This window comes from Pseudophryne corroboree, chromosome 4, assembly GCF_028390025.1.
Source record: "Pseudophryne corroboree isolate aPseCor3 chromosome 4, aPseCor3.hap2, whole genome shotgun sequence".
Lineage (NCBI taxonomy): Eukaryota > Metazoa > Chordata > Amphibia > Anura > Myobatrachidae > Pseudophryne > Pseudophryne corroboree.
Genome location: NC_086447.1, coordinates 142,548,434 through 142,657,249, shown reverse-complemented (window position 1 = coordinate 142,657,249; position 108,816 = coordinate 142,548,434). Strand labels below are relative to the sequence as shown.

The 108,816-nt window shown below is 45.1% G+C and overlaps 1 protein-coding gene across 1 annotated transcript; it reads left to right on the top strand.

Moving 5' to 3' along the window:
- Positions 1–28,353: 28,353 nt before the first annotated feature.
- LOC134910858 (uncharacterized) lies at positions 28,354–77,469 on the top strand. The gene is made up of 3 exons (XM_063919242.1): positions 28,354–28,540; positions 76,584–76,709; positions 76,784–77,469. The coding sequence occupies exons 1-3, from the start codon at positions 28,354–28,356 to the stop codon at positions 77,467–77,469; spliced, it is 999 nt and encodes a 332-aa protein (XP_063775312.1).
- The last annotated feature ends 31,347 nt before the right edge of the window (positions 77,470–108,816 follow it).

Sequence of the window (108,816 nt, the reverse complement as noted above, 5' to 3'; positions counted from 1 at the left end):
GTCACCTGGAGCGCATTTATCAGAAGTCATTGACAAGTTCAAAAACTTTGGGTGACTGCGGAAGCAGTCCACTGACAACTAAATCGCTTCTTCCTCTTGTACCCAAGCTCCTGCAAACCACACCACCAACTCCTTCAGTGTCAATTTCCTCCTTAGACAGGAATGCCAATAGTCCTGCAGGCCATGTCACTGGCAAGTCTGACGAGTCCTCTCCTAACTGGGATTCCTCCGATGGATCCTTGAGTGTAACGCCTACTGCTGCTGGTGCTGCTGCTGGGAGTCGATCGTCATCCAAGAGGGGAAGTCGGAAGACCACTTGTACTACTTTCAGTAAGCAATTGACTGTCCAACAGTCTTTTGCGAAGAAGATGAAATATCACAGCAGTCATCCTGCTGCAAAGCGGATAACTCAGGCCTTGGCAGCTGTGTTGGTGTTAAACATGTGTCCGGTATCCACCATTAATTCACAGGGACTTAGAGAATTTCTTGAGGTAGTGTGTCCCCGGTACCAAATCCCATCTAGGTTCCACTTCTCTAGGCAGGCGATACAGAGAATTTACACAGACGTCAGAAAAAGACTCCCCAGTGTCCTAAAAAATGCAGTTGTACCCAATGTCCACTTAACCACGGACATGTGGACAAGTGGAGCAGGACAGACTCAGGACTATATGACTGTGACAGCCCACTGGGTAGATGTATTGCCTCCCGAAGCAACAACAGCCGCGGCGGCACCAGTAGCAGCATCTCGCAAAAGCCAACTCGTTCCTAGGCAGGCTACGCTTTGTATCACCGCTTTCCATAAGAGACACACAGCTGACAACCTCTTACGGAAACTGAGGAACATCATCGCAGATTGGCTTACCCCAATTGGACTCTCCTGGGGATTTGTGACATCGGACAACGCCACCAATATTGTGCGTGCGTTACATGTGGGCAAATTCCAGCACGTCCCATGTTTTGCACATACAATTAATTTGGTGGTACAGATTTTTTTTTAAAAATGACAGGGGCGTGCAAGAGATGCTGTCGGTGGCCCGAAGAATTGCGGGCCACTTTCGGCATTCAGCCACTGCGTGCCGAAGACTGGAGCACCAGCAAACACTCCTGAACCTGCCCCTCCACCAGCTGAAGCAAGAAGTGGTAACGAGGTGGAATTCAACCCTCTATATGCTTCAGAGGATGGAGGTGCAGCAAAAGGCCATTCAAGCCTATACATCTGCCTACGATATAGGCAAAGGAGGGGGAATGCACCTGACTCAAGCGCAGTGGAGAATGATTTCAACGTTGTGCAAGGTTCTGCAACCCTTTGAACTTGCTACACGTGAAGTCAGTTAAGACACTGCCAGCCTGAGTCAGGTCATTCCCCTCATCAGGCTTTTGCAGAAGCAGCTGGAGAGATTGAAGGAGGAGATAAGACGGAGCGATTCCGCTAGGCATGTGGGATTTGTCTATGGAGCCCTTAATTCGCTTAACCAGGATTCACGGGTGGTCAATCTGTTGAAATCAGAGCACTACATTTTGGCCACCGTGCTCGATCCTAGGTTTAAAGCCTACGTTGTATCTCTCTTTCCGGCAGACACAAGTCTGCAGAGGTTCAAAGACCTGCTGGTGAGAACATTGTCAAGTCAAGCGGAACGTGACCCGTCAACAGCTCCTCCTTCACATTCTCCCGCAACTGCGGCTGCGAGGAAAAGGATAAGAATTCCGAGCCCACCCGCTGGCAGTGATGCAGGGCAGTCAGGAGCGAGTGCTGACATCTGGTCCGGCCTGAAGGACCTGCCAACGATTACTGAAATGTCGTCTACTGTCACTGCATATTTTTCTGTCACCATTGAAAGAATGGTGGAGGATTATATGAGTGACCGCATCCAAGTAGGCACGTCAGACAGTCCGTACGTATACTGGCAGGAAAAAGAGGCAATTTGGAGGCCCTTGCACAAACTGGCTTTATTTTACCTAAGTTGCCCCCCCTCCAGTGTGTACTCCGAAAGAGTGTTTAGTGCAGCCGGTCACCTTGTCAGCGATTGGCGTGCCAGGTTACTTCCACAAAATGTGGAGAAGATGATGTTCATCAAAATGAATTATAATTAATTAGTACTCTGTGAGGAGGGGGATGTACACAGTGAAAGGGGTGAAGAATCGGAGGATGATGATGAGGTTGACATCTTACCTCTGTAGAGCCAGTTTGAGCAAGGAGAGATTGATTGCTTGCTTCTTTTTTTGGTGGGGGCCCAAACCAACCAGTCATTTCAGCCACAGTTGTGTGGCAAACCCTGTGGCTGAAATGATGGGCTTGTTAAAGTGTGCATGTCCCGTTTATACAACATAAGGGTGGGTGGGAGGGCCCAAGGACAATTCCATCTTGCACCTTTTTTTATTTTTTATTTATCTTTGCATCATGTGATGTGTGGGGCCAATTTTTATAAGTGCCATCCTGTCTAACACTGCAGTGCCACTCCTAGATGGGCCAGGTGTTTTTGCCGCCCTCTTGGGTCGCTTAGCTTAGTCATCCAGAGACCTTGGTGCAAATTTTAGGACTAAAAATAGTATTGTGAGGTGTGAGGTGTTCAGAATAGACTGGAAATTAGTGGAAATTATGTTTATTGAGGTTAATAATACTATAGGATCAAAATTACCCCCAAATTCTATGATTTAAGCTGTTTTTGAGGTTTTTTAAAAAAAAACAACCCGAATCCAAAACACACCCGAATCCGACAAAAAATTTTCAGGGAGGTTTTGCCAAAATGCGTCCAAATCCAAAACACGGCCGCAGTACTGAATCCAAAACCAAAACACAAAACCCGAAAAATTTCCGGTGCACATCTCTAAATGTTACTGCACCCCCAATCTCATAGAAACATAGAATTTGACGGCAGATAAGAACCACTTGACCCATCTAGTCTGCTCCTTTTTTTTTTTCTATCCTTTAGGCAATCTCAACCCTTTTTGAACCTTAATTCCTTGTAAGGATATTCATATGCCTATCCTAAGCATGTTTAAATTGGTCTACAATCTTAGCCTCTACCACCTCTGATGGGAGGCTATTCCACTTATCCACTACCCTTTCTGTGAAGTAATTTTTCCAGAAATTTCCCCTGAACCTCCCCCCCTCCAGTCTCCGTGTATGTCCTCGAGTTCTAATACTTCTCTTCCTTTGAAGAATGTTTCCCTCCTGAACTTTGTTAAGACCCTTGATATATTTAAAAGTTTCTATCATGTCCCCCCTTTCCCTTCTCTCCTCCAAACTATACATGTTAAGATCTTTTAGCCTTTCCGGGTAAGTTTTGTGATGTAGGCCTTGCATCATTTTAGTTGCCCTTCTTTGTGCACTCTCTAATGTATTTATATCCTTCTAAAGTGACGGGAGAGCAAGGAGCAATATTCAAATGCCCCCACTTATCACGCTGAATGCGCCCATTACACTCGGGTTAGGCGCACAAAGCACCGAAACCCGACTAAAGTAATGGGCGCAAGCGTGAATAGACGCATTTGGGCACCCCTGGGGGCAAGTGAGCTGAAATGAACTTGTCGTGCCTGTCCGCAACAACATTAGAATACTGCCGGTGGGCACCATAGGGGGGGTGGGGCGGAGATTTGAATCTCGCCCTTGAATTGCTAGTGGCCGTATGCACACAAAACACTTAAATCCCCCTTCCCCCCCGTAGAGGTGAGGAGCAGCGTTAGCCTCTTATTATATTGGATTTTGGACAGCTGGATAGTAATCTTGTTTGTCTTGTAGTATGGACACTACCATAGGCAGATACAGGGGAGGGGGGGGGGGGGGGGGCACTCGGGCTTGTGCCTCCATGTCGTTTCTGACTTTTTTTCCCCCCAAAAGAACAGCAGCAGCACTACTGCTATTTCCGTCAGTCAGATTTGATAAAAGAGCCAGCAGGCACTAGGACCCGCCGCGGCTCTAACAGCAACTCCGTGTGGTAACCAATGGGGATGCTGGAGCTGCAGCTCCAGCCTCCCCCTGCTCACACTGCAACCTACCTGCCCCACTGCCAGCCAGCCAGAGTCCAGCACAGGCGCGGGGTTCAAATGCCAGCATCGGGTAAGACTGTTACTTATGACTGCGCAGAAGGCTTCATTAGCCCCCACTGCACTTCACAGTTTCCCAGCACTTCCTCCTCCATTTCCTTTACCACCATGCTAGGTGCAGTCAAACTCAGCTCAGCTTTGAGAAGGCGACCTGTGTGATTGTGACAGGGCTGTCCTGCAGATGTCTTATGCTGCTTGTTGGAGATCCAGCTGGCTGCTTCTGCTAATCAAAGATGGGCAGTTCGTGTCCTGCAGTCTGAGTCTCACTGCAGTGCCCAAAACAAGGTATGCTGCTCCTGCCACCACCAACTTAAAACTATAATAATTATATTGTGCTGGGGTGCCTTCCAGGCTCCCATACCTAATGAAACAGGTGACCAACATTTCAAGGTCCAATCAGCCTTTTTCTCAGGGTGAAACATTGGCAATAAACCAGGATGCACTCCTACAGCCAATCATTACCTGATGGCGTATTCTGTGAGGCTACGCGCCCTGTGATACCACTCCTCTTATCTACATATACTGTACCAGTATTCCCTACTACCATGAGTGGGTTGAAAACTTGGGCCTTTTAAGACTGACACAGACTTGCGTGATGTCTGTGGGTCCCCACCCAACTGATAGAAAAAGTATGCCAGTGTATGAGCGTTATATCGCAAATACTATATCACTGTGCCAGATTCTTCTAGACACAATTCGCCACGATCTTCGGATATAGGTGGCACCAATGCCATAATTACTTAAAAAATTTGGTGGCACTCCACATTTCCGAAGATATCAACAGAATACCGACACAGGAAGTGCAGTAGGCTGAATATACATTAGAATATAGTATTGTATATTTTGTAATAGTGCTCATTCATCAAGCCAATTTTGCTATAATTAAAAATAGTTTAACCGACACAGCGCTCTAATATCAAGACTGCTTTTAACTCTGTTACTTCAAATGCGGATCAGAATGCCCATAACAAATGTAGATAAAGTGCATGTCTAGATTAGTGGCCACTTGGCAGAGCCCAGGAGCTGTTATCAAAATAAAAGCTGTACGGTCTCCAGCAGACCATGCGCCAGACATGTGGGAGTAAAGGTTGTTTATTGCAGAGGGATCACAGCTTATTATTCTCCACAGACTGGTACAGAAGAACCTCAAGTGATTCAAGTAAAAGGCTGAGCTGAGTCTGCTCCATTAATTATAAAACGTTCCTTTTGAATAAAAAGCAAACACACAAGTCAAATATTAATGCATCAATCTTCTTCTTCATTTACCTTTATCTATTCCATTTATTAAACTGCTCTTTGTGGAAAAACAGATCACATATCACTATTATTTCTTTCTTTTAAAATGTCTCAAAATTAGATACGTTAGCAGAAAATTGTCAGACGAGTTTGAAATGAGGAGTATGTAACAAGGCAAATCCGTCATATCGGGCACATGTACTTTATATAACTTCCGTTGTGTTCAGGCTGTGACATTTGTGTGTATGCAGTGTAAATTACGCTATCGTGTTCTTTCATGTCCATGAATTCTGAATGTCAGTACTCGTTACAGAGGGTGTGGAAGAACGTAAAAGCATATATATAGTATATATAAGTGTGTGCGGAGTGTGCAACCGCACATAGCACTGCAGGGTAGGGGGCGCTGTTGATGGCACTTGTCAATTATCTATCTTAATTACTTTTACTTGCAGCTTCACGAACCATTTACCTGTGGCATTCAATAATCATGAGCTGTCTGACCTGCATAGAAAGCTAGAGAATTCTAACTATTTGAAGCTTACCTTGTACTTTGTGACAAAATGATCAGCATTGCATCTGAGCAGATCTATGCAGTGTGTAGCTGCAAGGGATTGGCTGTGTGGCTGCACGCTACATAGATCTGCTCAATTGCAATGTGATTATTTTTTTTTCACAAAGTACAAGTAGCGTCACTGGAATGCAACAGCTTATGGGTTTGAATCCTGTATATGGCAGTATACTAAAAAGTAGTGATGTGCACCGGAAATTTTTCGGGTTTTGTGTTTTGGTTTTGGATTCGGTTCCGCGGTCGTGTTTTGGATTCGGACGCGTTTTGGCAAAACCTCCCTGAAAATTTTTTGTCGAATTCGGGTGTGTTTTGGATTCGGGTGTTTTTTACAAAACCCCCTCAAAAACAGCTTAAATCATAGAATTTGGGGGTCATTTTGATCCCATAGTATTATTAACCTCAATAACCATAATTTCCACTCATTTTCAGTCTATTCTGAACACCTCACACCTCACAATATTATTTTTAGTCCTAAAATTTGCACCGAGGTCGCTGGATGACTAAGCTAAGCGACCCAAGTGGCCGACACAAACACCTGGCCCATCTAGGAGTGGCACTGCAGTGTCAGACAGGATGGCACTTCAAAAAAATAGTCCCCAAACAGCACATGATGCAAAGAAAAAAAGAGGCGCAATGAGGTAGCTGTGTGACTAAGCTAAGCGACCCAAGTGGCCGACACAAACACCTGGCCCATCTAGGAGTGGCACTGCAGTGTCAGGCAGGATGGCACTTCAAAAAAATAGTCCCCAAACAGCACATGATGCAAAGAAAAAAAGAGGCGCAATAAGGTAGCTGTGTGACTAAGCTAAGTGACCCAAGTGGCCGACACAAACACCTGGCCCATCTAGGAGTGGCACTGCAGTGTCAGACAGGATGGCACTTCAAAAAAATAGTCCCCAAACAGCACATGATGCAAAGAAAAAAAGAGGTGCACCAAGGTAGCTGGATGGCTAAGATAAGCAACACAAGTGGCCGACACAAACACCTGGCCCATCTAGGAGTGGCACTGCAGTGTCAGGCAGGATGGCACTTCAAAAATATAGTCCCCAAACAGCACATGATGCAAAGAAAAAAAGAGGCGCAATGAGGTAGCTGTGTGACTAAGCTAAGCGACCCTAGTGGCCGACACAAACACCTGGCCCATCTAGGAGTGGCACTGCAGTTTTCTAGCGAGAGGATGAGTGCTTCCATCCTCATGTGAAGCTGAACCACTAGCCATGAACATAGGCCAGGGCATCAGCCGTTCCTTGGCACTCCGTGTCGTAAATGGCATATTAGCAAGTTTACGCTTATCCTCAGACGCTTTTAATTTTGATTTTTGGGTAATTTTACTGAACTTTTGTGTTTTGGATTTTACATGCTCTCTACTATGACATTGGGCATCGGCCTTGGCAGACGACGTTGATAGCATTTCATCGTCTCGACCATGACTAGTGGCAGCAGCTTCAGCACGAGGTGGAAGTGGATCTTGATCTTTCCCTATTTTACCCTCCACATTTTTGTTCTCCATTTTTTAACGTGTGGAATTATATGCCAGTATCAATAGCAATGGCCTACTACTATATATACTGCGCACAACTGAAATGCACCACAGGTATGGATGGATAGTATACTTGACGACACAGAGGTAGGTAGAGCAGTGGCCTACTGTACCATACTGCTATATATTATATACTGGTGGTCAGCAAACTGTGCAAAACTGAAATGCACCACAGGTATGGATGGATAGTATACTTGACGACACAGAGGTAGGTAGAGCAGTGGCCTACTGTACCGTACTGCTATATATTATATACTGGTGGTCAGCAAACTGTGCAAAACTGAAATGCACCACAGGTATGGATGGATAGTATACTTGACGACACAGAGGTAGGTAGAGCAGTGGCCTTCTGTACCGTACTCATATATATTATATACTGGTGGTCAGCAAAATTATGCACTGTACTCCTACTATATACACTACAATGCAGCACAGATATGGAGAGTTTTTCAGGCACAGAACGTATAATACTGGTGGTCACTGGTCAGCAAAACTCTGCACTGTACTCCTCCTATATAATATACTGGTGGTCCCCAGTACCCACAATAAAGCAGTGTGAGCACAGATATATGCAGCACAGTGAGCACAGATATGGAGCGTTTTTCAGGCAGACAACATATAATACTGGTGGTCACTGGTCAGCAAAACTCTGCACTGTACTCCTCCTATATAATATACTGGTGGTCCCCAGTACCCACAATAAAGCAGTGTGAGCACAGATATATGCAGCACACTGAGCACAGATATGGAGCGTTTTTCAGGCAGACAACGTATAATACTGGTGGTCACTGGTCAGCAAAACTCTGCACTGTACTCCTCCTATATAATATACTGGTGGTCCCCAGTACCCACAATAAAGCAGTGTGAGCACAGATATATGCAGCACACTGAGCACAGATATGGAGCGTTTTTCAGGCAGACAACGTATACTGGTGGTCACTGCTTAGCAAAACTCTGCACTGTACTCCTCCTATATAATACTGCTGGTCCCCAGTCCCCACAATAAAGCAGTGTGAGCACAGATATATGCAGCACACGGAGCACAGATATGGAGCGTTTTTCAGGCAGACAACGTATAATACTGGTGGTCACTGGTCAGCAAAACTCTGCACTGTACTCCTCCTATAATACTGCTGGTCCCCAGAATAAAGATATGCAGCCCCCTGAAACAAAGTGAGAGGACGCCAGCCACGTCCTCTCACTATCATTTCCAATGCACGAGTGAAAAATGGCGGCGACGCGCGGCTCCTTATATAGAATCCGAATCTCACGAGAATCCGACAGCGGGATGATGACGTTCGGGTGCGCTCGGGTTAACCGAGCCATACGGGAGAATCCGAGTATGCCTCGCGGACCCGTGTAAAATGGGTGAAGTTCGGGGGGGTTCGGTTTCCGAGGAACCGAACCCGCTCATCTCTACTGAAAATGGTTATTTAATAAAGGGTATTGTAACCGAATAACAACTAACTCTCAAGTTAAGTGCATGAATGTGTTACAAAGAGGATTTGTGTCCAAATCCATTTTCTTGTAGTGTTCTATAAATATGTATGTTTAATATACTCCATACCCTTGTATAAATTTAGTTTTACACACACACGCAAATATATATATATATATATATATATATATATATATATATATATATATATATAGCATCCATATTTAATGTTAATGTGCAATCAGATATATTACGCTGTACTGCAAACACTGATGGCATTGCACATAGGGGGTAATTCCAAGTTTATCGCAGCAGGAAATTTTTTAGCAGTTGGGCAAAACCATGGCCCTCATTCCGAGTTGTTCGCTCGTTCTTTTTCATCGCATCGCAGTGAAAATCCGCTTAGTGCGCATGCGCAAAGTTCGCACTGCGACTGCGCCAAGTAACTTTACTATGAAGAAAGTATTTTTACTCACGGCTTTTTCTTCGCTCCGGCGATCGTAATGTGATTGACAGGAAATGGGTGTTACTGGGCGGAAACACGGCGTTTCAGGGGCGTGTGGCTGAAAACGCTACCGTTTCCGGAAAAAACGCAGGAGTGGCCGGAGAAACGGTGGGAGTGTCTGGGCGAACGCTGGGTGTGTTTGTGACGTCAACCTGGAACGACAAGCACTGAACTGATCGCACAGGCAGAGTAAGTCTGGAGCTACTCTGAAACTGCTAAGTAGTTAGTAATCACAATATTGCGAATACATCGGTCGCAATTTTAAGAAGCTAAGATTCACTCCCAGTAGGCGGCGGCTTAGCGTGTGTAACTCTGCTAAATTCGCCTTGCGACCGATCAACTCGGAATGAGGGCCCATGTGCACTGCAGGGGGGCAGATATAACATGTGCAGAGAGAGAGAGATTTGGGTGTGGTGAGTTCAATCTGCAATCTAAATTGCAGTGTAAAAATAAAGCATCCAGTATTTACCCTGCACAGAAACAAAATAACCCACCCAAATCTAACTCTCTCTGCACATGTTATATCTGCCCCCCCTGCAGTGCACATGGTTTTGCCCAACTGCTAAAAAATTTCCTGCTGCGATCAACTTGGAATTACCCCCATATTGCAGTATTTTAAAGGTGTCATTCTGATTATTTTCCTAATTACAGTAGGACATGTTTTCATCCAAAACATACATGTGAAATGGGTTTGTTTCAAGTGGCTTGTGATGAGACCACATACATGTATCCACATACACCATTACTGAAATCACATAAAATAGCCCTGTTTGGCGTGCAATGAACCTTGGCCCTCATTCCGAGTTGTTCGCTCGCAAGCTGCTTTTAGCAGCATTGCACACGCTAAGCCGCCGCCTACTGGGAGTGAATCTTAGCTTAGCAAAATTGCGAACGAAAGATTCTCAAAATTGCGAATAGAAATTTCTTAGCAGTTTCTGAGTAGCTCGAGACTTACTCTGCCACTGCGATCAGCTCAGTCAGTTTACTTCCTGGTTTGACGTCACAAACACACCCAGCGTTCGCCCAGACACTCCCCCGTTTCTCCAGCCACTCCCGCGTTTTTTCACACACACCGATAAAACGGCCAGTTTCCACCCAGAAACACCCACTTCCTGTCAATCACATTACGATCACCAGAACGAAGAAAAAAACCTCGTAATGCCGTGAGTAAATTACCAAACTTCTTAGCAAATTTACTTGGCGCAGTCGCAGTACGAACATTGCGCATGCGCAGTTTGCGGAAAATCGCTGCGATGCGATGAAAAAGAACGAGCGAACAACTCGGAATGACCCCCCTTGTGATTAACCTTGTGATTAAGGTGTCATCACCTGCTGCATATATTCTGTGGTTCTGGACAGTGGTGTTTCTATAATAGGTGCAGTGCGTGTGGTGCACACGGGCCCCTGGGTTCAGGGGGGCCCATACTGCAAACACTGCACCCATGTTTAAATACTTACCTTTCCGAAGACCCAAGGTGCAGCCACGGCACAAAAATCACTGGAAAAATGCCCGCTGCGCATGTGCAGTAGTGTGTAGCCACCAAACACGTGGGTGTCATGTTTCTGGAGACCTGCGCAGTAGACTCTGGCATAATTCCAGGATCTACAGCGCTGGGGAGAGGAGGGGACCCATACGAAGTCTGCATACGACCCCCCTTCCCTTGTTAATCTGCCCCTGGTTCTGCTGTGTCTTTTTGTTTAACTGTAGGCTCTACTGTCTCTGGACTCAATAATAAATATCACTGCCTGTACTATACTACAGTACCTCACCACCACAGTGACTGCCATATAATACAAAGAGCATGCATGACCGCCATATAATGCAGAAAGCAGTGACAGCGATAATACATAGCCCAAGCCTGAATTCAGTGCTGTTCAAACAGTGAACAGAGGTGGGGCTGCAGCTCATCTCAAAATTCAAATAGGGGAGTCACACCAACTGCCAGTGAGTCAGTCTGAAATGGCAGTTGGTGACATTTGGTGTGGCTTCCCTATGTGAAATATTAACTGACCTGCACAACCTTCCCTGGAGCTGCCAATGCTCACAACTAGGGACAGAGGTTATCAGCTGGTACAGAAGAAGATATTGCAATGTTTATACTGTATGTGAAGACACTAACCATGGGTGCCTGTCATCGGAGGTGTGTGGGCGCGGGATCAGTACAAGCTCCCAGCGGCGAGTGCAGCGTGTCCCCTTTGCGCGGTCACTGCACTCGCCATGCTTTGGGCCCAGTGGTGAACTTCGGTCACCACAGGGTTCTATTCCCGTCCGGGTGGTGGCGTGGACCACCACCCAAGAGGGTTAACCAGCCGGCGGTTGGGATTCCGACCGCTGGTATTTTAGCTGGTTTCGGGATTCCGGCGTCGGTATCCTGACCGCCGGGATCCCGACAGGCGGTAAATAGACTGCCTCCCGTGGGCGCAGGTGTAGTCGAGTACTTACTTTCTGCACACTCTCACCAGCCGGCCGTTGAGATGTTCAGACATTCCTCTAATGCAGGCTGAACAACTTCCTTCTCCGGAAAGAGAAAGATTTGAAGACCAAGCAACTACAAGATGTTAAGAAATCACATTGACAACAAGGAGACAACAAAAGGAATGGCTTTGTTGCTGGTAACGGTTATTACTGTCACAAAGACCCTGGTTTTTACCCATGCATACCTGCCCAGGTAAAACCTGGAAAACCAAATGGCTACTGGGATGCTCATAGTCAGTGCTAGCACCCACTTGTGTCCAACAGACTTTGCTTATAGGGTTAGACAAATAGGAGACACACAAATGGTCTGCTCAAGCTCCCACATGCATTGGACAGTCCTGACCTCAAGACAAACACCAACAAATCAGCTTTCTCTCTCTTACTCAGCCACTGTAGGTAAAACACAGCATCCCTACCCACACAACTAGCCTAGCTAGACAACCCAAAGCCCTAATAACTACAACAACCTGGACCTACATGCAACCTTGCTGCCAAACTAAGCAAAATATACTCTCCACATCTGTAACAATATAGCAAAGGGTAAAGCGAAAGGACACATAGAGAACAGATAAAGCAATACAAGCAAATCTGCCAACAAACTAGAAGGTAACACCACAGCTTAACTTTAATGGTGACCTTACTATTGAGATCCTATTTATGGGGTGACAAGTTTGCCTGGTTCCTTAGAGATGCTGTGCCTCATGCACAGCATACAGACAAGTGGTCACCTCCTATCAAGGGTGGGGAACATGCACAGACTCCTGCAGGGATAAGTGTAATCTGTGATGCCACCAGGCTTCTTTACTGGTTACTCTTGGTGTTAGAAACCTTTTACACAGAGCATTTTTGGTAAAGCAGACATATTCATGTATAATCCTGAGTTGATTGTCCCCTTTATTACTAAATTCCCTGGGTCATTACAATAGAATTAAAATTAATCTTAACCAAATGAATTGTGTCATTTACTGTGTCCGGGGGTTGGAACTCTAGTCACTCTGCTGTGGAGTGGGAAATGGAAGGAAATAACAGTGTGGCCAAGTGTGGAGCTCAGAAGAGAGTAAGAAGATCCTCCCACAACCCATCCTTTAACCAGGTAACACCATAACTGTGAAAACATCTAACATCCAGGGTATTAAAGCTGCATGAGCAATCCTCTAACCTTTAGAAGGAACACACATTAACGTATTTTCAGTAATAAATTAAAACAATACATTTAATAAAAAAAGAAATATGCTTAAGCTGGCCATAGACTTTATGATAGCATGGTGGCATCGCGTTAGGCAGAGTGATGAGCCAATAATCGGAGCACCTCCATACACTGCATGATGCATGGAAAGGATCTCCAGTCACAGCCTTTGCTTATGCATGCAGGCCAATATGGACAATCTCATCCATATTAGCATGCAGTGCTATGGAGCCGGGAGTGAAGAAACTTCACTCCCCCCGTCACCTCCCCCTTGCCGCCGGGTCGCCCGTCGGCCGTATCCGCCGTCGGGCAGCTCAGCGGCAGATTGCAGAATGTGTAGGGCCCCTTAGATCATCATAAAATCTAAATTTGGGCTGCTGTAAAATGTATGTATTGATTCAAAAATGCAAATCTACAAATCGAACATTATTCATTAACAAACTTTACAACACAGGAAGTAAAATGCTCATTGAATGTTCTGCATCTGTTGTCTCAAGAAGAACTGCTTGCTTGTAGATGCTGCCCATACACAATTAATTATTCCCCTGAGTCACTGATTGTAAAAAAACCCACATGAATGACTCATAAATCACTACCTTGCCTGTTCCTCAATAGGTTTGAAACGTACAGACAATTACCACCGGGTGGCACCAAATGTCCACATAAAATACATTTCTATGATTTCTTTTTCATATGCAGCATATATTGTTTTTCATGTTATCAGAGCGGCGGTGTTGCCCTCCCCCATCTCTCTGTTTCCCTGATAATTACATTTTTCAGGTGTTTAGCATTCTCTCAAGCTTTTGTATCTGTTCCTTTGCCAAGCTGCAGTGTTTACTCCTGTGGAAATCACTGGCTAGATTGTAAATGTTGCAATGACCTAAAACTGCTTATGTAATGTTAAACTACACTGTTTCAAAATATAAAGTGCTAGCTTTTGCAGTGCATTGTAAAGATGTTAAAATATTAATAGGAATTATGTAATGTCCTTGCAATGCTTTTTAGAACTACTGTGTGTATATATATATATATATATATATATATATATATATATATATATATATATATATATAGCATAATAATAATAATACAGCCTTAGTTTAAGCTTAATTATTTATTATTTATTTATTAACAGTTTCTTATATAGCGCAGCATATTCCATTGTGCTTTACAATTAGAACAACAGTAATAGAACAAACTGGGCAAAAACAGACAGACATAGAGGTAGGAGGGCCCTACTCGCAAGCTTACAATCTATAGATAATAATGTACAGTTCACACATATCATAACTGAAAGTTATAAAGTTGTGCTGTCTATCACTTCCTCCTAAAATACTTTAGGTAATTATTCAATAACTTAACACTGTGGGCTGCTGCTACTGTGATGCTAAGCTCATGTGATTGTTTTCAGCCAATGTGCTGAAAGCTGGCAGATTATTGATGTACACCGTAACAACATTCTAGCAAGCTTATGCCAGTAAATAGGATGCCAGCTACTACTTCAGACAAAGTTGTACAACTGTAACATATGGACAGGGTATCATAAATGTAGTTATATGCTTCTGTTCAACCATCTTTGCAGTGTGCAGTGATGTGCAGGGTCAGACTGGCCCACAAGGGGGTGCCCACAGCACTGGCCCACATGCTCTTTCTCCACTGATAAGGACAATGGGGTCATTCCGACCCGTTTGCACGCTGTGGTTCATTGCTGCGGTGCGAACGAGTCAGAACTGCGCATGCGCGGCACCCGCAATGCGCCCGCGTGTCATTGCCCAGCGACAGCCGTCGGCGGGCAACGATCAGAAGAAAGTGATCGCTAGCGTGATCGCAAGAAGATTGACAGTGGAGAGGCGTTCCGGAGCGGATGCTCACTGTTTTCCGGGCGTGGAGATCCGAACGCAGGCGTGTCCAGGCATTTGGAGGGCGGTTGTCTGACGTCAATTCCGGGACCTTCATCGCTGGATCCATTGCACAGGGTAAGTAACTGCAGGGCTAGTCTTGTTTCACACAAATCTTTTTTAGCATAGCAGGGCTGCACAAGCGATCGCAGCCCTGCTATGCTAAAATACACTCCCCCATAGACGGCGTCTAGTTGATTGCACGAGCAGCGAAAAGTTGCTACGTGCGATCAACTCGGAATGACCCCCAAAGAACCTTATTAGGTAAGGATTGCAATTTCTGCTAAAAAGCAGTTGATGCGATCAAATAGTTGCCGCCCAGAAATAGAGAACAAACGCCCATTGCAGAAGTTGCGAATACATCTCAATATGCGGGCTAATCGCAAAACCATACACAATTCCCGGAACATCGAAGATTTTTCCTATCTGCGCTAGGCAGGGTCATCAACAATTCTTGCACACAAGAGGCTGGAAGTGGTCATCGCTGCTGTCAGAGGCCCTCCTTAAAAACGCCTGGGCACGCCTGAGTTTTTTCAGACACCCAGAAAACTACAGGTTTCTGCTGAGGTGCGCTGGCTTCCTGTCAGTCAAACAGCGGCTGCATTTCGATCATGATGTGTACCCAATTTATGATGCTATTTCCCTTCGCTCCTGCGCAATGAGAACACTACGCATGCACAATCATTCGATAATCAGACAGATTGCGAATCACAAATTTTGCAGTCCTTACTGAATAAGGGGGGTCATTCCGACCCGTTCGCTCGCTGCGTTTTCACGCAGCAGAGCAAACGGGACCCTGCTGGGCATGCGCCGGGGCCTTTGTGCGCATGCGGGATGGCCGTGGCAGGACAGCGATCGCCTCTGCCTGATTGACAGGCAGAGGCGATCGATGGGCGGGAGGGGGAGAAACGGCCAACGCAGGCGTGGCCAGTCCGAACGGGGGGCAGGCCGCGGTGGCTGCGTGACGTCATACGCAGCCGCTGCGGGCCAGGGAGCGAGGAGTAGCTCCCGGCCAGCTCGCTAAAGCTGCGCTGGCCGGGAGTTACTCCTGAAGTGCAAAGGCATCGCCGCTGTGCGATGCCTTTGCACTTCTGCGAGAGGGGCTGGAATGACTAGCCCCGTGCTGGGCGTCCCCCTGCATGTCAGGAAAGATGATTGTAGCTGTGCAAAATTTTGCACAGCTACGATCAGAGCCGGCCCTAACCAATATGATGCCCTAGGCAAGATTTTGGCTGGTGCCCCCCTAGCACCACCGCTGGTTCCGCCTCTGACCTTGCACCTCTTTCCCAGCACCATCACCCCTCACCCATAGCAGTCCTTATTTTGGGGTTTATACCCCCTATATTTGAAATAGGAACAGTTCGCACATTTGGCGCACAGCCCAAAAAGGGGTGTGATTTTGATGGCAAGGGGCATGGCCACACAATAGTAACCCCAATTCCAATTACGCCACATAGTACTGCAACTTTATTCACATTTTATCATGCAATAGTGTCCATAATTCATATTACATCCCACAGTAGTATCACTTTACCTTATAAACGTTACTCCTCACAGTAGAGCCCCTTATTCACATTTCATCACACTGAATTGCTCCTTATTCACATTACACCGCACCCTATTGCTCTTTATTCACATTAGCTGAAACAGTAGTGTCCTTTCTATACGCAACGCCACATAGTAGAGCACCTTATACACATAATGCCACACATTAGTAATGCATTTATACACATAATTCCACACAGTAATGCCCCTTACACATATGAGACACATTATTAATGTCCTTATAAACATAATTTGCCTTAAACATTATGACAACCTTTATTAATGCCCTTTTACACATAATGTCCTTTACACATATGCTGCACATTATTAATGCCCTTATACACATAATGACATGTATAGTGCCCCCTACACATTTGCTGCACATTATTAGTGCCCCTATACACATAATGACACACATACAGTAGTACCCTGTTACACATATGCCGCACATTATTAATGCCCTTATACACGTAATGACATGTATAGTGCCCCCTACACATTTGCTGCACATTATTAGTGCCCCTATACACATAATGACACACATACAGTAGTACCCTGTTACACATATGCCGCACATTATTAATGCCCTTATACACGTAATGACATGTATAGTGCCCCCTACACATTTGCTGCACATTATTAGTGCCCCTATACACATAATGACACACATACAGTAGTACCCTGTTACACATATGCTGCACATTATTAATGTCCTTATACACGTAATGACACACAGTGCCCCTTACACATATGTTGCACATTATTAATGCATTTTTACATGACACACATAATGCTCCTTACACATATTCCGAACACTACTGCACAACCAACCCACTCACATGCACACAGCACTCACACTGTGACCTCTGCCTCTGCTTGGATACAGATGTGTCCTCACAAATCTTGCATCAATGCTAACGTCGGGCACCTTTTTTTATGAAAATGCATCTTATTTGCAATGCATTGGTATGTGGCTAGGATGCACAAGCAGCTTCTGCTGATTAAAATGATATGCTGCATGCCTATATACTGTGTGAGACTGTGGCTGTATCTGCATATGAAATGCTACACACAGAATATAGGCATGCCGCATATCATTTTAATCAGCAGAAGCTGCTGATGCCCCTAGGCATATCAAATGCCCTAGGCAATTGCCTAGTTTGCCTATAGCTATGGCCGGCTCTGGCTACGATCAACTCGGATTGACCCCCAAGGTCCATTGTTTTTATTGGCACAGTATTTCGGAAAATACACAAATCTCTTACCACCACTATTTATCAATAAAATATTGCTAAGTTAACTGTTTCTATTTCATTAAAATACAAAAAAATAAAAATAAAAAGAAATTGAAAATCTAGCAGAAAATTAAATGATAAATAAAAATATGCTTTATCTGAACAATAAATGTTTTTATTAGTATTAACAGCCGGAGATGTAGTAATGGTGGTAGTAGTAGTAGACAGATAACAGATGGGTAGGATTGGCGAATGGATAAATGATAGGTGGGTTGAAGTAGCAAGAGTAGGAACACATTCTGGGTGGATGGAGGCAGTGCCACATTATGGTCCACATGGGCATGGAGCTGAAATTTGTGAAGGCCGCCGCAGGGGGAGTGATCAGAGCCACAGAGTAGTCCTCCCTGTGTGGGCAGGGGGGTGTGGTGGCATACTTCATCTCTACACTACCTCCCAACATCTCCACACTATAGGCCTAATTCAGTAACTCAGATGCGTTCACATACTAAAGCCCTCGTGCAGTGTGCGCACACCTAGGAGCCGTATTGCGCGTGCGCACACAGTGAGATGCGACAGCATCTCACTTGTGGGAACGCCTCTGACTGTCAGGCAGAGGTGTTTGCGGGGGAGGCGGGGGGAGCGGCAGGTGCGTCGAAGTGGTGTTTAATGGGTGTTTGTCTAGACCGTCTGTGGGACGGAACATGGCAGCTGCATTTGACTTAAAACATGGCGGCCCACCATCTGCCTTATCAGCTAGGCTGCACAGGCAGAGGGATACTCTTATTATGCAAGTGCTTAGCTGTTCAGCAAAGCGCTCACATTTCAGCTGGGGGGAGGATGACCTGGCATGCGGGGCAGTCTTGCCCTGTGCTAAGATGCATAGACTATAAAAGAAGGGAAATAGGCAGCAGGGCTAGTGGGAGGCGGGTGTACTGCCTGACACTGCAGGTGCCACCCTTGATGAGATTCTATATGCTAATCATGCTGAACTGCACTTCCTGACACCTGGATGAAGGGACAGGATGTAGGGATGCGGCTACCTGATAGAAGGGACAGGTGTAAAGTGAGGATGCCTGAAAGAACAGGGTGTAGGAGTGAGTGTGCCTGGATGAAGGGACAGGGTGTACGGGTGAGGGTGCCTGGATGATGGGATAGGGTGTAGGGGTGAGGGTGCCTGGATGATGGGACAGGGTGTAGGAGTGACGGTGCCTGGAAGGGACAGGATGTAGGAGTGAGGGTGCCTGGGAGAAGGGACAGGGTGGAGGGTCGAGAGTGCCTGGAAGAAGGGACAGGAGTAGGAGTGAGGGTGCCTGGAAGAAGGGTCAGGAGGGGGAGGGGTTGCGAGTGCCCGGAAGAAGGGACAGGAGTAGGAGTGAGGTTGTGTGGAAGAAGGGATAGTAGGAGTGACAGTTCCTGGAAGAATGTTCAGGGTGTGGGGGTCATGGTGCCTGGAAAGGACAGGATGTAGGAGTGAGGGTGCCTGGAAGTAGTGACAGGGTGTAGAGGTGAGGATGTCTGGAAGAAGTTACAGGAGTAGGAGTTGGGGTGCCTGGATAAAGGGACGGGATAGGAGTGAGGGTGCCTGAGAGAAGGGACAGGTGTAGGGGTGAGGGTGCCTGGAAGAAGGGTCAGGAGTAGGGGTGAGGGTACCTGGAAGAAGGGACAGGAGTAGGGGTGAAGGTGCATGGAAGAATGGAAAGGAGTAGGAGTGAGGGTGCCTGGAAGAAGGGACAGATGTAGGAGTGAGGTGAGTGAGCTAGGCTGTGGGTGGTGACAGAAAAAACTTCCTGTCAACACTGATTCCACTGCAGGGGATCCTGTGGACTCAGGGTGTTGCAGTAAGGGTGCCTCTAAAGGTCCATACACATGGAGCAATATAGCTGAGCAATTTTGACTATATAGTCAAAATCGCTCATAATGTTTGTGCATATCGCTCTGTGTGTACACAGCCAGTGATAGCGATGCGCGTCCCCGCCAGGTCGCTATCGCTGCTAAAAATAGACTGTGCAGGCAAGTCAATTTTGGCTAAGTCGCTGAAAAAGAAAAAGCATCCCCTGGCTTAAATGAGTTAGCTAAAATCACCATAGCCAAAATCGATTGCACACTTAGTCAAAATCGCTGGAAAAGTTAATCAAAATCTCCTACTGCCAGTTCAAGGGAAAACGCTCAGTCAAAAGCTCTCATAGTTAAAATCTCTCCGTGTGTATGCACTTTAAGGGACAGGGTGTAGGAGTGAGGGTGCCTAGAAAGGGGTGTAGTAGGGTATGCCGGCGTCTGGGCTCCCGGCGACCAGCATACCGGTGCCGGAAGCCAGACCACCGGCATACCGACAACGTGGCGAGCGCAGTTGAGCACCTTGTGGGCTCGCTACGCTGCGGGCACGGTGGCGTGCTACGCGCGCCACGCTATCTATTCTCCCTCCAGGGGGGTCGTGGACCCCCAAGAGGGAGAAAAAGTGTGGGTATGCCGGGGCCGGTATACTGTGCGCCGGGATCCCGACAGCCGGCAACCTGAAGACATGGAGTGAGTGTGCCTGGAAGAAGGATCAGCGTGTAGGGGTGAGGGTGCCTGGAAGAAGGGTCAGAGTGTAGGAGTGACGGTGCCTGGAAGAAGGGTCAAAGTGTAGGAGTGACGGTGCCTGGAAGAAGGGACAGGGTGGGGGGGGGGGGTGGCTGGAAAAAGGGACAGGGTGTAGGGGTGAGGATGTCTGGAAGAAGGAACAGGACTAGTTGGTGTTAGGGTGCCTGGATAAAGGGATAGGGTATAGGAGTGAGTGTGCCTGGAAAAAGGGACAGGTGTAGGGGTGAGGGTACCTGGAAGAAGGGACAGGAGTAGGAGTAAGGGTGCATGGAAGAATGGAAAGGAGTAGGAGTGAGGGTGCCTGGAAGAAGGGACAGATGTAGGAGTGAGGTGAGTGAGCTAGGCTGTGGGTGGTGACAGGAAAAACTTCCTGTCAACACTGATTCTACTGCAGGGGATCCTGTGGACTCAGGGTGTAGGAGTAAGGATGCCTCTAAGGGACAGGGTGTAGGAATGAGGGTGCCTAGAAGGGGCAGGATGTAGGAGTGAGTGTGCCTGGAAGAAGGGTCAGAGTGTAGGAGTGACGGTGCCTGGAAGTGACAGGATGTAGGAGTGAGGGTGCCTGGTTGAAGGGACAGGATGTAGGAGTGAGGATGCCTGGAAGAAGGGACAGGAGTAGGAGTTAAGGTCCCTGAATAAAGGGATAGGGTATAGGAGTGAGGGTGCCTGGAAGAAGGGACAGGTGTAGGTGTGAGGGTACCTGGAAGAAGGGACAGGAGTAGGAGTGAGGGTGCGTGGAAGAATGGAAAGGAGTAGGAGTGATGGTGCCTGGAAGAAGGGACAGGAGTAGGAGTTAAGGTCCCTGGATAAAGGGATAGGGTATAGGAGTGAGGGTGCCTGGAAGAAGGGACAGGTGTAGGTGTGAGGGTACCTGGAAGAAGGGACAGGAGTAGGAGTGAGGGTGCGTGGAAGAATGGAAAGGAGTAGGAGTGAGGGTGCCTGGAAGAAGGGACAGATGTAGGAGTGAGGTGAGTGAGCTAGGCTGAGGGTGGTGACAGGAAAAACTTCCTGTCAACACTGACTCAACTGCAGGGGATCCTGTGGACTCAGGGTGTAGGAGTAAGGGTGCCTCTAAGTGACAGAGTGTAGGAGTGAGGGTGCCTAGAAGGGAGAGGATGTAGGAGTGAGTGTACCTGGAATAAGGGTGAGGGTGCCTGGAAGAAGGGTCAGAGTGTAGGAGTGACGGTGCCTGGAAGTGACAGGATGTAGGAGTGAGGGTGCCTGGTAGAAGAGACAGGGTGGGGGTGCCTGGAAGAAGGGACAGGAGTAGGAGTGAGGTTGCCTGAAAGGGAAAGGAGTAGGAGTGAGGGTGCCTGGAAGAAGGGACAGGGTGAAGATGTGGGTGCCTGGAAGAAGGGACAGGAGTAGGAGTGAGGTTGCCTGAAAGGGAAAGGAGTAGGAGTGAGGGTGCCTGGAAGAAGGGACAGGGTGTAGGGTGAGGATGCCTGGAAGAAGGGACAGGTGTAGGAGTGAGGGTGCCTGAATGAAGGGACAGGGTGTAGAGATGAGGGTGCCTGGATGAAGGGATAGGAGTAGGAGTGAGGGTGCCTGGAAGAAGGGACAGGGTGGAGGGGTGAGGGATCCTGGAAGATGGGACAGGAGTAGGAGTTAAGGTCCCTGGATAAAGGGACAGGAGTAGAGGTGAGATTTCTTGGTAGAAGGGAAAGGAGTAGGAGTGAGGGTGCCTGGAAGAAGGGACAGGGTGTAGGTGTGAGGGTACCTGGAAGAAGGGACATGAGTAGGAGTGAGGTTGCGTTTAAGAAGGGAAAGGAGTAGGAGTGAGGGTGCATGGAAGAAGGGACAGGGTGTAGAGGTGAGGGTGCCTGGAAGAAGGGAGAGGTGTAGGGGTGAGGGTGCCTGGATGAAAAGACAGGTGTAGGGGTGAGGGTGCCTGGAAGAAGGGACAGTAGTAGGAGTGAGGTGAGTCAGGAGACATGAACAACTTCCTGTCAACACTGACTCCACTGCAGGGGATCCTGTGGGCCTATTTTCAGTGGAGAGCTGCAGCTCCATCTGCTCCATTGTTCATCCAGCCCTGGATGGAGGTAGTAGTAGTAGTAGTAGTAGTAGTAGAAAAGACACAGATGATTGATGGGGGTTAGTATTAGTAATAGGCACACAGATAACGCTGGAAGTAGTATCAGGGACACAAAGGACAGTTGGGGTGGTGGACGTAGTAGACGTGGAATAGACTGATTGGGAACAGGGATACTGACACATGACAAGTCGGGGTAGTGGAAGTAGTAGGCACACAGGTGACAGCTTAATAAATGTAGTGGTGACACACAGAGTATAACTGGGGGCAGTTATGTGGTAGCAGCTGGAGTGGATGAGCCAGCTCCTCACTCAGCTTTCCAGGATTAGTTGTGTGTTTTGTCCAGTTTATATTCTGGGGCAAATTCAATCAACCATTCATTTATCATGAGGTAAAAAGGTGCCTTAACTGCAGTTTTTGTCTTTTTGGGCTTTCTAATTAGAGTCAAGTTTTACTGCGCGAAAAAAATACCCGATTTTGGGCGAAAACACATAGGATCCAGTTCCCGGGCCTTTGTTTTAATGATGGCAGCCTCAAAAACAGGTCACTTATCAGGGATTTTTTTACAGGACCTCAGCGGGTTCCACCCCCAATCCCCCCCCCCCCAAGAGCCAACGACGGGACTAATTACCGCATAAGCAGCAGTATGCCACTTCCACCCACATCTGAATCAGGCCCTTTATCTCCTGGCTAACCCTCTCCTTGCCAGCAGGGCAGAACTCCATGTGCTCAGTGCAGCTGCTGCTTTTTGGACAGCAAGGGATTAAGGCCCTGATTCAGCATGAGTTGTAGTTGTGCAGCTATTCGCACAACTATAACTCATTACACTAACATGCGGGGGGCCGCCCAGCACAGGGCATGCCAGTTTGTGCATGCACCCACCGGCGTACGCGCATTTGCTGAAATCCATTCGTAGCGATTTCAGCACAATAGCAAACCATGCTGAATCGGTCCCTAAGGCTTGATGTATCTGCAAGGCTGAGATATGATGGGACAGAATTAACAGAATCCATTGGGGAAAGCAGTGGAAGCTACGAGCAGACTCTCACTGCACATGTCAAGGACAGACATCATACAGGATTATATAAAATATAGGTACATTTACAGGAGAAGAAATAAACTAAATGACAGCTCTTCAGAACCTGGGACTGTCTCCAGAATTTACTGACAGTTGTCAACTTTACAATATGCCCAGTCCCAAATCTCAGTCTTTTGTTCAATCATTTCTCTTCTACTCTTCCTAGATTTTTTTCTCCTGTTCCTTTGGTGCCTGATTCTCCATAGTGTGAATGACATTCTATGCTAATGAAAGACAAATTCAAAGGGCAATCTAGTAGCTTAAAAAGAAAATTTCTTCCTTTTACAACAGTTCTGGGAAACGACATTTAATTACAATTTGATTTTTTATTTTAACACTCAAAAAATCTTTATTTGATGTTTTAAATGGGTGAATCTTATCTTATGTGGGGGATACAAATTTTGTTAAACATAAACAAGAAATAAACTGATATAACAGTGACATAAATATCCCTTCAATTTATAATGTAATAGTAGAGAATTAAAGTTTCCATTTGCTGTACAAAATATGCAGTTGCTTCGCAATTTATATTGTAGTACATTTTCATTTGCTGTTTAGCCACAGGGAGCCTTGACTTTATCATTTGCTATGAATGTTCAATACAGCCCAACTTAGACTGCCATGAAGCGTATTTATTATAGACTCTGTCCTATGCAATTTATTAAAAATTGAATCTTAAGTCTAAATTCTGTTTTTCATTCTTACAACCATTTTCCAAGATTAAGGATGTATTTAATGTTAGATTTGCATCTGCTGTTTGAGTCATTTTAAATGAGAAAACATAATAATAATTCCTGATAGAATAACTCTTTCATTGCTGTTGTCCAGTGAGTGGGTTTATCCTCTTTCATCAGTACTCACAATTTAAGGGTCCCATATTGTACTTTGAGTAGGATTGGTTTAGCTAGATTTTCTTATTAGAGAAAACATTTATTTACTGAACAGGTATCGATTTGATCTGGACAGTTTTATCCGTGAGATGTTCTTAAATAATTAAGCAATATTTTTATTCACTGACCACTAAACGTATAGTCACAGTGCTTCAAGAGTTTACCCTAAAGGACTTTTCAGATAAAGTTGTGATCATTTGAGGAGATATTTTGCTATACATAGAAGATTTCCTGTTAGTAATCCCATTCATGGAACCAGTCATGGAAGAGTTTGCCAAGGGACATACTGTACCATTGATAGAACCAGCCACGAAGGAATCTGTCAAAGGACATCCCATTGAGGGAACCAGCCATGGAGGAGCCTGCTAAAGGTCACCCTATTGATGGAACTAGCCACGAAGGAGCCTGTCATGAGACATCTCATTTAAGGAACCAGCCATGGAGGAGCCCACCAAAGGACATTGCATTAATGGAAACAACCAAGGTGGAGCCTGTCAAAGGAGACCCTAGTGATGGAATCAGCCATGGAGGATCCTGTTAAAGGATAATCTGGGCATGTGGTCTATGAAGTCTACAAAGGACTCTAAGCATGCAACCCTTTTGCTTCATGGTGCAAATATGTTGATGAATTATAGAGTGTTACATATTTTCACCGCTCTATATTCCTAATGCCGGTAGAAAATCCTGAAGTAACATGATATAATACACAGCCTCATCCTGTGATTATTGAGCCATTGTATTGCCACATGTAAAAAACTAATTTCAGTCTCACAACTGTGTTGAACTTGTCTTGAAATTGTTATCTGACAAAGATGCTGTCATTCTCTCCCTTCCTCTCTCTCTCTCTCTCTATATTATATATATATATATATATATATATATATATATATATATATATACACACACACAGTATATATAGCCTTTGTTCAATTTATACAAGCAAGTCCTCATTCACTCATCCTTTTTGCACCATATGGTGTGAGACGCTCTACCTCAGGTAGAAATATTAGTGTCTATGGGGGTCATTCCGACCCGATCGTAGCTGTGCTAAATTTAGCACAGCTACAGTCACTTACACTGACATGTGGGGGTATGCCCAGCACAGGGCTAGTCCACCCCGCATGTCAGTGCCGCCCCCCCCCCCCCCCAGCACAAGTACACAAGCATCGCACAGCGGCGATGCTTGTGTACTTGTAGAGTAACTCCCGGCCAGCACAGCTCCTGCGGCTGGCCGGGAGTTACTCGTCGCTGCCCTGGGTTGCAGCGGCTGCGTGTAACATCATGCAGCTGCTGTGGCCCGCCCCGTGAACAACTGCAGCGTGCAATCGGGTCGGAATGACACCCTATGTACAGCTATGTCCATATACATCTTTGCGGCAGTCATGCCAAACAGACCCTCTCAGCACTCCAGGTCCCGTGAGACTTTGCTAGCGTTGGCCATCTTTTTTGCAGCTTTTTTGTCGACAATGCGTTGAAAATGCGTATATGAAGTATATGAAGTGTATATGAAGTGCTACAATGTAGCAGTTGCAGCTTTTTTCCAATACAAGTTCTGTTGTCCTCCATATACAGATTCAGTCACACACAATATGTGCGACTAAGACACATTTTCAGCAAAAAAAGACACCTGACGCTAGCAGAGTTGAATGGGGCCTGGTGGCTTACTCCCGCCAGACATCTCACACTGCTAGGCGTATTGAGGCTAGATATATGAGGTCACATCTGTAGCATCGTAGCTGAGTACAAAGTCACTTATTGTGTAATGGGTGTTTAGGATCAGCATTTTTGTTGCAATCGAGTTGGTATAAGCCGCAGATTTAGCACAATGCTGGGCACAGCTCACTTGTGTCCAGGTTACTTGTGTCTTGTACTTTTGTTGCATTATTGATGCACATTCATTACAAGCAAGCCGAGTTTTGCTTTTAATGTCTTTACCGTTTTGCATTTCAAGTGCAAATGGTTTAGTAAATTAACCAAGTATGAGTGAGTATGCTGGGGTGGCTGCATTAATGAAAGGCAAGTGAAAGTAGTGTGTCAGTTCTCATGTCAAGTAAATTACTAAGGTAACCACATGGAAAATGCTGGAGTGTGACGTTAGATGTATTGTATATAAAGTTCTACTGCATGTATGTTCTATGGGTAACTGCAACTGAGCACTACACTCTGCACTACATGTTATTGTTGCTATTAAACCTGCATGTGCAGCCCCACAGAGGGGATGCGGTCAATTTACCTACAATCAAAATCTCGATGGTCACATTACCGACAACCATTGACCGACTATCAAAATACAGACAAGGACAAAATACCGACATTTAAAATGTCGACAGGTCAAAACGTCGACAAAAGTTTTTCATTGAAACCGACTTGTTCATACTTTACCATCCCAATGGACCTGGAGGGGGAATATAGTAGTGTGCCGAGCGCAGTGAGGCACCATGCTTGAAGCATGGTGAGTGCAGCGAGAGAAGCAAGGGGACGTGGTACACTTATATGGTGTCCATGTCGACCTATGTCAACATACACAACAACAAAAATGAAAAACTGGTGTTGACTTTTTGACCTGTCGACATTTTAAATGTTGATATTTTGACTATGTCGGGATTTTGACCGTCTGGATTTTGATTGTAGGGGTTTCATACTAAACCCCCACAGAGGGCTGAGGAGAAGCAGAGACTGAGACAGAACTTGGGTGACATCCATCGGTGTTCTAGAGGTAGGTGTCATTGGGACAATACACCTGCAGCAAGTCAGGATCCACAAAGGATTGTGACACAACAGCGCAATTTTTAAATAGAAAACTAGGATTCAGTTATGGCATAAACATCTCTCAGTTCCTCCTTACGGGCCCGATTCTGGGTCGCAGACAATGCAGCAAAGAGCATAACTCCTTGCAGGGGTCGCTACCTCTGCCACACCACTGTATCTCCATAATGGGTTGCGCCAAACCAGTCTGACTCCTTTGCAGACACACACACACACATATATATGGTTTGAGTGGTACAACTGACCATATTGAGTACTAGTAATCTTCTAGATTTGATATATGCCATTTCTTGGTCCTCTATAAATTGAAATATATTCTGCAAGCTCCCCTTGAGGACACCAATATGCTAAGTTTTTAGACACCTTTTTAACCCCTGAAGTCGTCCGTCAGGACGAAACGCGTAGGGTTCATCGATTGTTGTACACTGTCCTCTTGCTTCGAGTGTCCTCCTTTGAGCTCACACCGTTAGGTGAGAAGGTCACCTTGCTATACCATCTAAGCCAGGCATGTCCAAACTGCGGCCCTCCAGCTGTTGTGAAACTACATATCCCAGCATGCCCTGACACAGTTTTGCTGTCAGAGAATGCTAAAGCTGTATCGGGGCATGCTGGGATGTGTAGTTTCTCAACAGCTGGAGGGCCGCAGTTTGGACATGCCTGATCTAAGCAATTTGATGTGTGTCCAATTGATTTTATACATAACCTTGTAATAAAGACCTTTTTAATTAAAATTCCAGTATTAATCTATTGTATTTTTTGTCGGGTGATTATCTCTTTCTGGTGAGTGGGTTTCTCTGTAGGCCCCAATTGTGAAGGCAATAGGTGGAACAGAATTCAAGAGAACCTGCGATCACGTTTTGTGAATTGAATATTATTCGATCATTGTTTATGCTATAGCACACTCTGTTTTGGTTGTTATATATATATATATATATATATATATATATATATATATATATATATACATACATACATACATACACACACACACACACACACACACACACTGTATCCTGAGACATTTATCTGACTCCTGAGACATTTACAGGACAGATAACACAACTCAATGTCTAACTAAAATTCATTTGCTTTGGTATGATTCCTTATTCACATACGGGGATGAGTAAACATAGAATTTGGGAATGTTTATATGTGTGATATTTGTGCACCCCGGGGCAGAGGCAGAATGGAGTGTGTACCCATTTGCCGAGTTTATCTTGGGTGTTTCCACCCTGCATATGCTCAGAAATCACTAGCATGGGAAATGCAGAGTCACAGACATACATTAATTTGTTATATGGAGATTTGAGCAGAATCTGGTGCACATGTTGGGATGATGCAGATTAACAGAGATTATTCTACTCAAAGCAAATGTCATTTTGCTGATCCAGTCGGAGAGCAAAATATATTATTATTCTCACTCATTTGTAAGGCAGCAGTTAACAATCTAGCAGGGCTTGATGGCTATGGGAATGCCAGTGAGGAAGATGTTGCAGTTGCGGAGTGTGAGGAGAGAATGGGTGAGAGATTTCGAGTTATATGTACTATTAAGAGATAAAGGTGGCCTGCTAGCAATATTATGATATCAGCGCTGCACCTGGGTCACTACCACTGCCATAGGAACCTATGGTAGCGCTAAGTGCCCCAGTTGTTAGTTACTAAGAGGAGAGGGAACCATCAGGTGTCTTCTCCAACACTGAAATCGCCTCCTATAGCTGTCAGTATCTGCTTCTTCTCGTTGGAGGGGCTGGAAGTGAGCTCTGTCACTTGGCCAGTTGCCAATAAAGTTTTTACAAAAAGTCTCACTGCTGTGGCTCTACGGGAGATGGAGACAGGTGAGTCACAGTCACCCCACAATCGCTCCTCTGCCGTCTGACACTGCTCAGGGGGTGACTTAGCGCTCACTCTCCTCGTCAGGTCTATAATTAGTAATACCTGCGGTAGCAGGCTCCTGCTTTGCTGTGGCAGCAGGAAAAAGCATCAGTAGGGTTTTCCCCACGTTAAGTGGAGTTTTAGTACAAGTACCTGATGGTTGCCTCTCGTGGGTGAGATGTATCTAATTAATTTTACGGTAAAACCTCAGAAAACTGCAGTTTTTGGAGGTTTAACTGCAACACGTTAGGACCCCTATATGCATAATTAGCGTCTGCAGCATGTATTGGAGATATGTACTGCAGTCCCATGGCACAGCAGTAGAGATGGGTAGCTCACTATTGAGCTGGCTCTGCTAAATGAGCCGAGTGAGCCGTTTAAAGTGAGCGGCGGTTCTTCCTGCTAGTTCTTCACTGACAGACTGTGATGAAGAACTGACTCACTCCAGGAACAAAGCCGGCGCTAGTGGTGTACTGTATATTACAGCCAGCAGCAGTGTGTGCTAGAGATGAGCGGGTTCGGTTCCTCGGAATCCGAACCCGCCCGAACTTCAGCTTTTTTTACACGGATCCGAGCGACTCGGATCTTCCCGCCTTGCTCGGTTAACCCGAGCGCACCCGAACGTCATCATGACGCTGTCGGATTCTCGCGAGGCTCGGATTCTATCGCGAGACTCGGATTCTATATAAGGAGCCGCGCGTTGCCGCCATTTTCACACGTGCATTGAGATTGATAGGGAGAGGACGTGGCTGGCGTCCTCTCCATTTAGATTAGAAGAGAGAGAGTGAGATTGAGACAGAGACACTTGATTTACTGGAGCTTAGGAGTACTAGAGAGTGCAGAGTTTACTAGTGACTGACCACTGACCAGTGACCACCAGTGCAGTTTTATTTAATATAATCCGTTCTCTGCCTGAAAAAAACGATACACAGTGACTCAGTCACATACCATATCTGTGCTCAGCCCAGTGTGCTGCATCATCTATGTATAATATCTGACTGTGCTCACACAGCTTAATTGTGGGGGAGACTGGGGAGCAGTTATAGGTTATAGCAGGAGCCAGGAGTACATACATATTATTAAAATTAAACAGTGCACACTTTTGCTGCAGGAGTGCCACTGCCAGTGTGACTGACCAGTGACCTGACCACACTGACCACCAGTATAGTATACTATATTGTGATTGCCTGAAAAAGTTAAACACTCGTCGTGTGACTTGTGTGGTGTTTTTTTATTCTATAAAAAAACTCATTCTGCTGACAGACAGTGTCCAGCAGGTCCGTCATTATATAATATATACCTGTCCGGCTGCAGTAGTGATATATATATATTTTTTATATCATTATTTATCATCCAGTCGCAGCAGACACAGTACGGTAGTTCACGGCTGTAGCTACCTCTGTGTCGGCACTCGGCAGTCCATCCATAATTGTATACCACCTACCCGTGGTTTTTTTTTTCTTTCTTCTTTATACATACTACATCTCATTATCATCCAGTCTATATTAGCAGCAGACACAGTACAGTACGGTAGTCCACGGCTGTAGCTACCTCTGTGTCGGCACTCGGCAGTCCATCCATAATTGTATACTAGTATCCATCCATCTCCATTGTTTACCTGAGGTGCCTTTTAGGGTCGCTTATCTTACTCACACAGCTACCTCATTGCGCCTCTTTTTTTCTTTGCGTCATGTGCTGTTTGGGGAGGGTTTTTTGGAAGGGACATCCTGCGTGACACTGCAGTGACACTCCTAGATGGGCCCGGTGTTTGTGTCGGCCACTAGGGTCGCTTATCTTACTCACACAGCTACCTCATTGCGCCTCTTTTTCTTTGCGTCATGTGCTGTTTGGGGAGGGTTTTTTGGAAGGGACATCCTGCGTGACACTGCAGTGCCACTCCTAGATGGGCCGGTGTTTGTGTCGGCCACTAGGGTCGCTTATCTTACTCACACAGCGACCTCGGTGCAAATTTTAGGACTAAAAATAATATTGTGAGGTGTGAGGTATTCAGAATAGACTGAAAATGAGTGGAAATTATGGTTTTTGAGGTTAATAATACTTTGGGATCAAAATGACCCCCAAATTCTATGATTTAAGCTGTTTTTTAGGGTTTTTTGAAAAAAACACCCGAATCCAAAAACACACCCGAATCCGACAAAAAAAATTCGGTGAGGTTTTGCCAAAACGCGGTCGAACCCAAAACACGGCCGCGGAACCGAACCCAAAACCAAAACACAAAACCCGAAAAATTTCCGGCGCTCATCTCTAGTGTGTGCCCGATGCCTGCCCCGTTCTCTCTCTGCATGGTTGCCGTTCCCTCCCCCAGGATCAGCCACCAATGTAATGCTTTCTTAACATCCATTCTCCCATCCCTCCTGAGGCCCCGCCTCTCCTCTAAGGCCAAACTCCATTTTATTCTTTGCACGTGACTGCTATGCTGTGTATATCGCTCTGGTGTCACTTGGACGGGCTGCAGTTCCTTGCACCGACCCCTCCCCCACCCCCTCCAACGCTACCCCACCCACATCGCATCCAGACCCCATCCACTACCCCCAGTCCCCTGCTCCTCCCCAACCCACACCACCTCCCGCCCCCCTCTCCTATCCGCACACACTCCCGGCATCCTCCCCTCCCCCACCCACAGACACCCTCCCCCATACGCGGTCACCCCTGCACCCGCTACATTCTGTACATCATGCCCTGCAGCCACTGTTTACACCCACTAAAGGGCCTACGCCCCCTTCACCATCAAACGCACTTTCGTCGTGCACTATTTACCCACTCACACAACTACGTGCAGGGGTTACGGGGGCTTAGCCCCTTCCGACGGTGTGAAGAGCGCCCGTAGGGCGCGATGAATCACCTAGTAATATATATATATATATATATATATATATATATATATATATATATATATATATATATATATATATATATATATAACCTACATCATACCATGATCAAGAATCTTCTTTAATCGAACAGGCTGATGTAACACCCATAACTAACCACCAACTAAAACATTAAACCCAGCACTGCCAACTAGTCCAGGATAATTAATGCATAAAAACTACAGTGTTGAATTTCCAATTGCGCCTATGGGGGGATATTCATTCACAGTTGGATCCTCTCCACCAGAGAGGATCCGACACATAATTATTCAATAGCGGGCCGTTTCCGCCCGTTTCCCCTCCCATTCTGCTCATCCATGTATTTTTCGACTTGTCGGAATTTCCAACATGGGCCTACTGTGTGTAAAAGTAGTTCCAGCCCAGTCTGGACAAAGCCTTTGTAGACATACACACATTTCTATAAACAAAGGCAACTAGTTATGTATTCCCTTCATAAGACATTGGGGGTAATTCAGACCTGATTGCTAGGCTGCGTTTTCTCACAGCCTGCGATCAAGTCCAAACTGCGCTTGCGTATGCACCGCAATGCGCAGGCACGACGGACCACAGCAACGGGGATCGAAAAAAGCGATCGCACGGGCGATTACAAGGTGACTGACAGGAAGAGGGCGTTTGTGGGTGGCAACTGACCGTTTTCAGGGAGTGTCTGGAAAAACACAGGCGTGTCAAAGCGTTGGAAGGGAGGGTGTGTGACGTCAATTCCGGTCCTGGACAGGCTGAAGTGATCGCAGCAGCTAAGTAAGTACTGGGCTGCGCAGAGACTGCACAAAATCAGTTTGTGCAGCTCTGCTACACATGCGTTCGCACACTTGCACCGCTAAAACACACTCCCCCAGTGGGCGGCGACTATCTGATCGCAGGGCTGCAAAAATCGCTGCCCAGCGATCAGGTCTGAATTTGGTCCCTTGTCCCTTAATACAAAAATGCTTATTATGAAAAATCTAGCCAATGTTGACTATCATTAAACTTTTATCCTTGTGAAAGGGGACAGTAAAGTGATCTACTCAGTGTAAGAGATTAAATCATAGCTACATTTAAATAACCATTATTATAAATCAGGGTTAAAGATAAAAAATATAACTGAATTCTCTGATCGCTTCATAAAAAGGAATAAGCTGCAATTTTATTTCCCAGTAATATTCAATTAGCGAATCAGCCAGTTCTGCTAGATAGAGATGGTAGATATCCTGGCATCTATTACACAGATGCGTTGGCTCCTAGTTCAACTATAAATCAAACTCCATTTGGCGCTTTCCTTTGTAGCTGTAACAAAACATATAGAATTGCTCCTTTAGATGAAACTTTAAAATATGTATATAATAAAATGAAACAAGGTATGGCAAATCATAGCCTGGCTGAAGTGGAGAAATAATTCAGAATTAAACTTTAATAAAAGGATTGTTTGATGTCTCATATGAAGAGATATAAGATATGTACTACTGTATAATCAAGCTAAATGTAAATAATTAAATTGAATTAAACCTTACGCCGGAGAAGAGGAATTTCACGCATTCCAATAGTGTGATATAATGAATGGGGTTCTGTTGCATTACATATATCTTTTATCCACACGTTTCCCCATAGAGTATTTCTTTCTGGCTCATGTAATACAGTAAAATCCTATTAAACACTGTGGGAGAAGAAAGTAAAGGTCACTTTTCACGTCACAATTTAGGCATGCTCTGCTAGAGGCAGACAGGTCTGTTGTATTTAGGGGGATATTTATCTAAGCTTGGAGAGAGATAAAGTGCCAACCAATCAGATCCTAACTGTCAAACAGAGCCTATATAATGACAGAAGCTGATTGGTTGGTACTTAATCTCTCTCCACTTTATCTCTCACCAAGCTTTCATAAATATCTTACAAAAAATGTCAGGTATCTGAAAAATTAGAATTTTGTGCTACTACTGCACAGAATTTATACCAATCTTAGGCCCAGATTTATCAAGCCTTGGAGAGTGATACATTGCACAGTGATAAAGTATCAATCAACCAGCTCCTAACTGCCATGTTATAGGCTATGTTTAAAAGATGACAGCTAGGAGCTGATTGGCTGGTAGTTTATCACCGTGCAAGTTATCACTCTCCAAGGCTTGATAAATCTGGGCTTTAGAGCTGGGATTAGGCATGAGTTGCAGTAGCACTTTAACAACTGCAAAGTCTCATGTGCAGCATCCCCCAGCCCTCATCCTAGCGGCCCCATCTTTCTTGTGATATTCCAATAGATGGGGCATAGGGGGTCATTCTGACCCGTTCGCACGCTGGTTTTTATCGCAGCCGAGCGAACGGGTACCCCACTGCGCATGCGCCGGCACCATAGTGCGCCGGCGCAGGCCAGACGGCCGAAGGCCGTAGCTGGGCTGCGATCGCCCCTGCCTGATTGACAGGCAGAGGCGGTCGCTAGGTGGGAGGTGGCGGAACGGCGGCGTTTGGCTGCCGTTTCGTGGGTGCGGTCCGGCCAACGCAGGCGTGGCCGGACGTGCGGGGAGTGGCCCGCAGCGGCTGCGTGACGTCATACGCAGCCGCAGCGGGCCGGGGAGCGACGAGTAGCTCCTGGCCAGCATGCTAAAGCTCCTCTTAAAGTGCAGGGGGATGGGGGGGGGGCGGCACTGACATGTGGGGCGGACTAGCCCTGTGCTGGGCGTCCCCCCGCATGTCAGTGTGAATGATCGTCTCGGAATGAGGGCCATAGACAGAAGAGAGCAATGACTCTTTGTGCATACACACACACACACACACACACACACACACACACACACACCTACACACTGGTTTTGCCTTGTAAATGATTGCCGTTTTAGAAAGATGGGTGTTCTTGACTGAAGTCCCGCACCTCTGGCAACTCAGATCCTATTACATTTGTCCCCAGGTATAACAATTCTTTCTACACATCAGAGTGCTGGTGATTTGTATCTGCCCATTGGTTATTTTTTTATTGTGGAATTATGGTACATGATTAAATAATATTGAGAGTAAGTCTGCACTTTGGGCCTGATTCAGGTCCGATATTCGGTACTTTGTGCATGCGCTGGACTTGTACTGCGCATGTGCACTATGGGTCTGTGACATTGGTCGCACTACAGCTGCAAACTGTCAGTGATTGAGAATCTGCTGCTATATGGCGGTGGGGAGGGGGCAGCAACGGTGGATGTTTTGGGGGAGTGCTGAGGCCAGGATTTCTGGCATCTTTATTGGATCCGCGGTGGCCAGCTTGCATGACCTCCATGTAAGCAGCGATAGCACCTCCAACCACATCTGAATCAGGCCCCCACTGTACTGTGTTAAAGGATTGAGTGGCTCATTCTACAACTCTGCTAGACTCGGGCCCAGGGCCGGACTGGCCATCAGGATCTTCTGGCATATGCCAGAAGGGCCGATGGGCTGGTGGGCTGGTCAGGTCCCACCAGCCCTCTGGTTTAGCCACCCCCACTAGTCTCCATGGAAATGAGGGCGTGCTGATCCAAATCAAAAATGGGGGCGTGCCATGAGTCTGACTTGTGGCACGCCCCCATGCATCGTGTCCGCTCTCCGCCCTGTAAAGTGCGTGCGCTTTCACAAATGCCCAGGATGATTCTGAGCCCCAGTCCATCCCCAGCCGAGCCTCATCATTTCCAGAAAACACAGCGACATGGCCCCGTTATCGGGAATGCTGGCCAACTCCAAAATCGCTTTTCCTTATATCCATGGATGAGGATAATACACGGGATTTAGACATGTTAATGCTTTATGCAATTATGTGCAATTCATCAATTAATGGGACTAGCTAATGTTTGAAGGAATTACTCTGTAAATCAGAAATTTTTGAATTGTAGGATAAATAAATTCCCCCAAATTTTGAGGATTATTCATGTCCATAAAATGTTCACTAATGCTTAACTGAATATTACTTTATTCTGCATATTAATTTCTGAAAAATATTATCTCCCTTCTACAGCCAGTAATGCCATTACATTGCAATTTTTCTCCAGTGCTCAAGGCAAATGTGTCGCTGTAATATGATTGGTTGGTAGCCGAATGAGTAGCCTTAGTAATTGTTAATGCACAAAAAATAAATCTTGAATTCTGTAAGGCCTATAACAAGGGAATGTCAACTTGTTATGAAACTCCCTGTAGGGATATCACTGATCAAAATGCAAATGTTCAAAATCAATAAGACTGAAGAAGAAAGCCAGAAATCTGACAACTACTAGCCGTAACATTATGCTGAAACTTTTTAATAATATAAATATTGAAGACACATTGGACCACCTAGTCTGCCCTTTTCACTCACCAATGGTTAATTGTCACTATAGGCCTGTATCTATATCAGCCAGGCCCACATTCCTTACATTTCCAACATTTGCTTGTTTTTATAGTTCAGACAGTTTGAAGTTCGTTCCAAGCATTTATAACACTTTTAGTAAAACAATGATTTCAAACATTTTTTTCCATTGAATTTGAGACATTAAGGGCTATTTTAAAAAAGTACACAAATATTATCCCACTTACAAGTGCCATTTTGTGAAGCCGCCCACCTATTTTTGCAGAAATACAAAAATGTGTTACTGATGTCTTCTGCTATTTCATCTTGGATGTTGTGTCCCCACCTTGAGCTCACTCTTTCAAAAACAGAGCTAATAATATTCACAACGGTCAACAGACAATACAACAATTAACCCTACCCATCAAGCCTAGTGGTTCCCAAACTTTTTTGAGTTACGGCACCCTAGAGTATCAGAATTTTTGTCACGGCACCCCTAGGCCAAAAGTTTCTTATTAAGGAACTCAGAAAAAAATATTAAATTAAGTAAATTGCTTTCATATGTCAACCTTAGGTTCAGTTATGTGGTGAGGGACAGGATTCACTTCTGTTTGTCCACATATTTTATGATTGGAAGAATTTGCTTGTTACATTGACCATAAATAATTTTAGACCACCAACCCAGGTCGCCCCTGCAAGTGCCCCGATGGACCCCAAGGTCCCTAGGGAGTAGCTTGAGAACCGCTGGCCAAGGGACGATCAATTACTTTCAATACATCATTTCTAATTTTTTGGGCATATTATCTAGCACTTTGTGTTACAGTAAATTTCAACTAATCCATCATGGTTCCCTTTTATATGCAAAACCCCCAATAGGAGTGTATACCTTTTATATCCCCCATACGTACAGTATGTCAACATGATAGGCCCTCTTTAAACAGGTGGTTTTATTGGGGATGCGGTCATGTGACCCATGCACGGGATCCCGCTGTCACCATGCCGACACTGGGATCCCGAATGATCACAATGCTGGCAGACAAAATGCAGACCACCAGGGTCTAGTCTCACGACACCCATAGAGCGGGAATAGAACCTGTTGCGAGCGCAGTGAGCCCGCAAGGGCCTTTGCCGCGCTCCCCCCTTCCCCGCCGGCATTCTACTGCCGGATCCTGGGGTCGGTGTGCTGATAGCCGGTCTCCCAGCCCCAACCCGTTTTATTGTAATAGTAACCAGGCGCTTGAAGGGACATTTTTACTTCTCCAAGCATGCTCCTTATCATCTACTGCTGCAACCCCACAAATGGTAATTTTGCTTGGGGGCACTATTCAAACCAATAAGTGAGCTGTTAATAAGTACATTAGGCAGTGCACCAAACCCAAACCTGTTTCTGTGACATAACGCTAACACTGTACACCTCTACAAGTTAACAATGAATTTCAGCTGCTGATGTGCCCTTTAGACAATCTGATCACACTATGCACCTCAATGTTTGACCATGTTTCTGCTAGCCCCGTCAACTTACAGCTGATGTTGGGACAGTATGACTGATATGAGGCACAGTCTAATGGCCGTGAGGGAAAGCAGTGATCTATCCAGTGGCATAGCTATAGAGGGTGCAGGGGATGCAGCTGCTATGGGGCCTGGCCACATGGGGGTCCGTTGGCCCAGCAAGCAATCCCAATGCACCAAACTCAATCCCCCCCCATTCAAGGCACCCCATCCCCCTGCCTACCCCATGCTTGTTCCCCTTTCTGGCTCTCTTTGAACTCCTACTGATATTCTGATCTCAACCATCAGTTGGGGACAGGCGGAGCCTCCTGGACCTTGGTAGGTGCAGCAGATGCCATTACCTGCAGACCTCAGCCCACTCCTAACCACTAGCTGGGGACTGGATGGAGCCTCCTGGACACCGCACAGTATAGTGGACGCCGCAGAGAGTAAACCCGTTCCCCATTATATCTATGTCAACAGGAGCAGCTGACAGTGTATAACTGCTTGGTGCACTCGGCTTTTACTGGGACAGGCACCTGCCACCATCAGTAAGCACTGTCTTCTGTACCTATAAGCAGCACTCGGATGGCTGAATATACTATATTATTGCCATCTCCTGACTCATGGCTTAACAGGGGAGCTCTGGACATTTATCAGGATACTTACCTGACTATTTGATATATATTGTGTTTTAGTGCACACAAGGAAAATAAAAAGCTTACGCTGGGTACACACTGGAGCGATGTTGGGACGATTTGCCGTTTCATAATGACAAATCGGCTACATGGCTCAGAGGTAATTTGTGCGCTCCCACGGTCATATTCAACAGACGTTTGTCGGCCCAGCTACACGATCAATTGGACGTCCGTCACTAGCGACCTATGTTATGCAAATGATGGACGGAACAATAATTTTTCAATCCTTCATTAAATCTTTCCAGTGTGTAGGGGCAATCGCGCTCAAGGCAAATTGTCCTTCGAATTGGTCCGATTGTCTGCCGATCCAGCGTGTACCCAACTCTAGACGTATGCCCTGTATACGGCCATTAGAATAGACACTCTGTGTATTTAATCTACAGATGTATCCACCGTTATCTTGAGTAGTTTTCTGTGCCTAGTCACAACATGACTTATTAGCATAAACCCTCCAGCTATTGTTCTCAACTGCAATACAATACAGAGAACATACAGCAGGGGATTAAGTCATTACAGCAGGGGATCAAGTCTGACTGGCCAGTCACAGTTAATCCTATTAACCAAATGTGGATACATCTGTATTGTGGTGCCTCTAAAGGGGGGTACACACGGAGAGATCCGTGCTTAAAGGCGGATCTGCCTTGTGTATGCCCCCCAGCGATAGCGATGCGCAGCCCTGCGCATCGCTATCGCCGGTGCTAGATTGAGCCTGCATGCAGGCTCAATCTAGCGGGTCGCTCACTTCACCGTTGTGTGAAGTGAGCGCCCCCCGTCGGCTTTCCCCCTCGCTCAGCACATCGCGCTGTGCTGAGCGGGGAGAGAGATGTGTGCTGAGCGGTCTGTGTTAAGATCGCTCAGCACACATCTCTCCCGTGAGAACCCCCCTTTAGTGTATCAACTCTCTCATCAGCAACCCGCCAATAGCATTTAACCCCCTAGTGTGGATTAGCACAGTCCCTACTGAGGAAATTCAAATTAGTACATGACAGACTGGAGAACCATGTATTGTTTATTTATCATAAGCAATACATTTTAAATAGCTAAAACTCGTTGATAAATGGGGGATGAGGGACTAAGCCTACAGTACTGGCTATGTATTTTCTTCATATGTGGGTCAATGTGTATTTTTTTTAACCTCTCAGTACCAATGAAAAGGAAGCGGGCTTTCAAGACTTGGGGCCCACAAAGTTCTAGTTACGTCCCTGGGTCTACCTACTCTGGCCTGGTGGGATATTATAATAAAATAGAGAACATTACACATGTGAGAGGTCTTGTTACCTTACTTATTGAACCACCCTCATATTTATCATGTTACATTCTAATTCAGTGAGACATACCCTGCGTTTGCTTTGCAAAGCCTCATATTCTGGACTCTTCACTGTTTGATTGCAGGGATGATTATAATGAGATTTCTGTGAATTTCCTGATGCAAGGTTTTCCATACTGATATTGTCAGATGATGGACTCATTTTATGTTTGTTTTTGTACACTTTTTGTGTATCACACACACGAGACAACTCTGATTGTTCACCAACTTTATAAAAAGGCAGGGTGGGTATCTGCAAGCTACTAGTTAATTGTGATAGTCTCTGCGATGTGAACCAGCCTTTGGATCCTATTGGCTGCTTTACTGTGTTTTATCTTCTGACTTTCAGATGAGTACCTCTCTGTTTCGCAAACTCTTGTTTGTTTGTTTTCAGATGACTGCCTCTCTGGCCCTTGACTGCTGACTGTCAGGAAACTACTAGGTAACTTTACTAAGAATTGTGTTTAACTTCTAAACAAACACGCTGGATATTGCCGGAACATTTTAGACTCAATATCACAACTCTACTAAACAGCGTGTTTGAGTGTGTATATTCTTGCGATGGTGATACACATCGGTTTCTGCCATGTCTGATTTCAGGTCGGTTTCTGTCGATTTCAGTACAATTCAAATCACTGCATAGACCAACCCCATGGAGTAGGTGAGAATGTAGTGTAAGTGTGCATGAATGTGTAATACATTATTAGGTGTGCATGTCCTGTCTTTTTTTATATTTTCTTTACAGTGGGGGTATAGGTGCCAGTGGTCCATTACTGTCCGGACATGCTGGCAGTTTTGGTTCTCCAAGACACGGGATGCTGGAGCAGGCTGGCTGGGACCTATAGTCCCACTGTAAAGAACAATGTTATTATTTTTTTCACACTTTGAACTCCACACCCATCGCCACTCACCATGGGTGCGGAGCATATCTCCGGGGCTTCATCCCAAGCCTGAGCGATCCCTGGGAAGGATTACACCTTTATTGGGGGTGGGGGGTGGGAGGGGGTGTCCACTTCCTGAGAAATTCCAGACATGGAGTGACCACTTTAGGGAAGGATAATGTTATGGCAGGGGGACCACATGATGTGTGTCTTCCTGCTATGACCTTAACCTTCGGATGGTTGAGCCTGGTGCTGGTTACTAGAAAAATGGGGGCAACCGGTTTTCCACCAGTTTCCCCCTCTTAGTTCCAGGGCTGGTTATCCTTTTGGAGAAAGGGGTTAAAGTGTCCACTGCAATAGATCTATATATTTTTTACATTTATTAATAGTTTCTTAAATTCTGCAGCATATTCATTGGCATGGTGCATTATTGCAATTATCACTTACCTAAAGGTCAAATCAATAAGGTCTAAGGTGTAAGGGGCTTGGCAGAGTGTGGTACAGTATGTTGATGATAGCTACTATAATTGGGCAGATCTTATTCTCTTTGGAGCCACCAGTAGTGGGGGAGGGGGGAGAGATACTAATTACTGACCCACCTCCCCTCTTACCTATCACTCGCAGCAGTTTCTTTCACCAGCTCAGCACATGCTGCTGTGTGCTTGGGCTGCAGTAGGTTCAGGTTGGCTGCTTCCACTGAGAGCAACAGTTTCCTCTGCCTGCAGTGAGAAGCAACTGCACTGATCACGCCCCTTCCCTGGATCTGACTCCGGCTGAGGCACATAAAAAGGAATTTCTATGCTTACTTTTTTCAAAGGGGTTGTGGCTAACCTCCATTATTAGGCTACACCCACTTCATTACTGGGGGCCCGGGAAAGCTCTCTACAGCCCTGGCCACCAGTACAGTTGAACTACCACGGTTGCAAAAAGTGCAACTACCAACAGGGACTAGAGGGTGTCTGACTCTGCAGCAGTTGGATTCCCTTTAAGTATGGTACGGCCGTCCTGCCTTTTAGGCCATCCATTGATAATGTGGGCTGATGTGAGCAGTGGGGATAAAAATGGACCTTCTGATTTCGGCATGCTTATTCTGTGCAACCACATAGCAGTGCATGCATTGTGAAGCTAAATACATGAAAAGCACAGAAGGGTGCTAAAAAGCAGGGGCGTATCTACCCATTGGCCAGGATGGCACTCGCCAGGAAGGAGGGGGCGCCATCTGGTGGTGCCATCCGTGGCCAAAGGTAGAAAAGTAGTACTATCAGACTGTACCTGGTGAGAGTCTGTTACTGCTGGAGCGGCACCGGTGTCCGGCAGCACAGCTAATAAACTACAGCTCCCAGCAGCCCTTGTTGCTTGCTGGGAGCTCCCCACAGCAAGGAAGCCGCACCGGCAGTAACAGACTCTCACCAGGTACACAGCAATTGTTATATAGCACAGTGCTATAGATCTATTTGTTGTTGAAGATAATAAAAAAGTGGCAGTGTTTGTGAGAAGGGACTGTAGTGCCTGGACAACTACATGATTTTCATGCATGTTAGATGTAAGTAAGTAGTAAGTAAGCGAAAACTTTGACTTGTTGAGTGTAATAAAGAAAATACAAATCTTACCTATTTCAAGGCCATGTTCAAGGAAATGTATATCAGTTAACTGTATAATTGATCATTTTATCTTGGAAGTGATGGCACCCCGATCTTTTTTCTTACAGGAAGCACTTCTACCATCCAACTAATGGTGTTTGGTTAATGGCTGGGTCCATTTGAGGCTCATCTCACAGCAGCTCATTAGCATTTAATTTGAGATGCAGTCAAGATGCCTGCGTTTGGCATCCCGGCGGTCGGAAAGTTGACGCCAACATCCCGAAACTGCTCGGAATATGTTGCTGGCATCCCAACATAGATAGCGATGCAGAATGCCAAAATTCGAATCGAGTTGGTGCCAAAGTCTCTACTGGCAAGCCGCGTGGGAGAGTTAGGGTTAGGCTGCGAGGGTGGGAGGGTTAGGGTTAAGCTTCAGGGAGGGAGATTAGGAAGGGTGGGTTAGGCTTAGGCACCACTGAAGAGGCTGGGGGAGGGGTTAGGGTCAGGCTGTGGGACAGGTGGGTCAGGGTTAGGGGGGAGGGATGGTGTAACGTGAATACGAGACACTACTGTGCAGTGTAATGTGAATGAGGGACACTACTGTGTGGCATAATTTGAATTGGGGAACTATTGTGTCCATGCCCTTCCCCCACAAGACCATGCCCCATTTCCAATACTCACACCTTATTTCAAATGTGTGTAGGGGGTGTCAGCCCCTTACTTTGCCAGGGGCGCTCGGGCCCCTAGATACACCCCTGCTAAAAAGATAACGCAATGTCTTCAGTAAGGTATGTAAGTTAATGCTTAGCATTTGCCCGGCCCATCAGTGTAAATGACGCCCACTTTAGTGTCTTTACCACTAACAACTCCTCCCACTCCCACCACGGTCAGTATAATAGCACAGTAGCAGGGGAAGGTGTACTAAGGCGTGGATAGAGATAAAGTATCAGCCAATTAGCTCCTAACTGACATGTAAAGAAGCTGGTTGGTTGGAACTAATGGGGACATTTACTAAGCAATGATAAAAGTGGAGAAGTGAGCCAGTGGAGAAGTTGCCCATGGCATTGACGTAACATTTATAATTTGCTTACTATAAACATATACAGAGCAGCTGATTGGTTGCCACGTGCAACTTCTCCACTGGCTCACTTCTCCACTTTTATCACTGCTTAGTACATGTCCCCCTTTATCTCTTTCCAAGGGTTTGTACATCTGTCCCATAGTATGAGAGAAATGCGTGCGCACACACACACACACGCACATTAAATATACATTATATCCTTATACACACGCACACATATTCATTTATAGCTGTATAAATATATATTTTTTATTTTTAAACTAAAATCAGAGGACTTCTAAAGGTCTTTCTCTTATCTTTGTCACAGCACGAATTATAAACCCTGTAATACACTAATGCATTTTCATTACAAAGCATTGTGTTATGGAACAGCAGAAAGAGGGAAACATTTAGGTACAGTCATTGCAAATCTAATGTGTTCTTATTTTAATTCATTCATGATTACATCTGTTTTGGAAAGAGTCCCATGTGAGATACATTATAACCATATATAATGAGTATGATTATTAGTAGCATTGTAGACATAAGCCACAAATCACAATGCTGCATCACATGATACCAAGGAATGTATGTCATACTTCTCATCCGTCATTTTATGAATTACATATTGTATGTGATTCATGGTTTTAAATGTGTTATCTCCATTAAGTCCTAGACATCTTTTCCTCCTGCTGGTTGGATTTAGTAATATGGCAACTTATCCACATTTTCCGTCTCTATTGTTATAAACCTAGAGCCTAAAAGCCGTGCACTTCCAGTAATATATGGCATAATGCACCCGGTACTTAGTATTCCTCCTCACTGAGCTTCATGGCCTTATATCTTTACCAAGGTCACAAAATACAGTATAGAGGAACTGTTCAGTTAGAACATGTGCAATATCTATATCATTTTGCTAATTATTTTACAGTACAATGGGCTTGATTCAGAGATGGACGCGATGCTGATGTTGTGACTTTTGCCATTGCGCATGCGTATGTCGCACTGCACATGTGCAATGACGGCCGCAGAGAGAATGTCACAATGAGTGACAGGAAGGGGGCATGTGACAGCCGCGTTGTGACTATTTTGGGGGTGCGTCACAGCTTGCAACAGTGATGCCATATGCAGCTACAATGGCTCTGACTTCTTACTACCTGCGGCCTTGCTGTGTGCACGTTGAGTTACTCAGAAACTGGAGTACCTACCGATCTGGTTCTGATGGCTGAGTCTCTGTACACAAGCAGAGGATCTCAGACACTTTCAGGTGGAATCTTAATGAAAATCCCAGCAGCTTGCATGTTTTCACACAGCCGTTGTATAGTGTAACAGTATTGTTGGGATTGTCATAAAACAACAATACAGACACCAAGGTATATAGTGAAAACAAAACAGTTTTGCTAGACCACAGGTTCTTTACTACATAAAACAAAACCATCAAGTTGTTCACACCACAACTTGGGGTAACAACAATCTCCCTGGCTGTTTAACATCACACAGCCGCCAGGTGATTATAGCCATAGCATCAGTGGCGGAACTAGCGAGCGGTGGGCCTTGGTGCGACAAAATGCTTTGGGCCCTCACCTTTCCCTCACCCCTGGAGAGGATCTGGTGAGGGGGACCTGCTCAGGGCCAGAGAAACGGAAACCTAGCAACAGTGCCGTAACTAGACATTTTAGCACTGTGTGCAAGAAACGGCATCGAAGCCCCAGCCCTGCATGCAAAACAGGGGCAGTGCGTGCCGCAGGCGCGCACAAAAATACATAGGGGCGTGGCTTCGTGGGGAAGGGGTGTGGCCACAAAATAATACCAATTCATAAAACGGTGCACAGTAGTCTCCATTGTTCAAATTACGCCGCACAGTAGCACCACTACACCAGGTAGAGACCCTTTTACACCTTACGGCGGACAGATTCCCCTTTTTACACATTACGGCAGACAGCGCCCCCCTTTTTACACATAACAGCAGACAGCGTGCCCTTTTTACACATTACGGCAGACAGCGTGCCCTTTTTACACATAACAGCAGACAGCATGCCCTTTTTACACGTAGCGGCAGACAGCGTGCACTTTTTACACATAACGGTAGACGGCGTGCCCTTGTTACACTTAGCGGCAGACAGCGTACACTTTTACACATAACGACAGACAGCGTCCCCTTTTTACACATAACGGCAGACAGCGTGCCCTTTTTACACATTACGGCAGACAGCGCCCCCCTTTTTACACATAACAGCAGACAGCATGCCCTTTTTACACGTAGCGGCAGACAGCGTGCACTTTTTACACATAACGGTAGACGGCGTGCCCTTGTTACACTTAGCGGCAGACAGCGTACACTTTTACACATAACGACAGACAGCGTCCCCTTTTTACACATAACGGCAGACAGCGTGCCCTTTTTACACATTGCGGCAGACAGCGTGCCCTTGTTACACATAACGGCAGACAGGGGTCTGGAACTGAGGCTAAACAGCAAAAAGGTCGACAAACCTTAGGTCGATGCCAATTGGTCGACACACCTTAGGTCGACATGGACAAAAGGTCGACATGGACAAAAGGTCGACAGGAACAAGGTCGACATGGAAAAAGGTCAACACGAGTTTCTTTTTTTTTTGTGTCGTTTTCTTCGTAGAGTGACCGGGAACCCCAATTAGTGCACCGCTTCGCTCGCCATGCTTCGGGCATGGTGCCTTCGCTCCGCTACCGCTTCGCTCGGCACAGATTACCATTCCAATCGTAGTCCACGTGGATCATTAAGTATGAAAAGGTTCCAAAAAAGAAAAAAAATCGTGAAAAACTCATGTCGACCTTTTTCCATGTCGGCCTTGTTCATGTCGACCTTTTGCCCATGTCGACCTAAGGTTTGTCGACCTTTTTGCTGTCGATCTGGAGTCCGGATACCGGCAGACAGCGTGCCCTTGTTACACATTGCGGCAGACAGCGTGCCCTTTTTACACATTGCGGCAGACAGCGTGCCCTTTTTACACATTACGGCAGACAGCGTCCCCTTTTTACACATTACGGAAGACAGCGTGCCCTTTTTACACATTGCGGCAGACAGCGTGCCCTTGTTACACATTGCGGCAGACAGCGTGCCCTTGTTACACATTACGGCAGACAGCGTCCACCTTTTTACGCATCACGGCAGGCAGATTCGCCCTTTTTACACATTACGGCAGACAGTCCCCCTTTTTGCACATGAAGAAAGGGAAAGAAAGAAAGAAAGAAAGAAAGAAAGAAAGAAAGAAAGAAAGAAAGAAAGAAAGAAAGAAAGAAAGAAAGAAAGAAAGAAAGAAAGAAAGAAAGAAAGAAAGAAAGAAAGAAAGAAAGAAAGAAAGAAAGAAAGAAAGAAAGAAAGAAAGAAAGAATTATACTTATCCTCTCAGCTGACTCAGGCTCCTCTGTGCAGCTTCTGGCAGAGATCCCGGGCAGGAGAGAAGGAGGAGGAGGGAGGTGGAGGAGGGAGCCGCAGCAGCGCTGTGTTATTGGTGGAGGCGCTGCTGCTGCTGTCTCTCTGCTTCACTATAGGCTGTTCTCCGCCGCTGTGAATGCTGGGATGCGCTTCGCAGCGACGGATAACAACCTATAGTGAAGCAGAGGGACAGCAGCAGCAGCGCCTCCACCAGTAACAAAGCGCTGCTGCGGCTCCCTCCTCCACCTTCCTCCTTCTCCTTACCCCCGTACCGCTGCACTCCTCTCCTCTCTCTCCGGGCGGCTGTGTGCTGCGGGCAGCGGTTGCCCGCAGCACACAGCGGCATGTAATGAGTCAGTTTGACTCATTACATGCTTTGGGCCCCTGGACAGAGGCGGGCCCCAGTGCAACTCACTGGTTGCACTGGTGGTAGTTCCGCCTCTGCACAGCATACAGTCTATATAACAATGAATCCAGCAGTATAAAGCTTTTTGCCAACAGCACTACAAATAAGCATTCATAACACAGTAACCTGGGTTATAGTCACAATGTGTGCAGCATCCCGCTTCAGTGGAAACGCATCCTGACAGGAACCACTGGTACCGTAGTCCCTTCAAGCATACACAGTCTTCCAGACCCCTGACACAGGCACTAGCTTCTGGCCGCTAGTCAGCATCAGAGGTCCTGCACCTGTGAAACCTTCAGCCCTTTCTATGTATCCTACAGGTGCACAATTACTCAGCCATCCTGGCTGCAGAACCCACAAAACCTGGACTGACCTTTGTGGATGGGGCCCGCCCTCTTCTCCCATCCACCCCCAGGGACCCTTACTGGTTTTCTACAAAACCAAGCTACAGGACCTAAAATAGTTCCTTCTGTCTCCCTGGGGTTTTTCTAAAGTCTGCTGCAGGCATTTTCCAGGTCGTTGCAAAACATGGAACGGATCCCATTTCCTTTTCGCAAGGTTCTCTTCGGCTGGTCTGGCACTCCACTTCAGACCGTCTGGTGTCTCTCTCATCACAATAGTCAATCACAGCAGTGACAGCATTTGTGTATCAGGCCCAATGTGATGTATTCCACACTCCAGGCAGCACAACTACTGCATGTGATTCCAGATGTAACAGAGGTATAGTGACGCAAAGTAGTGCATATTTACTAATTGTGGTCCACAGAAAATCTGCTGTAATCAGTAGCAACCAATAAGATGATTGATTGTCACTGGCAGATTCAGGTTGTTATGGGTAACCTCACTTTCTTTTTCCCCGCTGTTTTTATAAATGCTCTTTAGATTGTTTAACATGGAGCAGATTAAGGGTTCTAGGACACGTGTTCTACCTGCCTAGAGCCCCTCTAAAGTCATGCTTACAACAGGGGGAAGCATACTCATGGCCCTACCCATTTCACTGGACTATTCCTACTACCACACCCCCATGCAAATATTAACGACCCTGACCAATTGCCCTAAATGTAAAGTACTTCCTGAAAGTATATTCTACACCTTAACCCACCCAAACCTCACTCACACTATAGAAAACAAAAATCCCTTGGCTCCACTCCAATCCTTCTGATCTATATTTTAATTCTGCTCCTTTGTAGATTATCTGCCAAAACAAAAAATACTGAGTAGCTCTCACAGGGAGAGATGGCTGGGATAAATAGCTGGCCCCATGTGAAGCGTGAAATGCTGCTCACTGTTTTGTGAGTGGTCAATACTTCATTTCCAGGGAGGAGAGAGAGCATTGCGACATGAGCAGTGGGCGGTGCGGCGCGACCAGGGGCGTTTTGTGGGCGTGATTGTGGCAACTGCGTGATGTACATGCAGCTGCCGCGATGGGTAAGATGGCACCGGGTCTCCTGCTGACAGGAGGCATCAAGAATGTTTACGATGAAGCAGAAATTTCTGCTTCATCAAGGGGGGAAAGGTGCAGGTAAGCATTCTGGGCGGCCTTGCCCAGCGATGGGTGGTCCCCAGCATGTGATCCAAAGGATAACAAATTCTACTGATTAGCAGAATTTGCTATCCTTAGTGAATTAGCCCCCAAATCTTTAAGTTAAATGCATTTTCTATTTTCAGTATTTTTGATTTAATACTTCCTTCCTTCCTCCTATCTGATCTTGGCCTCTTCCTCTAAAGAGAACATTGCGCAGCTTACAGTAGAAACTCTTTGCTTTCGATCACTTACTGTACTTAAAGACTGCAACATTACCCTCTCTTCTTAATTGCTAGTAAATAATAAATGGTAAAATGTAATTACATTTTTCAACAGGCCAAAGAACAACAAAGCAGTGCTAATTCATTGGTTTAAAAATAAATAAATAAATAAATAAATAAATAATATATATATATATATATATATATATATATATATAAATATATACTCTATATTGGGCCTAATTCAAGGTTGATTGCAAAATAAAATTTTCTCCTAATGGGCAAAACCATGTGCACTGCAGGTGGGACAGATGTAATATGTGCAGAGAGAGTTAGATTTGGGTGGGTTATATTGTTTCTGTGCAGGGTAAATACTGGCTGCTTTATTTTTACACTGCACTTTAGATTTCAGTTTGAACAGACCACACCCAAATCCATACCTCCCAACATTTGTCAAACAGCAAGCGGGACATCTGCATGTGCCCATAGGTGAAAAGGGGATTGGCCTATGTGAAAGGGGGCATGGCTTTGTGGGACTGCCGTGGTCACAAGCCATGCCCCCATTTCTGTCACTGAGGGGGTATGCCCCCTCTCCCTTGAGCTGCTGTGAGCTGCTGGCATGTCCTCTCTCCCTTGGTCACCTGTGAATAGACGCTGTGCGCATGCGCACAGCGTCTATTCACCACTGCTCTGCTAAGCAGGGCAGCGAGTGCAAGAGCCTCCCAACTGCCCCACCTCCACCGCGGGACACTGCGGCCCGCGGGTGGGACAGTGGGATAGTCCTCCAAAAAAGGGACTGTCCTGTGAAAATTGGGACAGTTGGGAGGTATGCAAATCTAACTCGCTCTGCACATGTTACATATGTCCCCCCTGCAGTGCACATGGTTTTCCCATTAGGGGAACATTTTATTTTGCAATCAACCTTGAATTACGCCCATTATGTAGAACTGTACCAAACAGAGACATGTTTAAGACCTAGTGAATAGAAAGCAATTTTCGAAGAGCTCACATTCTTCCTTTGGTAGCTGTTACTGACAGTAACTAGTTGGGAAATGGAAATTTGCCATTGAAAATACTACTGTCAAGCAGGTTACATTTGAGTAAGGACTTGCTCCATTATTTGGGCGTTAGTCAAAAATCAATTGATTCTATTACCCTTTAAAAGATTTCACGTTTCCTCTGGGAATAACAAGGACGTCTTCTACGAACAGCAGAGAATGTAATTGAATTTTGAGAAGCAGTGTCTTTTCTGCCTATACAATCCTGCATTTCCATTCCAACAATAGGGGGATGAGAGACAAATCATAGGAAATAAATTAATTTGTTAAATCTATGTAAAACATAACTTTTGTTCAGTACAGTATGTGATAGAATCAGAAATGATTGCATTCCGCCATCGCTTGTTTGTACGAGCCACCTGAAAGATTGCCTCTTTTCATACAATTTTATTTTCTCTTGGGTCTGCGGCATTTTTGCTAATGGAAATATACTGGTGCCTCCGTTCCAGTTGTTATTACAAATTCTTATTCAGAGGCTTGGATAGGATGCTTGTCTATCTTTGAGAAAGCTCATCTTCCAGTGGAACAGTAAAAAGATAATATGAAAATAACAGAAACACAAATACACTGTAAATCAGGCACCATTACTTATCACAATGTTTCAAATTAATAAAATGTCATGATATAGTCATTAGTAACACATACTGTACATCTGTATAGCTTTCAATAACTTTAGTAAGTCGAAGTTATCTGAGATAAGGGCATTCTTTCTGCTGCAGAGTTTTCTTTTAATGCAGACTTCATTTCCTGTGTGTAAGCAGATTTAATATAACAAAAAGAAATCTCTCCTATCCTCAAACAGGCATTTACAGATGACTATAATTTACTCTCTTCCGGATAGCAAGGGCATATTGAAATACAGTAATTTACTGTACGGAGAGATCTGTAACTAAGCCTACTGGGAATCAGTATGTAATGCCGGCAGCCAGTGCCGTAACTAGACATTTTAGCGCTGTCTGCAAGAAATATCATCGGCGCCCCCCCCCCTTCATATTTTGAATAAGGCAAAATATAGGAGCGTGGCGCCCAGAGCCATAACTAGACTTTTTGGTGCCTTGTGCCATAGAGAGAATTGCCCCCCCCCCCCCCCCCTCATTTTTCCAATAGGGGCATAAGGTACGTGCCTCATGGGGAAGGGGCATGACAAGATTGATACAAAGAGAAAGCCCATGTTATGATGCCCATTCCCACATCATATATACAGTATATATTACACACACATTTAACAAGAATCCTCTTTATACCATATTCATGCACTTAACTTGAGAGCTCGTTGTTATTCAGTTACAATACCCTTTATTAAATCCTGGGTATGGCAGTATTGAATATATTGCCATACCCAGGATTCAAACCTATAACCTGTTGAATTCTAATCACACACCCTACTCATTGAGCTATTTGATCCTACATTAAAACTATGTACACTATATGAAGCTACTGGTACTTTGTATAAAAAAATAATCAGCATTGAAATTGAGCAGATCTATGTAGTGTACAGCCACACATCCAATCTCTTGCTGCCACACACTACATAGATCTGCTCAGCCGCAATGCTGAATATTTTTCACAAAGTACAATGTAAGCTTCAAATAGTTAGAATTCTTTAGCTTAAAACTCTCTAGCTTTCTATGCTAGGGCCAACAGCTCAATTAATAGATTGTCTGACTGCAATGCCACAGGCAATGGGTTTGAATCCCGGATATGTCAGCATCTTGAAATGTAATAAAGGACAGTGTGACTGACTAACAAAGAAATCTCAAGTTGAGTTCATGAATGTTGTATTGGTATTAGAGACAGAATGGGTCAGGGTAGGAGACGGGCGGACAGGAGATGCTGGGTTTCACAAAGGGAGAAAGCTGCAAGTGAAAAGGAATTAAAATGGATAATTTACAAGTGCTACCAACAGCGCCCCCTATCTTGCAGCGCTATGTGCGGTGCCACTTCCGCACACACCTAGTTACGGCCCTGCCGGCAGCCGGGATTCCAGTGTTTATAATACCGAAGTCGGGATCCCCATGTATGAAATCCCTACAGCAGTGCTTAGAGGCTATTTCCCCCTCTCCCCCACCCCTAACCCTATGTTCCCGCAGTCTAACCCTAACCTCCCCCCTTAGTGCCTGACCCTAATCACCCCCCGAAGGTGCCTAACCCTCCCATCCCTGCTGCCTAAACCTAACTGTCCCTCCCCTGCAGGCTGACCCTAATCCCACCTCCCCACAGCCTAACCCTCACCTTCCTGTCCCTAAACCTAACCTTGCCGGCTGTTCTTATGGTCTGGATACTGGCTGTCGGATTTCCGGCGTCAATCTCCTGTCCCTTTCAGAGTTCCGGAGTCGGGATTCCAACAAGTGTCAGCATTCTTGCGTCGTTATTTCGAATGCTGGGATCCTGTCAGCCGGCATCTTCACCGCATCCCACCTACTTTATCCAGCATATTAGCTCCATACTGAAAGTTTTTTTCCTAAAAATTGATGCATTTTAAAATAAAATGACTGCGTATTAGATCCATAATCTTCTGTTATTTGTGAATTGGTGAAGACCAGAAGTGCATGTATAGAAGTTATAGCATCATTTACTTTAGCGTTTGGCTTTCAGTATAAACCAATGCTCTTTACCGTTTACTGGATTCAAACCCAGCTGGCTGATCAGCAATCTGTCTGAAAGTGAGACATGTCTATTTGCAATGTAAGTTTAGTTTTTTTAATTAAACAAAGCAGACCTTGGGTAGTTGACTTCAGGCTGTAACATCTGGTATTCTTTGCTATTTAAAATAGAGCATTTGATAAAGATAAAACTTGATTACCCCCCACTGTCAAGGGGCATGGACTGGCCCAGAGGGGATACAGGGGAAACCCCCAGTGGCCCCCACTGTCCAGGGCCCCCACCTCCTCCTCTAAGGATCAGGTTCCAGGCTGTGCACATAATACATATATTACCTTATACTGCACAGGACTATGGTGTATTTCTGAGAGTGCATTGGTGTTATTAATCTGGTACATGCATGCGCTATCAGTATTTACTATATATACTTATCAAGTGGCCCGGACCATGCGCTCTCTAATGGTTAGCCAAACCTCTGTGGAGAATGACCACACCCCTACACATGGGTCCCTACCATTGCATTCCCCGGTGAGCCTTTTATGCCCTAGTCTGACACTGGGCATGGATTCCCCTAACTGAAAAGGGCATCAAGTTCATGGATATGAGAAGGTAACAAATTTTACAATCAATTTTGTAATGTGACCTGGGGTGCCTGGCTGCTCTCTAGCTCCCCCAGCTGATCGCAATACATAATGCGCTGGAAAGTTCACCTTTGAAGTTTTCTTGGCAAGTCTGTAATTCAGGCTGCTTGTATGTTAGTGACTTGTTGTCTTGTTGCACATTTGTATGTGAAATTTGCAGGTATGACAAAGATTACTAAACAGTTTGCCTTAATTGGGTGTGCTGGATCTGCAAAACATGTCTAATTGACAATTTGATACTTTTCAATGTATTTAATGTATATATGGAAAGTCTGTGCAATCATCTCAACACCCTACAACTTTCCTTCTCGACCCCATTCCAACTTCTCTGTTCCCTCTTCACCACTACATGGCCATCTCAAACTCACCTCTCCAGAATCCAATTCAGTGTAGCCCCCTGCCTAAAGAGATCTCAGCAAACATCACCTCTACATACATGTATCACAATACGCTAGCTGCCTTAGTTTCACTATGATACTAACCTTCTGCCTGGTGCCTCACCTCTAGTATCCACCGCTCACTCCCGGCTACACGTCATATCCCATGCTGCTGCCCATTTATGGAATTCCCTACCACACCTGCTCACACACCTCTTGGGCCATATCTCATGTCCAGAAACTGGGAACAATGTGCCACTGTTTTCTGAAACGCTGTCTGTTGCAGCCCCTTCCCCTCCCCCAAATGGCCACAGTACAGTATGGGGATTATTTAGAGTTATTAGCAGGCCAAAAAGTTAGTAATTGGGCAAAACCATGTGCACTGCAGGTGGGGGAGTTAGATTAGGGTGGGGTGTATTCAAACTGAAATCTAAATTGCAGTGTAAAAATAAATCAGCCAGTATTTACCATGCACAGAAACAATATAAACCACCCAAATATAACTTTCCCTGCACATGTGACATCTGCCTCCCCTGCAGTGCAGCATGGTTTTGCCCAATTGCTAACTCTTTTGGTTTGCTCAACCATGCGCAGATCTCAAACATTGGAGATGTATGTAAACCATTGGGTTTGCATACATCTCTAAATCTGTCCCTCAATAAATAAATTGCGGCCATATGCCAATGAGTTTAGGCCTTGTCCAACCATTTACAGTCTGTGTTTATGCGAGTATCACACTCTTTGGGGTCATGCATAAGTTACTATTGCCAGTGATATGGCTGAAGGTATAGCCAGCTCTAGCTTCAAGCCAGGCTTTTAATTCTGTTCGCCATAGATTCTACCAGGCAAGGAAGCCCCATATTTCCTATATTGCTATGTGCATTGGCCCTCATTCTGAGTTGATCGCTCGCTGACGTTTTTCCGCAGCGCAGCTGGCAGGTTACTACTGCGCATGCGTATGCACCGCAATGTGCACGCGCGCCGCACGGGTACAAACAGCATCGTTGCTGTGCAATGCTTCTAGCGACGAATCCATTCGCACAGCCGATCGCAAGGAGATTGACAGGAAGAGGGCGTTTATGGGTGTCAACTGACCATTTTCTGGGAGTTGTAGGGAAAACGCAGGCATGTCCAGGCATTTTCAGGGTGGGTGTCTGACGTCAATTCCAGGACTGGACAGGCTGAAGTGATCGCAAGGGCTGATTAAGTTCAGACCTACTCTGAAACTGCAAAAAACGTTTTCGTCCCGCTCGGCTGCACATGCGATCCCACACTTGCAAAGCGAAAATACACTCCCCCGTGGGCTGCTACTATGCGTTTGCACAGCTGCAAAAAGTAGCTAGCGAGCGATCAAGATTTGAACTTTCCAGACAGAATCATTACCAAGCTCAAATAATAATAATAATACGTGGCTTACTATTGTTTTACAACAGAGAGGTAAAATGACATGACATTAGCCGTAATATTATGAGGCGTTACACAGCTGTCATTAGTCCGTGTTTACAGTACATGCTCAATTGAGTTTCTGAACTAATTCTGCATGAATGCTAATACACCGGTCATATCATCACGTATAAGGTGGACCAATGTTTTATGCCCCAGTCTGTTGATTAATGTCTGCAATGTATTAGATATCTGAGCCTGTATACAGATTACTGCACGTCACATCCTGCACTTAGCATGTGACTCCACAATCATGTTTCTCCCCCAAATCGTTACACACTTTTATAAGACCCTTTGCACCGGAAACGCCTCCCATTACAAATAATATATATCTACTGTACAATTTGCCATTGCTCAGACGTGACTTATTATCTGTAGTACAGCAGTATGTGGGAAGATCATACTTGTACCATGTGACATAATCCATGTTTGTGAGTGGTGTTTACGTTACTACAAATAGCGGTTACCTCATTATGCACTGATTTTACACTGACATCCATCATCCATCGTTTTAGGAGCATTGCTGAGTTTACACTAAAAGCAGTTGAGGTAATTAAAGTGCCTTGTAATTTGTCCTGTAACCTGGCCCACATATAGAGCTACTGTAATCAATATATTGACTGGGAAAAGGAGTCCAGTTATGTTATGTGATCGCATTACTGCACTAACACAGCCATGACCATGTGCTTTCCTGATAATTGCATGTAGAATGTTGTAAGGCAGTAAAATGTGATGTTTATGTACGCAGGCCGGATCTATAGGCAGGAGATAATGACAGTCATATTTTTCAGGCTATTCAGAGTCACCATGATGTAACGTACACTGTAGTGACACAATGTCAGGAGGGAATGTTTTATTGCTGGAATGTTCTAACAGTATTCCTGATTCTGAACATGGTGGTATTACATTTACGCAGAAAATTGCAGGTTTCACCAATGGAAATTTGACGTAAGTGTTGCAGTTCATACTTTAACTATACAACAGAGAAGGAAACATTGACGACAAATACTGTACTGTAAGATTCAAATTTGTACATATGAAAAATGGCTTTTTGCAGAATGATGAAACAAGATTGGAACCAGCCAATCATGTTGCCAGAAACTTAACCCTATGGGAAATGGGCTTTTTGGGGATCGCAGTGTGGATTTTTTTGCAAAGTGATTGACAGTCAGGGAGCATTTGTGGTAACGGGGATGTGGTGACTAATGCGCAGGCGTGTCGCAGCTGTTTCAGGGGCGTGTCACAGCTTGCGACTGAGATCCCTTATGCTGTAACTATGGCATCTTACTTTGGATGGCCATGCTGCACAGGGCCGGTGACAGGGGGTGGGAGGGAGGGGGGGGGGGGGGGTGTCAAAGGGGACAACTGTACAGGGCCCCAAGGATCAGAGGGACCTCAAAGATTTGCCTCTTAGCAGGGCCAGTGCTAGGGTGTTCGGCGCCCCCCCCCCCTGCAAACTATAAATGTGCGCCCTCCCATACTTTACAAAGTGAGAGCGCGCGCCTTTGGTGGACACCAATAAAGGGGTGCGGTCTTAAAAGGAAGGGGTGTGGCCACACAATAGTACCCCCATTTCAAATTACGCCACACAGTAGCACAATCTTATTCACATAACATCGCATGTAGTAGTGTCTATACTCTTAATGCCCCCTGCAGTCGTGCCGCTTACACAAAATGTCCCCTGTGGTAGTGCCGCTTACACAATGCCCCCTGTGATAGTTACGCTTACACAATGCCGCCTGTGATAGTGCCGCTTACACAGTGCCCTCTGTGGTAGTGCCGCTTACACAATGCCCCCTGTGGTAGTGACACTTACACAACATCCCCCCTGTGGTAGTGCCGCTTCCCCTTGCTCCCTGTGGTAGTGCCGCTTACACAATGCCCCCTGTGGTAGTGCCACCTTCACAATGCCCCCTGTGGTAGTGCCGCTTACACAGTGCCCCCTGTGGTAGTGCCGCTTACACAATGCCCCCTGTGGTAGTGCCGCTTACACAATGCCCCCTGTGGTAGTGCCGCTTACACAATGCCCCCTGTGGTAGTGAAGCTTACACAAAATTGCCCCTGTGGTAGTGCCGCTTACACAATGCCCCATGTGGTAGTGCCACTTACACAATGCCCCCTGTGGTAGTGCCACTTACACAATGCCCCCTGTGGTAGTGCCGCTTACATAATGCCCCCCCTGGTAGTGCCGCTTACACAATGCCCCCTGTGATAGTGACGCTTACACAAAATTCCATCTGTGGTAGTACATACACTCAGATACACACATACACATAGACACACACACAGAGATACACATACATACATACATACACACATACATACACACACACACACACAGAGATACACATACATACATACTCACACATACATACACACACATACTCTTACTCAAGTTCACTCACTCCAGCTTCTTACCTAAGGAAGTCTGTCTGGCCGGAGCTCTACATCCTCCTGTTCCTCCTCATCATGCATACATCAGCCTGGCCCTGTGTAGCTCCGCCCCTCAATCACATGTAGCTTCGCTCCCTTTTCACCGGTCCTCCTACACAGTGCACACATTGCGATATCACAGTCAGGAAGGGGGAGAGGACACTTTAAGCTGCCGGCGCTGCAGCCTGTCACAGTGTGACAGGCGCAGCAACTGGCAGCAGCAGGGGGGACAGGCAGCGCAGCAGCGGAGATGCAGGGCAGGGAGAGCGCCTCTCCACCCTGGCGCCTGCTTGCACTGCATCCCTTTGCTGAGCGGGTAGCGCTGGGCCTGCCTTTTAGTGCCCAGCAGCTATGCAAGCCATCTTGTACAAATAGGACAGCGAGCTATAGGGTGTGTGTGCGTAGCCTCAGTGTGACAGTGGCCTCTCACACACAGTGACTGTGCGGCATCCGCAGTGTGCACCCGCTCTTCCGGGTCAGGCACAGGGATTTCCGTGACCTGCGCCGGCCTTTTTTGGTGGGGTGTGAGGGCTGCATGGTTCCTGCTGTGTGATGTTCGGGTCTGGGTATTGCGGAGTGCAGTCATTCTCTCCCTGGGGTAAGAGTGGATTGGTGAGGGGATACAGGGTTTTGCAATGGGGTGAGTGAGTTGGGAATGCAGCATGTAGTCATTGGGGAAAGACAGACTGTGGGTGTGTGGGAGGAAGGAGAGAGGGAGACACAGACTGTGGTGTGTGTGGGGGAGGAAGGAGAGATATACATATTTATATATTTGTATAAATGTTATGTTCTATTCCTCCATATGCCTTGAAAAAGACACCATTCCGGTGTTGAAACGCATTGGCCAGGAGGATCCATTCTCAGGGGGACTACTCTCACCTAACATCCAAATGGACGACATGTTCCAGGGACGCTTGGTGTATGCGGTTCGATTTTAATGCTGTTTATGTCTACCATTTATTGTAGAACTTATCAAATGGCGAGAGATCAACCTCTGTTTATGTTTTTTAAAATTGTATTTTTATTTGAATAAACAATATTACACTATAAGAGAAATCTCTTTCTCTCATATATGAAACTTGTGGGAAAGAAACAAAATCCCATGGGAAGAATTTGAGAACATTATTCATCCGGGAGATACCGGCTCAGGATAAAGCGATATTGTCTACTTGTTGTGTAGACTATCAATTTTGGTACGAGGCTGATTATTTCAAATACATTAATTAAACAAACTTGGTTGATATGCATGGTTTATTATAACATACCACGATATGAATATTTGTATCATGTTCTATATTTGAGGTCATATTATAACAAAGACCAACACAAGGAATTAGCACCGGTGGACTTTTTGGTGAATTTATTGTTCTTTTATGTCATTTAAGTGTGGGGTTACACTTTTCATCACTAATGAGACCTCTGGGCTGCTATAGTGGGCACACTTCATTTTATCTACCTTTCTGTTTTTGTACTTCTCACGAAGGATGCCAAAACCATTGTTGAGGTTGTCTCGTCAGTAGTACTTTTTGGATGACCACTCCATGACTTTCCGGTGGAAGGGCAGCTTGCTTGACTGCAGATATCTCCAGTTCCTGGAAATAAGTTTCTTGTCTTTCAATGGGATAAAAAAACTAGAGAGCTCCACCTTTCAGGAGGTACTGGGGACCTGGGTATCAGACTTCAGGAGCCTATCACTGACCTGGTCGGAGGGTGTTGTGGACTCGGGGCTTCTTCCGGTGACCGGGAAGAGGAACCGCTACTGGGTCGCAGTAGAGATGGCCGGATGTAGGTCTTCCTCATACAGGATGAAGACGGTAAGCAGGAAGCACGGAGGAATGCTTGGAGGTCTCCTGGAAAACAAGACTAGTAAAAGTGCTGAGTGCTGAGGTACAGAGGTGCTGGTGATATTGAGGTGCTGAAGGCACAGAGACGCTGAGGCACTGAGGTGCTGGAGGCACAGAGGTGCGTAGAGGCACTCGGGCGCTGAGGCACGGAGGTGCGTGTTGGCGCTCGGGCGCTTAGAGGCACGGAGGTGCGTGTTGGCGCTCGGGCGCTTGGAGGCACGGAGGTGCTGGGAGGCACAGATGTGCGTGGAGGCGCTCGGGCGCTTGGAGGCATGGAGGTGCGTGATGGCGCTTGGGCGCTTGGAGGCACGGAGGTGCGTGATGGCGCTCGGGCGCTTGGAGGCACGGAGGTGCGTGATGGCGCTCGGGCGCTTGGAGGCACGGAGGTGCGTGATGGCGCTCGGGTGCTTGGAGGCACGGAGGTGCGTGATGGCGCTCGGGCACTTGGAGGCACGGAGGTGCGTGATGGCGCTCGGGCGCTTGGAGGCACGGAGGTGCGTGATGGCGCTCGGGCGCTTGGAGGCACGGAGGTGCGTGATGGCGCTCGGGAACGCTGAGATGCTGGAAACACAGATATGCTTGGAAGCACAGCGGTAACAGGGACAAGGGAGCTCTGGAGATCACGGTTTCTGACAGGCAGAATTGATGATACACAGGCGCCGGATCTCTGCTCGGCGTCTGGCTTTAAACCTCCCGCCTTTGCCTGATTGGCGGAGCGGGCAGATGACGTCAGCCCCGCTCCGCCTACCTAGTCCCAGTCAACATGGCGGCGCCCTCGCTCCGGGAAGCCGCCGGAGAGACCCGCCGACCCGACGCCGGACACCCGAGACCGCCGGAGGAGAGAGGCGCCAGGCCATCCAGGACACCCGCAGAGGCAAGCGCGGCCGCCGCTGCCCGCGAGGTGTGACAGTACCCCCTCCTCCAGGAGTGGCCCCTGGACACTTTCCGGGCTTAGTTGGATGTCTGGAATGGAAGATCCGAACCAGTCGGGGAGCCATTACCTCAGTAGCATTGATCCAACTTCTCTCTTCAGGACCATAGCCTTTCCACTCTACCAAGTACTGTAGTTTTTTATGAAGATAACGAGAGTCAAGAATAGCTTTGATTTCAAATTCTGTCCCAGCTTCAGACACTATAGTAGTTGGCCTAGGAACGCTGAGTGGAACCGATTCAGAATGAGTGGGCGGAGGAGAGAGACATGGAAGGAGTTTGGAATTCGAAGGTGGGAAGGCAACTCCAATTTGCAAACGACTGGGTTTAAGACTTGCAGCACTGAGAAAGGACCAATGAACCTTTGGGCAAATTTCATAGTAGGTACTTTCAAACGAAGATTGCGGGTAGAGAGCCATACCTTGTCACCAACCTTATATTGAGGAGCTGCTCGTCGCTTCCTATCCGCAAAGAATTTATAGCGACCGGAAACTCTCTTAAGAGTGGCATGAACTCGACTCCAGATTTGGGTGAAATGTCGGAGAGTTGAAGCTGCAGCAGGAACTTCTTCTGGAGGACAAATGGGCAACTCCGGAACTTGGGGATGAAATCCATAATTAATAAAGAATGGAGACTCACCAGTTGAAGAATGATATAGATGGTTGTGGGCAAACTCAGCCCAAGGCAACAACTCCACCCAGTTATCTTGAGAAGGGGAAAGGTAAACACGGAGAAAAGTCTCTAGATCCTGATTGACGCGTTCAGTTTGCCCATTAGTCTGTGGATGGTAAGCAGAAGAGAACTTGAGTTTAATTTGTAGAGTCGAACAGAGGGCTCTCCAGAATCTTGCTGTAAACTGTACTCCCCGATCTGAGACTATTTCCAGAGGTAACCCATGCAGGCGGAAATGCTCCTGGATAAATAACAGGGCCAACTTGGAAGCGGATGGTAATCCGGTCAACGGAACAAAATGTGCCATCTTAGAGAATCGGTCAATGATCACCCAAATGGTGTTATGACCCTTAGAGAGAGGTAATTCAGTAACAAAGTCCATCGAGATATGAGTCCAAGGCCTTTTTGGAATGGATAAAGGATGCAACAAACCCGCAGGCGGCAGACGTGGAGTTTTGTGCTGAGCACATTGAGGACACGAATTGACATACTCTTGAACATCTTTTTTCATAGTGTCCCACCAGTATGATCTTCGCAGAAATTCCCACATTTTCTGAACTCCCGGATGACCAGAAAACTTAGAAGTGTGAGCCCACTGCAACAGTTTCGGTCGAAATTTAACTGGTACCGACATTCTTCCAGGAGGAGGGCCCAACCTAGTGGGAGCTGCAGAAATAGAGATGGGACTAAGGATTAATGCCTTCTCCATTGTATTCTCCTCATCCAAAGCCATCACTGAACGGGATAGGGCATCCGCCTTGGTATTAAGAGTTCCAGCCCGATACTTGATAACAAAGGAAAATCTGGCAAAGAAGAGCGCCCATCTTGCCTGACGGGGATTCAAACATTGGGCCGTCTTTAGATACAGTAAATTCTTGTGATCCGTAAAAATTGTAATTAAGTGTTTAGCACCCTCCAGAAGATATCTCCATTCTTCTAATGCAGATTTAATTGCCAGTAGCTCTTTGTCTCCAATGGTGTAATTTAATTCAGCAGGGGAGAACTTGCGAGAATGAAACCCACACGGATGCAACTTCCCATCTGAGGTGTACTGCGAAAGTACAGCACCTATGCCTACCGTGGAAGCATCAACCTCCAGAAAGAATGGTTTTAGGAAATCTGGCTGCTGAAGTACGGGAGCGGATATAAAGGCTGTCTTCAGCTGTTTGAACACTGCTACTGCTTCAGAAGGCCAATTGCTTGGGTCAGTCCCTTTCTTAGTCAGAGCCGTAATAGGTGCCACGATAGTAGAGAAACCTCTTATAAATTTCCGATAATAATTTGCGAATCCTAGAAATCGTTGCACTGCTTTCAAGGAAAGAGGTTGAGTCCAATCTCGGATGGCCGAGAGTTTCTCCGGATCCATACGCAATTCAGTTCCAGAAATAATGTAGCCCAAAAATGAAATAGAAGGAACCTCAAAGGTGCACTTGGAGATTTTGCCATAAAGATGATTCTCGCGCAACCGAAGGAGTACTTCCTTAACTTGTAGTCGGTGCTCAGAAAGATTCTTTGAAAAAATCAGAATGTCATCCAAATAGACTACTACATTCAGATACAACATGTCCCGAAAGACTTCATTAATGAATCCCTGAAAGACGGCGGGGGCATTGCTGAGGCCAAATGGCATTACCAGGTACTCATAATGCCCATCTCTAGTATTGAAAGCCGTCTTCCACTCATCTCCTTGTCGAATACGTATCAGATTGTATGCTCCCCTTAAGTCAAGCTTAGTAAATACTCGAGCTCCACGCACTCTATCGAAAAGCTCTGTGATGAGCGGCAGAGGATACTTGTTCTTAATGGTGACTTCATTTAAACCACGATAGTCAATACATGGTTTCAGGCCTCCATCTTTTTTTTTTTACAAAGAAGAAGCCAGCTCCCGCTGGGGAAGTGGAGGGACGGATGAACCCCTTCTGCAAATTCGACTTAATGTACTCTGACATAGCTTGTGTCTCTGGAACCGACAAAGGATAAGTGCGACCTCGGGGCGGCATTTTCCCAGGAATGAGCTCAATAGGACAGTCCCAGGCCCTATGCGGAGGTAATTTATCAGCCGCCTGTTCCGAGAAGACATCTAAAAATTCTCGATAAGCCTCAGGAACTGACTCCACGTCCAACTTGGCCGATGCACGGAGTGGAACGACAGGAGTAAGACAATTCAATCGACAGAAAGGACTCCAAGAAATTATTTGTGTCGACCCCCAGTCGACATGAGGGTTGTGAAGCCTGAGCCAGGGAAGACCCAAAACGAGATCATGAGACATCTCCTGAATAACCAGAAACTTCAGTTGTTCTCGATGCAAAGCTCCCACTTGTAGCTGAATTGACTCAGACTGACTCGTAATCAAGGCGTTAGGAATTTGAACACCGTTAATAGCTGTTATCGTAATAGGTCGTTCGACCAACTGTAACTTCAAGCCCAAACTCTGGGCGCAGGGGAGAGAAATAAAATTCCCAGCAGCTCCTGAATCCAAAAGAGCCATAACAGTTTTGACTTCTGTTTCAGTAGACAAAGATACTGAGAGTAAACAGTCCACTTCTGGAGAAGATTGAGAAACCACACCTAGCTTGACTTCCCCGGAACAGGCTAGGACTGCCCGTTTCCCGGGCGAACCTTGCAAGACTTGAGAAAGTGATCCGCGGCTCCACAGTAAAGGCAAAGTCTATTCTCACGCCGACGCTGTCGCTCCTCTGGAGACAGTCGAGACCGATTAATCTGCATGGGTTCGTCTGGAGCTGTCGTAACCGATTGTTTAGACGGAGGAGCCCGGAATCTGCATCGATCAGACCGAGAACATTCGCCAACTCGTTCCTGCATGCGGAGATCCACTTTCACACAGAGCGAGATCAACTGTTCCAAAGAATCTGGCAAATCTCTTGTAATCAATTCGTCTTTAAGACGGTCGGACAGCCCGTTCCAGAAAGCGGCCCGTAAGGCATCATTATCCCAGCGCAATTCGGAGGCTATGGTCTGAAAATGAATCACATACTGACCCACTGAACGGGAGCCTTGTCGAACTCGGAGAAGATCTGAAGAGGCAGCGGTCGTTCTGCCAGGCTCATCAAAGATCCTGCGGAAAGATGAGATGAAATTGGTGTAGCTGGAAACCAAAGGATCAGATCGCTCCCATAACGGAGACACCCATTCCAGCGCTGAGCCCTCAAGCAAGGAAATAATGTATGCTACTTTGGATCGATCCGTGGGAAAGTTGTGCGCGAGGAGTTCAAACTGTACCTCGCACTGGTTAAGAAAACCACGGCAATTCTTCGGGGTTGCCGTTGTAGCGAGAGGGAGTGGGAAGCTGAAGGCGTGACCTGGTTCCGGACACTGCGTGAGCATTAACGGGGGCGACTACTGGAGTGGGTACCGGAGCTGGAACCGGAACTACTGAAGCCAGGGAAACCTGAATTTGATCCAGCCTGCCGGATAGTTCTTGGAGATACCGCATCACCTGGTTTTGCGCCGCTTCCTGACTCTGAACACAGGAAACCAGATCTTGGATGGCACTCGCTTCTGGGTTCCGATTCTCCGGGTCCATGTGGCCTGTGTATACTATCACTGACCTGGTCGGAGGGTGTTGTGGACTCGGGGCTTCTTCCGGTGACCGGGAAGAGGAACCGCTACTGGGTCGCAGTAGAGATGGCCGGATGTAGGTCTTCCTCATACAGGATGAAGACGGTAAGCAGGAAGCATGGAGGAATGCTTGGAGGTCTCCTGGAAAACAAGACTAGTAAAAGTGCTGAGTGCTGAGGTACAGAGGTGCTGGTGATATTGAGGTGCTGAAGGCACAGAGACGCTGAGGTACTGAGGTGCTGAGGCACTGTGGTGCTGGAGGCACAGAGGTGCGTAGAGGCGCTCGGGCGCTGAGGCACGGAGGTGCGTGTTGGCGCTCGGGCGCTTAGAGGCACGGAGGTGCGTGTTGGCGCTCGGGCGCTTGGAGGCACGGAGGTGCTGGGAGGCACAGAGGTGCGTGGAGGCGCTCGGGCGCTTGGAGGCACGGATGTGCGTGATGGCGCTCGGGCGCTTGGAGGCACGGAGGTGCGTGATGGCGCTCGGGCGCTTGGAGGCACGGAGGTGCGTGATGGCGCTCGGGCGCTTGGAGGCACGGAGGTGCGTGATGGCGCTCGGGCGCTTGGAGGCACAGAGGTGCGTGATGGCGCTCGGGAACGCTGAGATGCTGGAAACACAGATATGCTTGGAAGCACAGCGGTAACAGGGACAAGGGAGCTCTGGAGATCACGGTTTCTGACAGGCAGAATTGATGATACACAGGCGCCGGATCTCTGCTCGGCGTCTGGCTTTAAACCTCCCGCCTTTGCCTGATTGGCGGAGCGGGCAGATGACGTCAGCCCCGCTCCGCCTACCTAGTCCCAGTCAACATGGCGGCGCCCTCGCTTCGGGAAGCCGCCGGAGAGACCCGCCGACCCGACACCCGAGACCGCCGGAGGAGAGAGGCGCCAGGCCATCCAGGACACCCGCAGAGGCAAGCGCGGCCGCCGCTGCCCGCGAGGTGTGACAGAGCCAGAGCATTGTGGACATTCGATTCAAGTGGATCATTACAGAGCACCCCGCTGATGTTGCGATTTGGTGTGAGTGCGGAACTTTGGATATATAGGATGTCATGACTATTGAGTTATGATTTTTTCCAGCACCCACAGTAATGTTTTCTATTTGTGGTGGATCATGAATCTAACCCAGACAGATTATCTGTTTTTAGCACTGCATAAGTGACTTTTATGTGCCTATTGGTGTGGTGAAGTAAATTTTAATTATTATTCCCTGTGTCATTTCATATATATATAGGTGAATTGGTTTGGTTATTTTTATAGTTATCTGGTTTATAGCTTTGTCTTGCTGAGATGTCACAGAGATAAGTTAATGTGATTGATGATGCTTTACTGTTGGAGGAAGAAAACAGACTGATTTCATTAACAGATGATGATGCAGAGAGGGTGCTATTTGTTAGTGAAGAGTTTAAGACACTACCAGATGAGAAGCCATTAGACCTCTTTCATAGACTAGTAAGACTAAAACGTAGAGAGACCGATTTAGTCCTTCATGGCCAATTTCTATCAGAGTATCACTGACGAAAATATAAACTTGCATACCAGACGTGTGGACCTGGAGCAGTGACCAGCTGCTGGAAGGCTGATATCTCTGGTTCTGGGCCTGGTATACTAGAGACAAGCTGCCCATGTCCACCAAAAGGGGATAGTCCCAGCCTTTGGAGTATATACTCAGAAAAAGTCTATGTCAGACAGAACCCGAGATATCTGGCTGGGAAGAGCAATTAACAGGCCCGCATGGGGACCACTGCTTTGAAGTCTGATAACTCCTGGGGCCCTTGGGCAACTGCCTATTGAGCCCATGGGAAAAGACGGCCCTGCATACAAGCCCTCTTGTTTATGATTGTTGCTCACTCCAGCATGTTACAGTCTCTGCCAACCTCTAAATAACCACTAAGTGGCAGATTCCTGGCATTACTGTTATCCTACCGGTTGCGCTTTCCAATCACATTCTTCAAAAAATTTAAAACATTAAGACATACCCTTGATTCATCCAATCCATACTAAGGCCCTCATTCCGAGTTGTTCGCTCGTTGCCGAGTTTCGCTATATTGCGATTAGTCGCTTACTGCGCATGCGCAAGGTTCGCAGAGCGCATGCGCTTAGTTATTTTACTCAAAAGTTAGGTATTTTACTCACGGCATAATGAGGATTTTTCATTGTTCTGGTGATCGGAGTGTGATTGACAGGAAGTGGGTGTTTCTGGGCGGAAACTTGCCGTTTTATGGGTATGTCCGGAAAAACACTGCCGTTTCTGGGAAAAACGCGGGAGTGGCTGGAGAAACGGGGGAGTGTCTGGGCGAACGCTGGGTGTGTTTGTGACGTCAAACCAGGAACGAAACTGACTGAACTGATCGCAGTGGCAGAGTAAGTGTCGAGCTACTCAGAAACTGCAAAGAAATTTCTATTCGCAATTATGCAAATCTTTCGTTCGCAATTCTGCAAAGCTAAGATACACTCCCAGTAGGCGGCGGCTTAGCGTGTGCAATGCTGCTAAAAGCATCTAGCGAGCGAACAACTCGGAATGAGGGCCTATGTCCCAGTGAAGTCACACGCCAAATTTTCTGCCTATGGGATCACAGTTGCAGACTGACACATGCCCCAAGAATGGTTGCAATTGGTGGTATTCAGTATGCTGCCTGTTGGGATCCCGGCGCTCAGTATACCGGCACCGGAATCCCGACACCCAGCATACCAACAACTGCTCTCCCTCTTGGGGGTCCACAACCCCCCTGGAGGGAGAATAAACAGCATGGCATGCGTAGCGCGCCACCATGCCCACAGCATGGCGAGCGCAGCGAGCTGGCCGCCGGGATCCCGCTCGCCGGCCACTCATACTACACCCGGTTGCAACATGCCTGTTTTGAGTTGCTGGTTCCTGACTGACAATCACTTTGCAAACAAATACTCTTTGTGACTGAGTTGCAAGACCATCACAGCACATGCACAGTGCAACTTAGACCACATACATCCCTGAATCAGGCCCCTTACTAATACTTTTCTTGTTTTATCTTAAAAGATCTCCATGAAGCAGATAAATAGTAAAATAAGAGAAAATGCAGATGCACACTCTATAGTATTAAGCACTGCTAATCAGAGCTGGACTGCTACTATGCTGTGACTTGTAGTTCCACACAGAAAAAAAAGAGAAAATGCATATGCACACTCTATAGTACTAAGCACTGCTAGTAAGAATAAGTCTAATAAACTCTATCAAAACAGAGCAAACTTGAGGTATTTAGCATTATTTTTTACCAAAATTATGGCTCACCAACCTCGACCAGGTGACCTATTCTTGTGGGTCCCTAACACTAAGGTTAAAGTCCAGGGCACGGGACTTGAAACTTAGTGTTAGGATCCCACCAGTTGAGGTCACCTGGTCACAGTTGGCGGGCCCATATTTTGGCCAAACATCATGCTAAGTACCTCAATTTTGCTCTATCTTTTTAACAGTGATTAGTACTATAGAGTGTGCATCTGCATTTTCTTTTTTTTTTTTCTGTGTGGAACTTCAAGTTTCAGCATGGTAGCACCTCTTATTATATTTAGAATTAGGGTGTGCAGTCCAAGTATCCCCCCAAAATAGTAAAATAAAGTAGGTAAGTAGTAATTATTACTGCAGCAACTAAGAATACAGTACACCTGCTCTATGTTAAGCAATGTTTTATTTAAGAGTAAAAATCTGTCTTGCAGGAAAGGTAATATATTTTCTGAAAATAAAATTTGATTGGCAAGCTCAAGTGCATATTAAATTCATTTTTCGTCTTGGCATTTCAATAAAGGAACATTTTTGTTGGTTTTCATGTGTTTGATCTTTTTTTTTAAGAACTTTTGTTTTTATTATTATTGGTTTCTACCTTGACAATGCAATGGCAGGAATATTAAATTATCTATCATTTTTCTATGATTGGGCATTTGGATGGATTATGTGATCATGATGTTTGCAATAAAAGATGATGCTTATCCTGTGCCTCCTGTAAATGCTTGTTATCTTTTTATTTTGTTGTGGTGGCAATAGTTTACCTGATTTATTGTTTGATAAAGTTTAAAGCCATTACTGCTGGTAGAATGCTAAAAGTCAGGGCATTAGGGGATACAATTTCTTTTCATAGAAAGATAAAGTTCACATTGTGCTCAAAAGTTGAACTCACAATCACCACTTCTTCTGTGATTTGCTATTCTTTTACTTAGTTATTGTTTCCGAATGATTTGTATTAGCTGTTTGGGTTATACAAACAATTGTTTTGTTAATCAGGGAAGGCACATTGTTGCTGATGTTGTCATTTTTATAAATTTAAAGTGCAGTTCTGTTCTACCATTAACCAGTGCCGTAACTAGACATTTTAGCGCTGTGCACAAGAAACAGTATTGGCACCCCCCCATCATATTTAAAATAGGGCCTGTGTGCACCGTAGGCGCATGCCAAAAATATAGGGGTGTGGCTTCATGGGGAAGAAGCATGGCCACAAAATAATACCAATTCATATTATGCCACACAGTAGCGCCACTTACACACATTACAGCAGATTCCCCCTTTTACACATTACGGCAGGCAGATTCCCCCATTTACACATTACGGCAGGCAGATTCCCCCATTTACACATTACGGCAGGCAGAGTCCCCCTTTTGCACATTACGGCAGGCAAATTCCCCCTTTTACACATTACGGCAGGCAGAGTCCTCCTTTTACACATTACAGCAGATTCCCCCTTTTACACATTACGGCAGGCAGATTCCCCCATTTACACATTACGGCAGGCAGATTCCCCCATTTACACATTACGGCAGGCAGAGTCCCCCTTTTGCACATTACGGCAGGCAAATTCCCCCTTTTACACATTACGGCAGGCAGAGTCCTCCTTTTACACATTACGGCAGGCAGAGTCCCCCTTACATCCCCCCCTACCCTTAGAGCAGGGGTAGGGAACCGTTTTTCTACCAAGGGCCATTTGTATATTTATAAAATCCTTTGGGGGCCATACAAAAATTATCAACTTAAAAATAAGCCTGCCCCCAGTAGTTATGCCCCAGTAGATATGCCCCCAGTAGTGCACTGCCAGATACACATATGCCCCCAGTAGTGTACTGCCAGATACACATATGCCACCACAGAGCCAGATACACATATGCTGCCAGTAGTGCACTGCCAGATACACATATGCCGCCACAGTGCCAGATACACATATACTGCCATAGTGCCAGATATGTCCCCATAGTGCCAGGTACACACATTTCCCACAGTGCCAAATACAGATATGTCCCCACAGTGCCAGATATACCACCACAGTGCCAGATACAGATATGCCCCCACAGTGCCAGATATGCCCCCATAGTGCCAGGTACACACATCTCCCACAGTGTCAGATATGCCCCCATAGTGCCAGGTACACACATGTCCCCACAGTGCCAGATATGCCCCCAGTGTCAGATATGCCCCCATAGTGCCAGGTACACACACGTCCCCACAGTGCCAGATACACATGCCCCCACAGTGCCAGATAGACATATGCCCCCACAGTGTCAGATATGTCCCCACAGTGCCAGGTACACACATGCTCCCACCCCCACCCCACTGTGCTGCTCCAATGCTGTTGGCCTTCTGCTGCTCTGTGTGACAGGGGAGGAGAGCACAGCGTGCGCCTCTCCTGCCCCTTTGTGCTCAGTCCGGTGGCGGCGTGTCTCAGCTGTCAGGAGCCAGGCAGGGAGGAGAGCGCAACTATGTCAGGCGGCGGCGTGTAGGACCTCAAACCAGCCGCTGGTTTGTGAGCCAATCAGAACTCTCGGACCGGCAGCGTCGGCTCCTGATTGGATCACGAACCAGTGACTGGTTTGAGATCCTACACTCCGCCGCTGGACATAGCTGCGCTCACCTCCCTACAGATGACACACGCCTACGACTGAGCACAAAGGGGCAGGAGAGATTCACGCTGCGTGACACACACAGCAGCGACTGGCCGGGCCGGATCAATTGGCTTTGCGGGCCTTATATGGCCGGGCCGGAGGTTCCCCACCCCTGCCTTAGAGTGTAGTGTAGTATAGTGTAGTGTAGTGAAGTGTAGTGTAATATAGTGTACTGTAATGTCTGTGTAGGCACTTACGTGATATTTACATACTTCCTGCGCTGTAGCCGGCTCCTATACAGAACTGACTCCTCTCCTCTGCAGAGTCTGTTCACTTCACAGACAGAGAGGGGGCGAGCTGCAGCAGCACAGGGTGGATATCCTGTCCAGCGCTGCCGCTGACTTTACACAGCGATCAGCGGCTCCAGCTGGTTGGAGCTTGGGGCTGCTGCGGGCACCAAGCACCGGGGAGCGGGAGGGCGGTCGTCAGTGGGAGGGATATGCGGCAACTCGGGGTGTGTGTAGAAGGTGCACCCACAGGGCAAGTGCGCTGTGGGCAATGCACCTTCTGCACACACCTAGTTACGGCCGTGCCATTAACTAAAAGTATCTACTGCATATCCACCAAATAGCTGAAACCTTCAGATGCAGTAGACAACTGAATGGTATGCGGTTAATATACCGACCATCAGGATCCTGGCTGTCTCAATACCGATGCCGGGATCCCGACGGGGGTACTATACCGCTGCTGGAATACTGACGATGTAGGTGATTCACCCTCTATGGGTATCCACGACACCAAACCTGTGGTGAGCAAAGCTCGCCACTGAGCCCGCAAGGGGATTTGTTGCGCTCACCCCCCTGCCGGCATTCTAGCGCTCGGGATGCCGATGTCGGTATACTGACATTCAGCATCCTGGTCGCTGGGATCACATACCGATACCAACTATGGCATACTGTAACAGTACATAAGTAATGGCAAATTAGTACCCAAGCCCTACTGGAATAAATAGCACCTATCAAATGTAGGGGTCATTTGAGAATTTCTGAAGGGTAAAATGTGCTCTCTTCAACTGAACAAATGAATCCTTTGTACCCAGATAAATTCAGCTCTATATGACCTGTCTGTATTTGATTGCACCTGAAGATAAAAGGAGAATTGCAATGAGGGCCTTGGTTCACATAACTGCCACAGTTCCTATGCTTAAGCATTCTTGATACATAGGGAAGCAATTCCCAAGCTCGCATAGAAGATGTCTCTTATATTGAGAAATTGATTTGGAACTAATTCTATGCCCAGTTCTCCCCCTGGACTCCCTACTTGTCCTAGCGCTGGGAAAGCTGATAATAAGGGACCCATACATACAGTGCCTTGCCAAAGTATTCACCCCCACTTGGCTTTTTACCTATTTTATTACATTACAACCTGAAATTTTTATTTTTTTATTTTATGTGATGGATATGCACAAAATAGTCTATGGGGTATATGCAATTGCGGTCGAATCGCGCCGTTTTTTCGAACGTTTAAAAATTCGCCTGTACTCGACAGCCGCAGCCCTGCCGCCGGGACCATGAATTCACCATATGCAATGCAAAATGGATTCGACACTCCCCCTGGCGGATCACGGACCAATCGGCGAGTAGTGGGCGTCCTGAATTCGACTTCCCGCCGTTTGCAGCCCTTTATTAGGGCTTGTTTGCTGCGTGCTCAGCAGCCATTTTGTGAACCTGCAGAGAGGTGTGAGGAGGTGCAGAGCTAGCAAATTGGTTGTTTGCTGTGGTATCGTTTGGACACCCAGCAGGCTTTATTCCAGGACAGACAGGAGGATACCTGTTACCCCGGAGGAGAGTCGTTTTTGGAGCGATTTCTACATTTGTAGGTAAGTACCACATGTGGGTCTGGTGTTGCATATATGTGTATGTGTAGTGGGGGTTGCCATGAGGTGTACATGTGGTGTTTGGGTATGTGTGCAGGTATGTGCATAGCTCCTGCTTGTTCTGCTGCATTTTTTTGTGGAGTTTTGTGTTTTGGGTAATTTTTCACGTTTTTTTTTTCTTCTTTTCTTAAAATGGCTTTTTGGGTCTTGCATTGGTGTACCTCCAGCATGTGCAGGAATGATTTTTGGCTAGTTTGGGCTGATTTTAGTGTGTGCCGGTATCAATGCGGTCGACATGTCGTGTCGTTTGTTTGTTAAACATGTTTTTTTCCATTCTGTTTTAGCACTGGTGTACCTGCAGAATTGGCAGGGATGCTTTTTGACTAGTTTGGGGTGATTTGGAGCAAGTTTGTGTCAGACATGAGGTCGACATGAGGTGTCGGTTGTTTGTCAAACATGTTTTTTCCCTCCTATTTTAGCACTGGTGTACCTGCAGAATGTGCAGGGATGCTTTTTGACTAGTTTGTGGTGATTTGGAGCACGTTTGTGTCAGACATGTCGACATGAGGTGTCGGTGGTTTGTCAAACATGTTTTTCCCCTCCTATTTTAGCACTGGTGTACCTGCAGAATGTGTAGGGATGCTTTTTGACTAGTTTGGGGTGATTTGGAGCAAATTTGTGTCAGACATGAGGTCGACATGAGGTGTCGGTTGTTTGTCAAACATGTTTTTCCCCTCCTATTTTAGCACTGGTGTACCTGCAGAATGTGCAGGGATGCTTTTTGACTAGTTTGGGGTGATTTGGAGTAAGTTTGTGTCAGACATGAGGTCGACATGAGGTGTCGGTGGTTTGTCAAACATGTTTTTTTCCTCCTATTTTAGCACTGGTGTACCTGCAGAATGTGCAGGGATGCTTTTTGACTAGTTTGGGGTGATTTGGAGCAAGTTTGTGTCAGACATGAGGTCGACATGAGGTGTCGGTGGTTTGTCAAACATGTTTTTTCCTCCTATTTTAGCACTGGTGTACCTGCAGAATGTGCAGGGATGCTTTTTGACTAGTTTGGGGTGATTTGGAGCAAGTTTGTGTCAGACATGAGGTCGACATGAGGTGTCGGTGGTTTGTCAAACATGTTTTTCCCCTCCTATTTTAGCACTGGTGTACCTGCAGAATGTGCAGGGATGCTTTTTGACTAGTTTGGGGTGATTTGGAGCAAGTTTGTGTCAGACATGAGGTCGACATGAGGTGTCGGTGGTTTGTCAAACATGTTTTTTCCCTCCTATTTTAGCACTGGTGTACCTGCAGAATGTGCAGGGATGCTTTTTGACTAGTTTGGGGTGATTTGGAGCAAGTTTGTGTCAGACATGAGGTCGACATGAGGTGTCGGTTGTTTGTCAAACATGTTTTTTCCCTCCTATTTTAGCACTGGTGTACCTGCAGAATGTGCAGGGATGCTTTTTGACTTGTTTGGGGTGATTTGGAGTAAGTTTGTGTCAGACATGAGGTCGACATGAGGTGTCGGTGGTTTGTCAAACATGTTTTTTTCCTCCTATTTTAGCACTGGTGTACCTGCAGAATGTGCAGGGATGCTTTTTGACTAGTTTGGGGTGATTTGGAGCAAGTTTGTGTCAGACATGAGGTCGACATGAGGTGTCGGTGGTTTGTCAAACATGTTTTTTCCCTCCTATTTTAGCACTGGTGTACCTGCAGAATGTGCAGGGATGCTTTTTGACTAGTTTGGGGTGATTTGGAGCAAGTTTGTGTCAGACATGAGGTCGACATGAGGTGTCGGTGGTTTGTCAAACATGTTTTTCCCCTCCTATTTTAGCACTGGTGTACCTACAGAATGTGCAGGGATGCTTTTTGACTAGATTGGGGTGATTTGGAGCAAGTTTGTGTCAGACATGAGGTCGACATGAGGTGTCGGTTGTTTGTCAAACATGTTTTTTCCCTCCTATTTTAGCACTGGTGTACCTGCAGAATGTGCAGGGATGCTTTTTGACTTGTTTGGGGTGATTTGGAGTAAGTTTGTGTCAGACATGAGGTCGACATGAGGTGTCGGTGGTTTGTCAAACATGTTTTTTTCCTCCTATTTTAGCACTGGTGTACCTGCAGAATGTGCAGGGATGCTTTTTGACTAGTTTGGGGTGATTTGGAGCAAGTTTGCGTCAGACATGAGGTCGACATGAGGTGTCGGTGGTTTGTCAAACATGTTTTTTCCTCCTATTTTAGCACTGGTGTACCTGCAGAATGTGCAGGGATGCTTTTTGACTAGTTTGGGGTGATTTGGAGCAAGTTTGTGTCAGACATGAGGTCGACATGAGGTGTCGGTGGTTTGTCAAACATGTTTTTTCCCTATTTAGCACGGGTGTACCTGCAGAATGTGCAGGGATGCTTTTTGACTAGTTTGGGGTGATTTGGAGCAAGTTTGTGTCAGACATGAGGTCGACATGAGGTGTCGGTTGTTTGTCAAACATGTTTTTTCCCTCCTATTTTAGCACTGGTGTACCTGCAGAATGTGCAGGGATGCTTTTTGACTAGTTTGGGGTGATTTGGAGCAAGTTTGTGTCAGACATGAGGTCGACATGAGGTGTCGGTGGTTTGTCAAACATGTTTTTCCCCTCCTATTTTAGCACTGGTGTACCTACAGAATGTGCAGGGATGCTTTTTGACTAGATTGGGGTGATTTGGAGCAAGTTTGTGTCAGACATGAGGTCGACATGAGGTGTCGGTGGTTTGTCAAACATGTTTTTTTCCTCATATTTTAGCACTGGTGTACCTGCAGAATGTGCAGGGATGCTTTTTGACTAGTTTGGGGTGACTGTCAGCCATTTTGTGTGTGTCAGCCATTTTGTGTGTGTCAGCCATTTTGTGTGTGTCAGCCATTTTTGTGTTAGCACAGGTTGACTTCCAGTATGTGCAGGGATGCTTTAACGGGGGATTTTTTTTTTTTTTCTCTTTCTATTTTTCATTTATTTTTTGGGAGTTTGGTCCTGCTTGAGAACTGGGGTCCCAGCAGCATGACATGTGGTTGCATATAATTTTGTAATGTGTTTTAAATTTGTAAAAATATATTTATTTTTTTCATTTTACAACAGAGATGTCCAGGGACAAGCGGACCCGATCCACCCCTTCCCCCCACCCCTCGGAAGAAATGTCCCTGCATAGCAACGAGGAGTGGGAGCCGAACCAGGAGGAGGATATGACCGACCAGGCATGCAGTGACCAGCCGCGGTCGTCAAGGGTCCAAATGGAGAAGTCGAAAAAGAAAAAGCCTAGAAAGGTACTGACAACACCTGCAGACACAATAGCATCCAACTCGACACACCCTAGTTTGCGCACTGCCATGCACACCTACAGGTATATTTGCGCAATGCCAGGGATACTGACACTCACAGGTACATACCGATCTTATTAAATGCATGTTTTTTTTTTAATCCCTAAAGGCAAGAAGCCAGCCAGAGGATCAGTCGGAGGAGGAAGCCTCTGGTGAAGACGCAGGACAGAAGAAGGCGCGTGGACCCAGATATACTGAGGCGGAAAACTGTGCCCTAGTGGATGGCGTCGACAGGTCCTACGAAGTTCTGTATGGACAAAGGGCACAGACCACAGCAGCAAAGACTAAAAGAAACATCTGGGATGCCATCGCGAACCAAGTCACTGCAGTATCTGGAAACCGCCGGAGCACCAGAAACTGCATGAAGCGGTACAGTGATTGCCGCAGACAGACCAAAAAGAAGATGGGGATTCAGCGCCGACATGAGAACGCTACGGGAGGTGGCCCGGCTCTCAATCTGAAGTGGCTACCCTGGGAGGAAGTTATTAAAAGGCGCATGAACCCTGCCATGGTCCAAGGAGTTCACGGAGGTGTGGACTCCAGCCGTCCTGCTGGCTTTCCCGAGGAGGAAGAACCGCCCAGAAGACGGAAGAAGGCGGGAGACAAGCAGTCCAAAAGGAGGCCTGATGGTAAGAATACATTCAGATGAGCTGTATGAAAATAATTTATTTTTTTATTTGCTAATGTTTTTTTATTTTTTTCAGACACGCCTGCCCAGAGGACATCAACTGTGCGCAGAACATCGCCAGCGCGCGGACCAATACCTGTGCAGCAGGCATCGACAGCAGCGCGCGGACCACCACCTGCGCAGCAAGCATCAGGAGCTCACAGATCATCACCTGTGCGCCACACATCGTCATCGCGCAGTAAGTCACCTGTGCGCCAGACGACGTCAGCTCGCAGACCATCACCTGCGCGCCAGACATCAGCGCACAGAACGTCACCTGTGCGCCAGACACTGTCGGCGACCATACCACAAGATGGGCGCCAAACTACAGCTCCTGCGCGCAGTTCATCACCAGATCGTCATATCTCCTGGAGCTCTGGGACTGTGACCGAAGAGCCTCAACAAGACATTACCCTTGTGGACCCATCACCCGAATTGTTTGAGTCTACAGGGTTAACGGACGAGACTTTTATTGGGTTTGAAGACAGCCGTGCAGAAGTATCCAGCCAGACCCATGAAAAGTCTCCAGAAATGAGGACAAGTGAAGCTCCGGGAGCAGCGGCATCACAGGATGGAGAAGGTTTGTATTTAATTTTTGGGGGTGTTGTGTGGGGGGTGCACCAGTTTTGTATAGTTTATTAACTTTATTTTTTTTTCTTTTGCAAACAGTGATGCCACGGACCAGCAGCGGATTTGCTTCGGGAATTGGTTCCTACTACAGGCCGGATCTCATACAGGATTCGTCAGAGGATGACGAGGTGGAAGTGCAGCAGCCTGCAGTTTCTACATCCCTGTGTGAGTAAATATCGAATTGTGAGCCTTTAAACAAATGTATGAATGTGTATAATAATTTCTAATTTTCTTTACAGCTGCACAAATGCAATTGGTGGCAGACGTCCAGGAAGGGCAGGATCCCTCAAATGTTCGGAGGGTAAACAACCTGGCAGCAGAGATGAATGTCAGCCAGGATAGTTTTCGGGTTGTCGTAGGAAGCAGACTGGACGCCATTGAGAAGACAATGGATAAGATGGCAAACGGTCTGCTTGAAATGCAGAAGACTCATGCCGACAGTGCGGCCGAAATACTAAAGACCAGAAGAGAAGATCATAGGGAGACTATGGACATCCTTCACATTCTGGCCACATCCATCAACCGGCTGGTGGAGAACACATCATGCCTGGCACACAGCAATGACAACATGTCGGAGAGCCATCGACAATCCTCATCCAGCCAACAGATCATCGCAACCACACTGCAGATGATCTATGAGAAACTCCCAGAACCAGCTCATCAACACGCTGGTGATCTACCAATTCCGCCATCAAGAGCCACAAGGACGCTTCCTTCCCTTCCTACGCTACCATCCTGGTCTAGACGGTCACAGATGTACCAAGGACATACAGGGATGTACCCCATCCACCAGATGCCTCCACCACCGGCCGCAACATCTACAGCCACACGGGCCCCGAGGCCTAGTCAACCCACTACCCAGCCTCCCAGGACATCGACACCATATCAGGAGGAAGACCAGGATCCGGACAGACTTCCACCATGAGCCCGGTTGTATTGTTTTATTTACTGTTATGTTTTTCATGTATCCCTTTCTTCCCCCTCCCATTAGTTTTTTTTCTTTTCTTACTATTGTTTTATATGTGTTGGGCTCCCCCACCCGTGACCGGGTACTACCAAGGAGCTTTATGTGTAGGCATACATGCGCGGGCATGTATGCGGGCGCGTGTGGTAACGGATGAAAGCTCCTTGTGGCTAAATGTATGATGGGCCAAAGAGCTATTCTGATACCACTCTTTTACCCAAAAAATACTTTTTGTAATGGTGTACAATATTCTTTCACTGTTGTGTGAATTTACTATTCACTAGTGTTTGTTTTTGGCTTATTCATAGGATTGGGTGGAAAATTTAAGTGGACGGCATAGTTTGTGTTGTGCGTACCAAGGTGAGTAGAGCCATGTTTCAATTTATATATTCAAGAAACTGTTGACCGCCTGCCTTTGTGGAACCACACAGCCCAGCAATGGGTCATGCTGGGCTGTGTGGTTCCACAAATGCAAGCGTGTCAAAGTGATGACCACTGACACCACTCTGCCACGCCTGCCTTTGTGGAACCACACAGCCCAGCAATGGGTCATGCTGGGCTGTGTGGTTCCACAAATGCAAGCGTGTCAAAGTGCTGACCACTGACACCACTATTCCACTTTGGACCGCCTGCCTTTGTGGAACCACACAGCCCAGCAATGGGTCATGCTGGGCTGTGTGGTTCCACAAGTGCAGGCGTGTCAAAGTGCTGACCACTGACACCACTATTCCACTTTGGACCGCCTGCCTTTGTGGAACCACACAGCCCAGCAATGGGTCATGCTGGGCTGTGTGGTTCCACAAGTGCAGGCGTGTCAAAGTGCTGACCACTGACACCACTATTCCACTTTGGACCGCATGCCTTTGTGGAACCACACAGCCCAGCAATGGGTCATGCTGGGCTGTGTGGTTCCACAAATGCAAGCGTGTCAAAGTGATGACCACTGACACCACTCTGCCACGCCTGCCTTTGTGGAACCACACAGCCCAGCAATGGGTCATGCTGGGCTGTGTGGTTCCACAAATGTTCTTGGAGAAAGAAACGAACATGACATTAGTGTCTTTACTTAATAATTTTTATTCCCCACAGATATCTTTCTACACAAGAAAAGAATGTAAAGAAGAACAAACTACTTTTTTTGTTTAATTACCTTTCAATTTTTTATTTAAAAAATCAAATACAATTTTTCTTCAATAAAATTTTAAAATGAGAAGTTTTCTGTGGTATTTATTTCAATTATTAATAAATACAATGTTAAATATGACATGCAGTGGAATTGTGTTAGGGTGCCCATGGTACAGCAGGGGAACAGTTGTGTCCCTCTTCATCCATGAGGATTCAAGCCACTTGGGAAGGATACTCCGCAAGACCTGTGGAAGAGAATAGTATGAGATTCCAGGTATTGGTAGTTTCACCCTGGTACGGAAAAGAAGAGGTACAAGCAACACGATACAAGCAGGTTATAGCGGGCCCAAATGCAACCATCCGGCACTTGCGTAACTACACATCCAAACATTCCCTGACACACATGTGTAAGCATCAGGGCATGATTGGATGTGCAGTTTGGCAAATGCCGGAGGGCTGCACTTTGGACATGCTGGGGTGACTTTGGACAAGAGGGATTTTTGGGCAATACATCTCACCTGAGCGGGGTTGTCTGCTACATGGCGGAGGGTCTTGTCCACATCACAAGTAGGTCACCCATGGAACATCAGGGGAAATGTTGTGTCTCTTCACATCCACGCCACTTGGGAAGGATACTCCGCAAGACCTGTGGAAGAAAATAATATGAGGTTCCAGGTATTGGAAATAGTGTCACCCTGGTACGGAAAAGAAGAGGTACAAGCAACACGACACAATCAGGTTACAGCGGCCCCAAATGCAACCCTCCAGCACTTGCGTAACTACACATCCAAACATTCCCTGACACACATGTGTAAGCATCAGGGCATGATTGGATGTGCAGTTTGGCAAATGTCGGAGGGCTGCACTTTGGACATGCTGGGGTGACTTTGGACAAGAGGGATTTTTGGGCAATACATCTCACCTGAGCGGGGTTGTCTGCTACATGGCGGAGGGTCTTGTCCACATCACAAGTAGGTCACCCATGGAACATCAGGGGAAATGTCGTGTCTCTTCACATCCACGCCACTTGGGAAGGATACACCGCAAGACCTGTGGAAGAAAATAATATGAGGTTCCAGGTATTGGAAATAGTGTCACCCTGGTACGGAAAAGAAGAGGTACAAGCAACACGAAACATTTCAGGTTACAGCGGCCCCAAATGCAACCCTCCAGCACTTGCGTAAATACACATCCAAACATTCCCTGACACACATGTGTAAGCATCAGGGCATGATTGGATGTGCAGTTTGACAAATGCCGGAGGGCTGCACTTTGGACATGCTGGGGTGACTTTGGACAAGAGGGATTTTTGGGCAATACATCTCACCTGAGCGGGGTTGTCTGCTACATGGCGGAGGGTCTTGTCCACATCACAAGTAGGTCACCCATGGAACATCAGGGGAAATGTCGTGTCTCTTCACATCCACGCCACTTGGGAAGGATACTCCGCAAGACCTGTGGAAGAAAATAATATGAGGTTCCAGGTATTGGAAATAGTGTCACCCTGGTACGGAAAAGAAGAGGTACAAGCAACACGACACAATCAGGTTACAGCGGCCCCAAATGCAACCCTCCAGCACTTGCGTAACTACACATCCAAACATTCCCTGACACACATGTGTAAGCATCAGGGCATGATTGGATGTGCAGTTTGGCAAATGTCGGAGGGCTGCACTTTGGACATGCTGGGGTGACTTTGGACAAGAGGGATTTTTGGGCAATACATCTCACCTGAGCGGGGTTGTCTGCTACATGGCAGAGGGTCTTGTCCACATCACAAGTAGGTCACCCATGGAACATCAGGGGAAATGTCGTGTCTCTTCACATCCACGCCACTTGGGAAGGATACACCGCAAGACCTGTGGAAGAAAATAATATGAGGTTCCAGGTATTGGAAATAGTGTCACCCTGGTACGGAAAAGAAGAGGTACAAGCAACACGAAACATTTCAGGTTACAGCGGCCCCAAATGCAACCCTCCAGCACTTGCGTAAATACACATCCAAACATTCCCTGACACACATGTGTAAGCATCAGGGCATGATTGGATGTGCAGTTTGACAAATGCCGGAGGGCTGCACTTTGGACATGCTGGGGTGACTTTGGACAAGAGGGATTTTTGGGCAATACATCTCACCTGAGCGGGGTTGTCTGCTACATGGCGGAGGGTCTTGTCCACATCACAAGTAGGTCACCCATGGAACATCAGGGGAAATGTCGTATCTCTTCACATCCACGCCACTTGGGAAGGATACTCCGCAAGACCTGTGGAAGAGATTAGTATGAGGTTCCAGGTATTGGAAATAGCGTCACCCTTCTAGGAAAAGACAAGGTACAAGCGACACTTTGACACAATCAGGTTACAGCGGCCCCAAATGCAACCCTCCAGCACTTGCGTAAATACACATCCAAACATTCCCTGACACACATGTGTAAGCATCAGGGCATGATTGGATGTGCAGTTTGACAAATGCCGGAGGGCTGCACTTTGGACATGCTGGGGTGACTTTGGACAAGAGGGATTTTTGGGCAATACATCTCACCTGAGCGGGGTTGTCTGCTACATGGCGGAGGGTCTTGTCCACATCACAAGTAGGTCACCCATGGAACATCAGGGGAAATGTCGTATCTCTTCACATCCACGCCACTTGGGAAGGATACTCCGCAAGACCTGTGGAAGAGATTAGTATGAGGTTCCAGGTATTGGAAATAGCGTCACCCTTCTAGGAAAAGACAAGGTACAAGCGACACTTTGACACAATCAGGTTACAGCGGCCCCAAATGCAACCCTCCAGCACTTGCGTAAATACACATCCAAACATTCCCTGACACACATGTGTAAGCATCAGGGCATGATTGGATGTGCAGTTTGACAAATGCCGGAGGGCTGCACTTTGGACATGCTGGGGTGACTTCGGACAAGAGGGATTTTTGGGCAATACATCTCACCTGAGCGGGGTTGTCTGCTACATGGCGGAGGGTCTTGTCCACATCACAAGTAGGTCACCCATGGAACATCAGGGGAAATGTCGTGTCTCTTCACATCCACGCCACTTGGGAAGGATACTCCGCCAGACCTGTGGAAGAAAATAATATGAGGTTCCAGGTATTGGAATAGTGTCACCCTGGTACGGAAAAGAAGAGGTACAAGCAACACGACACAATAAGGTTACAACGGCCCCAAATGCAACCCTCCAGCACTTGCGTAAATACACATCCAAACATTCCCTGACACACATGTGTAAGCATCAGGGCATGATTGGATGTGCAGTTTGGCAAATGCCGGAGGGCTGCACTTTGGACATGCCGGGGTGACTTTTTACAAGAGGGAGTTTTGGGCAATTCATCTCACCTGAGCGGGGTTGTCTGCTACATGGCGGAGGGTCTTGTCCACATCACAAGTAGGTCACCCATGGAACATCAGGGGAAATGTCGTGTCTCTTCACATCCACGCCACTTGGGAAGGATACTCCGCCAGACCTGTGGAAGAAAATAATATGAGGTTCCAGGTATTGGAATAGTGTCACCCTGGTACGGAAAAGAAGAGGTACAAGCAACACGACACAATAAGGTTACAGCGGCCCCAAATGCAACCCTCCAGCACTTGCGTAAATACACATCCAAACATTCCCTGACACACATGTGTAAGCATCAGGGCATGATTGGATGTGCAGTTTGGCAAATGCCGGAGGGCTGCACTTTGGACATGCCGGGGTGACTTTTTACAAGAGGGAGTTTTGGGCAATTCATCTCACCTGAGCGGGGTTGTCTGCTACATGGCGGAGGGTCAGGTCCACATCACAAGTAGGTCGCCCATGGTAGAGTTGGATAAAATGGTCCAATATTTGCAGCAACCCAACAACAGGATAAAACAGGGGGTAACAATTTGTCAACAGGACAAAACAGGCCTGGGAATGCACATCAACAGGACGTCAAACTCTGAAATACATAAATAAAGATGTTTTTTATTAGAATATTACAATCTCAGTTTACACGATAATACAAATGTTATAAATATACTCACAGGCAACCGAAAAATAATTTTGTATCACTGCCTGTTGGGAATCCTCTCCTTCGTCCATACCCACCGGTAGAGCAGAATAACGGTTACCGCGTCGGAAAGCACTGCGACGAAGAGTCACCGGCAAACGGTTTGCGACACATATGTTGTGTAAAATACAACATGCATTTACCATGCCGCAAACCTTTCCCGGTGAGTACAAAAGAGCACCGCCGGAAGTGTCTAAACATCGAAACCGGCTTTTAAGTACACCGAAGGCACGTTCAATTATTTGGCTCGATGCAATGTGTGTCTCTTGGTAACGTTTTTGTGCTCTACCAACAGGATTAGACAATGGGGTCAAGAGCCACGATTTGTTGGGATAACCCGCATCGCCTATAGAAAAGAAAAAAAATGGTAGGTAATCTAAAAAAAATAAATAAAATTATTATAATAATAAAAAAATAAAAACAATTATTAAAATACATACCTAACAGCCAGCCACCAGGCATGTTTCCTGTTTCGAACTTGTCAAACAGCGATGACTGGCTTAGGATGAAGGAGTCGTGAGACGATCCAGGAAATCCCACAAAAATATTTAAAAATCTCATGTTGACATCACAGACCGCCTGTACATTCAAGGAATGGAAATGTTTTCGGTTCCGAAAACATTCTTCCGAATTACGTGGCGGTCTGATCTGCACGTGGGTACAGTCAATCGCGCCCAGCACATTGGGAAATTTGTATTTGGTGAAAAAGCCTAATTTGATCTCTCGACATTCGCTTTCCGTCTCTGGAAATGTGATGTACTGGATCGTCAATTTGCGGAAAGCCCTAATGACCTGGGTTATACAGCGCGACAGTGTCGACTGTGAAAAACCGCATGTTTGAGACAGTGTAGGCTGGAATGTGCCTGACGCCAAAAAATGTAACGTACCCAGCAGTTTCTGGAAACCGCTGACTGCACGATTCGTCAGTGCCCGAGGTTCCAGGTCGGCCTCCAACAGAGCGTACAGCGAATATATGTCGCGAGTCGATAAGCGATAATTTTGAATCACCTCGAACTCGCTGAGATCCTCCAGTTCACGCCTAGTGCGATACTGGCGTGGACGTGGAAATGAAACCCGCAATACTGGCTCACCCAATGCAGACATTTGCTGACTTTGATCCTGATGTTCAGCAGTCCTTTCTTCCTCCATGCTTGCAACCAGCATGAACATCACAATCTGGTCAGAAAAAGGCTCCATTATTGTAGTCAGTACAAAAATAGGAATGAGTTTTAAAACGCAGGAATTGTCCTAAAAAAACGATTCCACAATAGAGCTGACTGAAATAGCTCCTTCTCCCTAGTCTCAAAAAACCGGGAGTGAGGAGATAGGAGGGGCTTTGCAGAAGTGTATCCTGGGTAAAACTGTGGAATCATGGGTACATTTCCCTCAGCAGAGTGAAGAAAAAAATATTCTTTTAAAAAATCAATTAAATAATACAAACCAAGTAGATAATCCCTTCAAATATAAATAGATATGCTATTAGCAATACAAAAAGCAAAAAAAAAATCATTTATTAATTTTTTTTTATTAGATCCCGCCAGCAAAGTGAGGCGGACTAAAAATGTCGAATTTGCGGTCGAATAGCACTGTTGTCGAATCGTCATTTTTCAATTGAATATACTTTGGTCGAAAAGCCGCATTTTGACCATTGCAGACATGTCGAATTTTGAAAAAGTCGAATTGATAAAAGTCGAATCTGAAACGGCAGGTATTTAGTCGAAAAGTACTGTATTGCATAGTCGAATCCAATTCGACTAGGTTTTTTGGTCGAATATGTCCCGTTTTTCGACTTTCTCGGCAATTCGACCGCAATTGCATATACCCCTAAGTTGGTGAAGTGAGATGACAAAAATGTATATAAAAAATATTTTTTATCAATAAAAATTTACAAATTGGCATGTGTATATGTATTCACCCCCTTTGCTATGAAGCCCCTCAAAAGTTCTGGTGCAACCAATTACCTTCAGAAGTCACATAATTAGTGAAATGAAGTCCACCTGTGTGCAATCTAAGTGTCACATGATTTGTCAGTATAAACACACCTTTTCTGAAAGGCCCCAGAGGCTGCAACACCACTAAGCAAGAGGCATCACACCATGAAGACCAAGAAGCTCTCCAAACAAGTCAGGGACAAGGTTGTTGAGAAGTACAAGTCAGGGCTGGGTTATAAAAAAATATCCAAATCTTTGATGATCCCCCGGAGCACCATCAAGTCCATCATCTTCAAATGGAAAGAACATGGTACCACAACAAACCTGCCAGGAGAGGGTCGGCCAGCAAAACTCACAGACCGGGCAAGGATGGCATTAATCAGAGAGGCAGCACAGAGATGAAATGTAACCCTGAAGGAGCTGCAGAGTTCCACAGCAGAGACTGGTGTATCTGCGCATGTGACCACAATAAGCCGTACACTTCATAGAGTGGGCAGAAAAGAGCCATTACTTAGTGTTAAAAATCAGAAGGCACATTTTGAGTTTGCAAAAGGTATGTGGATGACTCCCCAAATGTATGGAGGAAGTGCTCTGGTCTGATGAGACTAAAATTTAACTTTTCGGCCACCAAGGAAATTGCTATGTCTGGTGCAAGCCCAACACATCCCATCACCCCAAGAACACCACCCCCACAGTGAAACATGGTGGTGGCAGCATCATGTTGTGGGGATGTTTTTCAACAGCAGGGACTGGGATACTGTTTCGAGCCGAGGGAAAGATGGATGGTGCTAAATACAGGGATATTCTTGAGAAAAACCTGATTCAGTCTGCCTGTGATTTGAGACTGGGACAGAGGTTCACCTTCCAGCAGGACAATGACCCAAAGCATACTGCTAAAGCAACACTTGAGTGGTTTAAGGGGAAACATTTAAATGTGTGGAAATGGCCTAGTCAAAGCACAGATCTCAATCCAATTGAGAATCTGTGGCCAGACTTGAAGATTGCTGCTCACAAGCGGAAACCATCCAACATGAAGGAGCTGGAGCAGTTTTGCCTTAAGGAATGGGCAAAAATCCCAGTGGCAAGATGTGGCAAGCTCATAGAGACTTGTCCAAAGCGACTTGCAGCTGTAATTGCCGCAAAAGGTGGCTCTACAAAGTACTGACTTTAGGTGGTGAATAGTTATACACGCTGAAGTTTTCTGTTATTTTGTCCTATTTGTTGTTTGCTTCACAATAAAAAATAAAAAACATCTTCAAAGTTGTAGCCATGTTCTGTGAAGGAAATGATGCAAACCTTCAAACAATCCATTTTAATTCCAGGTTGTGAGGCAACAAAACATGAAAAATCCAAAGGGGGGTGAATACTTTAGCAAAAATAGTAAAAAGTAAACATTTAAAACAGTATAAAATAGAAACTTTCAAAAACTGGTTTCTGTTGGCTGGAAAACACCAGAAAGTTATAATCACACCTCAATATGAAATTGACTCCCTGGAACATGTGTATGACATTTTATTCAGTTACACTATCCCTCAAAGGATGGTGGAACCCTCTTCTCTTAGTAACAGCATTTTTTGATGCCTAAAATCTTAGAAAAATTATAATTTTTCACCTGCTTATTATACAAACATAAGAGTAGCTTTAAACAATATCCCACGCCATTTTCTATAAAATTTCCCTCTGAAGAAACGACCAGTGCCTATTGGTCGAGAAACGCATCAGGGTCTAGGAGCTGGGATTCCTGCACTTTTCCATGGACATCACTTGATTACTGCACCGCATTACAACGCACTGCCTGATCGGCTCAGTCTGGAGCCACCCACAGTGGTCTTCCTTGCCAAACGGAGACCGTGGCCATCAAACACCTGACCAGCGAGAAAACGCCAGAGCCAGCCAGTGTACGGTGATACAGTGATTTTCAGTGCCGCTCATCTGAACTTTCCTGGAAGCGGTAAGCTGTCAGTTGCTTCAAATGCATCTTCCACTACATTACATAGAGAGCGGCAGACGGAGCCGCTGCGGTGTTTAGCACAATACAGGTTTTAAGTGCTCATTGATTGAGGACTATAGTAACAACAAATGCCCTAGTCAGCAGTGCACTAGCAATATCAAAAACTTTTTATTTCTATTAAAGGGCAAGCATCCTCATCAATTGATATATGAGGTACTCCTATGGAGCATGGAGTAAATACCTTTTGGAGAAAGTCTAACATCTGTTAAAACTTCCAAATACCATTTGATGAATCTATTTGTTTTAACATAAGGAAAAGTATACCATCCAATTCGGCATTTCATTATTGTTTCTAGTTCCGTGGAAATAATTAGTGGACTACATTTTGGAGGATCCCATTTATTATTACTTTTATTAATAATTTTAAATGTTTTTATTTGATTTATATATGTGTGCAAAATAACTGGTTAATAACATTTAATTATTAAGTGCTTATCCTGTTCGTGGAATGTTTTGTCAAAAATAAAAAATTTGTGATTACTTCATTCTGTTTTTGCGCTCTCTATGTTCTTTTTCTTTTCTATAAAGCAAGACCATGGGGGTCATTCTGACCCGTTCGCACGCAGCAGTTCTTCGCTGCAGTGCAAATGGGTCAGAACTGCGCATGCACGGCGGGCGCAATACGCATGCGCGTCATCACGGGCAGCGGCTAGAACAAAGAAGAAAGTGATCGCTAGCACGATCTGAAGAAGATTGACAGCGAGGAGGCATTCCGAGGTGTCTACTCACCGTTTTCCGGGCGTGGATATCCGAATGCAGGTGTGTCCAGGCGTTTGGAGGGCGGATGTCTGACGTCATTCCCGGGACCTTCTATGCTGGATCCGTCGCACAGGGTAAGTAGGTCTGACCCTGGTCTTGTTTTGCAGGAAACTTTTTTTAGCATAGCAGGGCTGCACAAGCGATTGTAAACAAAGACTGTGTTGTGGACTGCAAGCGGGCGAGTGCTAGACCGAATTGTCCATTTGTCACACACCTACTGCTCACGACTGCATGGAGAGAAGGGGTGCTACCAGGCCCTTAATAGAACATCCCACAGAATAGCCCCTGATTGAACACAGTTACCAGGACCGAAACATTATTTGTGAGAGGAACTTGAGAGAGATGCTTTAAAGAGTAAATACTTAGAGTTATTTGTTCAAGTAATAATTACTACAGAGAAGTTGCATTGCTAGAGAGTCTGAGATACCTTTTTCTTTTACATTCTTTTTGCAATACTAAAGAACAGTGACATTTCTGCTAAATAAAACCCAGGATTAATATTGCTTAACAAGTGCTGTTACCACCCATTGCAATACTGTGGCACTGTAGGATCCCCATCCCTTGTGCAACAAGAACAGTTACACCACAGCCCCATTGCAACGCTGTGGCACTGTTGGATCTAAGAGCTCCAATGTAAAATTGCCTGTGAAGATTGGGACATTCTTATCAGGAATAGTTAGAAAAGTAGTAATTGCCATTGAAACAGTATTCTTTTCATTTTCTTCATTGTTCTCATTATTGTCTTCTTTTCTTGGAATATGCATGTATCTGTGATTAGATTGATTGATCCATTGAATTTTTGAATGTTCCAGTATATTGTGAGCTGTATTCAAATGTGATTTTGTTGTCTTCTTTAATTCATCATTAATATTGTGATTGCCCAACTTTGCCATATAACTAATCACCATCTTTAATCCAGAGTTCTATGTGGCTCACTTAAAGTAACTTTCTGTTGGAGATTGGTGTCAGTGAATCACTGTTGTGTATCAATCTATCGTACCTCTCTGAGCAAGGTACAATGGGGGTCATTCCGAGTTGATTGCTTGCTAGCTAGTTTTAGCAGCCGTGCAAACGCTATGCCGCCGCCCACTGGGGAGTGTATTTTAGCTTAGTAGAAGTGTGAACGCATGTGCAGCCGAGCTTTGCAAAAAAAGTTTGTGTAGTTTCAGAGTAGCTCTGATTCTACTAAGCGCTTGCGATAACTTCAGACTATTCATTTCCAGATTTGACGTCATACACCCGCCCAGCGAATGGCCAGCCACGCCTGCATTTTTTCAAAGATGCCTGCGTTTTTGCAAACACTCCCTGAAAACGGTCAGTTGACACCCAGAAACGCACCCTTCCTGTCAATCTTCTTGCGGCCGTCAGTGCGACTGAAAACTTCGCTACAACCTGTGCACAACCACAACGGGCTTTGTACCCGTACGATGCACGTGTGCATTGCGGTGCATACGCATGCGCAGAAATGCCGCTTTTTAGCCTGATCGCTGCGCTGCGAACAACGGCAGCTAGTGATCAACTCAGAATGACCCCCAATGAACAAGGTACTGACAAAAACATCTTATTGTAAGGGTCTGTCACATAGCCCCCCAAACACCTGTAATATCTCTTCCAACCACTTAGATCAGCCAACCCTGGGGTGTTACAAGTGAATCTGCAGTTCCTGTAAATGGGGCGGGTCCTAATTAGGTGATTCTATGCTAATCACATGATTTTGGCCCCACCCCCTATGCAAATATTCACTATGAGGGGGTGGAGCCTAATGATATGATTAGTCGTCCATTACAGGAGAATAGAATGGCATCTACATCTCCCACTCAAGATAGATATCAGGCACATGGTGGAAGAGGGCGGGCCCCGAGTTTTACTCGGGGAAGAAATCCCTCCCCTAGAGGATTCCCTAGACAGAATCAGGAATATTATCGAGGGGAAATACACCAGTTTCAGTATATTCCTAGATATAAGAGACCAGAAAAATCCCCATTTCCCCGCTCGGGTAAATATGGGAGAAATTTTTCTGTGGATGAACGAAAAGGTTACAACTATTCTCACCCACAGAATTCCTATATTACCGGTGGGTCTAAACAATCTGCCCCCCGCCCTTTTTTGGAGAAACGTCTGGGCCCAACCAGAGGCAGGTAATAGTGCATAAAGATAAGAAAAGGGGGTGTAGAGCGGGGAGGTATTGTGGATTGTCAAAAAAGAAAAGGTTACGCCTAAAACAAAGGAAAAGTCAGGCCATCATACCTTTAGAGATTCCTAGAAATGAGGAGTCCAGTAAAACCACCATTTACAATCTAAGTAACTATACCTTATCTAAGGATGAACAGGAACTTTTGGAAAAGGGGCTTAAATTTGCCCTGTCAAGTAAGATTGACAACTTCACTACATATGTAGATCTGCAGCGCTTTGTCCGCAAATTATCGTTAAAACGGTTCTTTGCGGATAACAAGAGTTCAGATAGCCCTCAAGAAACACCCAATGATAACCATAAGGTCTTTAAGAGGAAATCCACTTTCTTCCCTAGACATAAGAGGCGGTGCTCCGTGGAGACGTTTGAACGTCTCGTAAAGGAAGATTTGGATAAAACGGATTTTAAGACCCTTCGGAAACATAATTTAATGAGGAACCAGAGAAAAGCTATCGGTACACTTAAGAATAACGATCAAATAGTTATTAAACCCGCCGATAAAGGCGGGGGGTGGTCGTCTTGTATAGGGACGACTATCACACTGAGATAGCACGCCAATTGATGGATGTCAAAACATACAGAAAATTAAAAGGGGATCCATCCAACTCCATTCAAAACAAATTCAATGTATTTCTGGAATTGTACACCACTTTAGGGATTATTGATATTGATGTACATAATTATTTAAAAATAGAGAATCCGGCGATCCCGGTATTATACGTTTTACCGAAAGTGCATAAAAGCTTGGACCGACCACCGGGTCGCCCCATTGTGGCGGGCACCGACTCCATCTTGTCCAATCTGTCAGAGTACCTGGATAATAATATTCAACCACTAGTTCTCGGTACGAAATCATATCTGAAGGACACTATATCTGTAATAAAGAAACTGGATACGTTTGAGTGGAAATCCAGTTACATTCTGGTTACTGCGGACGTTAAATCATTGTACACCATCATTTCACATGTTCAGGGTGCAGAGGCTTTACAATTTCATTTATCACAGACCAAAATGCAACCATTAGAAGTTCAGTTTATTATGGAAGGTTTGGCACTTATACTTGGAAATCATTTTTTCTGGTACGAAGGGAGTTTTTACTTGCAATTGCTTGGGGCGGCGATGGGCACTAGGTTGGCATCCAGCTATGTTAATTTATTTATGGCCCATTGGGAGGAACAGACCATCTGGTCAGACCACCAATGGGGTGCCAACCTAGTGCTCTGGACTAGATACATATATGACGTCCTATTTATATGGGACGTTGGACGTGAGTCTTTGGATTTGTTCTGTCATTATCTAAATTCTAATGATCGGAATATTGAATTTTCCTATAGTATAAGTGAAACCGAGATTAAATTCTTGGATTTGTGTATCTTTACCGACAAAGGGAGACTGTCAACTAGAAACTATTCTAAACCAACAGATTGCAATTCGTTTATTAGTGCTGATAGTAATCATCATTTAAATTGGATTAGGAGTATCCCCAAGAGCCATTTTAGACGGCTTAGGAGAAATTGTACCAATGTAGATCTATATGATAGCCATGCTAAAATCATGGAGGATCAGTTCTTGAAGAAAGGGTATGATCCTTCCCTAATTACTGGAGCATCCTCTGAGGTACGGGCATTGGAACGCTCTTCAACTTTGGAGAGTAATAAAAGAAACCTTTCACCCATTACCAATCAAGGAATCACTTTTATAACTCAATATAATTCCCAACATAAGCAGTTAGAAAATATCATTAAGAAATACTGGTATATTTTATTAAAGGATCCGGTATTGTCAGACCTTCTTAATGACAAGCCTAGGTTCATTTACCGCAGAGCGGATAATTTAAAGGATATACTTGTAAAAAGCGCCCTACCAGTTGTGAAGATGCAGACTAGGATAACATCCAAAGGGTTTTATCGCTGTGGTTTCTGTTTAATGTGTAAGATCTGCAATATGGATAGAAAAATTGTAGAGTATAAATCTAATCAAACACAAACCATTTACCCCATAAAAGATTTTATTACTTGTTGCAGTAGGAATGTGATTTATTTGCTGGAGTGCCATTGTGGTCTCCAGTATGTTAAGAGGACAGGTAGAATGCTAAAAGAGAGACTGTCCGAACACACTAGGAACATAAGAAAGGGATTGGACTCACATAGTGTCTCCGCTCACTTTAAGGAGAAACATACGTGTAATCTTAAGGGTTTAAAAAGTTTCATTGGAATTGAAGCAGTAAAAGGGAATTGGAGAACACATAATGTGGATAAGATTTTGGCTCAGGAGGAGATGAAAGTTATTTACCAGCTTAGAACCCTAGCCCCTAATGGGTTAAATCTAGAGTTTGAAATTAAGTGGTTTATATAACATCTCTTTTCCTCCTTTTTTTTGGTGGTAAAATGTATATTCATCACTAACAAATATTTTTCTGTTCTTTCTCTCTCCCTTTCTTCTTTGTTTTCCCATTTAACTCTCGAGTTACCATGGACACCATAACTATTCCTCCGGACCAACAGAAAATGGATACAAAGTTGAGATCATTCTCCATGCACGCATATTCACTGTGTTTAGAGCTGTGACCTGTTCAATATGTCTATATTGCTGTATGTTTATGGTAATTGGAGTTTGTAATCAGTGTATGCAAATGAGATCTTTATATTCGGCATTCAGGTGTATTTTGTTTATTGTAGCATTATATATCCGTTTCTGTTGCTTTTATAAAAGTTGTGGATCTATATATTTTTCTGACTAGGTCAGTACTCCTTAAAGTAGCCCTCACAACTTTTTTCCCGATGGTGATGTCTTAGGCTGTAACTTTGTAACTATTAGTGTCCGTTTCATTCATTCATTCCGTTTGTGGTGTCACGTGATCAGTCTAAACTGCGGTCACGTGATCGGGACAACCGATGTAGCGGAACTGTCACTTCCCGGCTGGTCACGTTAGATGATCAGAGTGTGGTTTAACTAATTCACACATCTGATTAAGGTAACCCCTTCAGTTTGTGTAGTCACCATTGTTTTGTCGTGCCATATTACCTATTGTGGCTTCACCTTCCGTTTCTACATGGGTAGATTTAACCCGGGTAGGATTTTTTCATATAGATTTATTAGTAACTTTTTAAAATCCACATGATCGCTATAACATCGGGTGATCACGAGTCACATGATTGGAGTTTTAGACAGCTTAAATGAGGTGTGCTCTATCTATGTATTGGTCTGTTTATATGTCCCAGTATTGTTCACAACTGATGTAATATGCTTCAGCTAGAATATGTAAATGCAGAGATACTTATATATGACAATCAGGTGTTGTATGTTCCTGTGTTAATTGGACTTCGTCTGGAATTGGTCAAGATCGTCATGTGATTGGAAATGTTTTAGGATAAAATCCAGGAAAGCCAGGGCTCTCACAGCACTTCTTGATAAAGAGGAAAGAATCCTTGAAACGCGTTGAAGTTATCCATGCTGTGACGAACATTTATCTTCCACGGGACATTCTTGCTGCAGTTTTTATTTTTGTGTTATTTTATGAATAAAACCTTTGTATGTTTTTATGCACGTTGGTTTGCCTGCTTCCTACCAACTGCATATGGGGATCGTTTGAAAGATACCTTTCAGTGCACTCGGGACTGAAACCAAATGTAAGTGTTATTCTATACGACCGCTGTGTGTGATAGGATCAACTTCATCCAGACCTGTTTAAAGATACCTTTATAGGAACGCGAGGTTGAACTGCTATGTAAGTGTCTTTTCAACCCCACTTTAACACTTGGGCACCGATCTGGAGGAAGCTATAAAAGTTTGAAGTGAACTTCCAATGTTTTAAAGTTTTAATACTTTAAAGAGCGCCTGTTTTTTAATCATCTTTGTATTCGTTGTATATGTGTGTGGGAATTTTGGAGGGTAAATCCCATCGATTTTAAACGGCAGCTTTAAATTTGCAGCGCAGGATCGCAGACATATATTTCTTGTAGACGTTATACACCCGCCCAGCGAATGGCCAGCCACGCCTGCGTTTTTGCAAACACTCCCTGAAAACGGTCAGTTGACACCCAGAAACGCCCCCTTCCTGTCAATCTTCTTGCGGCCGTCAGTGCGACTGAAAACTTTGCTACAACCTGTGCACAACCACAATGGGCTTTGTACCCGTACGATGCACGTGCGCATTGCAGTGCATACGCGTGCGCAGAAATTACGCTTTTTAGCCTGATCGCTGCACTGCGAACAACGGCAGCTAGTGATCAACTCGGAATGACCCCCAATGAACAAGGTACTGACGAAAGCATCTTATTGTAAGGGTCTGTCACATAGCCCCCCAAACACCTATAATATCTCTTCCAACCACTTAGATCAGCCAACCCTGGGGTGTTACAAGTGAATCTGCAGTCCCTGCGGATGGGGCGGGTCCTAATTAGGTGATTCTATGCTAATCACATGATTTTGCCCCCACCCCCTATGCAAATATTCACTGTGAGGGGGTGGAGCCTAATGATATGATTAGTCTGGCCCAGCCCCCACCCACCTGCTTCTCCTCTCTGGGCATCTTCTGGAGAGGAAATATTTAGGCGGTAAGTATGCATTAAATGCATTAAACCAGTGGCATAGCAATAGCCCCCACAGACCCCACGGTGGCCGGAGGCACTGGGTGGCTTGTGGGTGCTGAGGGTCTGTGAAGGCAATTGCTAGCCACTGTCTGGACCTGGAATTCCCACCCTCTCTCCTCCTTCCATGTGTCATGTCCTCTCCCAGTCTCCTCCTCCATGTCCCCGCCCATTACTTATTTTCCCTGTATCCCTGCCTAGGCCCCTCTCTTCTTCCCTGTGTCCCCATCCAGTCTCCTCCCCCTTTTGTGTGCTTCTGCCCAGTCTCCTCCCCTCTGACTATCCCGGCCGGAGGCCGGTCACGTACCCTGGATGTGGCGACGCGACTTAGGAGAGGGGTTGACGGTGACCAGCAGTCAGGTGAGCGCTGTGACTGGTGTACTGTATCTGAGCCGTTTGTAGCTGCCATACTTGTCTGCTTTATGGGTATTTATTGGGGGGGTGGGGGGGGGGGAGAGGGCGCCTAATTTAAAGTTACGCCACTGCATTGAGCCAACTTGCAAGTACTTTCTATATACAAGAATACAACACACAGATTTACTAAAAATCATGTTTGCAAACACGGAGTATATTTAGACCAAAATAGAAGTCTCAAATACAGTACATAGTTTTGCCTGAGAGCTGTGTTCTGCAGAAGCCTGCACAGATCAGTGTAAAGAAATAGTTAGAAATTAAATAAAATAAATAAAAATGTCTGGGGTCCCCCCCACCCAAAAAAAAGTATAACCAGCACCAGGACAATAGGCTGTTAAACTGTTATCTATAAACATTCATATATTTACTAGAGAATGGAGCTCCGCATAGTGTATACTGGATTTTTCCCCCGCTACATATAAAGCTCCATATATGTAGCTAAAGCTTTTCTGCAACTATTTAATATCTCTTGTGATACAGTATCTGCTGCAGAAATCACATAGACTCCTGTGTAGCCCTTGTTTATCTGAGCTGTTTTCTACTAAGCCCATAACGCTGCTTGCTGTTTTTTGGGGGCTTTAACAGCTGTTAGAGCAGAGCATCTGCTTTGTGTGATACCCTCTAGGCAAAACCTATTTGCATAGGACAGCAAACGAAAGACGAAAGCGCTGGAGGGAGAAAAATTGCATGTACTGTAAAAGTCTCCCTGTGACAATGTGTGATGTTTATTCATTAAAATGTAAAATTCGATTTGGAAGGAGTTGAGTGTGAACAGTCAGCCAGTAGGATGAAAAGTACAGATGCCAATAAGTTAAAATAAGTGAATAGTAAATGCATATAATGTAATTAATAAAGAAGAAATACATCACAACAAAAAAGAGTTTTAATAGGATCGGGAAACAAGTTGTTAAATAAAGTAAAGTAGAACTAAACTTAATAAGTAAAGAAGTTGTAATACAAAATGAATGTACTGTCTTGCCTTTGTTTGGGCATCAACACAGCTTTGTTTAATAATTTCTAAGTTGATCACTAAACCTTGCCATATTTCTGCAAAAATCCATCAGCTATTAAAGTAATGTGTTTTATAGCTGGCATCTTATTAAGCTAATTTATCTCTTAATGGGGTAAATGTATGAAGCAGTGATAAGAGTGGAGCCATTGGAGAAGTTGCCCATGGCAACCATTCAACTGCTCTATACAATGGTATAGTATGCAAATTATAAATGTTACTTCAATGCTGATTGGTTGTCATGGGTAACTTCTCCACTGACTCACTTCTCCACTATTATCACTGCTTCATACTGTACATTTACCCCAATATCTCAAACATTTACTAGATAGATTAACTAGAACGTCAGTGGCGTAAATCTTGGAATCCAAGTGACTTCCTCATATATAGGACCACCTACCACCTCTATCATAATGCCCTGGACAATGCCAAACAAACATATTTCCATTCTCTCATCTCTTCTTATGCCACCAACCACAAGCAAGTTTTTAATACATTTAAATTGCATCTTTACCCTCCCTCACTCCCCCCCCCCCCCACACTTGCTACTTTCAGTGCACAAGAACTTGCTTCCTACTTCAAAGACAAGATTAATAAAATCTAAGATGATATGGTATACTCTTCCTTAGCCAGTGACCTGCCAATTTCCTTACCTGAACCCTCTGGCACTTTCTCTTCATTTGATCCCACAAGTGAAGATGAAGTATCAACACTCTTCTCATCCTCCTACTCCACTACTTCTCCTCTTGATCCTCTTGATGTCTCCTGTGCTTGACCCAACCTTAACTAAAATCTGTAATCTCTCTCTCTCTACTATCTTTCCATCACTGTCCAAGCATGCAGTGATTACTCCCATTCTATAAAAATACAATTCTGACCCAAACTCTCTCTCTCTAATTACCATCCCATCTCTCAGCGGTATCCGGACTCCAGGTCGACAACAAAAAGGTTGACACACCTTAGGTTGATGCCAATTGGTCGACACACCTTAGGTCGACATGGACAAAAGGTCGACATGGACAAAAGGTCGACAGGAACACGGTCAACATGGAAAAAGGTCGACATGAGTTTTTCACAATTTTTTTCTTTTTGGAACTTTTTCATACTTAATGATCCACGTGGACTACGATTGGAACGGTAATCTGTGCCGAGCGAAGCGGAGCGAAGGCACCATGCCCGAAGCATGGTGAGCGAATCAAGCCATGCGAGGGGACGCGGTGCACTAATTGGGGTTCCCGGTCACTCTACGAAGAAAACGACACCAAAAAAACATAAAAAACTCATGTCGACCTTTTTCCATGTCGACCTTGTGCCTGTTGACCTTTTGTCCATGTCAAATTTTTGTCCATGTCGACCTAAGGTGTGTCGACCAATTAGCGGCGACCTAAGGTGTGTCGACCTTTTTGCTGTCGACCTGGAGTCCCAGACCCCTATCAGCTCCCATGCCCTTCCAAGCTACTTGACAGACTCCACTAAAGTCACCTCACACACTTTCTTAACTCCTACAACTTACTGGACCCACTTCAGTCAGGCATTCATTCCCAACACTCCAAAGAGACAGCACTGAATAAAGTAGTGAATGATTTGGTCACTGCTAAGTCTAAAGGCTATTACTCACTTCTTATTCTTCTAGATCTATCTGCTGCTTTTGACCACTCTCTTCCCATGCAAACACTACAATCCCTAGATCTTCAAGACACAGCCCTTTCTTGATTCTCATCCTACCTATCTAATCGCTCCTTCAGTGTTCACTTCTCTGATTCCACCTCCTCTTTGCTACCTCTATCAGTTGGAGTACCGCAAGCCTCAGTCTTAGGTCCCCTGCTTTTCTCAATCTATACCTGATCTCTTGGTAAACCAGCTCTTTCGGATTTCAGTATCATTTATTCGTTGATGATACTCAAATTTATCTATCCATAAATTTGTCACCATCTGTCTTGGTCGGTGTCACTGAATGGCTTTCTGCCTTTTCATCTTGGATGTCATCTTGACACCTCAAACTCAACATTTCCAAAACAGAATTAATTATATTCCTGCCAGCCAAAAGTAGTTACCAACCTCATATCTCCATAACTGTTGACAAGTTGATAATCTACCCTACCCCACAAGCTCGTTGCCTAGGTGTCATTCTTGACTGTGAACTGTCTTTTGTTTCACATATTCAATCTGTCTCTAAATTATGTTAGTCTTAGGTTTCTAGGACTTGCTAGATGTCTGGAGAGTTCCAGTCCTATTGGAGTGAGACTCCTAGAGCCCTCAAGAGGCTTTTTACCAATAGCAACCCCCCCCTCCCCGCTGTTCCCTTAGTGCTTGATGTGCACACCGGTACTTAGGGGGGTCTCTGGACTTAATTCCTCCAGCAGTAGGAGGTCACCCAATAGGCTAAAGACCCCGCATGGCACTGAACAATAACTTTGAGAGAGAAATAAAGCAGTGCTAAGAGTACAAAGAAGTGATTAAATAATACTTCTAAGCTACTGGGTCTTACAAGATCCACTAATGGACCAGTGGTTACTAGAGATACATAGCTGCACAGAGGATGGAGACACATGGATGCTATGCCCAGTATAGGGGTCAGAGTCTCTGGAATGACTGGAGCAACTGAAGACGGTTCTGTCTGTACAAAAGATTGTGCAAGATATTGGCAGATGCAGACAGGGCCCAGTATTCAGGAAAGACTGCGGCTAGGCCTTGTAGAGAGAGTGTTCACAGACAGGTCAGATTTTCAGGGACAGCAGCGGCTTGGCCGTGCAGGATGTTAACAGACAAGCCAGATATTTAAGATCAACTATGGCTTGGCCGTACAAGATGTTTGCAGACAAGTCAGATATTCAGGAACAACTGCGGCTGGGCCATTCAGGATGTTTGCAGAGAGGTCAGATATTCAGGGACAACTGCGGCAGACCGGTGAAGCCAGGATAATCCTGGGGGCTCCCGCAGAAACTGAGGACTATAGCCAGCAGGTCCTGGCAGGGCTGAGTGCCAGATAAAGGGTGAAGCAGCCAATCACCCAGCTCACACAGTCAGTTAATTAATTTTCCTGTGCAGCTTCAGCGCTGCACGTCCTTGCTGCCCAGACCCCAGATTTCCCAGTGGCCAGTAGGCATTTCCGTTGCCTAGCAACCAGTGAGAAGTTGCCAGCTGGAAGTACTCGGCTGTACCTAGCAATGACCAGGACCTGAATAACAGAAGAGTCACAGCGGCTCGTGACAGTTTCATGCATCTAAAAAATATATCCAAAATATGACCTTATCCTAAACTGACTATACACCTAAAGATTTATTGTCTGATCTGGCTGGATGGAATGAAAATCTGATAATGTATGGGAGCAAATTACAATTGACCATATGTTCCTAAATGGCATGAAACTGACAAAAATGGTCATTCAGACAAATTGGTTAAATCAAATGGATTTAACTAATTTGTCTGATTGACCATTTTTGTCTGTTTTCCAGTGTTTGGGAGCAAATGGTCAATTGTCATTCGCTCTTATCCATTACCATATTTTCATTCCAACCAGCCAGATCTGACAATAAATCTTTAGGTATATGGCCACCTTTACTCAAGACACTCATCGTCTGCTGATCCGCTTTGTCAGTCCCTCCATTGGTTGCCCATACTCTACCGCACAGGTTCTCAAACTCGGTCCTCAGGACCCCACACAGTTCATGTTTTGCAGGTCTCCTCACAGAATCGCAAGTAAAGTAATTAGCTCCACCCGTGGACCTTTTAAAATTTGTCAGTGAGTAATTAATTCACCTGTGCTCCTGCTGGGTTACCTGCAAAACATGCACTGTGTGGGGTCCTGAGGACCGAGTTTGAGAACCTATGCTCTACCGTATTCAATATAAAATACTTCTACAGTATAAAGCTATTAATCAAACTACACCAACATATATCTATTCTCTTATCTCAAAATATCTCCCAACTCGACCTCTCCGCTCTGCGCAAGATCTGTAACGGATTACTCGCTCATGCACAATTGCAGGACTTTCTTCGGGCAGAACCCACCCTATGGAATGCCCTCTCATGCACAATAAGACTCTTCTCTAGCCTCCAAACTTTCAAGCGTTCCCTGAAAACTCACCTCTCTAGACAAGCCTATCAAATTCCTGAGCTGCCCACGTGACGTTCAGAAGCATTGATATCGAATTACATCCCATCAGGACTGTCTTTGCAATCTGGTGGGACCACTATGCTATAGATAGCACCTATCCTTGTGTATCCTTCCTATTTCCCTATAGATTGTAAGTTTGCGAGCAGGGCCTTCCTACCTCTATGTCTGTCTGTTAATAATCAGTTTGTCTTTTCACTGTTGTTTCCAATTGTAAAGCGGCACAAAATATGCTGTACTATAAAATAAACTGTAACTAAATAAATAAGTCAATAAATTAAATTATTATTGAATTGCTTTAGCTATCAATATTTGCTGATATTATATGTATACTAGTCAGTATACAGTATAATATGTAACGTATTCATTGCATACAAATCTTGTAGAGACTAATATCAAGGCAAATTCCCCCCCCCCATAAAATTGCTTGGACAATTTCAAGATAGTAAAGCATAAAATGAAATAAAAATTAAGAGGGTTTTTTTTTATACTTTTTTCAGTTGGATTCTTGTCATTAATTATTTAAAGACTGAGGCATCAACCATGAAACTTGACATGCTGAATTGTGCTTGAGGTTTTTGAATTAATTTTCATAGAAATACATAATAATGAGTGCCAGGTCATTTTCTGAATGTGAAAAATGAGTGGCCATCAGACATACAGACAAAGATGTACAGTGTTAAGCCTTCTAAAAAGTGTAAAATTAGCATAAACCAACCAGTCAGCTCCTACCTATTATTTTATAGAATGTATTTGATAAATGCTGTCTTACAGTTGCAATAGGAGGTCAGAAAAAGATGAAAAGATTCCTTGTATTGGGCACACTCGGACTGTGATATTTTCTTAAAGTCAAATATCCATCATGATAGATGACCACAAATTCTAAAATTTAACTTTTATTAGAATGTTTAAAAAACATAAGCGAAATATGGTGCATGTGAATAAAGTTGTGAAAGTAATAAAGTGAATTTAAAAAGCTTAGCCACTGTAGTTGCTTTTATGTTTCCTCACTGTCTCCAGTGTCTGTGCAATGTTGCAATATTTGTAGCAATGCTAGTTGCCTTATGTCTGGTACTGCTACTTTTGTATCTATCAAGGATGACTCCTGTTAGAATTTCATTATCCCACCAGTATTTTACTTTTATTCCATACCAGCAGTGTGCGCATCACTGACTGTTCATACTTCCGTGGTGACTCATCCTTAATGTGTCTGTTACCATTTATTAGGGACTAATTAATCTTGGGATAATTCTCCGTGTGCTGCTGCTCTCCATATATGAGGCAGATGATGTTCAGGACACTTTATTTCATATATCAATATCAGTGCACCTATTGTTATAAGGGTGGTTCTTTTATTATCAGAATCACAATGTTCTTATTTGGTGTGATTGAATTCACATTAATTGATTTGTATGTCTACACCAATCACTTGCACATGAGATGATTGTCCGTGTACTGCTGCTCTCCATATATGGGACAAGTAGTGTTCAGGGCACTTTATTTCATATGTCAATATACTTGTTTGTTCAGACATGCATCATTACCCATTATACACATGTGACATATTAACAGAATGTATCACATTCCAATAGGTTTTTCAATGCACCTATTGTTATAAGAGCAGGTTCTTTTATTATCAGAATCACAATGCTCTTATTTGGTGTGATTAAATTCACATTGATTGATTTGTGTGTCTACACCAGTTAATTGCACATGGGATGATTGTACGTGTTCTGCTGCTCTCCATATATGGAACAGATAGTGTTCAGGGCACTTTATTTCATATGTTAATATACCTTATTTGCTCAAACAAGCCTCAATACCCATTGTGCACATATGTTACATATTAGTAGGGTGTATCGCATTCCAATAGGTTTTGCAATGCACCTATTGTTCTGAGAGCAGTTCTTTTATTATCAGAATCACAATGCTCCTATCTGGTGTGATTAAATTCACATTAATTAATTTGTATGTATATACTAGTCACTTGCACATGTGTAGGATATAGTAGGGTTTAATGACACATTAATATATATCCCATACAGTTTTAATTACCTTTAAGCTGTGGGGTATGTATATTGTATGGTGAACAAATATATGACTTTTCTTTATATGGTATAGTGCCCTGTGTTCATAATCACTCGCTCTGGTGTACATACATTTCTTACATATAAATATGTGTATGTTAGCATTAATAATTCCCCCTCACTTTATGGCTGCTATACGCAGTCCTATCATGTTATAACTTTCGGCTCTCCAGCGCCGTGTGTCCCCGCTGGCCGCCGCTGACCGCGGCTCTCATGTATGAGAGATCCCGCGTGACTCAGTATAGTCAGAGGGCTATTTCCAAGCGATATGCATACAGTTAGCTCTGTTGTAAGAGCAGTGTTATTTTACACAGACAGATAACGGATCCCTATCAGACCGGCAATATGTTAGTGGCTAAGCTGAACTACTGGGAAGGACACATAATGGTTGTGTCCGATCCCTTCCTAACGATCGTTTCGCATCTGCTTCATCATAGGAAATCCGATTTCCGGGTTTGAGGTAGCTATATCCCCTGTCTCAGTCACTCATTCGTCAGTGCTTTTGATTGACAGACTCATTGGCCTGTCAATTGTTTTTCATGTGAAATACTCTATATTTAATATGATTTGTATATTTATTTTGGCTGCTGATTTTATTACCCGGATTACCGGGACCTATAGTTAAAATTAGATCCTCTCTCCTATGGTAACGGCCATCTATATTTTGTCCATATTATTTTGTCATCAGGTTTTAGATATATGGTGTATCTGGAGGGCGGCATAACCGATCTAGAATACGATTGGTCAGAGGTGCGGTTAGTCAGAAGTATGTTGGATTTATCACTTTTACTGGGGATTATGCTAGTCTTCATATATATTTTATTTTTTATTTTATTTTATTCTATTTTATTTTGTGCATACCATTATTATGGAAAATATTTAATATAGGATTTGTGATGGTTCAGACTGTCAAGAGAGACATAGATTTATTTCTCTCTTTAAGATGGTTAGCCTCTTCTTCCGACCATATGCCTTTGGGTTGGTTACCGGAGAATATTTATAATCATATCTCTATTTCTTATCTGTTCTCCGGATTTTTTGTTGTTCTCCTCATTCCATAGTTGATGGGCTTTTTGAGCATATGTCTCTCGCAGAGCCTACCTTATTTTCAGATCTTATTTGATCAATAAGTGGTGGGATTTATAAGTGACTTTGGTGTATGTGTACCCTTATCACAAACTAAAATTGTAAACAGGGTATTCGTACTGTGACGTCCCTGATATCTGTGAAGCTATAACTTAATTCATTGTGCCAATTTTCTCTAGTGTATGCAATTGTGCTGCAAAGAAAGGGGGAAAGGAGTGACCTAATGTGATAGTAAAACAAAATTAAGTGAGATTAAACCAGTCGTAACATGTGAAACTTTCAAACGTGTGAGTGTAATTCAGTCCTTTATCCTAAGCTTTGAAATCATTTTAAAGTGATCGTCCCATCCACTCTGTTTTTTATATATACACCATGTCTCATCTTTTCTGCCTATTAACCATCACCTATATTTTCTTATTCCTTATTCTAGCCTTCTAAGAAGGCTGAATAGTTTATGTATTCATTAAGTCCATTCGGTTGGAGTCCATCCAATAGGAATGTTCACCGGCTTTCTCTTTTGAGTAGTTCTTGGGTCAAACTGCCTCCCCTGATCCCTAATTGGACTCTTTCAATTCCAAAGGCTCTTAGGTCTGTGGCATTGCCCGCATGTCTCTCATGAAAATGCTTGGCCACTGTTGTTAATTGTTTGAATTTGTTATGATCTTTTTGGCAGTTCCTGATCGAGCCCACACCTATGTGATCCAGAAATCACTCTCTCCCTTCTCATGATTCTGGATCACATAGGTGTGGAGAGTGCAAAGCATGTGAATTTATGGTAAAAACAACTGAAGTCAGGGATAAATATGGCAAAGTGCATGCCATTAAGGATTATATAAACTGCAAGACAATGGGGGTAGTGTACTGCCTTGCCTGTACTTGTGGTAAAAAATATGTCGGAATGACGACTAGACCCCTGAAACAGAGAGTTCTGGAACACGTGGGCTCGATCAGGAACTGCCAAAAAGATCATAACAAATTCAAACAATTAACAACAGTGGCCAAGCATTTTCATGAGAGACATGCGGGCAATGCCACAGACCTAAGAGCCTTTGGAATTGAAAGAGTCCAATTAGGGATCAGGGGAGGCAGTTTGACCCAAGAACTACTCAAAAGAGAAAGCCGGTGGACATTCCTATTGGATGGACTCCAACCGAATGGACTTAATGAATACATAAACTATTCAGCCTTCTTAGAAGGCTAGAATAAGGAATAAGAAAATATAGGTGATGGTTAATAGGCAGAAAAGATGAGACATGGTGTATATATAAAAAACAGAGTGGAAGGGACGATCACTTTAAAATGATTTCAAAGCTTAGGATAAAGGACTGAATTACACTCACACGTTTGAAAGTTTCACATGTTACGACTGGTTTAATCTCACTTAATTTTGTTTTACTATCACATTAGGTCACTCCTTTCCCCCTTTCTTTGCAGCACAATTGCATACACTAGAGAAAATTGGCACAATGAATTAAGTTATAGCTTCACAGATATCAGGGACGTCACAGTACGAATACCCTGTTTACAATTTTAGTTTGTGATAAGGGTACACATACACCAAAGTCACTTATAAATCCCACCACTTATTGATCAAATAAGATCTGAAAATAAGGTAGGCTCTGCGAGAGACATATGCTCAAAAAGCCCATCAACTATGGAATGAGGAGAACAACAAAAAATCCGGAGAACAGATAAGAAATAGAGATATGATTATAAATATTCTCCGGTAACCAACCCAAAGGCATATGGTCGGAAGAAGAGGCTAACCATCTTAAAGAGAGAAATAAATCTATGTCTCTCTTGACAGTCTGAACCATCACAAATCCTATATTAAATATTTTCCATAATAATGGTATGCACAAAATAAAATAGAATAAAATAAAATAAAAAATAAAATATATATGAAGACTAGCATAATCCCCAGTAAAAGTGTTAAATCCAACATACTTCTGACTAACCGCACCTCTGACCAATCGTATTCTAGATCGGTTATGCCGCCCTCCAGATACACCATATATCTAAAACCTGATGACAAAATAATATGGACAAAATATAGATGGCCGTTACCATAGGAGAGAGGATCTAATTTTAACTATAGGTCCCGGTAATCCGGGTAATAAAATCAGCAGCCAAAATAAATATACAAATCATATTAAATATAGAGTATTTCACATGAAAAACAATTGACAGGCCAATGAGTCTGTCAATCAAAAGCACTGACGAATGAGTGACTGAGACAGGGGATATAGCTACCTCAAACCCGGAAATCGGATTTCCTATGATGAAGCAGATGCGAAACGATCGTTAGGAAGGGATCGGACACAACCATTATGTGTCCTTCCCAGTAGTTCAGCTTAGCCACTAACATATTGCCGGTCTGATAGGGATCCGTTATCTGTCTGTGTAAAATAACACTGCTCTTACAACAGAGCTAACTGTATGCATATCGCTTGGAAATAGCCCTCTGACTATACTGAGTCACGCGGGATCTCTCATACATGAGAGCCGCGGTCAGCGGCGGCCAGCGGGGACACACGGCGCTGGAGAGCCGAAAGTTATAACATGATAGGACTGCGTATAGCAGCCATAAAGTGAGGGGGAATTATTAATGCTAACATACACATATTTATATGTAAGAAATGTATGTACACCAGAGCGAGTGATTATGAACACAGGGCACTATACCATATAAAGAAAAGTCATATATTTGTTCACCATACAATATACATACCCCACAGCTTAAAGGTAATTAAAACTGTATGGGATATATATTAATGTGTCATTAAACCCTACTATATCCTACACATGTGCAAGTGACTAGTATATACATACAAATTAATTAATGTGAATTTAATCACACCAGATAGGAGCATTGTGATTCTGATAATAAAAGAACTGCTCTCAGAACAATAGGTGCATTGCAAAACCTATTGGAATGCGATACACCCTACTAATATGTAACATATGTGCACAATGGGTATTGAGGCTTGTTTGAGCAAATAAGGTATATTAACATATGAAATAAAGTGCCCTGAACACTATCTGTTCCATATATGGAGAGCAGCAGAACACGTACAATCATCCCATGTGCAATTAACTGGTGTAGACACACAAATCAATCAATGTGAATTTAATCACACCAAATAAGAGCATTGTGATTCTGATAATAAAAGAACCTGCTCTTATAACAATAGGTGCATTGAAAAACCTATTGGAATGTGATACATTCTGTTAATATGTCACATGTGTATAATGGGTAATGATGCATGTCTGAACAAACAAGTATATTGACATATGAAATAAAGTGCCCTGAACACTACTTGTCCCATATATGGAGAGCAGCAGTACACGGACAATCATCTCATGTGCAAGTGATTGGTGTAGACATACAAATCAATTAATGTGAATTCAATCACACCAAATAAGAACATTGTGATTCTGATAATAAAAGAACCACCCTTATAACAATAGGTGCACTGATATTGATATATGAAATAAAGTGTCCTGAACATCATCTGCCTCATATATGGAGAGCAGCAGCACACGGAGAATTATCCCAAGATTAATTAGTCCCTAATAAATGGTAACAGACACATTAAGGATGAGTCACCACGGAAGTATGAACAGTCAGTGATGCGCACACTGCTGGTATGGAATAAAAGTAAAATACTGGTGGGATAATGAAATTCTAACAGGAGTCATCCTTGATAGATACAAAAGTAGCAGTACCAGACATAAGGCAACTAGCATTGCTACAAATATTGCAACATTGCACAGACACTGGAGACAGTGAGGAAACATAAAAGCAACTACAGTGGCTAAGCTTTTTAAATTCACTTTATTACTTTCACAACTTTATTCACATGCACCATATTTCGCTTATGTTTTTTAAACATTCTAATAAAAGTTAAATTTTAGAATTTGTGGTCATCTATCATGATGGATATTTGACTTTAAGAAAATATCACAGTCTGAGTGTGCCCAATACAAGGAATCTTTTCATCTTTTTCTGACCTCCTATAGTTATTATACTCCTTGGAGCACCTCCCAATATAAAAGATATATATTCATATTATTGAACAAAAGGGAAAGGACGCAAAAGAAAATATAATTTGATCAAAACAAAGTCTGTGCGACCCTCCACTTTCTCTTGTCTTACAGTTGCACACAGCTCTGTTTTGTAGATGGATACCACTAATTTTCACATTGTGCATTCTCCATAGCTGAGTACACCCAAATTGTACCCAGTGGCGTCACAAGGGTTGTGTGGTCCGCACCCAGGTGTCACCCGCCGAGGGGTGACACCAAAATGCTGGCTCCTGCTCAGTGACAGGAGCTGGGTGCTGCAGTGTAACAATGCATGCAGCACTTAGCTCCTGCCATAGTGCAGAACCCAGCACTGCAACCACAGCAGTCTCTGGTGGCAGATCGCATCTCCCGGACCCCTGGAGTGATGAAAATGGAGTCCGGGATGCAAAGCCAAGCCCCCTCCCGCAAGCCAAACCCCCTTTTCGCAGGGCATCGGGTGTCACCATGGTGAGTGACGCCTCCGCTTGTACCACAGACAATTCAGATTTATATGCATCTGGGCCGCCTCTGTAATTACATCTGAATGCATGTAACTGGGCGGCAGACGGAATTAAGACTGTGGAGAAGAAATGCAGAGATCCATCTAATTTAAGATAGATCTCTTGCACCAAAGCTAAGACTGGTGCAAATTCTCACTGATAGTGATGGTAGCTACAGTACGTAAAAAAAAAATTGACCGTGGCTGTGTGGCTGCAAACATATGCATTTAGGGGCAGATGTATTAAGCCTGGAGAAGGCATAAGGAAGTGATAAACCAGTGATAAGTGCAAGGTGATAAACGGACCAGCCAATCATCTCCTAACTATTAATTTTCATATTGGAGCTGATTGGATGGTACGTTTATCACCTTGCACTTATCACTGGTTTATCACTTTCTTATGCCTTCTCCAGGTTAATACATCTGCCCCTTATTCCTGTGACTGCAATGCAGCCACATAAGACACTCGCCTGTGCTCAACTGTAAACCAGGCCCAGTATGTTCAGTTTTTAAATATATCTCCAACCACCATTTCATATGTCTTATTGGTTGATATTGTCAAGATATTAACCAATAAGAGATCACAGGAGAGTCCATATAAGAAATTGGAGGAGACAATAATAAGATACAGTACGATGGAAAGATCATTTTTCCTTATGCACTGAATTACGACAGTTGTAGAAAGCCAATATTCTTATTTTTTTTATTTTTTTATCTAATTACTGTACTTTGAATTGGTGGACAACGTCTCAGGGTATGGATCCCCAGTATTGAATAAAATGACTATGCATCATATTTTAAGCTGACGCTGCACATATCCATCAATGCTTCATCGGGATGTGGTTAGCATCCCGGCAGTCTGGATGCCGGCGGTCATGTGACCGTCGCCGGAAATCCGACACCACTCGGAATCCTAGGGCCCGAACACCGACCGCCAACATCCTGAAGGCAAATATCAAGGTCACTGTTATGGTTAGGGCCCAGGATGGGGTTAGAGTTAGGCACTAGAAAGCGGGGGGTGGGGTGGGTGGGATTTTTAGCCGTAGCCATTTCCCCCTGAGTCTTGGCCCTTGCAGCCACCCCCGAATGTTAGCCCTAGCCGCCACCCCTGGCAGGTTAGGGTAGGGGAAAAGGAAGGGGGCAAAATAATTACCCCTGACGCATACTCATTGTCGGGATGCTGTGTCGACCAGGTGACCGCCAGCATCCCGACCGACAGTAATCTGTACCACACCCGCTTCACCTAGTCTGCAAGCTGTGTATAGTAAGCTTGTCATCTGCAGAATTGTTCTGCGTATACCTCTGTATGCATGTTTGGAAAGAAACCAATCAGAGATTAAATGTTTATTAATCATTTGTCATTTTGAGAGATACAG

What these genes read in the sequence shown, in the direction of transcription:
- LOC134910858 (XM_063919242.1), top strand. Translation starts at nt 28,354, where the DNA reads ATGATGCAGATTAACAGAGATTATTCTACTCAAAGCAAATGTCATTTT. An exon ending in GGAGTGTGAGGAGAGAATGG is followed by an intron (nt 28,541 to 76,583) that starts GTGAGAGATTTC and finishes TTTTGCAAACAG; the next exon opens with TGATGCCACGGACCAGCAGC. An exon ending in TGCAGTTTCTACATCCCTGT is followed by an intron (nt 76,710 to 76,783) that starts GTGAGTAAATAT and finishes TTTTCTTTACAG; the next exon opens with CTGCACAAATGCAATTGGTG.